The sequence below is a fragment of the Anabrus simplex genome, chromosome X (genome assembly GCF_040414725.1).
Source record: "Anabrus simplex isolate iqAnaSimp1 chromosome X, ASM4041472v1, whole genome shotgun sequence".
In the NCBI taxonomy this organism is placed as follows: domain Eukaryota; kingdom Metazoa; phylum Arthropoda; class Insecta; order Orthoptera; family Tettigoniidae; genus Anabrus; species Anabrus simplex.
The window spans coordinates 64,632,448-64,776,626 of record NC_090279.1 but is presented as its reverse complement, the minus strand read 5'-3'; the positions used below and the strand labels follow the sequence as shown (position 1 = coordinate 64,776,626).

General features: G+C 39.5%; 1 pseudogene; it reads left to right on the top strand.

The window, feature by feature from the left end:
- Window positions 1–35,564: 35,564 nt before the first annotated feature.
- Window positions 35,565–104,983, top strand: LOC137503277 (zinc finger protein ZFP2-like; annotated as a pseudogene).
- The last annotated feature ends 39,196 nt before the right edge of the window (window positions 104,984–144,179 follow it).

Here is a 144,179-nt window from a genome sequence, read left to right as displayed (position 1 = left end):
ACCCATAGTTCTTCGCAGATGGTATATGAAAGATTTCACATGGACTCCCAAACTCAGCCGAAATGCGGTGCCGATGGAGGGAAGAAATGCCAGGCGATCCCCTTTGTGGTTGCAGCTTCGACAATATTTCTGTTTTCATCAGAATCTTGGAGAAATTCTTGCAGTTCTTTCAGCTCCCTTGCAGCACCGACGAAGTTAGTGCCATTGTCGCTATAGATATTTGATCGACATCCTCTGCGTGACGTAAAACGTCGCAGTGCGGCCATGAATGCATCCGTTGTAAGGTCTGAGACAACTTCCAAATGTACAGCTCTTGTGACAAGGCAAGTGAAGATGGCGACGTAGGCCTTGCCCATTCGTTTGCTACGCAGTGTTCCAATTCTTATAAAAATGGACCAGCATAGTCTACCCCCACGTTCAGGAATAGTCTTGCAGGGGTGATTCTTTCTTTGGGAATATTTCCCATCTTCTGTTGATTTGTTCTCAATTTTAATTTGTAGCACGGCAAGCATGAATGAATGCACCCTTTAACGACTTGTCGAATTCTTGGAATCCAATATCCCCCACGTAATGATGATATCAGGAGTTGGGGTTCAGCGTGGAGTAATCTTTGATTTTCACTTAAAATAATAAGTTTCGTGAGGTGATGCTTGGGAGGTAATATAAGTTTATGTTTACCTTCGTAAGAGATGGATGATGCATTTTACAGTCTTCCACCAACACGAAGATAGCCATGTTGGTCCAGAGTCGGGCTTAAATTCCTAATTTTGCTAGCTGAGTGAATGTTCTTTCCTTGCTCGAGGCAACGAATTTCTTCACGATAGGATATTGCTTGAATAATCTTGATACATACATTGAGGGCATTACCTATTTCTTGAGGCCTTAACGGGGACACGTCGCGATCATCGGGGTTTCTCCTGCAGTTTGAAGCAAATCTCAGGCAATAGCTAATCGTCCTGAGAAGTCGGTTTAACGAAGAGAATGTGTTTAGAAATGAGTCGTTATGTTGCACAATAACAAGTCTTTTGTCTGGTATCTTGTTAGGGTCGGAGATAGTTTCTTGTTTCGGCCAAGCTGAGGAGTCTAAGCATAGCCAGGCTGGACCGTGCCACCTCAGCATGTTGTTCTTCATGTCTGTTGGTTCAATGCCTCGCGATACGAGATCTGCTGGGTTATCCTGTGATTTAACATGAGACCAGTAATAATAATAATAATAATCGTATGGCCTCAGCTACCGTGTGCAGACATTTCAATTTGACGCCATCTGGCTGTCTGCTCGTCAATTTCGACGTTCCGTTTTATTCTAGGCCCCCACTAGATGGCAGACCGAGTAAACCGAAACTCTCTTGGGCGTCTATGGCTGAGATTTGATGAATTTTGTCGGGTAAACACCAAATGTGTCACCAGAGATCTTTTACATGCCGACATCGTACGACATGGAGTGTCGAATGGACTTTTTTCCGCCCTTCAAAAATCCGACTACCTCTGCCGGGTTTGAACCTGCTATCTTGGGATCCGGAGGCCGACATTCTACCGCTGATCCACAGAGGCAGCTATTCGAGGGAGCAATTTCTTGAATTTCTGCAACCCTATTTGCTACGAACGTCTTCCATTTAGTGGGGCACGCATTTAACCATGCTAGTACAATTGTCGAGTCAGTCCAAAGCTGTATCTTAGTGAATGGCAGTTGTAGTGAGGCAAGTGTTTTCTTCAGGAGATAGGAGAGCAGTAAGGCACGACACAATTCTAGTCGGGGAATTGAGACTTGCTTTAAAGGCGCGACTCTTGATTTTGCGCATAACAATCTGATAAGAACGTCACCCTTGTTGTTCACAGACCTCACGTAAATACAAGCGCCATAAGCGTGATGTGAAGCATCGCAGAAACCATGGATGTCTATGGACTTGATTTTCCCTTCAGCGAGAACACACCTTGGGACCTTGATGCTATTAAGCGTGGGGATCTGATCATATAATTTCAAACAAATATCAAGTAAGTTTACTGCTAAAAGGTCATCCCATCCTGACCTTTCCTGCCAGAGACGTTGCATGAAAACCTTGAAGCTGATTACCACAGGGCTTATAAATCCAAGTGGGTCGAAAATTGAGGATATCGTTGAGAGCACCATTGTCTTTTTGAACGTCGTATGACCCATTAATTCTTGAAAATTTGCGTTACAGTTTATTTGAAACTTGTCCGTGGATGGATGCCAAGTCAGCCCTAATGTCTTTACCATGTCACTAACGTAGTCAGTTAACGAGTGCTTAGTTCCTCGTAAGCTTTCTGGGATGAAGTTCAGTAATTGAGGGCTATTGGAACACCATTTTCGCAAAGGAAACCCTGCACGACTGAGAAGCTGTTGTAGCTCGATTCGTAGCTCCAGGGCTTCTTTTAAAGTATCTGCTCCAGAAAGACAGTCATCAACATAGAAGTCACGTTTGGGGATCGCGGCCGCTCTCGGGAATTCCGACGCTTCTTCGAGTGCTAATTGCTGGAGACATCTTGTGGACAGGAACGATGCTGCAGACGTGCCGTATGTGACAGTGTTAAGAGGATAAGATTGTAGATTATCTTGAGGATGTTCTCTCCATAGGATGCACTGTAAGTGTCGATGTTTAGGATGAACCATTATCTGGCGGTACATCTTTTCAATATCAGCGGTGAAAGCAATGTTGTGAGTGCGGAATCTCATAACTATTGAGCAAAGATCTTCTTGAATTGTAGGTCCTACCATTAAGATATCGTTTAAGGCAGTACCGTTGTCAGTCCTTGCTGACCATCAAATACGAATCTTGTTTTAGTAGTGCTGCTAGAATGCTTGACAGCAGCGTGATGAGGCATATAATATCTTTCTCCTTCAACGGGTTCTGACTGAAGTTCCGTCATGTGTCCAAGGGTCTGGTACTCTCTCATGAAGGTGATGTAATTTTTACGAAGGTCGTCTTGAGTTTGTAGTTTCCGTTCTGATAGATGAAAACGTCGACTGGCAGTCTGCATTGAGTTTCCAAGTTGCAACTCTCTCTTAAGGGGTAGCTCTACGATGAATCACCCAGTTTCATCTCTTCTTGTGGTGTCCTTGAAATGGGCTTCACATTCCTTCTCTTCAGGTGAGTGTGTATCATGGTTCACTTCCTCGAGGCTCCAGAACTTCTGAATATGTATTTCTAAGTTGAGGTCAGATCTGATAAAGAGCGACTTGCTTGGTGTCTCCTCTTCCCTTTCTCGATTGAGTTGTGAATATTCTTTGCTGAGAATCCATCCTAGCTGTGTGTTCTGTAGGCATGGGTACCCTTGTCGGCTTTTTCTTCCGGGTTGCAGGAGCTGTAAGAAAAACTGTGCGCCAATCAGTAAATTGGTAGCCTGAGGAATGTGAAAGTCAGGATCAGCGAGAGTGATGTCTTGTGGAATGTTCCAGTTCTTGCAATTGATATGTGAGACAGGTATATTGCCAGTTATTCTGGGAAGAACAATACATTCCATGTTGAAGTGATTAATCGTTGATTGTTGAGTGAACCTCAATATTCACTGCTGTGTTTGCTTGGGATGTGAGTTCACCAAAAGCTTGCAGTGTTATGGCGCTGGTCTTTTTCTTTTTTAGTCTCAGTTGTTGCACCATGTGTTCGGATATAAAGTTACTCTGCGAACCATTGTCGAGTATGGCACGAACTAAATGGAATCTTCCCTGACCGTCCTTGATCTTTACTAAAGCCGTACTCAGAAGTATCTGATTCTTCGATGAGCTTCTCAGAGAATGATAAGATGATTGTTGTGGATTGTTGTTTTGATTTGCGGGAGATGATATATGGTCAGTCTCATGATGCAACAACGTGTTGTGATATTTGCTACATAATCTACATGATGTTTCTGATGTACATGCCTTCCAAGTGTGGGATGAGCTCAGGCAATTGCTGCATAGATTTTTATCCTTTACTATTTTGAACCTTTCATCACAATCTAATTTCAGAAAGTCTGGGCACCTATAAAGCTGATGTTCATCTGAACAGATGCAACATTGTCTTGACGTTGTAATGTATGACTGTTGAGCTGCGATTTTTTACCTTGAACTTGTCTGATGGTTTTGCGATAGACTGGGAGAGGGGTTGGAGGCACAAAGTTGCAATGTCTGACAACGTCTCTCCAAGAACTTAACAAGTTCTTTAAACTCTACAGCTTCGAGATGAGAATGTTTATTTTCGAATTCTAGTCTCAATTTCTTATCCACTCGCGATAGTAAGAGCTCTTTTAGGAGAAGATCTAGAATGCTTATCTTAGTATCTAGTGCGTTCAGCGCATCAATGCTACCTCGGAATTTATTTACGAGTTGGTGTATCTCTGTTTCGGTTGAACATACTTTACCCGATGATTCTAGGATCTGTTTAATATATTCAGCAGCTATTAATTTTGGCGAGTGATATCTGCTCACGAGAAGGTCATAAGCTACAGTAAAATTGGAGTCTGATATGCCAATATTCCTAATAGCATCCTTGGCTTCTCCTTTAATCGAGGATAACATGTAATGAAACTTCTCAACATTTGACACATCATTGTTATTAACTATCAGGTTCTGAAAGGTGTCCCTGAAGTGAATCCAAGTTATTAATGTACCGTCAAATGTAGAGAGCTTGATTTCTGGCAATATTATTTGCCTTCCTACATCATTGGTTGAAAGAGAACGTACTTCGTCAGCTAAATGTGAAGTCTGGGAAATGATAGCCTTTCTAAGCTTAGCTTCCAGAAGATCGCTATTATTTTCGAATTCCTGGTGGTAATCGATATGTGAATCGATATTTTCGTCATCCTTTAGCTCGAGTTCAGTTTGAATGTATTTGAAATCTTCCTTAAGAGAAAGTAGCCTATTCAGTTTTACTTCGATTAAAGTTGTGTCTGCCGTATCAAGTTTTGAGCTCACAAAGCTTTGTATGCGTGTTAAACCGGCTTTAAGAACGGATCTTTTCTTCATTAGAGCTTTCTTTGTATCGGGATCCATGTTGCATTTGTAGAGATTAATACGAATGACTGGTGTCGTCTTTATGTGTCAATTCCGTCTAATTTCCGCCTTCTAAATCATGCGGCACGTATGTAACCGAGTTAGAATTTCCGTGCCATGGATCTTAGTTCTCATATGCCACACTAGATGACGCTACTTGTAATTATAACGATGTGCAATCCTTTGTTTTGTACAGGTCGCTTATTCTCTTTGGTACAGGTTATTTTCGAAACACTACGGTAGATGTCATAATCGAAATGTCCAAGGCAATGCGTTGAAACACACAAAATCAACATGTTTCACGAAATTGATGCAGTAAGTAATAGTATTTCGTTAGATTATATCCTTTGATACCTTGTAAATACCAAAACTTGCCAGGTTCAGGAGTTTGCCGTTGAAATCCATATCCAGGCCGGAAGACCAATGTTGGGAATGTATCTTCGAACACCATATTTATTGACATTCAACTGTTTGATATATGTACCAACACAAATATTTACAAGAAAAGGTAAACATTTCCCAAACACCTGCAGGTACGAAATTCTTAACCATAACTTGATCTCCAACCTTTAAATTGGTGGGCCCACGTCCACGATCATATCTCTCTCTAACCTTTTGATGAGAAGTCTTCAGATTACTTTTAGCCTTCTTCCATAGGTCTCTGATATTATCAGGACCTATTGTCTCTGGTAATATGTCATTGAGTGACCAAAGAATAGACAGCGGCGTGTTGGGAACAAATTTAAATATGAGAGAGGCGGGAGTGAACTTGCGGGACTCATGAACAGCCGAATTTAAAGCAAAACATAACCAATGCAGAGAAGTATCCCACTTGGAATGATATCCAAGCGATCAACGCAGATCGGAGAGTACGATTGATCCCCTCAGCCAGATATGGTTGAGGGTAATAAGCGGAATTTATTACATGGGATATGGACAGATTGAAACAGTATTTCCGGAATAGGTTAGATGTGAAAGCCTTCGCATTATCAGAAACTATATTTTGACAGGGACCAAAAGAATCAAAGGTAGTATTATGACAAGAAATGATAGGCTGAACGGTAGTCAGCTTAGTGGGGAACAACCATGAAAATCTAGTGAAGCCGTCTACAAATTACAATAATACATTTATTCCCGTGACACTTTGATCCCTAATTGGGTCTCATGATAGTATTTAAAGATCATTGGCACAAGAACTTTCATCTTCTGATCATGCCTCGAAGGGCAACACAAAACCCCGTTCCTCAATATATATGGGACAACATGTTCCCCAGAAGAAAGGGTTTCCATTATCGGAGCCAGCACGGGATCTTCTCGTTGATAATTCTCAGTGTCACGAAACAGCGTAGGGTCATCCGTCAAAATAGCATTGATACTAGGAGTTATGGGCATAGAAAGAGAAGGACTAACTTCTTGTTCACTGGGGTCAATATCACTAGAAAACGTGCGGCTTAGTCCATCAGCAAGTACGTTTTCTGATCCCCTAATGTGTCGTACATTATATTGGAAAGCTGGGATCCTGATAGCCCAACGGGCGTTACGTCCAGTACTACGACGCCTTGCTAAAACCCACCTTAAAGCTAATTCAAATTTACATGTTCCAGATGAAGGCGGAACTTCTGCAGGACAAACAAGACTGCCAAACACTCTAATTCATAGATAGAATACTATGCTTCTTGAGCCGATAAGGTCCTAGATGCATAGACGATGGGCTGCCTTCCGAGTTCCGTTTCCTGAGGAAGGACAGCAGCCACAGCAGACGAACAGGCATCACTTTGGACAATTAATTTCCAAGAGAAATCGGGCATGGCTTGTACAGGGACGTTACAAAGAGCTAATTTAAGGTCTTCAAAAGCGGCTGGCTGCGACGGCCCCCAATCAAATTTTACACCTTTCTTGCGAAATAAGTTCAGAGGCGGCACACTATTAGTAAAGTTAGGAATTCATTTCCTGAAGAAATTCACCATGCCTATGAATCTAGTGATTCCCTTGATGTCCTTCGGAGGCTTGAGGTCACGAATAGCCTGTGTTCTGGAATGGTCAATAGAAACACCATCGGGCGACACAGTATGCCGTAAGAACGACATAGAAGGCTTAGCAAAGGCTACCTTAGATAATTTAACAGTCAACCCAGCCTTCCGAAGGCGATTGAGGACTTCCGTCAGATGATCTAAGTGCTCTTCGGAGGTCACTGACATCATCGAGGTAATGATTCAGATATTCGAATTTGATATCGGAGAAGACCCTCTCCAGCTGTCTAGCAAGGACAGCTGCACACGTGTGGATCCCGATGGGGCGCGGTTGTATTGATACAGATTCCAATCCGTGGCGAAAGCCATCAGGTGTTTCGATTCTTCTGCCAGAGGTATTTGATTACATGCCTGGTTTAGATCTAAGATGGTAAAGAACTTAGCCTTGCGAAACCATGAGAAACAAGAATCAACATTTAGAAGGGGTACAGATTGTAAAAAAAAACTTACGGTTCAACGCCATGTGATCAGCTACAGGCCTGAAACCACCTTGAGGTTTGGGTACAAGAAAAATGCCCGATGAATACGCTGACATGAAAGGTCGAATGATACCACCCCTTAACATCTGCTCAATGATTTCCATAAGTGCCTTCATTTTAATTGAGGACAGCCTATAAAGAGCAAACCTGACTGGAATAGAATCAGTTAGTTGAATCTTGGACTCGATAAGGTCAGTGACGCCAAGGGTGTCTGAAAATACGTCAGGAAAAACTGACAAAACCCTCTAATACTTTCAGTCTAGTGCTCAGGTAGATGCCTATGATCCAACGACATCTCACTCTGGGTAGGCGAAATAGATGCAAATAACACAGAATTACATTTCAAACACGGGATATTAATGTTACTAGCAAACTTGAATATGCACATCTTACCTGAATGTCGAGCACATGATCTGAATGGGACATAAAATCGGCCTCCAGTATTACAGGGCAAGACAATTCTATAATTACTAATAACTTAACCTTCCAGGTAAATTTTGAAATGCGAGCTTTAGCGAAAAGGAAGCCTAAAATTTCCAATGGTGACGAGTTTGGTGGAAAAATTCACATACAAAATTTCCCTGTTGGTCAATTTTGAAGTTGAAGAAAGAGATAGAACTGTTGACAACTGTTAGACACAGGAAAGACAAATCAACTCAGTTTAGGAAACTTTAAAATATCAAATTACTTTGTGGTCTTAATCGTTCCTTTTCACACTGGAGGGCATAACATAAGTTTTTCTTGGTAGAGACCTGTGTAGAGGAAAGTCCGAACATTTTGCGTAAGATGTTGCAAGTTTATACTGAAGATGGAATTCTTCAAGGCTGTTCATTGGAATGAACCGTGCGGGTATACCTCGTGGTATAAAGAGTAAATGTTTTTATAGAATGATGGCAATTAACAATCTCGGTCGTTCCGCAGGAAAACAAACGCGCAGACTTTTCGAACTTCCTATTAAACAAGCATTTAGTGTTATTCCACTTCAAAGAATATATAAAATAATTGGAGAGGGAATTTTATGTACATGTCAGGATTTGAAAGTCATTTTTACCAAATAGATTTACTGCACTTTTCGATTTAGGTCTTGAAAATATAAACCAACGAACTATTTCAATGACGTGGTATAGAAAACAATACATGTATTGTTAGTTTTAACGACATGTAATTGTTTAATATAACACGTAAACTACATCACACACATTGCATGTTTTGATTATGAATTAATTAAAATATTGCATATTTTAATCTTTTTATGAAATAGAACGTTTTTTCGCCATGGTTTCTAATTGGGAAACTACTAATACATGTCTTTGACCACTTATAACAAGTGGTATTTAAAAAAATTCAATGGATATTTTAGATCTAAATTCGTTTTTAATATCATGCTATGATGTGTGTAAAGATAATGTATCTTCTTTGCTATTTACACTTTCTGCACTTAAGCTAAATGCAGCATTAACATGATCATTAATTCTTTCTAAAGGTAATGATGGCTTTCATGGAACTATCTATATAACATCGAAAATTACAAAAGGCTGAGTGATACAGCCCCAGCATTTGCTTGGTGATAACGCTCTCTGACGTCAGGGGAGGAAGGAAATGCATCTAACCGTATAACTGGGCCAGATCAGGAGTAGTGAGTTTAGGCCCTCCAAAGTGCCGCCTGTGAGGGGGAAGGGCATCTGACCGTATAACTGGGCCCTGTAAGAAAAATTACGTCTGTGAGGACGGAAGGGCATCTGACCGTATATATGGGCCCTGTAAGAAAAATGGCGTCTGTGAAGAGGGAAGGGCATCTAACTGTATAACTGGGCCATGTAAGCAAAATGGCGTCTGTGAGGAGGGAAGGACATCTAACCGTAAAACTACAACAGATGAGGAGGCCGGATAGACCCCTCAAAAATCGCGTCTGTGAGGGGGAAAGGCATCTGACCCTAAAATTGAGCCCTGTGCCTCCAAAATTGCGACTGTAAGGTTAGGCCTGTTCACGTGCGCAAATCCTGAGGTAGGAAGGGCATCTTACTCTAGAAATAATTGTAATGAGGAGGGAAGGGCAGCTGTCCGTAAAAATGGACCCTGTCCCCTCAAAATGGCTACTGGGATATCAGGCTTAATCTCTGGGAGGATGGAAGTGCATCTGACTGTAAAACTGGGCCCTGACCCTCCAAAATGGTGACTGTAAAGTTAGGCTTGCTCACGAGGGGGAGGGAAGGGCATTTGTCCGTAAAAGTGGGCTCTGTAAGCAAAATGGCGACTGTGAGGGGAAAGGGCATCAAGGCGTAAAACTATGTAAAATGAGGTGGGAAGGGCAACTAACCGTAAAACTCGGCCCTGTGATGTTGGACCGCTCCAAGACGGCGACTGTGAGGAGGGAAGGGAATCTGGCCGTAAAACTTGGCCCTGTGAGGTTAGACCTCTTCAAGATGGCGACTGTGAGGAGGGAAGGGAATCTGACCGTAAAACTGGGCCCACCCACCAAAATATCGTTGTGAGGTTAGGCTCCTCCAAGCTGACGACTGTGAGGAGAGAAGGGCACCTGGCCGTGAAACTGAGCCCAGCGATGTTAGACCCCTCCAAGACGACGGCTGTGAGGAGAGAAGGGCATCTGGCCGTAAAACTGGGCCCTGTGAAGTTAGGGCCCTCCAAGACGGTGACTGTGAGGGAAGAAGGGCATCTGGCCGTGCAACTGGGCCCTGTGAGGTTATACCCCTCCAAGACGACGAATGTTAGGAGGGAAGGGCATCTGGCCGTAAAACTGGGCACTGTGAAGTTAGGGCCCTCCAAGATGGTGACTGTGAGGAGAGAAGGGCATCTGGCCGTGGAAATGGGCCCTGTGAGTTTAGACCCCTTCAAGACGACGACGACTGTGAGGAGGGAAGGGCATCTTGCCCTAAAACTGTGCCCTGTAAAGTTAGGGCCCTCCAAGGTGGCGACTGTGAGGAGGGAAGGACATCTGGCCGTAAAACTGGGCACTTTGAACTTAGGTCACTCCAAGATGGTGACAGTGAGGAGATAAGGGCATCTGGCCGAAAAGTTGGGCCCTGTAAGTTTAGGCCCCTCCAAGATGGCGAATGTGAGGAGAGATGGGCATCTGGCCGTAAAGCTGGGCCCTATGAGGTTTGGCCCGTCCAGGATTGCGACTGAGAGATTAGGCATGCTTTCGTACGCAAAATCCGCGAACCACCATAGTCCTACTACTGAACTAGGGGTCAATGACCCGGGTCATTAGCCCTACCCTTACTAGTAGGGGTCAATGACCTCGTGGGTACTTGCTGACTCAACACCCTACAACTGGTGTGAAACACTATGCTAACAGTTTTATTTCTGCCTTAAATACGATTGACTCAAAAGTTCGCTAGGGATGAGCATACATCCCTTGAATTTTAACTGCTGGACCTGTCCTGGCTGTTGACAGGAATAGGCAACGACAGGCTGCATGATTACCTTAGCGACCGCACGGTACAGTGCTCCACAAGAAATTACGTGCAGCTTGCATTAGCATAAAGTTTACTAATTTCTTTGCGATCAGTAGCAAACGTAAATTTTTTCTAGTGTTTCAATTCAATAGTATTTTTAAAAGCCAAAACATGAAGCAGAAGGTAAAACATGTCAAAATTCTGAAGATAAGGCTTCTTCAAGTGGCGCAGGAATGATTGCTGTTGAAAAAGAGAAAGGATCTGCAGATGATGGAATACGGACAAGCCCTCCTAGCATTCGAGTTGAAATAGTTAACATTTCAACAATCTCAAATGATGTTGAGATTATCACAAGGAAACAGGTATTAAACAGTGGCTATGTTCACTAGTAAATAACTTTTGAATTACCGCTAAGCGGTTAGTCAGTGATGAGCAGAATAATTAATAAAGTTAGTCAGGTATCATGCATGAAGACCTATGTATTAATATTATTATTATTAATATTATTATTGTGCCAGTAGTGCGACACTTTCCTGAGTTTGAATTGCCGCTCATCAGCTGACAGAAGTTTAATCTAACGAAGTCTGTTTGAACCCTGCCATATTAACAAAGTTGGGTGTATCTTCACAAGATGTCACCACTCTTGTTTCTAAGTGCCACCTAGTGGATTGAACGGTAATGAACATGGTCACCCTAAGATGTTGTTGAGTTTATCAACCAATCTGTTATCTGCCTTATGATGTCATGTTCCACCAACCAGACTGTTTAATTACGTCATTTTCTAGCCTCCTTTACATAGCTGTGAGTTTGAACCTCAAAGTGTCAATCTTCATCGGGAACTTTCAAAGTGCTACGTTAATTGAGGAGATCTCCTCGAGAGCCGAACGCGTAAAACTGGCGTAAGGTAAAGTAGAACAATCACCTAACTAAGTTATGTGAACTTTATCTACTTATGGCAAAAGGGAGATTCTAGCGTTCCCCTTCAGCATGTAAACGTTAGGTCGACCTGCGTTTTCTCAAGATTAAATGTATGGTTTCTCCCCTACGTGTTGGAACTTAAAATGTAAGTTTGCTACGGACTTAATGTAAAACTCCTAAAAGGGATGCACGAGTGCGTAACCTCGTTTCTCTTATCCACTTTATTGTCCGGTGACTGGGTTTTCAAATTCTAAATGTTCTTCCCTTCCGTTCGGACTCGTAATCTTCTTATGTTAGTGTGACGGGGCCTTGTACTAGGAGTGCCTCCATTTCATTTTGGTTCTCGGTTCTTCTTGGCCGTGTGACTGCTGATTTTCTGGCTCCCCAGCATTTAAGAGCAGAATTCTGCTAAATGTAACTAGAAGTGTTCTGACGCGAAGTCATTAACCTCATGTGAATTCGATGCCCATCACGACACTGTAAAATATCAATTGTGAATTGTGGTTGAGGGTACGGGACCCATATGATATATGACTTTGAATATGAGGGTTCGATTCCCCAATTGGTAACTTTGTTCTAGAAACCTCTGCGGCTTTCTTTTTGAACAAAGTAACCTTCTATATTCACTCTGATGGGGGACATTATTTTAAACGTCTATTGTCTCACTATTTATGCCAATGAATGAAAGTCTTGTGTGAAATGGGATTCCTTTCTTCCTTGGTTGCGAATTAACTAAGCTTCTAACTTGTCCGTTTGTTATCTGTTGATAAATCTCTATTTCTCTTCTTGTTGTTTTCTCGGCATATTTTTCATCAGTAAAGAAAAGAAAAACGGTGAGCATACTTTTCAAAATTGAAGCTTTGGTTCCTGATTTTTCCAGCCGTCTTGCCCTCACGTTTACTTCCCACTCCGGATCACGGAAGAACCTGGAATTATCATCATCATCATCGTCATACCTCTTTGTTCGTATCGGCCAACTGAGGATCACGTTCTTTGCCCAGTGCTCCTTCATTCGTCGCCGGTGTTGCTCTTGTCTTTCTTCCTTCCACGTCTGTCTCGTCTTCTACTTTGGCCTTTTTTTCCTCCTGAGTGGGTTGTGCTCTTGTATATATCCATAAGTGATCCCCATCTCCTGTAGGTTCCTTTCCACCTCCTTGAACAAGTTCGTTGGGTCTTCTTTTCTTTAAAATAGGTAAAGATCTGGTTCGATCATCGTGTGGGTTTCAGTCTTAGCAAGTGACCATGAAATGCAATTCTCCTTCTCCGCATGACATCAGAGATCTTCTGGACGTGAGGATACAGCTCATACTTATGCCGACGTCTATGTTCATATTTGTCTTTAATTGGGCCAAGAATTTTCCTTCTCTCTTCAATTTCCAATTTTTCCATCAGGCCTTTATTGTTCATAGCTAGGTATTCCGCTGCATACAAAGCCTCTGGTCTTACGACAGTGCAGTAATGTCTGTGTTTTGCGTTCACGGATATGGACTTCTTGTTGTAAACGCCTTTGGTCAGTTGATAAGTCATTTCCATTTTATTTATGCGTGACGCGAAAGCTTTTTTCAGAGATGTTTGGTTCTATCCACTTGCCATGATATATAAACCTTTCTGTCCGTTTGATTGCCCCCTGGTTTACTTTTAGCTCTCTAGGTGCTGTCTTAATGTTAGTTATGAATTGCGTTTACTCCAAAGATATCTGGAGGCCTGCTTTTTCCGCCTGTGTCTTGAGGTGACTAATTTGCTTCGTAGTAATGTTCAGAGAATCAGAGAAAATTGCTAGATCATCTGCAAAAGCTAAGCAATCAATTGAAAGGTTCCTCTTCTTGTAACCCAATCTCACACCATTTTGGAGCCCGTCGTTGTTAACTTCCTTGCGCCACTCACGGATGACTTTTTCAAGGACACAATTGATGAGCAGAGGCGAGAGCCCATCTCCCTGCCTAACTCCTGTCTTTATCTTGAAAAAGTCTGAAATTTCTCCTCTCGTTATTATTATTATTATTATTATTATTATTATTATTATTATTATTATTATTATTGTTGTTGTTGTTGTTGTTGTTGTTGTAAATAATTGAGAATAAACTGCACACATGACCCAAACATGAGAATACGTAGTTGCTAGTGGTAGCTTGCATGACTGTGCATGCTTAGTACATCCTCCTGTTTACAGTAATCTAATTATATAACATAATGAGAACTCGCCAATTGTTGGAAGTGTTTTCCTTCGTATTATTTATCTATGAAAATATTTAGCAGTAAATACTTAGCGGAATGTTGATAGCCTTGTAACATTCATAACCCTAAATATTTTAATATTCATGGAAATGTATGGATTTCTAAATGTTGGTGCTGTTCCCCATCTCGCTTTACTGCACAAAGTAAACACATGTTTCCTGTTGTATATATTTCAAAAATATGTTACGCTCCAATTTATGGAATCCTGGATCCACCTCTGATCACCGCTCCCTAGTCCACCGTGTTCCCTAAATGCACCTCCCTATTTCTCTTCTGAAGAAAGCCTACTAATTTATACGTAGGTCTACCATTGCGGTTCAAGTGAAGGCCATCTAAGCGCAAATCCCCATCTCCTACCTACCCATTAGGATCTGCAAATCTCACTTTCCACTCCCAGCTTACACATTCCATAGTCTCATTTACATCCCATGTCACACTCCTTTCATTACCTCTCCTGCACAATATCCCAATGATAACTATCTCCGCTTCCTCAAAATTCCCCCGCTCTGCAGCAACCAGATCCCACACACCTCCTGCTTGCCTTGCATTGAAAATTACCACCGTCTTCTTATATCCCTCCAGCAATTCTATTTTCCTCAGCATCTGCCTTAATACTCCACTCTTGTTCCCTTTCCTCTACGTGCCTGACCAGAGCCTCAACCTCGCAATCTTTAGATCACCTCCTCTCCCGGTCACTTCTTCCTCCCTCCCCTTCCTCCTATTAAGTACTTTACGTTTCCCTTTCCACTTGCCCTGCCCAATCATTTTAACACTTCCCTGATCACCATCTTCCCTCTGCTCATCTTCGTGCGGTGACTCAAACCAACAGCTCCTGGGCCCACTCCCTATGGATAACACTTAGTCATCGTTGTCCTTGACCTTAAGACATTTGCCCACTTGTCTTTCCTTCCGTTTTGCCTGCCTACCTGCTCTCTGAGGATCGGAAGTGCCAGCGCGGAAGTGTCCGTTACGGGCTCATAGAAGGCCAGGAAACAAGAAGGGGAAGAGGAAGAGAAGCAGAGGAAGAAGAAGACGAATAAGAAAGTATCCTATTGAGTAGATGATTCAGACTTAAACATTACCGACAGTAAGTAATCTCTTCAGCTGGCTATATCTGAGTCGCTGGAGCCACTAAGGCCGGGGGTTCAGGGCTCTATGGCGCGTGATTTTTAGATGAAAATCACTACCTAGTATCGCCGTGGATTCGATCCTCAGCTTTTCCAGGTGGGAAGACGTCACCTAAGCCACTGAGGTAATCACACACACACAATAACAATAATAATTGTACCGGAGTTCACCTTCTCCGTCCAGTTAAACTGCGTGCCTTCTATAAGGCCATCTATGAAATTGAACTTGAAATAATGTTATGCAAGACACTTAGGTTTTCAACTATTAGATGCCTCTACCATTAGCCTAAGTGCCCCCTCTGCCTGGATTAAGGACAATTCATTCTTAATGAAAAGTTAAGGTTCAGAGTTGGAAAACCTTAGTTTTGAAAATTGTTTTGTTCTTGTGTCAAGGTTGTCACCAATTCTGCCCTCTCAATCGCCTGTATCTATCAACCAATTAGAAATTTTGTGAATATTTTCTCTAACCAATTAAAATTGGGATGTGTACAAGCATCCAGCCTATCTGTCAAGAGTTTTGGAAACTTCCTCTCCATATACTATAAACGCCGGGCGCTTTAAGGCCGTATTGTCATTGCCATGGCTCCAGTTTATTGTGTGCGGCGTATACTAAAGTGGCAGTGGGGTCACTGATCGGCGTTCGGAAGGCCCAGCAACTCAAGGTAATGGCAGAATTTTCTTAACACATGATAGCTCTGACAGATAGCTTGAGGGGAATGTTTCAAAACTCTTTTATTTCATGTACATTTCTAAACCCGGTTGTTTAAATGTAAAATTTTCGCTAGTCTAAGGAATCTGTTTTATTCACCACTGGGAAATATGTAACGTAAGGGGACAAGAGTGATTACCCTATGTCGACTCCCATTCAATTCGGTATGGGATGACTAAAGTTTCTTATCCTCTAAAATTATTAACTCTGTTTTTGTATTTAGAGATTATCATTTGGTCGCCCTGGCGTGGAATAGTGTTTGCCTCTGTATCGTCGGGCCATAAGCCCATTTATGATTTTAAGAGTTTTCTAGAAGGAGCGGAGGTTTTTGCTCCCCTGCATTTAGTTTTCAGCCGATCATTACCAATCTTCTTCTTTTTACATTATGGTCATTTAGTATGGGCACTAATTGTCCCTCTTTATGTTTCCGGAAAGGAAAATGAAAAACTGTTGAGCAGAAGTGACTGTAAATACCTCATTTGAAGATCGCCATTATATTTCCGTGTGCGCAATAAGAAATTCATGCCTCTGAGAAGTTGAACTGTATTAAATTTTGGAGCTCAGATTTCTAGGCTATGGAATATAGTGAAGCACACCTGCTCTTGTAAAATAGTGTACCTGTTTCTATGATACTCATCCCTCGTACATCATCATGCTGATAACTCTCTCTACTTTTGTACCAGATTTTGGAATTTAAGTCGTTGTTGTTGGAGCTAACGAGCTCGTTATTATATTGTTATTTTTTATTCTGATCTTTTAATTACCAAAGTTTTAATAAGATAAAAAGTAAGGAATAAAATTTCAAAATGTAGTGCATTAAATTATGCTCTGGTCAATTCCTTGTCCGCTCATTCACCCCAGCACCTTCTCACACCTCTGTGATCCACAATATTTCCGGAACAAGTGGTAGAAGAGCGTAGTTCATGGGCCTGGACAAAGCCCCTTCTGACGGAATTAGTTATAATTTGAAATTGAATACTAGAAATTTTTCGGTGTTCTAATTATTCCGAATTTTGTCAAAATTCTTTCATCATGCCTGGTCCTAGAGAGGTTGTGGCTCGTTGGTGTTTGCGCAAGGAAGAACAAGTTTATGAACTAATTGTCATAAAGTTTCAGTCTAGTGGCACGGTTGTAACAGAGGCATCTAGAGTCAAAGATTCTTTGGATTTACCTATTAGTATTCCTGTGTATGGAGAGATGGAAGTTTGTGACGCTTTATCCACGATCACCACTAACATTGCAGACCTCGCTTCTGTTTTGAGTTTCTTTAATGATGTGAGTCCTCTCGTAACCAGCTTAAACGTATTCAGGCTAGACTCTTTCATTTCTATAATAGAGTATATCTTTATTGTTGAACAAACAGGCTTTCGCCAATACATGTTCTTATTCACATCGGGTTATGATTAAAAATTAAATAAATAAGTAAAATAAGTAAGTATAATAAATTAAATTCTATATCCATAAGGGCTTTGAACAACTCCTTCTCGGAGGTCCAGCGGCCATGGCATTTCGGCAAACAGCATATGAGCTAACAATGTCAATTAACAAATTAAAATGGCATGATAGATAAAATAGCTACGTAAAGTTAAGACAATGATAACAAGGAGCAAGATGTCGCAACCCTATAAACCTACTTCTACCTCCTACCCTGTCAGCATGTCTAATGGAAATATTACTGCATGCTGACGTTGTCCTACCCTCTAGAATACTGAGTGCCAATCTCTTACTGACCTGATTGTGCTGGCTACTTCACTATTTACATTCCATGCCATTACATCATATACTCCCTTGTATTTCTCTGAGACATTGTTTTATCACTGCGCATAAAAACTTGTTCAGGCCACTGTCATTTCTCCACTGATTTGCAATCCATACAGTAATTTTATGTTCATCTCTTCGTCTGCACTTTTTTGCTGCTTAACATTTAAGAGTTTTGCCCTTAATTTCTCTGTTCCTATACAGCTACAAAGAAAATGTAAGTCATCTTGTTCGGACTCACATAGTATACACTGAGAGCTCTTCCTGATCCTGTTCTACCCTTTGTTTCTATGCAACCCCATCAGCCACCATAGTAACCTACCCTTTAATCTTCCATCCCCAAATCTAATACTTAATTTGGAGAACTGGTATACCTTGTAGAATAGGCTGAGCGAAGGCCTTTCCCTACATTCTTCCAAACATTTCTGGGTCTGTCTTTCCTTAATTCACATTGTTAGGGCCAGCTGCATTCTGCTGTTGCTCCCCTTCCATTCCTTTCGCCAAATATATCCCATACCCAATTCCTCAACATAACTTTTGATTTCTGCTAGCCAACCCTCATCATACATTCCTTCCAGTTCATATCTATATAATTCCTGCCGCCGCTTTCTCATCTTATTCTAGTCCAATAATTTAGCACCCTTTTGACACAGTCCAACTCAATGAACTCCCCGCATTAGATTAGCGCCCCCACATTAGCTGTGCATTGCGTTAGCCTCGTAACACCTTTGCTAAACTTGTATATTATTTGATTCAGGCTGTCCCTTTTCTTTTCTAATCCCCAAAATTCAACCCCATAAAAAGCTATGATTAGGACCAGCGATTTTAGTAGTACTCTAAGTACTTTTAGCTTGCTCCTGGGTATTTGGCGACTAGAAATTTTATTGCTGCAAGTGCTGCAACCCCCCTTAGCTTGCATTTCTTTATGTGGTCGTCTCAACCTCCTTTTCTGTTTATTGTCATTCCTAAATATTCTTATCTATCTACTTCCCCTATTCGTGCCCCTTGTATCGACCATTCTCTTGCTTTTTTACCCTCCCTCTTCTACTTAAAATCATCACCTTTGTTTTATTATAGTTAATTTTGAGCTACCACTTATTTGCATAATCTACTAGTTTATCCAGACTTTTTTCAGTCCATCCCTAGTCAGCGTCTTTAACAGAACATCATCTGCGAAAATCAGTTCTGGGATCTCCATGTTACCCACTGCCGGTACAGTCCACCTAGCCCCTCCATGCTCATCCAATATATCATTTTTAAATAGTATAAATAATGTAGGCGATAATTTACACCCTTGTTTGAGGCCCTGCTTGCATTCTCTCGGTTTGCTTATTAAATTGTTCTCTAGTTTGACACTACTATATACTCTTTGATACAGCGCCTCTATCGCACTATCATTTTCCTAGAGACTTCCAACCTCCCTATTTTTTCTTTAACGCCTTTCTGCTTACCGTGTCGAACGCTTTCTCAAAATCGACTGCTGCTAGAAATAAGCATCCTTTTTTCCGCACAGTGTATTTCTCCGCTAGCATTTTCACAATCATTATATTATCTATCATTTGCCTCCCCCTCCTGAAACCTCTCTGGAATTTGGAGATTTTGCCGTTGTTTTCGGCCCAATCTCTTAGTCTATTGGCTGAGACACCTGTGAAAACTTTGCTCAATGAGTCTAACAGGGCTATATCTCGGTACTTTTGCTCCGTTGAAAACCCTATTTAATAGGTTTACAATTCCTTCTACAATCTGACCGTATTTACTTATTTGTTTCCAGCATGCATTACTAATACCATTCCCGCCCCCCTCGCTGATTTCAAATGACCTCCTTAACTTCTTCTATCGTGATATCCCTATCTAGTTCGTGGATGCTTACTTCCACGTTAGACCACGCGACCTGCTTTCTTCCCTTACACTCCCAATCGTCCCTTCCTCCTAATAGCTCGCTAAAATACGCCACCTATTTTGCATAGTCAATATTCATTTTCTTCGGACCCTTCCCTCCTGTATTGATCATATTTATTCTCTCCCAGTTATTGTCAGTCTTTAATAGAGTAGGGCATCTATTTTCTCTTAAAATCAGTGAGCAACACTCAAGTGTAAAAATCTCCTTAGCTCAACGTATGTCTGAGCTGTCTAATAAAGTTAGTCTATTGTTGTCTGGGTCTGCGGGTGGAAGGAGTGACTATGCTTCCCCATTAAATGTCAATACGGAAGAGGATCCGAACGAATCCTCAGACAGTTCGGAATCAGTCGAGCAACAACGAGCTTCTGCCCCACCCGAACAAAGTCGTTGGCAATCCACAAAATTATCCGCCATTTTTCATTAGCAATGTAGATTAGATCCTCCTGAAAACCCGGCTACCCCTCCGATGACATCTACGGGTTTTAGCAGCTTACTCCATCCTTTAGCCATTTACTCAAAACGTTTTCTAGATTTTCAATTAACTCAAATAATGACGTAATAGCATTTTATGATTTCTAGTGGAATTTCAGGATCAAGCCTTGGTGTTTTCCCTCTTACATTCACAAATCTTACAGATCAGTTACCCTTCCACTGTTGGGGTTCTATCAGATAATATTGTTAAGGCGATATCGGAAAGGAGTTCCTTTGAAACCTTGCATGCCCACTTGTTTGCAAACTTCTTCCCTGCAAGAACCTTGTCCTCCCAAATTCATAAATACTACTTCCGAGTCCAGAGGCTAGATGAAAACCCAGCGGACTTTATACAGGATATTAAGTTTTTACTAGAGTTTTTGCATTGCACTATTCTGAAGGCCAAATTGTACAAACTATCGTCGAAGGGATGTCGCCATCTTATAGATCATTCTTGTGTTTCGATTCCCGTCCGCAAAAGTTTAGGGAACTTGAGGCCATGTCAGTGTCGCCGGAAGAAGTTGAATATGCAGATACTCTGCGAGTCGCTGGAATTCCATCAGCATCTCGGCCACCACCTCACCGAACCTTCTCACCCCGTAAGTGTTATGCGTGTGGGTCGGTGGACCATCCAAGAAATAAGTGTCCTCTATTAAAAATTAACGGACCTAAAAATGGGGGGTCGTCTTCTGAAGGATGTATCAAACGCGGGCCATTCACACACCTGGCTAATAACTGTAACTAATCAAATAGTACACCTTCTTGTCCTACTTCAGGTTTTACCTCTGTTAACCAGAGCAATAGAAAATGACGAGGCTGCAAGCTGCTCGACACTATCTGCATCTCAAGGCTCAGCCCAATTTAAGTCTGGAATCATATGTTCTGAGGAGGGAAGACTACCTAAGACCATCTTGAAGGTCCCAAATAGTGTCTCAAGGTTGCCTCTGATACTTGAGATTTGTTCCATTCCTTAAAATTGAAATAAACATTGAACATATTACTGCCCTTTTAGATTTCGGAAGTGTTATCTCCATTATTTCAGAAGAATGGTATTCCAAATTAAAGTTTTGTTGTAAATTTCCTGAATATGTTTCTTACTCTGCAAGATGTGTTTCGGCTAACTCTTCTCCTCTAGAAATTTTTGGATTTATTCAGGCGAAAATTTGTATTTCTAAATTGGCACGGAAGTTTAAGTTATTTGTTGCTAAACATTGTCATGCCTGTGATATTAGGGGTAGATTTCATGTCACATTCAGGTATCGTGCTCGATCTTCAAAGTAAATCCTGCATATTCTAATTTAGGAGTAATTTCCATATACCTCTTTTAAAACGTATTTCTGTGTCAACTTCTGTGATTTCGCTTACCCAGAATGAGATGCCGTTAGACTTTAGCCATCTACCTTATGTTCGGGCTGATTGCATTCGTAAATTGTCAGTCATTTTCCGACGTTTTTCGGAAAATCTCCGTGTTACTGACTTAACTGAATACAAGATCGAGTTTTCGGATTCCGTCCATGTAAGATTTCCTCCATACAGTCTATCTGCACCTAAAACGAAGGCCCTCAAGGAAATAATTGACCAAATGCTGAGGGATGTTATCATTCCACCCTCCAAGTGAGCGTATTCTTCACCCAATTTTCTGGTTCCGAAACCTCAAGGCTGCTTCAGGCCAGTAATTGATTAGAGGGCGTTAAATCGTAAGATAATTCTATAATCAGTGCCCTTTCTCGACTTGCATTCATGTTTTCCTTGCTTTCGTAAGGCTATGTTCTTCACCATCATAAATCTTAATGAGATACCTCTTGCGGAAGAATCGAAGTATACGACTTCTTTCGCTACTGAATGGAACCTGTATGAATACAATCGGGTGCCTTTCTGGCTTCCTACGGACGCGGCGGTCCTTAGTCAAGTTGTCAAAGGTACCTTTTGCTAATCCATCTATGTCCATCTAGGGGTGTACTGTGTCACCTGATGGAGTTTCCGTCTATTATTCCAGAACTCACGCAATCCGTAACCTTAAGACTCCCAAAGATGCTAAAGGGGTTGCCGGATTCATCAGCAAGGTGAATTCCCAACCTTCGTTAGTAGGACAGCAGCCCTAAATCTTCTCTGCAGGAAAGGTGTAATGTTTGAATTGGGGGCGTCGCAGCAAGCTGCGTTTGAGGATCTAAAATTAGCTCTGTGTAACGCCTCGGTCTTGGCAGTGCCATATTTTCCCAGGAAGTTAATTTTACCGACAGACGCCCCTTCATCTCCGATCGCGGCGTTTTTTCTTCAGGAATATGAACTCGGATGGCAGCCAATTGCCTATGTGTCAAGAACCTTGTCACCGCTATTGGCCAAGTACTGTATAAGCCCTATACTAGTTAAAAGGACTGACCGTCCCATTCGCCTGAGAAAAATCCCGTCTTACCTTGAGCGCGTTAAATTTGAATTCGAGACCAACAATCAGGCACTGATCTGGGTTTTGCATAGGCCCCGTCGTACCGGCAACATCGCCCGACGAGCAACTAGGATCTCAGCTTTTCAGTTTGACGTGCGACACATTCGGGGGTCCGAGAATGTAGTCGCAGGTGCCTTAAGGCGAATGTTTTCCGGCGATTCTAATTCTGTTGATCGGGAGGAAAGACCTTTGCCTTCTGTTTTCAAACCACCTAGCATAAATGCCATTTTGACTGATGCCTCTTTGTTATTACACGATATAGCCAAATATCAACTTGAAGATCTGGTGCATGCTCCTATTATGGAAACCATATCTTCTGGAGAATATATCGTCTCTTATGTTTTGAGGAATGGAGTTCTGTGTTTCCCTTCGAGGCACGATCAGATGATGAAAATTTTCGTTCCAGCAGTTCTATTACCTATGATTTTCAAGTATTACCAAGAGACCGCATTAGGGGGACATCTAGGTATCCATGAAACCAGATAGAAGATAAGGGAGACGTTTATCTGGAAGAGTATGGATATCAAGATTAGGGAACTGGTCTAAGCATTAAAGTCTTGTTTGATTAGCAAGCCCACGTTGTATACCTATTTACGACTATTGTACTCACACCAAGCATCTCGCGCTTACGATTACGTCGGAATCTTCCCTCAATCTAAAGGGAATGGGAATAAATTCATTCGCGTGTGTGTGGGTGAATGGTTTGAGACGGTTCTCATGGCTGTTTCCTACTAGGCTTGCCACTGCTCAGTCCAGTATTTCCTGCCTCAATGCTGTTTTGTCATATTTTGTACCCTGACAATATATTGTTTCTGATAACGGTAAGGCGTTCCCCTCTAAGTTCTGTTTCTATCTATCTCACATGACACGATGTCTGTGTACCACCCACAGCCACAGCCACAACTGAGCTGGTTAATCATAATCCTCGATCTACTCTTATTGCTTTCCACCTGAAGATCTCTCTCGTTGGGACACTTTTTCACACTGGTGATCATTAGCATTTAACTCGGTCGTTCATGAGTCCCCCAAGTTTTCTCCAATTTCTCTTATGTTTAAGTTTGTCCCAAATTCTCCTTTGTCAAATTTGTAGTCGATCAAAGGACTTATGCCAGAGACAACAGATCCAGAGAATACCCGGGATTTATGGAGAAAAGTTAGAAATAATCTTAAGGCCTCTCACTAGAGAGTAAAAATGAGGTACAACCGTGGACAAAAACCGAACAATTAAAAAAAATGGAGATCAGGTAATGGTTAAAAATTTTGTTCCCGCAGGCAGGCTTTCCCCAAGATTTCATGGACCTTGCATTGTCCTTTATTTCGTTACTCCTGTGACCCTTTTGGTGAGTAACGCGGGAAATGAAAGGATTTTAGGGGTACACATGTATCAAGTAAAACCTGTGTGAGGCCTTTAATTTTTCATTACATGCCACCAAGTGATGATGTAGCTGATTTAATTATATTTATTTCCTTAGCATCTTATTAGTTTGAGTTTTATATAAGCAAGTTATAATACGGAGGACATCTGCCCCTGTGGGTTGTGAAATATTTTATGTAATTAAGTTACATCCTAAGTTAACTTTTATTTTTTGTTTAAATCCTTTTTTGAAGACCTTCCATTCAATGATTTCATTACCATTCTGCCATTAATAACCCTGCCTCCAAACCTGTGTCAGAAATTCCGTGCACTAGTCCTTCAAAGTCGCCAGCCTTACCTGCACTACATGTAACACTGTCTGCGAGTAAGTTACCGTTGCCTCAATGTTCGGTGTTACAGTGTCCTGCATTCACCTGAGGTCACGTCGTGTCAACCAGCGAGAGATGCCGGGCGGGGGGTATGGACCCGCCTCGTTACGGTCGAGACTCGGTCTAAACTGACTCCTTTGGAACTATCATCCTTGGGAGTGGCTTGGATGCTGGACTCCGACCGCCCACTCTACCCTTGGCCCGATCAATGCTACTTGGTACTTTGGGACCATCGCCTTGGTTGTTCCCCACAATATACGGGTGGATGGTATCTCAGGGTACCTTGTGGGTTCGGCGTCCCCATACTGACATCGTCAGCGGTGGCCGCTCTTGCCATCGTGTCTGGGTGCAACAGCCCGAACTTCTACTACTTGGCAAACAGTATCTAAACTACCTTAGTTCAACAAATAAACAAGAAAGGATTCTCCATAGAGTGATAATCCAACTATATGTTTTCTCAATAATTATATATGACAAGATTCCAGATTTCACAGCTGTTCATACTGTGTTAAAACCTTAGGGGGTGTCGGGCTGTATCGGGGTTAACCTTCTCCGTCCGGTTAAACTGCGTGTACCGGGCGAGTTGGCCATGCGGTTAGGAGTGCGCGGCAGTGAGCACACATCCGGGAGATAGTGGGTTCGAACCCCACTGTCGGCAGCCCTGAAGATTGTTTTCCGTGGTTTCCCATTTACACACCACGCAAATGCTTGTGCTGTACCTTAATTAAGGGCTTCGTTCCCATTCCTAGACCTTTCTAGTCGCATCGTCGCCATAAGACCTATCTGTGTCGGTGCGACGTAAAGCTTACATTTAAAAAAAACTGCGTGCCTTCTATAAGGCCACCTATGTAATTGAACTTGAAATAATGTTATGCAAGACACTTGGCTTTTCAACTATGAGATGTCTCTACCATCGTCCTAATTGCCACCTCTGGATGGATTAAGGACAATTATTTCTAAAGAGAAAGCTAACTTACAGAGGTGGCCAACCTTAGTTTTGAAGATTGTTTTGTACTTGTGTCATGGTTGTCAACAATTCTTCCCCCCTCCCCTCTCAATCTCCTGCACTATCAACCAATTATAAATTAAGTGAATATTAATTTCTCCAGCCAAATAAAATTTGGGGTGTGTACAAGCATCCAGCCTATCTGTAAAGAGTTCTGGAACTTCCCCTCGAGATACCATAAACGCTGGGCGCTTCAAGGCCGTATTTTCATTGTTATGGCTCCAGTTTATTATATGCGGCGTATACTAAAGTGGCAGGGGTCGCAGATCGGCGTTCTGAAGGCCCAACAACTCAAGGTAATGGTAGAACTTTCTTAACATGTGATAGCTCCGGCAGGTAGCTTGAGGGAAACCTTTCTAAGCTCTTTAATTTCATGTACATTTCTAATCCAGTTGGTTTAAATGTAAAATTTCCGCCAGTCTAAGGACTCTGCTTTATTCCCTACTGGGAAATATGTAATGTAAAGGGACAAGAGTTATCACCCTCTGTTGATTACCATTCAACTCGGTATGGAGTGACTAAAGTTTTTATCCTCTAAAATTATTAACAGTTTTTGGTATTTAATGCTTATCATTTGGACACCCCGGCGCAGAATAGGCTTAGCCTCTGTATCTGTTTGCCATAAGCCCACTTAAAGTTTCAAGAGATTTCTAGAAGGAGTGCTGTATTTTCGCCTCCCTGCATTTTGTTTTCCCCCGATGATCATCAACCTTTTCCTTTTTACATTATGGCCATATAGTATGGGCACTTATTGCCCCTCTTTATATTTCCGAAAAAGAAAATGGAAATAATTGAGCAGAAGTGACTGTTAATACGTCATTACAAGATTGCCATTGTATAACCTTGTGCGCTATAAGAAATGTATGCCTCTGAGTGGCTGGACTGTATTACAGTTTGGAGCTCAGACTCTTAGGCTATGGAAGTTAATGGAGAAAACTTACTCTTATAAAATAGTGTGCCTGTTTCAGAGCTATAATACTCATCTCTCGTATGTTATCATGCTGATGATTTTCTCTACTTTTGGACCTGATTTTGGACTATAAGTCGTTGTTGCTGGAGATAAAGAGTTCATTATTATATTGTTATTGTTTATTCAGATAATCTATTTACCAAATTTTGAATAAGAGAAACAAGAAGGAAGGAAATAATTCTAAATTCTGTGCATTAAATTATGCTCTTGTCAATTCCTTGCCCATCATTCAGCCCAGCACCTTCTTACACCCCTGTGATCCAATAATAATAATAATAATAATAATAATAATAATAATAATAATAATAATAACAATAATAAGGCCGAGATTGTTCCAGGAATGCGAAAAAGATCTGAGGCAGATTGGTATTTGAGACCAAGAAATTCCTGACAGGAGCGCATTCAGAAGTTTGGTGAACAGGGACGTATTTTCCTTGCATGCAAAGTATCCATTGCATGAGTTATGATAGCGCAAAGGACTGTATGAAGTATGATTTTAGGTTGTTTCAAGGCAAGTGTTATTAATTTCATCTCTCAGAAGTGCAAAAGTTCCGTACAACTGCACTAGTTCCGTTGCTTGACACGTGTGGGGCTGGTGTAGTCTCGCCATCTAATTTATTGTAAAAAGAAAGAGACAGCAAATGGAGGAGTTAAGGACGTAACGCATTCAATTTTAAAATTGCGTTCAGTGGTAGACATAGTTCTGAAACCCTCCGCATGATGTCACTGCACTTTGTCACTCTTTACGTGCTACCCGCTGCCGTCTGTCAGCAGCTTCGGAGAAAGTCGGAACGTCCAAGGGATGAAGATATCGGTCGAGCGGCAAGCACGGATTACTTCCTGGCGAGATGAGCTCTCTTCGGTACGGATTCCATGTGGCTGCTCCATTTTACAAGACTGGCCTTACGACGATAGCCAGCCGAAAGTTTTATGGAGGTTTCTTAAAATGTATAGGTAATCTGTAGCTATTACAAGATATTAGAATCATTCCGTATTGACGGTTTTCACTTTACAATGGTGAAAAATGAAAGTATCCTCCTATTCAATACATCATATATTCCGTCATTAGACGGAGTAAACAAGTTCAGACATGTTTCGGCTCGTTTGAGCCATCTTCAGTGAAAAAATTAGGGGGGTTGGAAAAATTTACATAATATGAGTTGAAAAAATGCTATAAAACATAATGAAAGCGCAAATGAAAAAACAAACAAAAGAGAGCCTAGACGGAAACAAAATAGTACAAATATACAATATTTATGCTCTGCATATTGATGTAAATATTGTATATTTGTACTATTTTGTTTCCGTCTAGGCTCTCTTTTGTTTGTTTTTTCATTTGCGCTTTCATTATGTTTTATAGTATTTTTTCAACTCATATTATGTAAATTTTTCCAACCCCCCTCATTTTTTCACTGAAGATGGCTCAAACGAGCCGAAACATGTCTGAACTTGTTTACTCCGTCTAATGACGGAATATATGATGTATTGAATAGGAGGATACTTTCATTTTTCACCATTGTAAAGTAATCTGTAGCTGTTAATCCATTCAAATATTTGCCAGTATTTCTCTACCTTGATATATACAGAGGAAGAAGGTCCTTTCAGCCAGCTGAACTTGGTGAAAATTAAATTGCGTACCAGGCTCCACGCCAGAACTGCTTCACGCTTCACGCCAGAAAACGCATTTAGAAATGTTAGGAAGATCTGTTACACATAATTATGAATTCTCTGAAAGTACCTTGCGTAAGACAGGTGTCAGGGACCTATGCCTACCCGGTATAGGTATAAAAAATTGATCACATAATAAGCACTCACAACTGCTATAAAAGAAACACTATATTACGAAAATACAATTTCACACATTACTGTCCATCAGCCATATTTTTTTTTCCAAAGATCATCATAACAACAGCCAATCACTCATAGTGTAAACATGACAAACTCCCACCTTTTGATACCAATCAAAACACAATGTTTACAGACAGAGGCGAGAAGGTATTTTAACTCTTCTTTCACTCCTGGTGAAGTTGTGGCTGCCGAGACTTACTGTCTCAGGAACCGTATCACTGGGTAAGTCCATCTCCTCACTCCAACCTTCAACCTCCAATGGATAAAGGTGCCTCGTAGGACGGAGGAGTTCTCCTGAGGATGTTTTCACCCCAACTACCCTGATCACTTTGTCTTTACCTGGAAATATAGCTGTCACTCTCTCCAGGGGCCAGTCGATTCTTCTCTTGTCATCACTTCCAATGAATACCACATCTCCTGTCTTCCAAGGCCGATCAGGCTCCTTGCCCGATGGACAACGCAGAAGGCTACCCAGATATTCCAGGCGGAATCTTCTCCTCAGTTCATTCCTCAGCTGTTGAAGGTACTGAAACCTTCTTGAGAGACTGACCTGATCTAGTTTGTAGCAACCACGGGAATGTCCTGAAGAAACATTGACGGAGTTAGAGGTACCAATGCATCACGACTTTCTGAAATGTAGGTGAGAGGACTGGAGTTAATTACAGATTCACAATCAGCAATAACAGTCAACAGTTCCTCATACGTCAAGATAGCCTTGCCTAAGTCACGCCTTAATAGTTTCTTGACCATTTGCACAATGCGCTCCCAGAATCCACCCCATCAAGCAGCTGAAGGAGGACTAAACTTCCACTCGATTCTAGTAACCGATGTTTCCCCACCTATTTTTTTTTTCAATCAGTGTTGCCGAACAATTTGTTAGCCCCAGCAAAGTTTGTCCCATTGTCACTATAAATCACATGAGGCCTGCCTCGTCGGGCTATGAAGCGCCTAAGGGCTAGTAAAAACCCTGTAGTCGACAAAGTCATTACTAGTTCAAAATGGACTGCTCTAACAACTGCACATGTAAAAATCACAATCCAAGCCTTGTCTTTGGATTTTAGAAATAGTGGTCCAGCAAGATCGACTCCTACCACTTCAAATACACCTGCATCTCTCACACGATCTTCTGGAAGGGCTGGCATTTCAGGAACTGATTTTTTCCTTTCGAATCTTCTACATTGTATACATTTCCTGATGACTTTACGAATTGTTCTTCTTCCCTTTGGTATCCAGTAGTGCTCCCGCAGTAAGGCGAGTATAATCTGAACACCAGCATGAGAAGCCCTCAAATGGTGTTCTCTGATTATCACCTCAGTCAGAGGGTGATTTGATGGCAATAAACAGGTGTGCGGAAATCGTATTCATCCTTTCTGTTGGTGATTTTTGTGTTAACCCTGACGAGGTCCTAGGTGGTCTTTGAAAAGGGACAATGTTTGTTGGTTGTCCCTTTCAGTAAAGTTCTCTTGTTGAACAATTTTCAACAGTCGTCTCTCCGCCATTGAGATTTCAAAACAATCCAATTCAGAAGCAACATTCTGCTCTACGTCTTTTCTCGCATTGTTGATGAACCGCAGCATCCGGGCCACCATTCTGACGATTTTTGAATACTGAGAAAAGAATCTTAAATACCACTGCTTTTCCTGGGAGACAAGCATAGTAGTCGTAACAAGGCTTTTTTCTTTCTTCATTGACATCCTCTTCATTAATTTCTACTGCGCGCGATGGCCAACTGTTCTCTTCCAACTTTAACCAAGCGGGTCCCTCCCACCAACGAGAAGAAATCAGCTGCGAAGTAGAGCAACCTCTCGAAGGTAGGTCTGCTGGGTTGTCTGTGCCTGGTAGATGAAACCAACGCTTAGGATTAGATAATAATCTAATTTCTTTCACTCTGTTGGTGACGAACACTCCCCAAGCTTCCTCTCTTCTTATCCAACATAGAACAGAAGAAGAGTCACTCCAATAGTACTCCGGGATGTCCGTCAGATTCAAACTTTCTTTCACAGAAAAAGCGATACGTGAGCCTATAGTGCAGGCTAATAACTCCAGACTCGGCATCGTTATTTTCTTTAAGGGGGCTACCCTTGATTTTGCTGCGACCAGTCGCACTTCAAACTCTTTTCCATTGAAGGATCTTAAGAAAATAACGGCTGCATAAGCCACTTGACTGGCATCACAAAATACATGCATACTCCATGACGATTTGTCCTCACAACTAGAAAATCTTCTAGGCACTTTAATTTCAGCAACAGAGGACAACTCATTCAACCACTTATTGAATTTGATTTGGGTGTCTTCACTTAACGGACTATCCCAACTTACTTTCTCTCTCCAACTTCCCTGTAGTAAAACCTTAGGTACAATGGAAACCGGACAAGTAAAACCAATTGGGTTAAAAATACTTTGAGTCATTGACAAAACTGTCCTCCTTGTGAGAACATCAGAGTCATTCAACTTCACCATTTTACATGACTAAACATCAGCTACGGGGTGACAGGTGTCACTTTAGGTACTTCATTCTCCAGAGTCAACCTGGTGTACTCCCATCCTCTTAGGTCAAATTTTCCTTGCAACAGTAGCTCCTTCGACTCATCCACAAATTGTTTAAGTTCTTCTTCTGTGTTCACGGAAGTGACGCAGTTGTCCACATACAGAGATGTTGTCAGTTCATCTGCGGTTTCACGGAAGCATGAACTGTTTTTAAATGAAGATCCAATACCGCTACAAGTAGCAACGGACTGCAGTTAACTCCAAAAAACCCGTTTGTGGCGGTATATTTTAAGAGTTCCCTCAGCAAAATTCTCCCACCACAGGAATTTCAAAAAGTTTCGATCCCGAAGATCCAATATCGCTCCAAGTAGAAACGGACTGCAGTTAACTCCAAAAACAACCCGTTTGTGGCGGTAAATTTTAAGAGTTCCCTCAGAAAAATTCTCCCACCACAGGAATTTCAAAAAGTTTCGATCCCTTTCAGCGACTGCGATTTGAAGAAAGGCCTTCTTTATGTCTGAGATCACGCCAATCCTGTTTAAACGGAACCGGTTCAAAATTGATGGAATTACTTCTAATAGATTAGGTCCCTTCTCCAGACAGTCGTTGAGTGAAAGTCCTCTTTTCGATTTACATGAAGCATCAAACACCGGCCTCACTGCTGTAGTCGATTATTCCTCAAAAACTCCTCGGTGCGGTAAAAAATACCCAGCATCCTGAGAGCTTTCTTGGCTAACTTATTCAATTATCCCTCCATCTTTCCATTCATGGAGCATCTGCTGGTACTTCTCAAAATGTTCTTCCCTGATTAAGCGGTGTGTTGCAGAAACCAGTCTTTTTAATGCAACATCCTTGTTGTCTGACAATAACTGCTGATCTTCTTTCCATGGAAGCGCGACTTCATATCGTCCTTCCTCACCTATCTTAACATTTTCTTGAAAATGTTTGAATGTTGCCATTTCAATTTCCTTCTTCGACAACGTTTCGGTCGGATCAGAAATTCCTATGCTTTCCAAGTTCCACAGTTCACCCAAAGAAGCCTTTCTCACAAACAGAGAGTTCACCAAAGACACTGTGTTAGAGTTCTCAGTTGTCATCCAGAGCTGTCCCATCACTGTCCAACCAAATGTGGTTCTAACAGCAACCAAACCAGACCTCAACTTGATTGTTTCCCCGGTAAATAAACTTCCCACGTTGTCTGCACCAATGGGTAACTCAATCTCCGATGGCTCTGGACCGCAATCAGAGAGCCAAATTTTCTTTTCTCTGATCTCATCCATCCAAGGACCCCCTTTTAAACGAGAAATTGAATGACGTAGGTTGACAATAGCTCTCCTATACAGGTTATGATCGTTTGCACCGATTGAAGCACCCCCAAAAATCTTGTGTTCAATTTTTGCAGTCTTTGATCGAATATACCCCATTTCCACGGCTGTTTTCTCCAATATATAGGATCTCTGTGAGCCTGTATCCAGCAATGCCCGTACAGTACTTTCTTTCCCTTGATGATTTAACCTAACTACAAGAGTTTGTAACAGTACTTCCGAAACATCACTGGTTTGGGTGTTAAAGGTTACAGATGGGCCACCTGACAACTTTGAACCCCATTCTTGGTTCTTCTCATCACCCTTATAACCCCTTTTATTTACATCTAATTTGGGACATATAATAGCCTCATGTTTATCACTGCACACGAGACATTTTTGTTTCGTAATGCAATTAGCAGCCCTATATCCCACCTTCAGAAATGAAAAACAAGCTTTATTCTCTGACAACCTTTTATGTTTATCCCTTAAGTTCAATTCTTGAGCCAGATGACACCCTTTGCTGTCATGCGGTATATTACAGAAGACACACTCCAAACTGTTTCCTTTTCCAGCGAAAAGTACACTAGCAGTAGCTAAACCTTGCTCCTCCCGCTCCCGTTCTTTAATCTCAGCACTCCTCGATTTATTAGAGAGTGAAGAAATACGGATGGTAGTTTCAGAAATAAATTGCGATATGTAAGGTGTAATTTTAATTATTGTTTTGCTGTGTTATTTACCTCTGTGTGCAATTTTATAGTGACATTGTGAATGTTGAGTTGTTCTTTATTCTGTATGCCAGGACATATGGTAGTAGATTTCATAATCTTGAGAGGTTTCCATTTAGATATCTGTATCTTGTTATATCAGTGTTGTTATGGAGATTCTTCTGTATCACAATCACCATTACCCCACAGTAGCTATATCCAGTATTTATTCGTGATGATTTAGGTAACAGTTAGTTAACATTAATTAATGCTATTGCATACCTAATCTTATTCCTTTCCCTTGGAGTTGTTAGTGCAACTAAGCTGCTACCAGGAATGGAAGAACAATCTTCAGGAATTAATTCTGGCTGTTGTAACTAAAATGTAGTTGCTTAAAAGTAAACCCATTAACAGATTATTAGAATAACCTGTGATGGCCCGAACAAGTAAACACGGCACACTTCAGTATTGTTCATAGTTACCTGAATAGGTATGTGTTTATGTAGAAACCTGTTCCCTGGCAATGCATAAGAATCAACTCAATTTGCCAGAGGAACGAAGCTTGTAGGAGAAATTTTAGTATTCATTGTAGGTGCAGTATGTTTACATTTCCAGTAAAATATCACAAAGTGACTAACGAACACTGCTGTTGGGTGAAATGAATTCACTGAGGCACCACTCAAGGTATTCAACATAGACAATTTTCGTACCACCTGGGGAACAATAAAAACTACTTAACATTTAAGCCAATTGTTTGACATGGAACTCCCTACAAGGGGCACTCTGGTAAACACCACTCGGTTGTGTCATTAGACATGGCATGCACAGAAAAATTAAGAAAGGACACTTAAGTAAAGGTTGGTGGCATTGTTCGGTGAAATTAGCTGATAGCAGTATTGTATAAATTTTTGCCTTCAGTTCAACAGAATTTTCTTCATTTTCCATTTCCAGTCTTCTGGATAGAAATGTGAATCAAGAACCTCCTCAGTTTTTTCTCTCCACCACTCCTTCCCTTCCTCGAATATTTTTTCTACTTTTAATCCACTCTTGTCTGTACTCTCTTTCACCATATCCATTCACCCCTCTCTGGGCATTCGTCGATGTCTTTCTCCTATGACTTTCTCTGTAAATACTTACTGTGGAGCTATATCCTCTTCCATTCTTATCATGTGTCCATACCATTTCAGCTTATCACTCTCTATCTTGCCTTTCAGTTCAGGGAATCCAATTCACTCCCTCATTTCTATGTTTCTAGGGGCCGATGACCTTCGATGTTAGGCCCCTTAAAACAACAAACATCATCATCATCAGCGTCATTTCTATGTTTCTGACTTTATCCCTTTATGCCCTCCCTGTTATTTCTCTAAGGAATTTCATCTTGGCCTCTTGCATTCTGCGTTCATCTTGCTTTGTTGTTGTCCATATGCCTGATGCATATGTCAACTTTGGTGTGTAATACATAGGGTGAAAAATTTTCTTTATTCCATTGGACGTCCCAGTTACAGACTATACATCTCACACATTGGTAAAACGTATTGGCTTGTTGAATTCTCTTTCCAATTTCATAACTTATTTTCCCATCTTCTGCAATTATTCTCCCCGAATACTTGAAGCTTTCCACAACTGCTAATGGTCTTCCAATTATTTCAATATTCCCACTTCCTTCTCTATTACCTGTCGTCACCACTACTATAATACACTTTTCCCCACCTATTTTCATTCCATATTCCTCCATCTCCTGATTCCATACAGTATCTTATTCTTGTGCTTCCATTTCATCTTCTTCACATATTACTGTCTCATCTGCAAAGAGTGAGGCCTTTGCCTCCTTGGTTCCCATTTTTTGTTGTATACTTTTGTGAATTTCATCCATGACTGTAATGAAGATTGGAGGGGATAATACACATCCTTTTTAAAGGCCTGTTTCTACTTTGAACCAGTTTGTTTGTCCTATCATAGTATTCATACTACTTACTCACCTTTCGTTCATGGCTTTTGTAATTGGCTCTTCACCTCTGCCTGTCTTCTTTTTTATCAATGCATCCGAGACCACATGCCATGTTACACTGACATATGCCTTCTCAGTATCGATAAATATCATCACTGAATCCAGCCTAAATTCCCATCTGTTCTCCATCACGTTCTTTGGGATCAACAGATTGACAAATGTAAAAATTATGTTTACACTGAGTAAGGAGTATGACACCGTATGGAAGTGAAACACAGATATTAACTGGTGCCAAGTAAAACAGAGTTGAAGCCTTCTAAAGGCCGTGTTATCAGAAGTTCTTAAAGGTCAGACTGATAGAACATGTCTCAAATAAAGTGATAGTGAATCAGCTTGGTGAGAGGAGAATGTTTTGAGAGAATTTGATCCTGGGAAGGAAAATTTTGATGGAACATATCTCAAAGAACTGTGAACTTTTTCAGTTAGTTTTGAAGCTGTTTGCAAAGGATAAAAATGGTATGAAGATTCCGAGATATGCGCCCGCTTGATCAGAGTGATATGCAAACCCTATGGTCACTGAATTTTCCAAAAGTTTTGTGCGTTGGATTTTTAACAATAAAGGTCATCCTGTTGCGGTTTCACTGCCATATAAAGCTGTATGTTATATAGCTATTAATACGATATAAGGTGTCATGTAATACTAGGTGTCCTTTGACTATGATCTTGATATCGACAGATATGTTAACTTATATTTCATATGGAAGAGATCAGTGTTTTAGAAGTCATGTAAAACTGGAGGTCCTTCACTTTGATCGAAGTATCAGTCATAGAAAACTTTGAGGTCCTATTGGTATGATCACAATATCAACAGTCCTGTAAAATTTCGGGTTTTTTCAGTGTGGTCATAATATTAATGGTCATGTAAAATTACAAGGTTGCTGCTTAGTCTGTTGACAGACACAAAATATCAATGACATCCATAAGGTAATATAATTTTCTGGTTTATGTTTCAGTGTAAGGTCATTGGAAGTAATCAACAAGTGCAGTACCTTCTAACTACTTCAGTTTGCAGTGAAAAATGGACCTCGAAGCAAAGATCAAAGAGGAACCAGCCTGGTTTGAAGGAACAACAACTGCATCACTTGTAAGTCTAATTCCAGATAACTTTATAGAGGTCAGAAATTAACCCTTAAAAACTGAATAAGTTTGGCAGGGGCATAATTTTTTATGTGCTTCCTCAGTATTATCACCAACGGTCACCACTTGCTGCATGAGCATCTATGCATAGTACGCATCTGTTTTGTTTCTTTGTCTCCGATTACACCACAAACAAAGTGCTACACAAAGCTGCCAACTCTTAGGAAGTTAAGGTTGGGGTTGGATTAGTCTGTACCTTTTACTGTCAGTATCAAAATTATTTTGGGTTAGGGGTTGCACATCTTCTATTTTCCCCTCTGATTGTAATAGAGGATGGATGGCCGTTGTATTTTCTTTGAACCAAATCTTCCAACACTACTGCACCACCATTACCACCACATGTAAAAAATAATGACTCCTATTGTAATTAGTGTAGAAGAAGTTAAATGACAAATCTTTCATTCAAGTTTTTGAGACTGGATTCTCCAGTCTGCTAAACAAAAAGTCAACACGGGTGTGATTATTCTGCATTACCCTCATATCCACAATGTGCTGGAATATGTGTGTGTTAAAGGAAGAGCAGATTGGCCTATGGCATATGAGGGATAAAATAGCTCAAAATCTGATTGTATGTTCTCTCAAAGTAAGTATTTTGCACAGATGTTGAATTAATTTATATCTGTGGGCTCTAGAATGCACAATTTCTGAGAATAATATCTTTAATATGACCCTTCTTAGTGGGCTGTGACACTTCAAGGCCTCAAGGCACATTAAACAAAAAAATTTTATTTCCTCGTTGTATTTATTTCCCTCTCCTTCTTGTGCATCCTTTTCATCCATTCTTTAGTTCGGCTACTAGGGTTAAGTCCGTTTTTTGTGGAACTTCATACTTTAATTCACTTTTATTAGTAAGCTAACTTATATTAGAACATAAGCTTTTGATCACAATCCTTCCCCCCCGTTTGGTGCTGACAAGGTTTAATGATTCAAAGTGAGTATTTAAGTGTCTCGTAGTAGATCATAAAAGATCTTCTGAAACTGCACATGTACACTTCATCACTGCTGACTCTCCACTGACATTCTCATCCGCACAGTTCTTCACAGAGCACTACATAACATGCTTGTAGTAGTGAAATATTTCATTTCTAGTTGCTTTGACTTTCGGCAACAGCACATCTTTTGCTGGTATGTGACTGTGATAAGTCTGCTTCTTTCATGTTTATTTTTTTATTTTACACTTGGAAGCATTGAAATATGCTTTTTGATACAAAACTGTCTTAATGCTTTATGTAGCCCCTGTGATCTCAGCAAAACCAGACTAGAGAATGTGATTCCATTCTTTCAAGTTATTTTAATCTGTTTATAAACAAACTGTGTGCTGAGAACAAAAAAATATTTAAAACCTTTGTAACACTTCTGATTGGTTCAAACAACTTTAAAGATTCGATTGATATGATGGTACACATGAAAATAGTTCATACAATTTAGTGTTTGTGCCTATGGCTGCTTCCTTCAAAATTCTGTGTGAGATGGCCCCAATTCTATCCCTGGTAGTATATCTTCTGATATGGCTAGAAGATGTTTCTTATTTTATATTTTGTTCTTAGTCTCATCCTCTCTCTGACATGAGGAGTGAGCAAGAATAGTAACACCATTCTCAGTACAGCCTTTGGTTATAACAATCCTCTGCTGGTAGAAATCTTCCTTAAACATGAATGAAATTCTGAAAGTAACTTTCATACTGGAAATTAATGAATTAACACGCTCATTTCTTGGTGACTCTTTTTGTAGATGAGTGTTATGAGCATACTTAATATATGTTATTTTCCACAGGAAAATTGTGAACATGTATCAGAAGTGATAGCTGTGAAAGAAGAAGTAAAATCAGAGTTCACGGAGCCAGGGTCATCGCAGGATAACCCTCTTGAGGTAATGTACATAATTTCATAAGCCATTGTCAGGTAATGGAAATGGTTAGAAAATTGTTCAACAGATACCAGGGTTTGATCCATCATTTCATTGTACATGATTGATAGTCCTACAGAAACTGTATATTTTTTATGAGATTGACTGTTGACCTACCTGATTTTTACTTTTCCTTCAAGTTGTTCCACAATTTTGCATTATGAATTGTGCAGCTGTTAGGATTATTCCAAAGACCTGTACTTTATATCACTTGGGAGCTGGTATCATTCCTACTTTTACTTTTGAATTTGTAAATAGTTCGAACACAAAGTAGCCATTACATTCGTCATCTTGTTACTGTTACAGGATATTTTATTAGTTGTTTCCAAATGATTCACCTTTGTTATCTTATTGATTATATTACTTATTGATTTCTAGATAATACAGTAATTTGTGATGCAAGTTGCAGGTGATATGCTTGTTTACTGTGAGCATTCGCTTATATACAACACACATTGTAGCCATCTCGTTGCAAGTGAAAAATATTCTTATACTTCCTAATGTGGTGTCTGGTGTTACTTGTCCATTGTGACATATAATATTACTTATACATTCAATGGAAGAAATAAGCCATTCAGGAGTTTTCTTGCCTTTCTCTTTCATACTTCATAAGGGATAGTGTTTGTGAATAGGCCTTGTAAGTTCACTGTTACTCACCTGAACATTCGTTACATGAATGAATTTGTCATTACCAGGATACACATTTGATCACTGTCATCGTCCACTTCATAGTATACATGCTTTCTTCTTTCAGTATGACTATGTTGCTATGGGGTATTTCATTGCCCTTTTATTGAGGTATTCGTGTCACCACCTCTTCCACAAGTTCTGGGTTAGCTATTGAAAATATAGCCTTGTGGACAAGGTTGTAATGGGAGAGGAAGTATAATCATAATCAGAGAGTGTAGTAATTGGCTCTCCTATACGGAAATGGGATGTAGTTAGTTAAGAAGTGTCAAAAGGGTTATCATTTAGCTTTCGTGAGAGGATGTGTTGTAAGAATGGTCCATTCTTTGTTGGTGAAGCGATAAGAATCCGTCACTCATCTGAGGTATTATATCCGACTCTTGACAGCTGCTTCCCAGATTCCACCAATGTGTGGTACTGTAGAAGGGATGAAATGTCACATCATTCCCATGCCTGCAGTTGTATGAAAAGTTGGTTTTCTGGGGGTTGTTTTGCCAAAAGGCCTTGATTTTTATAGCTGCTCTGAAGAAGTTTGTGCAGTTATTGCTATAAATGTTCAGGGGTTGACCTCTATGAGAAATAAGTCAATAAAGTGCATAGGGATATGTTGTTGTGGTGAGATCAGGTATCATGTCTATGTAGACAGCCTTGGTAGCTAGGCATTCTGGTCTTGTTCAATTTCACACGATTTTTTATTAGAATTGGGCCAGAATAGTCTATGCTAGTTTTATGGAATTGGTATGTTGGGGCTACAGGCACCTTTTGTGTATTTCGCATGAATTGTTCTGAGGTATCTGCATTCAACTTAGAACACTTGAGACGTGTATGAGTGTGGCTCCTTTCTGTCCCCCTTGCTGATGGAATCCTAAACTTGTCTCTCAGAGACTTGGGTGCCAGGATGAAGTAGTCGAGGTGTTCCGCCATCATATTTATATTTGTGAGATAATGCAGAATTTCTAATGTTTCTTCTTCACTGGTGTTGGAGTATTGTGCAGTTTTCTACTCACAAGAAGATGGCATTCTTGATCTATGTTTGGATTCATAGTCTGTGTGTGAGTTGATAGTTTCCTACACAACATTAATCTAACATTTGTATATAAGGTTCAACCCTGATACGAATAGTGGACATCAGTTTGACTCCGTGGGTTGTTTACGACAATCTCAGATAATTATATGTTACAAATTTCATGATTGGTACATATTGAAATGTACATTAATTCACCAATGTTACAAAAGTTTATTGAAATCCCTGTGTTTAATACACATTGGGTTCTTAAAATTAAGATATACATCTTGTCATGCTAAGTTAATGGGACATTTTTTGCCCATTGCATGGGCATGAACAGCCATGATCTCATGTCTAAGGGATAAAAATCAGGATCCTGATTACTCTAGTCAAAGTGTTACATAGAGGAACATGTGTTATAAAAGTGAGGAAACTTGTTGTGAGTTCACAAACACTAATTTACTCAATTAAGACACGTCTAAAAAATATTTGGTGAGAGGATATATATGTTATAAGAGTGGTCCATTCTTTGTTGGTAAAGCGATAATAATCCATCACTCTTCTGAGCTGATATATCAGACTCTTGACAGCTGCTTTCCAGATTCCACTAAAGTATGGTGCTGCAGGGGGGATGAAATGCCATGTCAGTCCCATGCCTGCAGTTGTGTGAAGAGTTGGTTTTCTGAGGGTTGATTTGTGAGAAAGGTCTTGATTTCTTTAGCTGCTCTGAAGACGTTTGTGCCATTATCGCCGTAAATGTTCAGCCAACAGCGCATAAGCTCAATGCTCCGCCTATCTCCTCTCTTTCACCACACCCCCTTCCCTCGATACCATACAGATACGAGAAGTGCAAGTGTCATGCGTTCTGATGCTGCTAAGGCAACTAGATCACACCAGAAAGGTCGACGGGGTAAGTAATTGAATACACAGCATTTTTGTCAGATATAACCCTTTCTTCTCTAATCTTAAAAATCCTTCTACCCTCCTCTCATTACAGATTCTTTGTCACACATCCCTCAATAGCAGATTTCAACATTGAAGCTGTAGCCAACTTCAAGCACGAGCGTCCCCATTTGACTAATATGACAAGAGGAGGCTCTCACATTGGCTAGTAAAGACGCACACGGCAACACACAGTCGCGAACCTTTTTTCACTTCTTCAACAAAAATAAGAAGATTGTGCCCTCACCATACAAATACGGGCTTAACAGGGTGTCCACCCGTATGGAAAACTGGAAACCGGGGAATGTCGGAGAATTTGATGAATAGAGGGAAAACCAGGAAACTTCAGGGAATTCGGAAAATTTCAGGAAATTCATTCTTCTGCCAGATATTTGTTACTAGAAGCACATTTTTTCAGTTTTTATCACATTAATCTTGGGCATGTCTTTTATACCAAAAATAAATTGTAAAGAAACAATTTACATTTTGTAAATGTGTAATGCTACTGCCTTGTGAGGAATGACAGACTTGGCAAAGGGGGACGTGGAGTCTGTGCTTTTGTCTCTTCACGCTTGAAACTTCAAATTATCTGCCAGTCGCCTCAACAGTATGAGCAAAACCTGAGTACATATTAATAGAGATACAGGTCTCTACTCTGAAATGCTTAGTAGGTGCTCTATGCAAGCCACCTAAATCTCGCCGTCTGAATGACTTAGAGACTGATCCTTACAGACTGTTACCTCTCTACGAACATCTTATAATGATGGAACACTTCAATACAAACCTTCTAGATCCACATTATTCCGAAACCACCCATCTATTGAATACGTTTCCGGCATGCGGTATGGTGATCCTCCCGCTTTCTCCCACTCACCTCACTAAAACTTCACACACACTACTGGACCCAATAGTAACGAACAAGCCTGACAGAGTATTACATCACGGCCAGACATCTCCTCCTGGACTGTCAGCCCATGACATTATCTTTATGTCTTATGCACTGCAATGTCCCATACATAAACCTAAGTACGTAACTTACAGAGACTATAGCCGTATTGACAATGAAAAATTATTGGAAGGCCCAATTTCGATGCCGTGGCAGAAGTTAACTCGTGAAACCATCATTGGTGACATGGTCACCACATTCAATAACATGATACTACAATTTTTTGACAAGCACGCCCCTCTACGAACATCACGTGTCTGTAGAAGACTCTCCCCGTAGCTAAATGATGATATTAGAGCAATGATGGCTAAGCAGGATGCAGCTCATTGGAAATACAAACGTTACCCGACAGAGGAAAATTTTATCTATTACAAACGAATACATAATAAAATGACTCTGACAGTAAGAAACGCTCGACTACGGTATGCCCATGACCTTATAAGACCTGACATAAGACCCGTTACCTTATGGAAGTCAATCCAAAAATTTGGACTAAATAAACTGGACAAGGTAGACGATTTGGAGATTTCTCTTGATGAATTGAATAATTGCTTTGTATCCTCCCATGTTCAATTAAACGAAGAAGCAAGAGAAAATCTTTTGCGGGCAATTTACAACACGCCACCTGTAGGCAGATTTTATTGTAGTTATGTCTAACACCTGCAAGTGAAAGCGGCTATCTTGCGAATTAAAACTAAATCCATAAGGGTGGAAAATATATACATTATAATGCTAAAGAAAATTATCGTTGCTATTATTCCATTATTGACATTCATATACAACTTCTCCCTTCAAAATATTGTATTTCTAAATGTCTGTAAAATGGCCCTGGTACAGCCCTTCCCAAAAACAAAATATTCTAGACTAAACAGTGACTACAAACCTATTAATATACTGTCTATAATAGCCAGGGGACTCAAACACATTGTGCATAATCAAATTGCGAACTATCTCAATGACCACGACATACTAGACCCACACCAGTCAAGTTTTCGACGAAATCACAGTAGGTGTACTACCTTACTAAGTGTGACTGATGATGTAAGACAGGCTGTTGATGAGCAAAAACTGACAATTCTAGTATTATTGGACTTCAGCAGACCATTGCCTCTCTAGGCACAACCTACATTTAACAAGACCTTATCAATTGATTTTTAAGTTTACACAGGGGTATTGAGTACCCTTTCTGCCGGGCCTTTGTGAAAAATAATATTTTCAATTACTGGCCCAAAAATCAAAATTATGGAGGCAGGAGCAAGCGCTCCCTGAAATCAAAGATTAAAACCCTACTTGGACTAGTGGCCCAACGATGCAGAGGCTAGTCCCACACTACTGAGGTGACTAGATGGAGGACAATTTACAAGACTACAGATAGAAAATGGTTAAAAAGCATAGTCACCCCAAAAACTCGAGAGTGTATCACACTCTCTATTCCCGAATTTCAGTTAAGTACACTTGATTTACTTGAACGTTTACACGAGAAGAAAGAGAAGTTTACATTTTAGGAAATGGACTGTTACATAGTTAAAGATTGGAACCTTCCCCTCGAGTCAGCTCGCGGAGATAAGTACTGAGATAGAAAAATGGTGGCCATTACCTTAGCTGATGTTCTGCCTGCCGATGGATGAGGCCCCCTTCCCCTCTTTTAGCACACACACTCAATAGCATGACGATCAGTAAGACAAGTTGACTCAAAACAGCGTCGACTTTTATTCCCGAGAGGAAGGTTCGAGATGGCTCTGGGCTAAGACCAGACACACCCCCTCAATTTTATTGGACAATCAAAAAGTTAAAAGAAGCCTATGATTGGTAGAAAAATAAATACACAAAATTTTTATTGGCCAGAGTCCAAAGCTGGCGGGATGACTAAGAAGTGTTGAAAACCTGGAAGTATCAAAAACAAAGGTAATCCGTTCAGTTCAGAAAACCTATAAACACAAAATTTCTTTAAATTTCTTGTTGTTCCCCTTTACACCAGAGTGCATAACATCAGTTTGTTAATAGAGACATCTATGGGGAGAAGTCCAAACTTCTTGAAATAGCTTTTGCCAACTGTGATACACAAAAAAAAAACAAGTGAAATCCAGTCAGTTTAAGAAATCTAAAAATAACACATTACTCTAACACTTTAGTAGTAACATCTGTTGACCAACATGACAAATTCCTGCACTAGTTGTTTCAATTTTTATGTGGTAGATAGCGTTCTTCAAGGCACTTCATTTAAATGCATAGGGTTGAGGTGTACCTCCCGGTACAGACGCCCTCCCCCAATATTCCTTCCCTGGGTGACACTGTAGAAATTTGCAAAAAAAAATTATGTTGGAATTTCACGGATGGAAAACTTCTTGCTGAATGTTCAATTTAGAAAAAAAGTTTGAAAACCAGTCTAGAAGTCTTCCTAAAGTTCTCAAAGTCCGTGATGCCTAGTTCAAGTTTGACGGCAATAGCGACTGACACTGCCTATACCCAGGTGGTGTCGCCCGGGACCCCCCGTGTACCCTCAGACATGCCTCTCCCACTACCTTGAGAGGGTTAGCTGTGTTGGTGCCCACCACAGACAAGATATAGTAATGCTGCTCCAAGATGGGTAGGCGGTTGAGTTATCGCACCCCAGTCTTTGCCGGAAAGGATGGAGCTTCGGCGTGCTGTTCAGAAGGAGACTGGACCAGAGTGGAGTGGGCCCTTACCCTACACCGGCATCGCTCGCCAGATGTTGCGACATGGCTGCTGTTGGCTTAGAGGGCACTGAAGCAGTAATTTGTTCGGTGACAGAGATTGTTTGCTGGAGATTGAGGGTCTTTATTATTTTGCAGGTTTTTATGAGGCGGGCGGCGTAGCGGATGAGTGTGTGTCTGTTTTCCAGGGTTTGGAGACTGGGGCTAGGTTATGGCCACTAGGCCATGGACAAACAGAAACCCTTATTGGAGGTGAAGGTTGTACAAATCTAATTGCAATACATGATATGAAATTCTTACGATCGGGGCAGAAAGCCTCCATATTTCAAAATAAGTTACCTAATTAATTTTATGATTTAAGATGATTACTGTAAGGAATACAACCTTTGCTTACTGCCAAGCTTTAGTGGCCTATGTACTAAAACAAGGAATTTTTTACTGGTTTCACCTGAGAAAGGTGAACCCTAAATATCCTCTCATTGGCTGGGTTGCTGACCAATAAGGTGACAGCGGGTTAAGAAATCGAAAACAATACATGGCCCACGAAGTCTGGGAGCAAGCTTGCCCACAGGTACAATTTTTTTTACCATAACCTGTTCTCCAACTTTTAAATTGGTAGGCCTCCGTCCACGATCATATTCCTCTCTAACTTTTTCATGAGAAGCTTTAAAGTTACTCTTAGCCTTCTTCCATAGATCTCTAATATAATCGGGATCTATTGGCACTGGCAACATGTCATTAAGTGACCATATATTAGACAGCGGCATGTGGGAACAAATTTAAACATGAGGGTGATTATTACCTTAAACTAAGCTGGTCGCCTCATGTGCTCAGTAATATACTCTCCATAATGCAATATTCGTTGCTACTTCCTCAGTGTTCATAAATATGAGCTATCATCCCATTCTGTCACTTAACAAGGCTAAACTATTTCTTAAATAGAGCATCCTGTGGCATTAAAGCCTATTATTAACACTCGGTCATTAAATCCACGTTCATTACTTTTAACATAACTTACTTTTATATCATAAGTTTAGTTCCTAATGTACATGAATAACATTTGGGTGACAGTTGATACTTCATTGATGAAATGATGCAAGATGAGGTGTCATTATATAAAAAATTCACAAAGGAATGCATCATATCCTTCCCAGTTAGTCTTTTAGGTTCTAAGTTAAACAAATTGGTCTAAAATTTTTAACACTTTATTGTTAGTGCACTACGCTGTTAGTGGCATTCAAATAATTGAATACTTACAACATATTTCAACTGATAGAAGTGCACTCATGTTCATAAAACAGAACACCTTTAAAGACTAGAGATAGGAAATTCATATTCACATGACATGTTCATTAGTATGTTCTGCAGAAATGATTAGCATTTCAGTCACCCAGGTATGACATGTGCCCTGTTGCTTAGTAGGCACTTTGTCCTCGAGGGGCACTGATAACTTGTTCCACGTGTGATGGCATCAACGCGTACAAGGCGCAAATGGCATCCGGGGGAGATAGCCATCATGTGGTTCCACAGTTCATCTTTGGTGGTTAGCAGCGCCGCACCCGTCCTTTCACCATATCCCACACATTTTCGATTAGCGACAAGTCCGATGATCAGGTGGGCCAGGGCAACAGTCTGACATCCTGTGACAACAAGAGGGCACGTGTTCGTGCAGCAACATGTGGTCGCGCATTGTCATGTTGAAATATGCCATCTGGGGTGTCGTGCAGAAAGGGTATGGCTACGGGTCGCAGGATATCGTTCACGTAGGTCAAACTTTTAACAGAGACCTGGACATGCACCAGCTGTGATTCATGTTTGTACCCTATAGCACCCCACACCATAAAGCCTTGAGTTGGCTCTGTATGTCTTGTGTGAATGCAGTCAGTGTGATGCCTCCCCCCGTCTGCGGTGAACGAGAATGTGGCCATCATTTATAAACGAACAGAACCTGGATTCATCCGAAAAAACTGTCTGCTGCCATTCCTGTTCCCAGTGACGTCGTTCCATACATCATTACAGTCTAGCATGTTTATTCACATTATTCAAAGGTAGGTGGAGAACTGGATTACGCGTCGGTAACCCAGATCGTAATCAACAGGGACGGATTTTCACTCCTGATAGTGTACGATGTGTTACACTGTACCACTGTTGCACCATAGCCGAGGAGGATGCCAATCTGTGCTGCAATGCCATCCGGATGAGGTGTTGATCTTCTCGGGATTGGTCTGGTTGGTGTGAACGGACCCACCTCGTAGTTATCTACGACCTTCTATGAATGTTCTGTACACATCCGCTGCACTGCTGACACACGTCTTCACACACGAGCTGCAATTTCCCAGATAGATGTATCACGTTCTCCCATGCCCATAATTCGCCTTCATTCAAAGTGACTAATTTGACAGTACTTTTCTTGCATACGTCTGCGAGGCATCATGCACCTCTGCTCAAGTCACACTGATCCATTACCTTTGGTTTATAGCGACAACGAGAGCCGCAAGCAAAATTTACTTGTCCGTGGTTGTGCGCAGGGATATTGATATTGGACCTTGAACCTGAGGATCGACATGTTTCAAATGCTAATTCTTTCTTCAGAACATAATGCACATATCCTGTGAATATGAACTTCCTATTCCTAGTCATTCAAGGTGCTCTGGATTTTATGGACATGAGTGTATTTCAATCATTCACAAAGTTCACCAACACCAATAAGTAGATGAGAAGTGATAAGAATCTGTAACAACACAAAATAATAGAAAATGTTATTTCAAGAATGAAGTCCTTCTGAAAAGGAAATTGATATTTAAAAGAGGTTCTCAACCTTTTATGATGGAAGTTGATTAAGTCCTGGCTGGCAACGTCTCACGATTGGTCCCTTTGGCACCCTTTAGGGTATGGTGGGATCTCCCCTTTTAGTTGCACATTCTGGAAGGAATATCCTTTGCAAGGTGCACCATGATCAAAGTAGAGATTCCTCTTACAAGCAGCATGATGGTTCCCCTTGTTCCTTGTCTTGCAGGCTTCTTGTAACAGTAGGCTTCCACTCACACACATATACACATACTGACACATACTGAAACTAAAATGGCACATTAATATGTGTTCCAACGATGCCTGTTTAAATGTCAGTCGACACGTAACTTGTGGATTCAGATGATTTGCACACCACACGTGTTCTGGAATTAATATTGTAGTGGTTATGTCGTGCAGAAGACGAAATAATGTGTTCCCTTTGTAAGATATCACGGCTAATAAACGGCGTTTGGCATAGAATATCTTGTAGAATTGTAGTGGGAAAGCGAAGTGAAGTTGTGCTCTAAAGTAGAGCAGTATGAAAGCAGTAGAGCAAAATCTGAATAAGTTGAGCGTGGATTACACACTGCCTTTATCAGCCCTCTGTCTAGAAGGTGTGATTACTTGGAAACCAATCATACATTTCTTCATGTCATCTTAAAGTATCATGGTTCAAAACTGGTCTTGTGAAGAATTCTGAAAACTTGCCGGGTGGTGTTAGCCTTGAAAATTTTAACTGTTCATATCTGTCGCATGCTAACCTCCTGACCAATAAGAAAATAGGGATGGGTCGCCACACAATCATGCAGCTATGAGCTTAAAGGCAAATTTCTCCAAGGTAATCAGATCCTGGCCTTCACCAGAGCTGTTATAAATGACCCACTGACCGAATTAAATTAAGCTTTTGCGGCAGTCTCAGTTTTAACTCCAATTATGCCATTTTCGGGTACAGTGTGTTGTAGATGAAAGATTTCTTTCCACAGTATATACTGCTGTATAAATTATACAGAAGTCTTAAAAGTGTATTATTTTGATATATTGATGCTTTGTTGAATTAGTAAAATTGGTTTGTAGAAATCCTGTCTGTGGTGTGAAAACTGCATTTTCAGTATAAAGTGTTGTGAGAACTTTAAGGTGAAACTATCTATAGACTTGTACAGTGCTTATGCATTGTCATTCTACATTGTTAACAGTTAACTTCTCTGAGATGCCCAGCCATCTTTTAGCTGTTAATGTTAATACTATAATTGGTTTTACAGTAAAATAATGATAATCATTACATATACTATTTCTTAATTGATATTTCACCCATGTGTCATTGAAATGTGTTTGATCCAACCCTGTCTCCTCACTTTTGGAGATAAATTGACCCGTGAGTATTTCTCTATGCCCAAATACCTTTGATCCATGATTCCCGTTTAGAGCATATACCCTGCAATTTACTAGTATCTTCGTACACTTCTCTTCCAAATATTCCATGCGATAATTCTGGACGTCGGTTTATCTTCACATAAATGTGTACTTTGTTTCTTAATATGGATAGATCTGTGTTGATGTAGGACTGTCAAAGTTCATAGAACTATTGTGATAAACCTTTTTCTTGATTGTTGTCTCTTTTTCTTTGTCCCTCAGTGAGAGACTTTGCTAGTTGTATTGTGTGCTACCAAATGTTCACATTGTCAAGAAATGTTAGTTGAAGCGAATTGTTTTACTCTAACTGAAGTGCTGTGAGGTTCAACTTGCATTAGCTTGATCACCTCAAGAATCATGTCTTTGGCTGTTCTTCTGTGTAAGGTTCTTTCGTGGGGTTACTTCGGAATGTGTTGCAAGAATATAAGCATAAATTTGGAAGCATTGTCTATCGTAATTACAATGCTGATAAGCACGATAAGTCTCTTAAAGGGATTCTTGGTGAAGGGCATACAGAGAAGCTGCGAAGAAGTAAGGGCCACCTAGATCCGAAGAGCATACGTAGGCAGCCCATCTTGACTTCAAAGGGAAGAAAGCATGCTCTGCATAGAATTTTGGGATTCTACTTTACTCTTTACTTTTCCAAAGTAACCCCATGTATCATAAAATTTTGGACATGTATAAATGTGCATGTAAATCTGGGGAACTGTGAAAGCTGAATTTCTAAAATAAAAACTTACTTTTTAACGTATTGTTTGAAATTACATATTAACATACTCTCACAATAGTTATTGGAAGAGAAGGAATTCAACCAATTGCTTCCTTGTTGTACTGAATAACTGGCCATGTAGCTCTAGGCCTGCATTTATAAGATGCTGGGCTCGAACCCACTGTCGACAGCTCGGAAGTGCATGTTTCACATTTTCACAGCAAACAAATGGTGCGAGTGTACCTTAATTAAGGCTACAATTGCTTCCTTCTCATTCCTAGCCATTTTTAGCTCATCATCGCCATATGACCTATCTGTGTCGGTTTGAAAGAGAAATGGTAGAAACCATCAAATAAACAATATGCCGTAGGTTATGTTCAATTAACTTTCATTAATAAGGCTTAAATTTATGATTATATCTGGCCACTGTTCTTTGACTGATAATTACATTCAAACTTTTCGCCTTTTTGTCTCTTTGATAAATCAAGGAAACTAAATTTTATGTACATAGTCAATGAATATTTACATTCTCATAAGTTCCATAGATTCATACTTTAGGAATATTTGTTGCTTCAGTTAAACTATTGTAGTTAGGATACATCTAAATGTGGCTTAGAATTACTGTAGAATAGTTATTTTATTAGTAAATATCATTCTTGCTTTATTATGACTTAATCTTTTCATTCTATTGTTCCTGTTAACCTGTTGCAATTTGGATAATGTAAGTCCGGTTTAGAATTGAAGTGTAGCTATGTAATTAGATTTTAAGTTGCTCGCTTTGGAAAGGCCAGAAATCTCATGACATCAAAGATGTCTGTGAACTTATCTGGTAGGTTACATCCAGCAGGAATGGTGTTGATTTCATTGTGTGCGGAAGCGTGCAAGATTGAGTTGCTGAGGTTAAGTGCTATTCCGACAGCCTTATATAAATTCCACTCGACAGTGCATCCTCTCGAACTCGTGTTTTCTATGTCACAATCTGGCTGTGATGACCTGGATAAGGAAGAGCATTGGCAGGAGCTGCGAGGTAATGTTGCAGCGTATCCTGAAGATGAGTTTCCACTTCTCTGTGATGACCTTAATGCGCATCATGGTCACTATGAATTTTTATAGTTGCCATGTTGGTAATACCTTTGTTATTTGATATGATGATGGAACTCATATTTGAGGTTTCTCTTGTGGGGTGACTGCAGCAAGCAAATTGACCTGATCGTTGTTCAGCACCGTGATCTACGACGAAGAAAGGATGTGAATGTCATATCATCTGACTGTATCCCACCTCTGCATAAGGTAGGCATAGCGGATTTAAGGACCTCTATGCCCCCGAGAATATCAAGTGGTGGAAGCTTAAAGACTAGAAGGAGACCCTAGCAACAACATAAATTTTCCTCTTGTTGATCTTAATACATTTGACAACATGTAGACACTTTCTACAGATCTTTCACTGCAACCGTCACAGTAAACTTGGGTACGATATAACCTAGTTCCTATTGTATTGAATATCTAACGTTCCTATGGATGATTGCAGTCCATGAAGAGTTGTAGGATAAGACGAAGGCATACTGTATATAAATTGGCTTTCACAAAAGACTCCAGAACACAGGGAAAGAATTGTCTTTGAGGAACCTGTGGCTAAGAAATCTGACGCTCAATCGAGACGCACTCACTGTAATGACCTGTGTACAAAGTGTATCAGAACGATACTAACAGAGAAATCAGGGATGCTCTTCGTGGAATGTTGAGAATGATGGTGCAGTCAGATTCTCGGGGAAATGTTTCCTTTTGAGGAAATTAAAGTGACCTTGTTACTTCCGGTCATGCAGTTCAGATTGATGAACTTGCTCTATTTGCTATGTCAGAGAGTCAGCCGCTGTGCGTCAGAAAAGAGAAGGCAGGGGAAGTGAAATTTGGAGAAATAGGTAATTCTCGATGCGAATGCACAAGTTTCTCGTTCTTTTCGCATAGTCGCTTCCACACTCCGGTAGGCACTGTACAGTTTGTTCTACACGAATTGACTACTATGTGAACCCTATAGAAAGAGAAGACATCTTGTAACGAGAATACAGGCCGCTTTCCAAACCGTTCGCCACACACTACACATCCTGGACATAGTCTAAAGTCACTCACTACTACGCCATAGTGAACTATACACCAAAGTAGGAGGGGGCCTTATTGAACGTACACTGTAATCAAATCACTCGGCGTTTTGATTCCTTCATTCAGTATTTCATTGAGTTTACAATATTATGAGGGAAGGAATACACAATCTTCGAGCATGTTAATTAATATAGAATATTACTGCGACAAACAGACGAGAGGAGAAACAATGTGATGCTTTCCTTGACTAACATGTGTGTCTTAAATACAGTGTGTTCTTTAACTGTGTGTGCAGTTACAGCTATTAGATAAATGGACTGTGGATATTGCCTGTTAGAGATAATCCTTTCGAAGTTGTATGAGGAAGCATTATCTCTGTCTGCTCATACACTCCACAACACCTCCCTAACCCTGTCTTCCCTGAAAGGCGGCAGCAGCTCTTCAAATTAAATCGCGCACCAGGAAGTAACAATTTAACCTAATTTTCTCAAAAAATATAATTTTTCCCGCCAGTCTGATTGAACCATTATTCTTAACATAATACGGAGAGCATCCTTGAATTTTTGTCGGTGTAGTCCTGATAAAATCTGTACACCACAGAGCTCAAGGGAAGAAGAAGAGAACTGTTTTCCATCTGACGAAAATTGACACAAGTATTGAGCACACTGTCTGCATTAGAGACAAAGATGACCAGTGATTAGAGGACAAACAATAAATCCTCAATCATTGGCAACAACATTTGTAGATATTTCCTGCATTGATTTACCACATCACCCTATTCCCGATGGTAAGTCCCATCTTATGCATCACATCAGAGGAAGTGGAGAGTGCCATTAGGAGTATGAAGGACCAAAAAGCGCCAGGACCGGATGACCATCCAGCAAACTTCTGGAAGATGAGGCAGTTTAAAGAACTCATTATCAACTGGCTGACAAGCTTATTCAGTGCCAGAGTTGACTCTGGCTCTGTTCCCAGTCATTGGACTGTAAACATCCTTGTGCCTATTTTTGAGCAAAATGACGATTCAGCAGAATGTGCAAATTACCATCCAAATTGCACCCAATTGTACATGAGATCTTTTAGAGTAGCCTTCATTATTGACTGGGTGAAATCGCCGGCATTATTGCTATCCAATGCATCTTCATTAAGGGTGTTGGAACAACTCATGCAATTTTCACTGCCAGAATGCTAATTGAAAAGCACTGAGAGCAACAGCAGGCAGTGTACATTGTCTTCCTTGATACTGGAATTACTTTCAGCCGTGTTACTACGGCTTGTTGCTGTGTACGGTGTTGAATGTTGACAGATTAAGAAAGGTATGAAGTAGCAATTACACAACATGAGAATGTGTATACTTCATTAGTCGATGGGCATCGCAGCCGTCACTCGTGATGCATAGGATATGTCACCAATGGTATGATCATGTCCTTATGTAGTACCTGACGCAGTTGACAATTTCACATAATCCTTTGAAATTACTTTACAATATCCACTATAAGGAACATTGAAGGTAATATACAAAAATTTTAAACTAGAAATGCTGCTGAGATGGGTAAAATTTCTGGGCATATACGAAAGTCAGTTCTTTGGGATATTGATTAGAGTATGTATGAAACAGCTATACCAGATGAATGAATACTTAGTGTAGTAGCACTCTGTGTATAGAGGAAATGTGCTAAACTTAAAGGTAGTAATTACACAATAGTCGTCTTGACTTGTGTTCTATGCAAGCTCTTGGAATGCATTCTTTCTGATTATCTTATACACATTTAAGAAATTACCAACTGGCTCTATAGAAGGTAGTTCAGGTTTAGGAAATATTATTCCACTGAAGCTCATCTTGTGGATTCCAGCATGATATAGCAGATATATTAGATTCAGGAAGTCAAATGTATCACGATTGACATATCTAAGGATTTTCTTAGGGTAGATCTCGGGAAACTACTGACAAAAAATTAGTGCGTTTGGGATAGATAAAACAATGGCTAAATGGGTGACTATAAAGATATGGCCAAATTATTAAACATTAAAAATTTGAGAATTGAACACATGAGATGTTACCAATTTTTAAGTTCATGACATTAGTACTTGGTATGCACCCCGTTAGTTTTCATGAGTGACTTGATTAGACTGGGCATACCCTCAAACAGTATTTTACACTGGCTCTTTAAATCGTCATCATGACACCACATCTGACCGAGATTCTTAATCAAGCCAATTTTTGTCGTTATTTTTCTTTGGACTTTTCTTTGCTATCGGCTAAGGATATTCTATGGGGTTCATGTCAGGACTGTTTCTAGGCATTGTGGCAAGGAGGCCCATCTTGCATAAAAATAAATTCACTTTGGCCAAACTACTCTTGCACCTGAGCTACCAAACGGGTTCTCAATACTATACTGTTCACGTCTGATAGTTCCTTCTACAATATATAATCGTCCACGGCCATACCAAGAAAACACACTCCAGACCATCACTGAAGTTGGATGCCTCACTCAATCTGGATGGAATGCTTCTCCTTATCTTCTGACATATTGACTTGTCTCTTCTTCGACAGGAAATACCAATTCGTCACTAAAGCGAACTTGAAATAAATAAAACAAATAAGCCTAGCATTAAATGCAATAAGCTGTAAGGTTTAAAAGAAGAATTTCATACATTTACTGTGCTGTACGGTTACATCACTTAGATTGGGTTATAATGGAATAATGAATGATAATTTAGGAATTACAGTAATTGTCATGGACTTGCCTGTTTCCATTCATCAGATGACCAATTCTGGAGATTCTTGGCACACTGGAAACTCTTTGCAGCCATAGCAGGAGTAAACTTCGCTTTGCCTTGAGGTCATCTTGCTTTCATTCCAGCATTAAACAGCTCTCGCCTCAGAGTCCTGGCTAATACAAATGACCCATACTCTTCTAATTTCTCACATAAATCCAAACTAGTCACCTTGTGGTTGTTTACTGACAAATTAATCAGTTTTGCTTCCTCTTTGGGGTTGGTTTCTTCTTTTGCCCACAGTTTCCAACACGTTGTTGACATTTTGTCGTGGGCCGATGACCTTCGTTGTTAGGCCCGTTAAAACAACAATCATCATCATCATCATCATCATCACCACATTTTGTCTTCCCGTTATCTTCACATTTTAAAATTCTATTTGCCGATTGCTGTGGTATTTGCAATCTAGAATCTATTTCTTGTTGTGAATGACGTTTCTCAAGAAGTAGCTCTCTGACAGTGCCTTTCTTCGTCTTCCCATAACCTCAAAATTTGACAGTTCTCTAGAACCACTCTTAAGAAATACAACTGAACTCCTGAATAGTATCAGTAATACATGTAATTTACAGAATGCACAGTCTTAACAATAGGTCACATTATTTACTTCCAAACAGCAACAATATGTAGATAATAAAGATAAACAACAGAACATGCTCACTAACAAAAATGACACAAAACCATGTGAATAATGAAATTACATTGTGGTTCTCATTGTAGCCACTGTATGGAAAAATACAATAGTGTGGACCAGGATATCCCAAGTGGAAACTTTGCTTCCAAACAAGTTCAAGGATTAGGCTATAAAGGTCGATAGTTTATATAAAGGTAGAAATATACCTTTTACCATTAAAATTTGCCCACGTCTGGTGTATTTCTACAAAATAGAACTCAGAGCATAAGAGTAGGTGAAGCTTTATTTGATCCTGTAACAATTATGGGATTGGGTCTCACAGGGTAGTATTATGAGATCTTTATTCTCTGATATATATAAACAATATGAATAATGAACTGAAATAAGTGATGAGGCTCTTTGTAATAAATAAGTTTCAGGATTATGAGTAACTGAAAAAGACCTTGACAATATTGTAAGATGGACATCGGGCAATGCTGTACTTGTAAACGTGGTGAAAAGTCAGTTTCTTTGTTTCACAAATAGAAAGAGTCCTCTCCGGTTTTATTACTGTATTGATGGGTGAAATTTCTTCATGGGGATCTCTGTAAGTACCTAGCTATTCATAATAAGGATATAGCTTCATTATGATAATCATTTAAACATATTGAAAATAAATTTTACAGATCTCTTAATATGATTATGAGGTTTTTTAGGGGTTGTAAAGGAGAGGGCATACAAATCTCCAGCAAAGCCACAATGAGAGTGTGAGACCATCACCAGTATTACTTGAGTAGAGAACAGGAAATGATCCACAGAAATAGCTCCATTTCTTGCGGGTGATTTCTAAAAAAAGAGTTGTGTTACAGAGATGTTGCAAAATTTCAGCTGGGGAGACTTGGAGAAAGGAGACAAGTTTTTGATTAAGCAGTATATTCTGAGATGTCATTGGAGAGATAGCTTGGAATGACATTAGTTGATGAATACATTTAAATCATGTTCTTTAAGTCTAGGAAAGGTCGCAACATGAAGATAAGTTTGAATTCAAGGGGACAAATTTTGGCAAATGTTCACTTATAGGAAGATGATTTAGTGATTGAAATAATTTGTTTCATATATTTCCACAATCTTTTTTCTATTTAAACAACCAACAGCCCTAATTGCTGTGGTTTGATTGATTCGTTGATTGATTCATTCATTGATTGGGACATTAACTGATTTATGCTTTTGGTCTTAATGTGATGTACAGAGGGGGATGATGGATATTTCTATGCTTATGATATAAGTATTGTCCACTTGTTGGGAAAGTGGTGGGAGTACTGTGGGATTATTTGATATTACAGTGAAGTGTTTTTGGAAAGAAAGTATATAGGAACATGGAAATGAGCAAAGAGGTGACAAGTCAAGTCATATGTAGGAAGTTGGGAACAGGGGAATATGAATATAAGAGGATGAAGAAAATGGCTAGTCATTGTGGAATTAGGGATCAACAGAAAGAGAAACAGAAGCAAGGAATGGTATTGGGCAGTGATTTGGAGATACTGCTTACTATTATTTATTTTCCTAAAATTGTACATGTTCCCATACACATATGTGTACATATGCTCTGCTGAATATTCACAAATATGTAGGTGATTTTAAATTTACAAATTTGCAATGTTGCCCCCTTTCTATGCTACTGTGTCTACTGCTGTCCAACAGTGTGTTCCTTTTCATGTTCTTATATCTCATCAATTGTTTGAAAAGCAGTGGCAAAAGGGACTCAGGTTAAAAAACACAGCAGGTCATTGTGCAAGTTAGATTCCAAAAAGGGTAAAAAAGAAAATAAATAAGTAAATGCAATGTAAATTTTAACCTAATAGAATTTGTACAGTATTATTTGAAGTAGTTGCACAAGTGGTATGTGTGTTGATTATGTTTGTAAAACAGAAAATATTATGAGTAAGAGTTTGTAAATTCTTTACATTTATTAAGGATGAGCTGTGTGCTTAATAGAAAAAAAAATAGCAAAAATTGTATAATACTGTTTTTAGGAAATTGTCTTATTCTCTATTGTTTTAAAATTTAGTGCTTGATGATAATGTGTTTTTGTGTACCATTTGCCACCAAGGTAGACACCTCTCTTGCATTTAATGGGATTTTCATTTGATTGTTCCTTTCCATTATATATTTTTTAAATGGGAGATAAATTAATTATAGTCTTCTTGTGCCACTATGAAATTTATTTTCTCATCTGTTTCTATTTTAGGCCTATATATTGTGCCCTACTGGACTCTGAAGTTCCAGCCAGGCGAAAGCCGGTCTCGAACCCAGAGTACAGTAGTGAAAGAACTCTCACAGACGTGAGCTGGTGCACATAGTCTTACCTGAACATATTCCTCTTCACTCAGCCGGATAAGCGATCTTCTCAGGGATAACATGGGTATAACGGGGCAACAAAAGATAAACACGAGGATATGTGACTAATCAGGTAAGAATCTGCTAAATTAAAATAAAATAAAATAGCTAACAGAAAACATCGCTGCATTCAAAGTGTAACAAATAGGGATTTATTACATAAAATTGAATTATTTACAAATGAAAGAGCTTTTCACTATGATAGGGTAAAATAACGCTGAGCCGATGACAACCAGTTCACTGCCTTCACGAAAACAGCTGTTCTGTAACAAGCATGTAACAATAGTGTAAGTAATGAACTCTAGAAAACGGATATCTGCAGAGATACACATCAAACAGTGATTCCCATAAAATTTACTATGCCTCGTACCGTCGAACCCCGGTGCAAACAAATATCACCACAGAATGTACAATGACCTGACTCGGTCACGAACCCTAGTCCCATGAAGAGTAAGGCGTATAAGATTCATATGCAAACACTATAAAATGAACATAACTACAATATCCACGTGTGTCAAACGCAAACGAGCCCGTGTTAAAAATTAACGTAGAACAAATAGGACATAAAAAAAGATCTCTCCCTGCTTTCAAACATCAAGGTCCTCTTCCCTTCGCACACTTGACAAGCTGCAGACGGCAAAAACCAATTCTCAAGCCTGTGACGTCAAGCTCAATGACCTTCACCCTCCACCACTTCACTAGCGACAGTCCCCCCTAATTTATGAGCTCATCTGGGCGGCAGGCTAAAAAAAATCTCGCCTTTCAAAAGAAAAACACCTCACGTAATCTGCTGCTAAAAGCCCTCTTTTAAATACACCTGGGCTATCTGCCCTTGTCTCAATATCACCAGCAGTATCGCAAATTTTACTTCCGCCTCTCATGGGCTCAACCTTGGTGCTACAAAAACGCTAATCATTAAGCGATAGTCACATGGCCATACTAGGCATCTCCAATACATCCAATATACTCTCAACTGTGCTGGGCTCTCTCATATCAATCGCAAATCTTACTTCTGCCTCTCATGGGCTCATATCTCTCAAATATACGGACTCGCTCGCTCTATTAGTGAAGCTGGGTGAATTCCGGGTTCCGTCTTGGTCACAACTATACGTATCTACGTCTGCAGAAACAAATGCCTAAATGCGATATAATAAAAAGTGCCTGTCTGTTAGACTAACCTCCTATGATCAAAGGAGTTCGATCAGATCCATAAAAATCACACGTACGTTGAAATAATACAATCGAAATGAAATGCACACGCTACCAAGGAATCTACAAAATATCATCTACCTAAATGTACGGGGTTCGAGCTTGAGGCCTAGCTCTTAATTACAAGGAAAATTCTCCTACCATAACTAATCTGTTGACTGACGGCCCCCCATATTCCTATCTAAATTTAAATGACATGCTTGAAACAGAATTGGAAAGCTCTGACCTTATGTTATCGATGACATAACGGAGCGGCCCTCCCTGTGGACCACTGAATTTACCACATCATGATCGACTGCGGCGCTGGCATCAGATACTGTTGACCACTTGGAAACATTCTTTCTTGTGTGGCGCCTTCGTACAGCTCCCTCTGTAGTTGGAAGGTGTCCCCTTCGACGTCGCGCTGATCAGGTGCTCCCAACGTTCCTGGATCGATGCCCGTTGTCGTGTTGGCTTCAGCTCCTGGTTGTGGCTTCCTTGCAATGATGATGTCAAACACTCGTTCTGACTTGATACTGGGGTAACTGAAAATAAATTCATATATTACAGACTGTCCACACTCGATGCCTGTTTCCCCTACTGTCGTGTCTCACACGTCACATTGACCAAGTCTCGTTCAGAGTTTTAAACCTGGTACACAGTTTCTTCACTACTTTAGGTCACTGTTATTTCACCCTTTTACTCGGACAACATGTCGTTTTGAATTACATTCCTGAGCCACTTTTAATTCTAGCAGTTCGTCAGTCATATCTTGACCTCACAGAAATATGAAGCTCCTAGTTCATTAGTCTCTTATAAGCAGTACCTCATCTCCCCCTAGCATATTCTCACAGGTAAAATCTTAAATTCAGCTGAATATTCAAGTTGATTACTTACTTCCTCGCAGATATAGCAGTACAAGTAGTCTGTGCAGCTCGAAGACAAAGCGTTCTCAGTACCAACACGCAGTATGACGACTCGTTCACGCGGCCTTCTGGTCCAAGAATGAGCCTGATATGCCAGGCGGCCTTATTTTATAATCCCGTATAGCGTCATCACGCCGCTTGATCGCGTGCAAGATATGCGCGCCCGCGAAGTTTTTCCCGCACAAATTACATCATGTGCTCTATTTAACGAATGCATTTATGAATGCAGCCCTAATGCATATCAAGATAAAGCTGAAATTATGCAGGTTGCAATTCTTGTCTCAAAACCAATGCAACTCTTCTGTAACCAAAGATATTAATTTAATTCTTTCTTCCCTCCTAATATAAGTTTTGCCGGGATCTGGGAAGCGTCCCCAATCTTCATCAAGAGGCTTGGCTTGGGACATAACTCCTTTTAATGAGTTTCTGGAGATTTCTCATAATGACGCTCTAGCTCACTTCACACAAGAACGCGTCTTCTGGACTCCTTTATGACATATCTGTAAGACAATGGCTTCGTGGGTGGCCTTGTGTGATACAATATCCAATACTAAAGTTAATACAATTGTCCCATGAACCGTATGGTTCAATATTTTTATTTCCTTACTTCTTTATTCTACTTTTCTTATTTCTTACTGACAGCCTTCCGAAGATACTAAGGAGGAAATATTGATAGAGGAACAAACTGATGATCAGCTGTTGCCATACATCAAAGAAGAAACAAAGTACGTATACTACAAGTCCTATACAATATGGAATATGTTGTACCTATTCACAGTTGTGTTCAGTAGTGGTTGGTTTATCTCCAAAAGTGGCCATTTTCATCAGTTCAATCCTGTCTCTACAAGGTTACATTTAAACACTAATATGTGAACATTGTATTGGTTAAAATTATCTAAAATATTCAGGAACTTTAAGATCATTTTTAATGTTCCATCATGTACTCGTAGTAGTTTTATTCACTATATATCTACAAAAAGAATCTCTGGTAAAGCTAGATATTTTTGAAGTGTATTTGTTTACAATACCTTTAAGCAACCATGAAAAAGTGTTCTTTCTTTCACTTTCTCTGCATCATTTGTTCATCACATTCGTATCATCTGAAATGCTATCTGAAGCTATTGCTTCCAGATATTCTGAGTAGTATTTTTATACGTTCATGCCAACAGTGACACACAGAAAAAGCGATATTTGTAGATTAAAAATTAAATCTACTAATTCGAAATAAAGTTTTATGTTCAATGTAAACAATAAATATTTAAAACTAACACAATCTGTTTCATTAATCAATATAATGATGGCTGAGTTCAATTATGTGATGACTCAAAGAATGTCATTTTGAAATTATTTGGTTAGATTCCTTTTTTCTGAACATTTCTGTTCTCTTGTGTGTTAAGTCAGATTCCTCCATTTGTGGACGCCAAAGCAGATAATGTGTTGTAGAAATGAAACTTTGAAGTCAGTTATACTACATCTTCGGTATCATAGTTTTCAAATAAAACTTGTGCATTGTTGTAAGCGTAAAAAAATTGTGCTATTGAATTTATGTTCATTCCAGTGATGTGGTCACACTTTCTGATTCATTTTAGTGTTCATTGTCAATCAGGTGCTTCTAGTGTGTTGATTGCAAACATACTTACACAATTAGTATTAACTAATAAAATGGAAAGGTAAAGTGGAGTTTTAAATTTGTGCAGGTTGCCTAAACAAATTCAGAATTCTTCAAGTAAGTGAATTTATTATCTCATAAAAGTAGATAAATAGGCGGTACATTATTGCTTCACGTCTGTAGGTTTACCCTCAAAGTGCCCTACACGTGATCCCCGGGTGGTGCTAAGAAAGCAATAACTGTGGTTGCTGGACCTATCTTTTTAAAGATCCTCCAGCAATGGCAGAAGTATTTCATGGAAATGGCTCTTCTCAGAGCTACCAGACAAGAAACATCGGACCTTTCATCCATGTTTTCGTGCTTAATGTAGTTAGCATCAGCAGTGCAAAATGTGACAACCTATCCAAAGCTATCCTGGATAATAAGATAGACTTGTGGCTATACAGGAAACCCATACAACCAATGAAGAAGAGTTTCGGATAAGGGGCCTCATTAATGGTTTCACAGCTCTTGGTGCAACATATCACAGTGCACATGGTATAGCTACTTATGTTCATAATAATATCCAAGATGCCTCAATGCTCTTTCAAAACGAAGACGAAGACATCCATTGTGTTGCTGTGCGAGTGGCACATGTTACTACTTTTAACATTTATAAACCCCCAAACGCACAGTGGTCAGGTACCGTACTCCCGACTGCTCAACACCCTGCAGTTTATATAGGCAACAGCCATCATGAACTATGGAAGTACTCGAATGACAATGAATGTGTAAAGAAACTCGTAGAATAGACAGAAATGAACAATCTCCATCTGATTTTTGACCCAAAAGATCTTGGTACTTTCCAGTCAGCTGCATGAAATAGGGATTTCAATCCTGACTTGTGATTTCTTAGCTGCAATGATGCAGGACAGCCCTTACATACCAGTCGTAAAGTGTTAAGACATTTTCCCCACAGTCAACATGGCCCCATTGTAGTGGACATTGGCATCAAAATTCCTGTTGTACGGTCAATACCACATGCTCGGAGGAACTTCAGAAAAGCAAATTGGTCAACATTCACCACTGAACTGGATAAATGTGTTCGGTGGATTGCTCCCAAGCACAATTACAAGCGTTTCGTAGATGCAGTTATGATGGCGGCTAAGAAGAGTATGCCATAGAAAAGAATACATCCCTGGTTGGAATGTAGAGACTGATGCACTCTATAACGAATATCTGCATACTTATGATGAAGACATAGCTGATGAACTTCTTTCCAGCATGGATACTACCCGGAGAGAACGGTGGATTGAGACACTGGAGAATATCGACCTAATTCATTCCAGTAGAAGATCTTGTGGGCACCGCAGAAAACTTGGAGGAAGGACACCTTTGGTGAAGCAACAGCCTGGAGTTACTCCGGATGAAGTAGCATCTCACATCGTCACAACTTCCCAAACTCCATCAGATAAGAAACATACCAAATACATACGGCGCCAGCTCCAAACTCTGGAATCAAGAACACCACGCACATCAAGGTATTCACAACCGCTTACGGTGCAAGACATCAATGCTGCTCTCAAAGACGTTAAACTAAGTACAGCTCCAATTTTGATGACATTCATCCAGAATTTCGCATTCATTTAGGGAAGAATGCAAGAAGTTGGCTGTTAAGGTTTTTACCCACCTTCTACAGAACAGACAACTCCCAGTAGAATTCAAACGAAGGAAAGTGATTTCCATCTTGAAACCAGGTAAGCCTGCCAATGACCCAAGCAATTATAGACCAGTTGCCCTTCTTTTTGAGAGGCTATTCCACAACAGAATCAGCGCAACTATTTTTCAGCATATTACAGTTGCTCAAGCTGGATTCAGGCCAAATCGCAGCTGCTGCGATCAAGTGCTTTCACTGACATTCCACATGGAAGCAGGTTTCCAGAAACAACTCAAGACCTCAGCTGTATTCATTGATCTTACAGCAGCATTTGACGCAGTCTGGAGGGAAGGATTAATTTACAAGCTTCTCCGAATTGCACCCCGTAGGACAATCGTGCATGTTATAAGCAATATGTTCAATGACAGAAAATTTCGAGTGTGTATGGGAAATAGTATGAGTAGAGAAAGGAAGCTCAAAAATGGTTTACCTCAAGGATCGGTACTGTTGCCACTACTGTTCAATTTGTATATCTCCGATCTCCCAGAATGATCATCGCAAACATTTTGTTATGCTGATATCATAACACTAGCCACTCAAAATCGATACCTTAGTGTGACAGAAGAAGTGCTACAAAGAGACCTGATTTCACTTGAAACGTACTTCAAGAAATGGCAACTGTGTCCTCACTCTAAGAAAACAGAAGTGTCATGTTTTCACATGAATAATCACCAAGCTGGCATTAAATTTCACATACGTTTTTGTCACCAAGAACTTCGGCATAGCAGCTATCCCAAATATTTGTGGATTACACTTGATCGCACACTATCTTACAAACAACATCTTATGAATCTGTCAAAAATGCTCAAAACACGTAATATTATCCTTCAGAAATTGTATGGCTCAAGTTGGGGTCCATCAGCAAAGACTTTATGATCTGCTTTGGGACTGGTATTCTCGTGTGGTGAGTACTGTGCACCAGTTTGGCTGGATAGCCCATATACAAGACTAATTGATACTCAACTGAATGTTAGCTTGCGGTTAATATCTGGTACTATCCAGTCCACATCCCTTTATTGGCTCCCAATTCTGTCAGGTATAATGCCACCTGTTTTTAAAAGATAAAATGCTCCCATCCGAGAGTTCAGGAAGTTAGAAATGAACCCTCAACTGCCTGTTTTGGATGATATTCCTGTTCTCAAGGTAACGAGGTTGGAGTCACCACATCCAACTTTGCATGATGCTGTCGCATTGACTGATGGGAATTTTCACCCTTTAGAAGAATGGAGAAGTCGCTGGAAAGTTGCCACAGACAGTTCCTTACACAACATCTTTTCTGGTGAACGTCACCTTCCGCGCAAGATTTGGACCGCTGAATTGGGTGAGAAGAAATCATGGACGACGCAGGGATGCCCTTTATAAGTGGAAATATATCTCATCACCAGAGTGCGACTTTGGTGCATCTCGGCAGATGATCCCCATATTGTAAGTGAATGTACACGACATTCCTACACAGGTAGCCCGAGTGACTTTTTGGAACCAACAGAGGAAGCTATGCAGTCGATCACTCAACTGGACATTCTGGTATAAAACATGTTTCTTGTCTGTGTATATTTGTAAATACTATATATATTAGTATGTATGTATCTAACTTGTTGCCCTATGCTAATAATAATAATAATAATAATAATAATAATAATAATAATAATAATAATAATAATAATAGGTAAATAACGTAGTGATATAATATTCTTTCAAAATTGTAATTATTGTCACTGACCTTACAAAGTACCACGAGTGTATGTCCTGTTTTCAAACATTTAACAATAGTGTTTTTGAACTATAGTTGTGACATTGCTAATTAATTTTTTGCTGTCACACCTTTGTTGGTTACTGTGTGAAGTGATCTTTGATAATCCATGGGAAATGATTGTATAGTCTCGGATTGGTGCTCTTAACCAAGCCCTTGTATCAGCTGGTCATGCGATGGCTAGTCATAGCCTAAGGTTTGACTTCAAACCAGATTTGTGATGGAAACTATGAATTCTGAATGGTTTATTTGATTTTGTGAGTGGTTAGAGTCTTCTCGGCTCTTATGTGATGCACTGACTTGTTCCTACTGTACTTTCACAACTAGTGGCAAGAAATATTCATGTCGGTCCTCAGAACTACCAAGTACCAGCGCACACTCTCTGTTTCTTTGTCATTCATGTGTAACAGGACACAGTAGGCTACGTTAAAGAACAATCTTGTATTATGACCACCAGTAAAAATGTTGCTTATAAATCCTTTTCACACACAAAATCATATTTCTATTTTTGATGGAGTATAAATTAGCTTTCTACTTTCTAAACATATTTTGTGCAGAGACCAGCAAAGCGACATGCATTTTATGTGTCTTCTTTTTTCTTGGCATATATGTCAGAGGACAGTCCATTGTTTACGTAGCTTAGTCCATTTTACATCATAGATTTTAGATGCTTCTGAAGGATTCAGTCGACCAGATCTTATCTGCTACTTCCCACTTTATTTTATATCTCACCTCAGGCGCTATTGTTTCCTCACTCTCATTTCAGCAGTCTACAAATATCATGCTGCAACTTAAATGACTTCCTTTAAAATGTCTAAACTATTTGCCATGCCAGTTGGGTATTGAATTACATAAGAAAAGATTTTAAGATTCATAAAATTTCCTAATTGCTGACTTGTGGAAATACACGTATTTCTGAGGTTACCAATTAGTGATGAGATTACCTTCCATTTGTGGAGAGACACATCACCCTGAGCTAAATAGTGATGAGGCTTACTTCCGTTTGTGTAGAGACACATGGTCCTGAACTAACCACTTAGTTATGTGGCTTCCTTCCAGGCTTAGGGCGTTGAGTGTCACATGGCCCTGAGCTGACCACTTTGTGCCACACCTCCAGGGTCTTCATATTTATAGACTTGATTGGGGTGAAAATAACAAATTGATTATTCTGATCGTCTGCTATCTATGATGGATGTGTGCAGAAATATGAATTGCAAAATTCCATTCATGCTAGAATGAACTGACGGGCTCCCCTCTTGGTGGTAATCATAGAATTTCACCGGAAATATGAACTGTCACTCCTAATTAATACAGCTAATCCTGAAATTTTTATTTTGTTGAGTTATATATTTTTCTTTATAATGCGTTTATAGGAGTCACATAAACACTAAATCCAAAAGCGTTTAGCCATTCAAACACTATTTTGTGAAAATAAGTTTTTATATATATTGCACATAGGCATTAGGGTAGAAAATTTGAACATACAATAAACTAATTTGAATGTTAGGATGTGTAAAATATCCATTGCATTTCATCGACTTTCTGTGTAATAGTCTGAGTTTCCCAATGTATCGTCCTCTACACGCAACAAATGCCCAAACCAGTGCACACGACTTTCCCCAATTTTCTTCTGGATCGGTGCAATGCCAGAACGTTTTCTAATAACATCATTTGAAATGTGATCTCGTCTAGTTATGCCAGCCTTCCATCTAAGCAACTTCCTATCCATGATGCTTAGTTGGCGTTCTACCTCTAGAGCTGGGCAGTATTCGTTGCCGTAGAAAACGACAGGATGGATATCGATAGGGCAGATATCAGTTCGATAGAACTTAGTTTAGAGATGACCCTTCGTCCAAAGTTCGGACGGGCGCCTGTTGTCATTCTCCACTTCAGTCAGGCTTTGTATATCCTTAAGTTGACTTCATCAGTAAGTCGGCCATAATCATAGATTGTGGAGCCAATATACTTAAATACCTCTACTCGTGCTATATCTTCAACGTCAACATGCATGGTTCCAACTTCTCGACGATGTAATGCAATGTATTCTGTCTTGTTCTTGTTGAGGCGCGGGGCTTATTGCGCTAGTCGATTGTTCCGGTCTTCTGTTTGATGCTGCAGGTCTAGCTTATTCTCTTCAGCCAAATGATATAATTTGCTTAGAGAAGTGTCCATGGTATTGGACTGCGCAGGATTGTGGTAATTATGTCCATCACAAGAATGAGCTGCAGTGCTGATAAGCCGGGGCCTTGATGGACTCCTACAGTTATGCGGAAGTCATCAGACGCTCCTGCGGCAGCTTGAACACAACTCATTTGTTCTTTGTAGAGCAATTATACCCTCTCAGCAAGGTGCTCTGGAATGCCATGTACTTGTAGGGCTGACTGATTAGGTCATGAAGTACCCGATGGAAGGGCTTCTAAGGGTCCAGAAATTTGTGATGAAGCCTCTTACTCTTTTCACAGTGTTTCTCAGTAACAGTCCGGCAGCATGGGATCTCTTATTGCGCCACAATTTTACACAAAGCCAGCTTGGCTTGTTGTATGTTTGTCTAAATCGCTAATCCTTTTGTCGAAGATTTGTTCTAAGTCTCTCATTGCGAGGCTCGGAAGTATGTTCGGGCCGTGATTAGAAAAATCGGCAGGGCTTCCCTTATTTCTGAATTGATACTCCGTCGCTAGTCTGTTTGTTTTTGACGTTCTTTGATGATATGGTTGAAAAGCTTGCTTTAGCGACACTGTTGCATCCCCCCATTGAGAGAAACAAAACTCTGCTGGAAGATAATCGGGACAGATGGCTTCCCCTGGTTTCATTTCCTTCAGCATAGTCTGGACTTTAGTGACGCCATTTTCCTACGTTGGACCTTCAACAGAGGAGGTGATTAGGATTGGTAGATACGGAAATTCCATGATTGAGATGTTGTCAAAATAGTTTCACCAGTGTACTCGCGCTTCCCGCCTGTCCAGTAGCAAATCGTCTGTTTCCTCATTGATGCCGTAAAAACGTTGGACAACTGACGTTTTGCGATGGCTCGATTGACTAGCCGTTAAAAATTCCGCTCGAATTCGCGCATGTCATGTTTCACATATAGACCTGCCTACCGGTTTGATTTTGTTGCGGCAAATACCTCCTTCATTTTACGAGTGGCTGCCTTGTAGGCATTCCAACGAGCAAGAAACTCGTGGTACAGCTGCTTCTTCAACCGTACTGCATATTTAACATCTTCATTCCTAGGCCATATGTCATGTTTAATCCTTCGTTGACGTCGCCCTGACTTAATTGTTCCGGGAATAGAGCGAAAGGCGTCTTTCAGTTTATTCCGGCTCGCTTCAACTATGGTGATTTGTGACTCTGTAACTTTTGCAACGACGTTAGTCTCCTTCTTCAGGGGCAACCATTTGATCCCTATATGTGTATTTCCTGTGAAGTATTGGGCTCTTGGTGACTTTATCCACAGCTTAGATGACTGGTCGTTGTTGCATCGCAAGGATTTAATAAGGGGCAACTGTTATCTCTAGAACATCTTCAAGATTTCACCCCCTCACAAGGATGTAGTCAATGCGAATTGGATGGGAGCCACTGTAGTACAGAGTAGATGAATATTTTTCTTTTTGAACCGTGTGTTTGCGATGATCAGTTTCTGCATAATCGCGAATTTGTTGGGCATCGTCGTTCTTTTCTCCATGTCCATGAACGCCATGGACTGTTACTTTTTTTTCTTCTTTCCTCGGTCCGACACGTCCATTCAGATCAGCGGCAGCGGTCTTCTTATCAGGCAGTGCCCAGAACGCATCTTTGGTTTTCATGCGCACGTCAGTTTGTGGAGCGTTGCGCTGAAAAATTGGAATTTCCTTCTCTCCCCAATGCGGACGAGTTACATCAAGCGATTGTTAAATTTTGCACCTCGGAGACTGAACCGTCAAATTTAGCTGATATGACAATATCAACACCATGAGCTGTTCTTCGGTTTCTGTTGTACACCAGTTAGTAACCACACCTCTTTTCACATGACTTTTCTCTATTCCATCTTATTTTCCGCACCTCTCAGATGCCTACAAGCCTTCTCTCAAGTGCAGTGGCTTATTCGCTGCTTCACCCAGGCATAATTCAATGATGGGATACAAAATGGGGGTACTAGCATGGTTAGCCGTCACAGCCCGTGCGACGGTAACCCTAGCATACTTTTCATGCTGACTGGGCACTGGCAATGCGCGTCCCTTTCAGGGGCTGCACTAACCTTGGCTCCGATACCATGAGACATATTTCTGTAATGATGCAACGGTATTATTTTACGGCCGGCTTGTCTTGAAGCATTTAAGGGCTCATGACGGAAGGTAGTAACGCAGCTGCGGACATGGAGAACAGATGCCTTTTGCAGCCACTCCTCTAGAGAAGAAACGCTACCCTCTTTTCTGCATTATCTTCCAGAAATTTAGTGTACCTCTTCCGCCATCTGGTCCCTAGTGAACGTCTCCATCTCCGCCAAAGTTGCCATTAAAGACTTTGTACATGTTTGGTACGCGAGAGCTTTTATATTTTGCTCATGTTCATCGGCAGGCCAGCGGGGAACCCGTATCCGTCACCTGGGAAGCGCCACGTGTTACAGCAATATAGCTGGTTCATGTAGAATATTTATCAATGCAGAATGAAACATTATTTTACTGAAAACTAATTGCGAACCTGATAAATTACTTGTCACAGGAATCACGTATTCGCGTAAAGAAGAAGGGTTACAGGCTTTTGCAACTTTGCTTGGTGTGATATGCCACAGAACGCATGACATACTATCCAGTCACAATTAAGTATTTATTTATTTTCCACCTAGTCGATACAATGATTGTTTAAGGCAATTTTTAATGGTCAAAAGTGGTACATGTTTCGTATATTATCAACATCTTCAGCCACATAACACTGTTTAGATAAAAAATATATACAATTGACTAAGTAATGCTTTAGAGGAAGTGTCCTTAAAATTGACATAAGATTGACAAGATTAAAACAAACAAATAACTCAAGAGAAAATATATGAATTATTTCTACAATAGAAAGCAGTCGTCAAGGAAACACTTGTACAATATTCCATAGAGAAATTGTCCTAATAAATATTATTTTCTTAATAATTCATGAAAAAAGATCAATTCATAAATTAAAAGTTATACAATTTATAAGTAATTATCGAAATGAAGAAATCCTGATATCACAGTGCGGCTCCTATTATTAATGTAGATGAAAATATAACTAATTCCTAGTTGTCAAATCTTATTAAGCCTGCTTTCCTTTGGAACAGTAACTCCTATCATTCTTTCACAGTTTTGCGCCGGGTGTAATATTGATGATGCGTTCTTCCTTGCTCTTGCACCTGAGGAGGTGGAGGAGCGGGGGATATAGGTGTGTCAAGAACTTCCTTGCTGTCACCTATAGCTTCAACTGAGGAGGAATAAGTTGTAGGGCTATCTGTAGGTGGAGAAATTCCAATTCTTTTTTCGTGATCCTTCTCAAGCATTTTCAAATATACTAGAATTTGATAATATAATGGATTTTTATATTCTACAGCCTCATTAAGGTTATCATTTTTCTTTACAAGTTGGTCTAGATGAATGTACAGGTCTTCATATGTGTTCATTAAGCTGCCCTTTTTTAACTTTTTTATGATGGTCAGGTCTTGTTCTATGTTGGTAAATTTATGACCTGTGGCAGTCATGTGTGATCCCATTGCTGAGAATCTTCTATGTTTTTCAGCATTCACATGTTCCATATATCTAACTTTAAAATTGCGGCCAGATTGTCCTATGTATGTATTCTTACATTCAAAGCATGTGAGTTTATATATTCCGGAATAAAAAAATTTATCTTTTTCCGAGAGATTTATTGTATCATAGTTGAAAATACTATGTTTCATGTTGTTATTGGTGGAAAATGCAATTCTGAAATTTTTTCTCTTAAATAAATTTGTTATTACATGAATGTTTGGATTATTATATGTGAACTTGATATATTTTTCAGTTTTACTAGGTTCGACTGCTAATTTAGATTGTTGCTTCTCCGAAAATTTATTAATTATTTTATCAATCATGTTATTGTTGAAACCATTCAAGAGGGCTTATTGTCGGATAAACAACAGTTCTTTATTCCTTTCAGATTTGGATAAAGGAATACTAAACGCTCTGTTAACGTAACTATAATATGCTGATCTTTTCTGTGCCTCAGGGTGTAACGAGTTGTTCTTGATAGTGGTCAGTGTGAAAGTGGGTTTTTTGTGTATTTTGAAAGAAAATCCTTTTTCTTCTCTTGTTGTGACTATGTCCAGAAAATTCAGTGATTTTTCAACTTCTTCTTCTAAAGTGAATTTTATATTGGAATCCAAATTATTCAATATATTTAAAACTTTATTGCTATCGGTGAGTCTGTTATCTATTATAGCGTAAACATCGTCCACATAACGTGTCCAAAAATCCAAACCCTCTATTTGATTAATAATTTTCGTGTGTTCCAAATAGTCTAAGTATATATTAGCCAATATTCCTGATGCTGGGGCTCCCATTGAGAGTCCTTTTTGTCGGTAAATTTTATTATTAAACGTAAAATAATTTTGATTTAACACGAATTTTAAAACATTAATAAAATCTTCAATTTCTGGTATGCTTACTAATTTGTTCTTCGTTAAATTCTTCTTAATGATTCTGATAGTGTCTTCTATTGGAATGTTTGTATACATGTTGGTTCTGTCAAACGAACATGTCGTGTGAGATGATCCAAGTTTAAAATCTTTAACTAGATTGCAAAAATCCACTGAGTTTTTGATAGGTGTTTTACAATGAAATACGTATTTTCTTGATAAGAAATTATGTATAAATCTAGAAGTTTTATAAATGGGGCTATTTTTGAAATTTATGATAGGTCTAATCGGTTCTCCCTGTTTATGTAATTTCGGTAGTGCTCTCGCAGTCGGGAGTCTAGGGTTCATATTTATTAATGTTTGCACATCATGTTCATTAAACAAGAAAGACGTGCTTTTTAATAGTTTTTTAAGATCCCTCTGAATACGTGATGTCGGGTCTTTATCAACTGTACTAAACGAATTGTTATTAAAAATGTTTCTGTTCTTTCAATATAAACATTTCCATCTAGAGCTACAACTGTTCCTCCTTTATCTGCTTTTGTGATAATTAAGTTATTTAGTTTGATTTTTTGTTTTAAGTTATTAACCGCCTTGTTGGTGCCTCGAAGTGATTGTAAACCTTTTACTAAAATAGGAATTTTCTTCTTAGCTTCATACCTTACGTCATTCTGTAAGTCTACAGGTAGATTCTGTATTGCTGTTTCTGTTTCAGCTAATGTGGTGATTAAATCATAACTTTGGTTTGAACTTGGCCAATTGAAATTAGGGCCTTGACTTAAAATAGAGGTTTCTCCTTCATTAAATTCTATCTCAGACAAGTTTTTAATTGGAGGTGGATAAACACTATCATCAAACGTAACATTAGGAACTAACTTTCTTTCTTCTCTATTAGATGCTAAATTTTTCAACTTAATTAATTTATTATCCATAATTTCTTGTTTCATTTTAAGTGTGTTCTCCATTTTTTCGTTGATATGTTTCTGGAAAGAATCCCATTCCAGAGGAAGCAAGTTCAGTGGTGCTGAGAGGTGCGCAAAGTACATTTTCTCATTAAGAAGTTTCTTTCTTTTATACGTAATTGAATTTCTCTTTTTAACCATATTTTATTGACCTTCATTTGAGTAAACTTATGATGATTAGAATATGTAGTTTTTCTTTGGGCACTTTTTAGAAAACTGGGAGTCAAATTATTTTTAAGGCATTCCTTCAAAAACACTATATCTTTTGTCACTTTAGCTATTTTCATCTTTAAGTTGAGGTAGGTGTTAGCTTCTTTGCTTGCCTGGTTGGCATTAGGATAACATAAAATCAGCTTCATGGTCCGTATCGCACTTCAATAGATTCACAATTAAGTATTTATTTATTATCCACTTAGTCGATACAATGATTGCTTAAGGCATCATAAAACAGTTAAAAAAGGGCAGCTTAATGAACACATATGAAGACCTGTACATTCATCTAGACCAACTTGTAAAGAAAAATGATAACCTTAATGAGGCTGTAGAATATAAAAATCCATTATATTATCAAATTCTAGTATATTTGAAAATGCTTGAGAAGGATCACGAAAAAAGAATTGGAATTTCTCCACCTACAGATAGCCCTACAACTTATTCCTCCTCAGTTGAAGCTATAGGTGACAGCAAGGAAGTTCTTGACACACCTATATCCCCCGCTCCTCCACCTCCTCAGGTGCAAGAGCAAGGAAGAACGCATCATCAATATTACACCCGGCGCAAAACTGTGAAAGAATGATAGGAGTTACTGTTCCAAAGGAAAGCAGGCTTAATAAGATTTGACAACTAGGAATTAGTTATATTTTCATCTACATTAATAATAAGAGCCGCACTGTGATATCAGGATTTCTTCATTTCGATAATTACTTATAAATTGTACAATTTTTAATTTATGAATTGATCTTTTTTCATGAATTATTAAGAAAAGAATATTTATTAGGACAATTTCTCTATGGATATTGTACAAGTGTTTCCTTGACGACTGCTTTCTATTGTAGAAATAATTCATATATTTTCTCTTGAGTTATTTGTTTGTTTTAATCTTGTCAATCTTATGTTAATTTTAAGGACACTTCCTCTAAAGCATTACTTAGTCAATTGTATATATTTTTCAACTAAACAGTGTTATGTGGCTGAAGATGTTGATAATATACGAAACATGTACCACTTTTGACCATTAAAAATTGCCTTAAGCAATCATTGTATCGACTAGGTGGAAAATAAATAAATACTTAATTGTGAATCTATTGAAGTGCGATACGGACCATGAAGCTGATTTTATGTAATACTATCCAGTGTCGTATTTTCTGCCCCCTGTTGTCTAGTGGTGTCAACATCAATATCTTGTTTGATGATCAAGAGATTTAGTCTGTCATATCTGGAATCAATGACCCCCTTTCATTTGTCCACTTATTTTCTCCAAAGAGTGCAGTAACAATGCATGTTCGAACCTCCCATTACTTTGCTTGTGAGCCAGTCATGCATTCGACTGGGCCATGTGAATTCAGTTCATACAGCATGAATTGGAAAGTACCAGTTCATGTTACGATATATTTTAGCCTGCGTGATCGATTTTCCCATGTGGCAGTTTTAAGCGGATCTCACCTTCAACCAAGAAATTTGCATTTCCCGCCCTTCTTCCGTAGAATATGTAGAACTACTCTGTCGTGGGGAGACAGGCTCAGAATTGGATGCTATCCAACTATGTTATGAATCCACAAAAAATAATCACGTTGCCCGTGATCTTTTGAAATAAATAGAATAATATTCCTTCTTTCACATAGCAGCAATATCCACTACGGTGCAATTCAACGTCTTGTCATCTCGAATTTTGGCTCAAGCCTTGAATTTCATGCTCCTTCTATCCGTATTGTTAAAGTAATACGTGTAAGAATAATCAAGGGCATGATAGGTTGCGTTAGGTTTCAAAATCAGAATATTAGAACATTGTAATAAAACGCTACCACCAATGCCATATTCTGTGTTGCCTTCATAATGTCTTTAACAGCAGTGTCTTGAGGACAAAAGACAGTATCAATGCTAGCGGGAGAGCCGTCGTATACTTGTTATATTTCAGCTTTTCCAGGATTTCATCAGGATTAGTGGCTTCCGTGTTAAATACAGGAATTAAGACGTAGACTGATGTAGTACACGGTAGTAAGTATGAACGTCCTTGTATAAACCTACCGTCCTATATATAGGTTGGCTATGTTTGATTGCACATCAAAGATACATATTTCGGAAAAGCGACACAGTGACATAATAAAATGGTATAGTGATATGATAACAATGCACAAATACAATATGTATATTTGTGTGACAAAATAACATTCATAAAAGATTAGCCATGTTTCAACAGATCTTGCTGAATGTCGACAAACGTTCTCAACTTTATTAATATCTACAACACAGATATTTTCTCAAACAACCTCAAGAACAAGGTCCTTTACAAAAATTATTACTTGCCTGCGACAAAGCGCAGAGTGCTTCAACAAGATCAAAACTCCAAAGCATATGCCGTTCTTTATGTAGGAGAACAGACTACGGATTTCGATAGAATTATATGTGCTGGATTAAAGAGCTTGTACGAGTATTTACCCTTTTAGGCAGGACCACTTCTCATGCTTTCTTCAAATGAGGTCTATTAACTTGTACATTTCTAAACCGTGACAAGTTTCTTGCGCGTGATATCGTGATTAAGAAAAGACGCTACATATTCTCGTAACAAGTGAGAGCTTTTGAAATTTAACCTCAGATGATGTTTACTCTCAGGAATGTAATATTTATGAGTAACGAGCTCTCTGCACTGGATATCAGTGATTGGAATGTCCAGTAGCAAATCCCCTGTGTGAGAGTTGTAGTGGATTTGGCTGTTGAACTATTGGTCACATGGTTTTAATTTGTCACTGTAGATCGAGACCCGAGGTGAGCTATAGAGATCATCAACCTCCGGACGGCGGATCATCTAGTTTTAGGTGTAGTGTGTGCAGTGAAGTCCTGGCTAGGAAGTTGGACCTATTGCGACATGTGAAGAGACACAAGGAAAATCGACTCCTCAAGTGCAACTCATTCACAAGCAAAGGCAGTCTGACCGTTCATATCCGAACCAATACAGGCGAGAAGCCATACAGATGCAATGTCTGTGGCGAATCATTCACAAAGAGAAGTAAACTAACCGAACATACGCGGACCCATACAGGCGAGAACCCATACAGGTGCAATGTCTGTGGTAAATCATTCACATTGAAAGGTAGTCTGACCGATCATATGCTGACCCATACAGGCGAGAAGCAATACAGGTGCAATGTGTGTGGCAAATCATTCGCACAGAAAGTCAACCTGACTGATCATATGCGGACCCATACAGGCGAGAAGCCATACAGCTGCAATGTCTGTGGCAAATCATTCATACAGAGAGGTAAACTAACCGAACATATGCGGACCCATACAGGCGAGAAGCCAAACAGGTGCAATGTCTGCGACAAATCATTCGCACTGAAAGTCAACCTGACTGATCAAATGCGGACCCATACAGGCGAGAAGCCATACAGCTGCAATGTCTGTGGCAAATCATTCATACAGAGAGGTAAACTAACCGAACATATGCGGACCCATACAGGCGAGAAGCCAAACAGGTGCAATGTCTGCGACAAATCATTCGCACTGAAAGTCAACCTGACTGTTCATATGCGGACCCATACAGGCGAGAAGCGATACAGGTGCAATGTCTGTGGCAAATCATTCATACAGAGAGGTAAACTAACCGAACATATGCAGACCCATACAGGCGATAAGCCATACGGCTGCAATGTGTGTAGCAAATCATTCACAACGAAAGCCAGTCTGATCGATCATATGTGGACCCATACAGGCGAGAAGGCATACAGTTGCAATCTCTGTGGCAAATCATTCACTTAGAAAGGCATTCTAACCGGTCATATGCGGACCCATACAGGCGAGAAGCCATACAGTTGCAATCTCTGTGGCAAATCATTCACTCAGAAAGGCATTCTAACCGGTCATATGCGGAGCCATACAGGGGCGAAGCCATACATCTGCAATGTCTGTGGCAAATCATTCATAAAGAGAGAGAAACTAACCGAACACATGCGGACCCATACAGGCGAGAAGCCAAACAGGTGCAATGTCTGCGACAAATCATTCGCACAGAAATCAACCTGACTGTTCAAATGCGGACCCATACAGGCGAGAAGCCATACAGCTGCAATGTCTGTGGCAAATCATTCATACAGAGAGGTAAACTAACCGAACATATGCGGACCCATATAGGCGATAAGCCATTCGGCTGCAATGTGTGTAGCAAATCATTCACAACGAAAGCCAGTCTGATCGAGCATATGCGGACCCATACAGGCGAGAAGCCATACAGTTGCAATGTCTGTGGCAAATCATTCATACAGAGAGGTAAACTAACCGAACACATGCGGACCCATACAGGCGAGAAGCCATACAGCTGCAATGTGTGTAGCACATCATTCACTACGAAAGCCAGTCTGACCGTTCATATGCGGACCCATAGACACGAGAAGCCATACAGGTGCAATGTCTGTGGCTTATGATTCACTACCGATCATATGTGGACTCATACAGGCGAGATGCCATGCAGGTGCAATGTCTGTGTCAAATCATTCATAAAGAGATGCCAACTTACCGAACATATGCGGATACATACAGGCGAGTCATAAAGAGAGAGGCAAACTAACCGAACATATGCGGACCCATACAGGCGAGAAACCTTACAGCTGCAATGTCTGTGGCAAATCATTCACAAGGAAAGGCAGTCTGGCTGATCATATGCGGACCCATACAGGCGAGAAGCCAAATAGCTGCTGTGTCTGTGGCAAATCATTCCCAAAAAAGGCAGTCTGATCTAACTGTTCATATGCGGACACAAACAGAAGAGAAGCCATACTGTTACAAAGTTTATTCCACGGAAGCACAACTTGTAGGATTCCAGGAAGATATAACAGATATCCTGGATTCAGGAGGCCAATTGGTCTGTATCGCGACTGACCTGTGTAAGGCGTTTGATAGGGTAGATCATGGGAGACTACTGGCCAAAATGTGTTCAATTGGACTAGATAAAGGAGTGTCTGAATGGGTGGCTCTGCTTTTAGAAAATAGAACTCAGAGAATTAGAGTAGGTGAAGCTTTATCCTGCCCTGTAAAAATTAAGAGGGGAATTCCTCAAGGCAGTGTTATCGGACCTTTATGTTTTCTTATATATATCAATGATATGTGTAAAGAAGTGGAATCAGAGATAAGGCTTTTCGCAGATGATGTTATTCTGTACAGACTAATAAATAAGTTTCAAGATTGTGAGCAACTGCAAAATGATCTCTATAATGTTGTCGGGTTGTTGCATTTTCAGATTAAAGCTCGCAAATGAGCTGTTTTAATTCAGTAATGGCTACTATACCCCACCCATATCCAATCCCTCCTTCAACGCTAACGCCCCTTCCTCCCCAACATCAATAACCGAACCACCGCCGTCTCAATCTATATATGTAGGAATGAGACGCAGTGAACCGAACTGCCCAACCTTACCCCCACCACTACCACGTGCAAGGGTTTGACAGCGGCATAGGTCCTACCCTTCCGAGGGCCCGGCTCAGACTGAATACTTTTGCCCTCCACTGGGCGCGCTGTTGTACATCACGTCATTCACCCTAAGCCCACGTGACGAATACGGCAGCTCCTATTGGTAGAAACATCTCCCGATTGCTATTAGTCGATTTGAGTTTGACAACTTGGACCGCGTGGGACGACCACTTTTTTGACGTTTGTGACATTTTGCTTTACTTTGATTTGTATGCGCATATCTGTTATCTTCGTTTGCGTGTTTGAAGGAAAAGTACAAGATATTTGAGGTAAGCATCCTTACTGTTCTTGTTTTAATCTCCTGAGGCCAGAACATGAAAACATACCACACCAAGGCAAATGAATTTCGGACAATTTGAAACATAAGTGCGCCCAGTATCCAGTATTCGGGAGATAGTAGGTTCGAACCCCACTATCGGCAGCCCTGAAAATGGTTTTCTGTGGTTTCCCATTTTCACACCAGGCAAATGCTGGGGCTGTACCTTAAATAAGGCCATGGCTGCTTCCTTCCCATTCCTAGGCCTTTCCTGTCCCATCATCGCCATTAGACCTATCTGTGTCGGTGCAACGTAAAGCAACTAGCCTTATCATAGTTGTCCCTCTGTGGGTAGGGCCAGTAGAATAACAGCCACAGCATCCTCTGCCTGCTGTAAGAGACGACTAAAAGGGGTCCCGTGTGGGCTCTGCACTTGGGAGCTTGGGTAGGCGACCACGGAGCCCTTAATTGAATATTGGCACTGCTTCCACTTACTTGTGCCAGGCTCCACACTTTCATCTATCCTATCTGATCTACCTCGATCACGACCTGTTCTTTTCTGCCCCGGATTGTATTATGTATGGAGGCCTAGGGAGTCTTATTTTCCGTCCATGGCCCTGGTCCTCCTTAGCTGATACCATCATTTTTCCTAGTGTCAGCCCCCTTCCATTTCTTCTCTCCGATTACTAATATATATAGGGGATGGTTGCCTAGTTGTACTTTCTCTTAAAACAATGAACTAGATTTTAGGCCCTTTTAATCAACAAGCATCATCATCTTAAGCAAGGAGATTGGTGGTGAGGGCAAGATGTTTGGTGGCCATGACATATACTAGGAACTGTCCCATCAATCGCCTTACTGCAGGCGAAAGGAAAAACCATTCTCAGGACAGCCAGTGGTAGGGGAACAGCCCGTTCCTGTGTCCGAAATGCAGAGGTGTAGAAACACGGTGGAACCATAGCCACCCCTCCTCTGCTTGGTTGGCCGGTTGGAGTGCATGCTGTCAGACCACAGATCAGCCTACTCTGCAACCACCAACATAGATTTCTGCCTTCGATATACAGTAGGTACAAATGGAACTGTCTGAAGTGAGGTTCCACTGTCTTCAACTGGCATTTCGTCTAGGTCACAGCAAAGTCCCTTGCACACCATAATGTTGTGGAAGTAGCAGCATATTGTTCATAATACTGTACTAAATTAGCAAGCAATTCCTCAGACATAGCTCTTAATAGGTGGAGCTATGTTGTGACTTGGCATGGGAATGTTTTGCTGGATCAGCTGCCATATTATTGTATGTAGATCCTGACGCTACATATTTCTCTAAATTTATTAGAAATCCTCTCCTGCGGATGGACTGAAAGGAAGCATTATTTGTACCTCCTGCATGTTGTAAGAGGGAGCAATCACAGAATCTGTAAGCTCTCTCTTGTCTTTTAAACCCTCAAATATATTCATGATTCCATCCTTTTCCATGTAGCAGAAAAATTTTGATATATCCTACTGTCACATAAAATAGAACATTTTTTATTGTAAATAGTGTAGGTTAATGAATACAAGGGATGCATACAATTTTGTAGCTTGACATTGTTTTTCATCTAAATGCAGATGACTGATTGAATGATATGTTGTGTTTTGGTGCCGTATGTAGGAACAGAGTATGTGCTATCATGTCTTGGTTTCTTCAAACACTACTCTGCCAGAGATTTGCCGTCCTCTAGTAGATGCAAAAGAAGTACAAATCTCAATATTTTTCAGTGTGTGGCCCTAGGTGCCTCTTTTGACAGACTGAAAGATGTATCATCTAGTAAGTTCCTTGGGAAAATACTAATGGTGTTGCTGAAAACTTTTGCAATGTCAGTGCAACGTTAAACTGCAATAAGAGAGAAAAGTATTATGTTGTACCTTGTCAGTTCCAGTCTTTATTTCATAAATGAATGATCTTGTATTTGTGTTCTATTGAATAGTTTCCTGGCTGATGAATATTAATTGATGATTAACACTGCTGAATATAATGTCATGAGATTATGATATACTATGATCACTAAAACTTTTGTTCAAATTTCTACACAATTTTATACCTGTAACACTGTGGATAGTAGGTAGAATATAGCTCCATAAATCAAAAGATCATGTTTCATTTCAATTTACCTTTGAATCCTACAAACTCCCTCCTTAGCATATGAGTTTCCTTTCACCATTATGGTTCCTGTGCATGGTTTTCTTTCTTACATTGTATTTATATTTTATTTCCTGCATAAGTGGCATATCTTGATACTATTGACTGTTACAGTTGGCTTAAGTAGTGTTAAAGAGGACTGATGTACGAGGGGATGTTAGTGTCTATTTCTGTCATAGGTCTTAATCTGAGATAAGTTTTGCCAATCCCACTCACCTTCAGGTCACTTCCTTCCTCCCTTTGTGAGTGAGCTTCCTTTTTCCTCAGCAGAAACAAACAAAAGCAGCACAGGCAAGGCCAGTCACTCCGATCCTTGAAGGCTTTGTGAATTAATACAAATAAAATATAGCTCCATAATTGAAATAATTATAATAAGCAGCACAAGTAGTAAGCTTCTTTTCTCCAGCAAAAAAATTATTATTAATAATAATAATAATAATAATAATAATAAAGCACAGGCCAACCTCCAGGTGTATTGTTGTTCAGAATGCAGTATTTCAGAAAAAGGTAACAGAAAGAAGGAAAGAAAGAAAAGGAAATGAAAGAAAAATATAAGAGAAATAAAAAAGTAAAAATATATTTAATATAATATTTAAGAGTGGAGGGGGGACGAGAACCTGGGGACCCTCCGCGCGCTAAACTATTTAAATCACCCGTCCGGTAATTTTAGTTCAGCCCTGTTTACACTAGAGGCGCTGGTGTGCAATTCCTGGCGATCTTTGCGCAGCCGTTTCGTACAGAATTGAAAAATAACGTTGAGAGTCATCTCTTACTCATTCTCTTTGACCACGTGTAAAGCCCACTAGAGCAGGACTGTATTGATAGTTGATAGTTAGAAATATAACGGGACATTGCACCCAGTGCTGTTTTCAAGAAGTGTCGTGTACTCTGGAGTTGTCACTGGTAATTCATCCTTTCCTAAATTCAGCCCGTTCTACTGACTGATACAAATCAAATCCGTTCTTTAAGTGTTTGTTTTAAGTGATTACACTGAATTAAAATATCTGGTTTTGTCTCTAGGTGTGAGGTATGTGTTACATAAGACGCGTATTAGCCATTTGTACAGCCTATTCCGTTAATTTATTGTGCTACAGATTTTCTTCATTGAGAAATTGTGATTTCTATCATTTACACTGTGTCCACAATCTCTATTGTCGGTAAGGTTCAAGTTCTATAATTTACTTTTGCGAAAATTATACATCTCATTTGGGAGCAGTAAGAAGTTAATACTAATCTTTCTCAGTTTCAGCATTCTACATATTTTTAACATTTAATATTTTTAATTTTCTTAAATTTTATTTCTACTTAAGCATTAAAACTGTATACGCATATAACTGGCATTCTTTTTGAAAACTCCTGGCCTTTGTGTCACAAGTGCCAGCAAATCTGTTCCTCGTGTGTTGTAGCAATATAACGTAACTTACCTTACCTATCAACATTTTTTGGAGTGAAGAATATTTCTGAAGGGCTACGCAGGTGAAGAATCGCAGATATTAGTTTCAGAAAAAAATTACAATATGTAGTGCATAATTTTAATTATTGTTTTGCTGTGTTATTTACCTATGTTTGCAATTTAATAGTGACGCTGTGAATGTTGAGTTGTTCTTTACACTGTAGGCTGCGACATATGGTAGTAGGGTTCCAAATTTTGAGAAGTTTCCGTTTAGGATATCATATGAAGAATTCTTGTTATGGTTATCAGTGTTGTTATAGAGATTCTTCTGCATAGTATCAGTCATAGAAAACTTGAGGTCCAATAGGTATGATCACAATATTAACAGTCATGTAAAATTTTGAGTCTTTTTGGTATGTTCATAATATTGACGGCATGTAAAATTTCAAGCATAATGCTTAGTCTGTTGACTGATAACCTAAGTAGCAATGACAGCAATAAGGTAATATATTTCTCTGGCCTATGTTTTAGTGTAAAATCATTGGAAGTAATCAAGAACCCCAGTACCTTCTAACTACTTCAGTTGCAGTGTGAAATGGACCTGCAAGTAAAAATCAAAGAGGAACCAGCCTGGCTTGAAAGAACAACAAATGCATCACTTGTAAGTCTCATGGCAAATAACTTTATAGAGGCCAGAATTTAACCCTTAGTAGCTGAATAACTTTGGCAGGGGCATAGTTTACTATGTGCTTCCCCAATATTAACCCCAGCAGTCTCCATTTGCTACATGGACATCTAGGAAAAGTATGTCTCTCTTTTGTTTCTTTGTCTGGGAGTATGTGATAATGTGCTACGCAAGGCAGCCAACTCTTAGGAAGTACAAACAACAGTATTTATATACATCTATAGGTCCAACTAGTGACAGAAACTTTGTTCATGGGGCAAGGAAAGGGGTTCTGGTGGCACATGCCCACAGATTATGGTCGCCAAGTGGACAATTGGCCTCTAGCATTTACTAGGGAGATGGCAGTGCATGCTATGTTTGATAGTGGCAAAAAGCTGAATTAAAGTTGTGGACTTGATAGTGAAGGAACCTTGGTTATGTCCAGCTACCAATGAAGTTGTGACAGGCAGCGTTTCAAGATCGAGGCATCAGGACAATTCATGAGCTATGTACCCATCAAATGACTGTTTATTGTTTATTGATTACCTCTGGCGTTTATTGAAATGGATTTCTGTAGGTTGTATGGTTATGTCTTTATTCTCCATGGTTTGATAATGGTATCGTTGTGGGATTGACATCATCTCCTATCATACATTATCCAATTTTAGTGCTAGTAGCTGCTGAACTGAAGTACAATTGTGGGTGCTGGATTTAATTCGGTTATGGCCAGTAGGACTTTGAATCTCATTGTGAACATATTTTTCCACCAAAAGAAATTCCAGATAAGATTTTCATCATTTAAACTTCTTTACAATGTTACTAATGTTGGGTGATCTCATAGTAAAACTCTGCCTTGGCGGAGAAGCTGTGAAATAATTTTGGAGAAGAAGCGACTTATTGTCATCATCTTTCCTTGCTCTGTCTGTTGCTACTGTAAACACAGTCCATTGTAATCTTCTGAATGTGTGGCTTACAGTTCAGTCTCTCTTCATCTGATAGCTTACAGGTGATGTGATAACATTCTACTTTCATGTTGGGGAGTGTAATTTGGGTCCATTCTAGAGGTATTTGATGAAGCTGAATATCCCAGCACACGTCTGTAGTTATACTGGCATAAAAGTGAATTCCTGCACATCATTCTTGCACCTCAGAGTCTTTGAAAACCTTGAGAGTTGGAAGAGGGATATTCAATGAATAATTGTGACTCGGCAGCAAAAATATACTCCCAACACTGTGAACTGCTAATTTATAGATGTGATATTGTCCAGGAGTTGCTTAAAGGTGAAATTCTGCTGCTTATGCACACTGTTCTCTGAATAAATGTTTGCTGGTTGAGTTCTAAATTATAGACACTACAGAAGAGAACGGTGTCTGAACATATCTGAGATGCGAGTGCACTGCTATTCAAGATCTATACTCTTGACACTTCTTGTTATGTTCTATTCTTGGGTATATAGAAAAAAACAATAGCTGTCATCAACAACGGAATTCAAGAACTACAATGTGACCCTACAAATATATTTCAAAACAAAATAAAACAACCGATCCAGCAAACAGACTTTATTCTCACAGAACAAGAAAAAGAAAGCCTCACTATCAAAAAATCCTCAACTCCCCACAGTAAGAGCCATCCCCAAAATACACAAAAGCTCATGTCGCATTATACCAATAGTAAATTATGATGTGCCAATTTACAATTTAAGCTAAGAACTGAAAAAATCATAAAAGAGAAAATCTCACTTAAAGAAGACAGACAAATTAAAACCAGCCTAGAACTAATCAACCCCTTCCCGCCCGAAAGCACCCCACTGTTCACTTTGCCTTACGGTCCATATTGCCCGAAAACACCCAGCTGCATTATCTGCATACGTGTGCAATCTATGCAATAGTTTTGTATTTTTTGGTAGTGAATTGTTTATTAGGCATTGATGAACATGCAGTACAATATACTAGCCTTAGGAAATAAAAGAAGAGTGAGAATTTGTCTTGAAGTTGTCTAGGCAACGGACTTGAACTTCCGCGAGTGTTGGTCAGCTGTTTAGTTCGTAAACATGACGGGATTGAATACTGCGGATATTGAGACTGAGCTGAATAACGGCATAAGAAATGACTCAAAATTGTTGAGCAGGGGCGGAGGTAAATTTTTAGTGAGTAAATAACATATCAACAAAGATAATTTTACTGATAACTGTGATATAAGTGAAAACGGATATCTAGATATCGGACCTGATGATGATGCGGCTGCAATTCCGGTAACACAAACATTTTGTTTCATTACTCAATGATTATATGGATTATGTTGAACCTATCAATAATTTCAAAAGAGTATTATGAGAAATAGGTTATATTTTTACATATGTTAGGCGGAGACTATCTATTCAGTGACATTACCGATTGCGTATATATCAATGCAGCAATCAAACAGGCGCATTTCAGTAAAATAGAAACAGAAAGGGAAGACACTTGCTAGAGGAAATGAAAGTTGATATACAAGGTCACCATTACACTTCCAGAATCTCATCTTTATTGGCTTAGGGGGATTTAGACAACATGAGAATATGACAAATACAGCCTACCTCAGTGTTGAGTATCTCCAGCATGGGTGGGGATTTGAACCGACACTCTTATGACTCAACGAATAGAGAAAAGGACATGATGGTATGTTAAATGTTGTAAATGATGGCATGTTTTCTAATATTATTGAAAAAGAAACGGTGTGCTCTGCTTGAATGTTTCCTAATTAATACCTTGAAACCTGGGGATAAGCAGAGCAAAAATGTGGGTGGTAAAGGGTTAAAGATACCCTTTGACATCACTAACATGTACACCAACGTAACAATAGATGAATCCATTAAAATTATCGAAAATCTTCATAAAGAAAATACTACACTGCAGGAAACCAAAGAAATAATTAGCCTCATTAGAACAATGCTACACCAAAATTGCTTTGCATTCACTGACAAGATCTATTGCCACAAAGAAGGGTTAGCCATGGGCTCACCATTATAAGGTATAATAGCAAACATTTTTTGAATAACTTTGAAAACATCTTCTGAACGTATCAGCATTCAAAAGGAATATTATACTGGAGCAGGTATGTAGACGACATCATGTGCATATGATAATGACTTCACTAATGCACACCAGTTATTAAACACACTAAATTATTTACAAAATTCCACCAGCTTCACAATGGAGCAAGAATCTAATAAGAAAATAACACCACAATCAGCAGGAATAATGGAAACCTGTCTTACAAAGTGTACAGAAAGCCCACTCAGGTGTTGCATGCTATTGACGAGTCTAACCATGCATACACACTAAAAATAGCAGGATTGAATACAATGATACACAGAGCTGTTTCCATACCAATGAGCACAATGAATTTCAATGAAGAGGCACGAATTGTTAAACAGATCGTGAAAGAAGACAACCACCCTCCAGGCACAGAAGATAAAATATGAAACAAACAAAAGAAAAGTCCCTGGAAAACCACCACACTTGGTTCTCAACTACATTAATGATAACACATAAAAAGTAGGTTATATCTTTAGGAAACAGGGTTTTAATTAACCTTTAGGATGAACAACACACTGCAGAGACACATCAGCAAGTGCACCTAAACAAAAAAGACCCTTTCTCAAAGTCACGAGTCTATGAACTCAAGTGCCAAGAACTTAACTGCAATGCCACCTATATAGGTCAGACAAAACAAAATTTCCACACAAGATTCAAAGAACACAATAAACGATCAGATATAATCAGCATTCAGCCTTTGGGGAGCACATATACGACAGTTCACACGATTTCACAGACATCAACACAGATGTAAAAATTTGACACATTGAAAATAAAATCAAATCTTCGAATATGAGGGAAGCAATCGAGATCTACATCGCAAAAAGTGCTAACGTAACCAACTTAAATGACCATACACACTTAAAAAATTCCCCGCACATCGCTCTACTCACATAATATCTGGACCATACTTACTCATTAAATTGGCATTTATCACAATAATATCCTATACATATTCTCTATTTCAATTCCATACATTATTCATCTAAAATCATTCAGTTGCATTCATCCATCTTACATAAAAATACATTATAACATGAAGTAGGTTAATAATCTTATCTCCCCTCTCCAGTGTGGAAAGAGTATTCCACAGTGCTCCACTCGTTCCATACTACTTCCCCCTCTCCTCTCCATGGTACAGTGTACTAGATTTTAACATCCAGTAGGAGGGATCCACAATGTTCGGCACTCTCCTCTCATGCTTCCCTTCCTCTCTCCGTAAGGTTTGTGCTATACTCAAAACTTTCCATTTACCTCTCCATGACCACAGTCCTGAAATGGTATTTGGTGACAACAAAGTTGGCATTGGCAGTCTAGATAAGTTCAGGAGTTTTCTCGATATATTCTCTCTTTCTTAGCATTAATCCCGACTTGCAGGGTCTGCTGCTTTGCTACATCTCCTCCATTTCTGTCTGTCATTGACATCTTCTGGTGTTAAGCCAACACTGTGCATGTCTGCCCTGATGTTGTCAGTCCATCTCTTTGCCGGTCTTCCTCGTGGTCTTGTTCCCTCTGGGTTGATGTGGAGCGCTGTTTTGGCAACTGAGTCGTCCTGTTTTCTCATGACGTGGCCGTACCAGCGGAGACGGGCTTCCCTCACTTTGTCTCGATATATTAATACTTGTAAATTTCTTATTTGTCAGTACTGGCTCATATTATCACTGAACTCTCTATCATTGACAAGTTTATGCAAAGTAAACAATGCTGTACATATATGCATATTTTGTGTGATTTCATAGAGTCTGAGGATGTTCTTGTAGAATGAAACATGTCATTCCTTGTATAATAGAGTGTTTATTTTTACGGGTATGTTTATAGTGTAATAATTTATGTTAAAATTGTATGTTTGACAAACTAGAAAGTTTTTTTGTTACATTTAACTAAGTCTACAATGGAAAGTATGGCTTCATCTTTAACAAACTCTCCATTTTGTGCGTCATTTTATCTTCCTTTCCTTAGTTCAGCTACTGTTCGATTTCTTCTGTATTAAATGGGATAAGTGAGTATATTCTGGAATTTTATACTTTAATTCGCTTTTACTAGTAAACTAACTTGTAATAGAATGTAAGCTTTAGATCACAGTCCCTCCTGCACCCCTGTAGTGTCAAAATGTTTCATGAATCGAAGTGAAAAATTTAAAGGTCTCGTAGTACGAGGGCCATCTGATAAATAGGTTTCCCTATTTTACAAAAAATACAAGCAGGCTATTTACACTTGTGCTGGCCCTGCAGTGTGGGGGTAGCATGCCTGCCTCTTACCCAGAGGCCCCGGGTTCAATTCCTGGCCAGGTCAGGGATTTTTACCTGCATCTGAGGGCTGGTTGGAGGTCTACTCAGCCTATGTGATTAAAATTGAGGAGCTATCTGACAGTGAGATGGTGGCCCTGGTCTAGGAAGTCTAGAATAACGACGGAGAGGATTGTTCGTGCTCACCACATGACACCTCGTAATATGTAGGCCTTTGGACTGAGCAGTGGTCACTTGGTAAGCCATGGCCCTACGGGGGCTGTTGCCCCATGGTGCTTGGTTTTATTTACCTTTGAGAAATATTTAATTTTCATTCTACAACTCGTACACTACTTTTCCACATAGTCACTATTTCAGTCCAAACATTTTGTTATCTTGGCAGCAGTTTCTTGATACCTTCATCATACCGGGTCGGGTCCCATCTCTGTAGACAGCGGTGCACTTCCTCTTCCACCTCTTCATCAGTTGCAAACCGCTTACCTCCAAGGTGAAACTTGAGTTGTGGATAGGGATGGAAATCACTCGGGGCAAGTTCCGCAGAATAAGGTGGATGGGGAAAAAGGTCCCTTTTGAAGTTCTACAGCAAATCCTGCGTCCTTTGAGCTGAATGGGCAATATTTTCTGAGACAACACAAGAACGTTTTCGTTGGATTTCAACTCTGAGCTTCGTGAGGACCGTGGAGGACCTCTCATGTGTGACCACAGTGCATTGGGGCAGTCAGTCAACCAATACAACATCATTACAGTCCCAAAAGGCAGTAGCCAAAACTATGCCTACAGAGGCTGAGGTCTAACCGGGCAAGTTGGCCATGCGATTAACGCCGCGCAGCTGTGAGCTTGCATCTGGGAGATAGTGCGTTCGAACCCCACTGTCGGCAGCCCTGAAGATGGTTTTCCGTGGTTTCCCATTTTCATACCAGGTAAGTATTGGGGATGTACCTTAATTAACGCCACAGCTGCTTCCTTCCCACTCCTAGGCTCTTCCTCTCCAATTGAGGAGCTAGATGCAATAACAGCGTAAGTCTACTTACGCTGTTATTGCATAAATACCGTTTTTGGATTTCTCGGTCCCTTCACCACAACCTAGTCCAGGTCTTAGTTCGCTAGGGTGCCGATAAAGGTCAGGAGCTCACTAAAACCAGTACCATGCGCTAAGCTGTTATTGCATGAAGCATGCTTCACGAGCGGCACGTTCAGTTGCTGCCAGTTCTTTGGCTAGAGAAGATGTCAGCGAGCGCAAGAGAAGGTTTTGTAGCTAGTGCAGACAAAAGGGTTGATGTTCTTTACTAATGAAATACTTAAAACCTGAAAATTTTGAGTGGTGTGTAAAAGTCATGTGTGCGTATTGATTCCCTACAGTCTGCATCGTCGCCATAAGACCTATCTGTGTCGGTGCGACGTAAAGCCCCTAGCAAAAAAAAAAAAAAAAAAAAAAAAATACAGTCTGCTAATGCAGCATGTGAAAGGTGAATCATCCTGATTTTGGTCAATGATGTGGTATTTAAGTATTTTAAACAAGTAAGACATACAATGTCTAAATCCTAATTATATACTTTGTGATATGTTTTTGGTTTCTTTTCATTTCTGAAGTTTAGAGAATCACTTTTTAAATGAAAATAGGAATAAGAGTTGTTCAGAAAGCAATGTTTCTAATTTTGTAACATTTCAAATATTTGTTGGGGAAGGTGGGGAATTACCGTAGCCTAATACTATAGTTGGGGAGAACACTGTAACAAACCTCTCTCGGCTCTTTGCTCAATAAAGAACAAAAAAGGTGAATATTATATAACGAATAAACGTATTTCTTACCTCTCTTAGTTGACAATTATTTTAATGAATTTGTTCTTAATTTGAGTAAGTTTAGACATTTTTGAGAACTGAGGTGTGATAAACTGCCACTTTTGTTCCTCTATAGTGGGTGATCATGCTTTTCTATCTCCCTGATCAATACTGGTGTATGGCAAAATATAATATTCCTGCTCTTCATGCAATAACAGCGTATAAAAGGAAATTTTAAATAACTCTGTCTTTCTTATATGCTAACAGATCAATAAAATTCTTTGGGAAATACATTTGCTGGCTGTTTCAAACGTATTTTAATGAAATCCAGGTTGATTCCTAATATTACCTTTAACTCAGAACATTTATAAACTTCAAGCTTCTGTTTCTCAAAATAACGTAAATCTACTTACGCTGTTATTGCATCCAACTCCTCAATTGTCAACATAAGACCTATTTGTGTCGGTGCGATGTAAAGTAAATTGTAAAAAAGAGTCTGAGGTCTTGGCTCTTTTTTATGAGCATGTTCGCCAAGTTTCTTCCATAGCATGCTTTATGGTTTTGTTTTTAGAGTTGAATAATGCACCCTGCTTTCATCTCCAGTAACAATGCGGGAAAACATTTGATCTCCCTTTGAAGCATTTGCAGGAAAGCTCAGGCTACCTCGTTCTGTTATTGCTTGTGAGCATCAGTAAGAAAACTTGGGACCCATCTTGCACAGACTTTTCAATACTGCAAGACATTCAACAATATCATTGCAATAAAGGACTGCCAGTTTCCGTGCCGGGAGGCAGTAGATTCATTATCTCATCAGTGCTGACGCATTAATCTTCGTCCACCACATTCTGACCAACAGTGGCTATATTGGGCCTGGCGCTGCGCTGTCGTCATGTACATCTTGCTGCCATTCCAGGAACCATGAATGCCAGCATGCATCTTTCACTATAAACTCACACCAAATGGCCGATGAATATTGGTATCCATTTCATTTTTTGCCGTGGAAAAGCGAATAACAGAACAGAGTTCACAAGTGGACACGCTTTCCATTGGTAGCTCCATGGCAGGTAGCGCCTTACTGGTGAACACAGAGCAAGCACGTGCGGTTGAAGATCACCTTACCCCAGCCATACGCCAGTGGAAGTTCCTACAGTACCAACTTAATTCTAAAACATGTGGTTTGCGGAGAAAAAATAGGGAAACTTATTTATTGGATGACCTTCGTAGATCATGAAAGAGCTTCTGAAACTGCAGATGTACACTCCAACACTGATGGTGTTCTCATCCCCACAGTTCTTCACAGAACACTGCATAACATCCTTGTAGTAGTAAAACATTTCATTTGTAGTTGCTTTATGTTTGACCTGCATCACATCTTTCCCTGGTCTATGACTGTGATAAGCCTGCTTCTTTCATGTTCGTTTTTTATTTTTACACTTGGATGAATAGAACTGTCTCAATGCAGTGCTTATCCCCTGTGAGCTTGGCAAAACCAGATTATGGAAAGTGATTAAAATGTTTCAAGGGATTTTGATATGTCTGTCTAAACAAAATGTATGTTAAGAGCATAGTATTAATATCTCTCACTGTATGGCAAAAGATTTAGGACAGTTTTAATACTTGGATGTGATTCAAATAACCTCAATGATTTGATAGACGTAATTGGATACATAAAATCAATTAATATAATTTAGTGTTTATGTCTGTGGCAGATTCCTTCCAAAATTTTGTGCGAGATGGTCCCAATTCCATCTCTGGTAGGATATCTTCTGATATGGCTAGAAAATGCTTCTCACTTTATATTTGGTTCTCAGTCTCATGCTTTCTCTGACATTAGGTTTGAACACGGATGATAACACCATACTCATTGCAGCCTCCTCTGCTGGTAGAAATCTCTCTTAAACAGTAGTAAAATTTTGAAAGTAACTGTAATACTTGGAAGTAGTAAATTATCACGCTCATTTGTTGGTGACAGTATTTGTAAATGTGTGTTACGTGCATAACTTATGTATCTTATTTTCTAGAGGAAAATATTCAAAATGTATCAGAAATGATACCACTGAAAAAAGAAGCCAAATCAGAGTTAACAGAGCCAGGGCCAATGCAGGAAAACTCACTCGAGGTAATGTACATAATTTGATAAGCCATTGTTAGGTACTGAAAATAGAAAATTGCTGAACAGATATCAGTGGTTGACCCTTCATTTCAATACATATGATTGATACACTTTTTTATGAGATTGACTGTTTACTTACCTAATTTTCACGTTTCCTTCATGTTCTTTAAGATCTTGCATTATGTATCACGCAGCAGTTGGGATAGATCCAAAGACCTCTACTGTATATCATTTGGGAGGTGGTATCATTGCTACTAATATTTTTGACTTAGTGAATATTTTCAAACACGGAGTTGCTATAAGGGGCACTTTATTGTTACTGTTCCGGGGTATTTTACTAGTTGTTCCAAATGAAACACCATTGTAATCTTGTTGATTATATTGACTTCTAGATAATACAATTATTTGTGGATACAAGTTGCAGGTGATTGCTTGCTTACTGTCAGAATTCACTTACGTACTACACACATTGTAGCCATCTTGTGGCAAGTAGAAAACATTCTTATCCTTCCTAATGTGGTCTGTGATGATACTAGTCTATGGTGACTTATAATATTACTTAAACTTTCAATGAATAAATGAGCCCTTCAAGAGTGATCTTGCCTTTCTGTTTCATATGTGGTAAAGGACAGTGTTTGTGAATAGGCTTTGTATGTTCCCCATTACTCACCTGAACATTTGTTATATGAATTAGGATCACTGCCATCGTGTGTTTCTTTCAGTGTGACTATGTTGTTATGGGCTATTTATTGGGATATTTAATTGACAATCTCTTTCAGGAATTCTGGGTTGGCTGCTCAATATACAGCCATCTGGATAATGAGAGAGGAAGTATAATCATGATCAGGGAGTGTAGTATTTTTCTCTCCTACAAGGAAATTGGATGTAGTTAGGTAAGAAGTGTCAAAAGGGTTGTCATTTAACTTTAGTGAGGAGATGTGAGTATGTGTTGTAAGAGTGGTCCATTCTTTGTTGGTCAAGAAATAAGAATTCATCACTCTTCTAAGGTGATGTATCAGACTGTTGACAGCTGCTTCTCGTTTTCTATCAAAGTGTAGTGCTGCAGGAGGGATGGAATGCTGTATCAGTCCCATGCCTGCAGTTGCAGGGAAGAGCTGGTTTTTCTCAGGATTGTTTTTCAGAAAGGCCTTGATTTCCTTAGCTGCTCTGAAAAAGTTTGTGCCATTATCACTGTAAATGTTCATGGGGTGACCTCTGTGAACATAAGTGAACAAAGAGAGGCGAGCAATGTAGTTGTTGTGAGATTAGGTATCGTGTCTATGTAGAGAGACTTGGTAGCTAGGCAGTCTGGTCTTGTTCCATCTCACGCCAATGTTTATGAGAATTGAGCCAGCATAGTCTATTCTAGTGTTAAGAAATGGGTACACGCACACTTTGTGTATTTCACGTTAATTGTTCAGAAGTACCTGCATTCAACTTATGACCCTTGATACGTGCATAAATGTTGCTTCTTTACCGCCCCCCTTGCTGATGGGATCCGAAACATGCCTCTCAGAGATGTGATTAAGGGTTGAGTGCCATGATGAAGTAGTCGAAGTTGTTCCGCAATGATAATTAGATTAGTGAGATGATGATATATATAGAGAATGATCTAATATTTCCCCCCCCACTAGAATTAAGATATTGTGCAGTCTTCTGCCGACAATGAGATGGCTTCTTGATCTATGATTATGGTTATAATCAATATGATTTAATATTTTCTACAGAACATTAATGCAACATTTGAGTGGAGGGTTCAACTCCGATATGAACAGTGGACTTGAATTTCACTCTTGTTTATAACAATCTGAGATAAATCAAAAACTATATGCAGCTACTCTCTGTACCTTTTTTAATCTTGAAACTTTTGTTATGAATAAGTCATCATCATGTCTCTAAAAGCATTTGTGGCATTTTTTGAACTGGGAGATTAATTCTAACATCACGTTTTCATTTATTCCTACTCATAGGATCTTGATTCAACCATCCAGAACTATGCCAACAAACTGTATTGTTGACAATTGTGTTCATTTGTGGTCGTCTGGACACTAAGTCAGCGGGTTTCTCTTTGGACAGCACATGGTGCCACTCATTTGTATCTTTAGCAACTTCAAACTGGGAGCCTTTAATGTTTTCTTTGAATATGAAATATGGAGGCAGGTTGATCGTAATTTACATGTTTTTTTGAAGTGCATATGGGAACGAGATATAGTCGCCTAGTAATATATTTGTCTCACATAGTGAATATACAGTATTGGAGCACACGTTAACAGCTGCTTCTTATCCTTCCTAATGTGGTCTGTGATGATACTAGTCTATGGTGACTTATAATATTACTTAAACTTTCAATGAATAAATGAGCCCTTCAAGAGTGATCTTGCCTTTCTGTTTCATATGTGGTAAAGGACAGTGTTTGTGAATAGGCTTTGTATGTTCCCCATTACTCACCTGAACATTTGTTATATGAATTAGGATCACTGCCATCGTGTGTTTCTTTCAGTGTGACTATGTTGTTATGGGCTATTTATTGGGATATTTAATTGACAATCTCTTTCAGGAATTCTGGCTTGGCTGCTCAATATACAGCCATGGTAAAAGTAGTAGGCAGTAGAAGGAATCATTTTAATTGAAAATGCACATAATATTTAATTGATCTGTACGATTTTGGCAGGTTATGACGATTGATGAACATGGATATGGCACTCGTAAAAGAAGATAATTTTATTTTATTTTGGCACATATTTTAAATATATAAGGATGTTGGAATTGATATTAATATGGTTAGGATTCATTTCTTTTAAGCCGGGCTGAGTGGCTCAGACGGTTAAGGCGCTGGCCTTCTAACCCCAACTTGGCAGGTTCGATCCTGGCTCAGTCCGGTGGTATTTGAAGGTGCTCAAATACGACAGCCTCGTGTCGGTAGATTTACTGGCACGTAAAAGAACTCCTGCGGGACTAAATTCCGGCACCTCGGCGTCTCCGAAGACCGTAAAAGTAGTTAGTGGGACGTAAAGCAAATAACATTATTAATTAATTTCTTTTAAATACTTAAGATGGCATTTTGAAGCCATAGTTGGAAAGGAGTTACTTATCTCATGCCATAAACAAGTCAATACGCATTTCCAAACCAATCCCAAAGAAGACTCCAAATAGACCTAAAGGAAAGAAAGACCACTCCCTCCTTTAATAAAGAATAAATCCTAATTATCCCCATGATGAAATAAAATCATGAAATGTGGTCACACAGCAAAATAATAATTAATGCCCAAATGAATTAATGATACCTACCCAATTTTAATTGTGTTAATTCAAGAATTTGATTTGTCAAGAATGATAATGTGTAATATTTGAGTTTATTTTCCTCTATTACCAGAGATTGATATTATTTTATTATTTATAGTATTGGCATGCTAATAAATTAGTTTTAAGATTATTCAAGCGTTTATTTTCCAAGGTAGAGATAGGAAGATTAGTTATAAGATAATATATAGACTGGTATTTCGGAGTCATGATATTTAGAAGCTCATATTGATTCTACGATAGGATTTCGGAGAAAATGAGTAACTTATTGAACAAATACACCCTCTTCAACGGAACTTGCGAAGGTAGATAGTATTCTTGAATATATATATAGATGTTTTTTCCCTGAGATACTGACTAAATATTGACATGCAACCACCGCGCTTGATCTGTATATCCATCCCCGATTTCGTATAGTTAATTAGTAGCATTTAAGAGGAAATATAGCGCGGGCAACAACATATTAAATTAGTACTACAACATGTGGTGAATTGAGAGGAAGTACAGCGCGATGGTCATACCTATTTTTTTTATCGGTCCAACGTGGGACTTGATAAGAATTAGGACTACGATGCCACCATAGGTTGCAGTACATATTTCAATAAATATTAGTACATATAAATCCGTTCCCTGTATGATTTACTATACCAAGCAAAGTATTCACCGGCATCTTGGAAGAGAGGGTGCGATCAGAGAGGAAGTTGCATGAAATCCAGTGTGGTTACACAGCACGGAGGGTCTGTCAAGATCCAATTTTCAGTACGCACCAGGTGAATGTAAAATGTTAGGAAATGAATAGACAGCTGTGTATTGGTTTAGTATATCTAGAGAAAGCATATGACAGGGTACCGAGGGAAATGATGTTCACAATACTGCGGGGGGATGACATTAAGGGTAGATTATTAAAATCAATCAAAGGCATTCGTGATGACAATTAGGCTCCAGTAAGAATTGATGGTAGAACGAGTTCATGGTTCAGGATACTTACAGGGGTTAGACAAGACTGTAATCTATCTCATTTGCTCTTCGTAGTTTACGTGGATCATCTGCTGAAAGGTATAAATTGGCAAGGAAAGATTCAGGCGGTTGGAAATTTAGTATGCCGTCTGGCCTCTGCTGACGACTTCGTCTTAATGGCAGATTGTGCCGAAAGCCTGCAGTCTAATGTCCAGGAACTTGAAAATAGGTGCAGTGAGTATGGAATAACAATTAGCCTCTCCAAGACTAAATTGATGTCAGTAGGTAAGAAAGTCAACAGAAGTGAATGTCAGATTGGTGATACAAACATGGAACAGGTAGATAATTTTAAGTATTTTTGTTGGTTGTTCCCCCAGGATGGTAATATAGTAAGTGAGATTAAATCAAGGTCTAGTAAAGCCAATGTAGTGAGTTGGCAGTTGCGATCAACATTGTTCTGTAAGAAGGAAGTCATCTCCCGGATGAAACTGTATTTACATCGGTGTGTTTCCAGACCATCTTTGCTTTACGAGAACGAAAGCTGGGTGGACTCAGGATATATTATTCATAAAATTGAAGTAACAGACATGAAAGTAGCGAGAATTGTTGCTTTTAAAACAGGTGGGAATAATGGCAGGAGAGTATGCCTACTCGGAACTAGCAGATAAAGGCTAAGTTAGGAATGAACTCGATGGATGAAGCTGCACGCGTAAACCGTCTTCGGTGGTGGGCACATGTGCGACGAATGCAGGAGGATAGGTTACCTAGAAAAATAATAGTCTCTATTATGATGGGTAAGAGGAGTAGAGGGAGACCAAGATGACAATGGTTTGATTCAGTTTCTAACGATTTAATGATAAGAGATATAGAACTAAATGAGGCCACGGCACTGGTTGCAAATAGAGGATTATCGCGACGTGCCGTTATGGTAAATTCACAGAGGCTTGCAGACTGTACGCTGAATGGCATAACGGACTTTAATGATAATGCATGTATATATGTATTAAAACCGTATGATTTTATTTCCGTTAGTGTACGAAGAATTGGATCGTAAAGTTCAGGCAGTTGATTCCTCCTTCCATGGCTGTCCACAGTCGTTTAGACTTACGGACCTGCTTTCGTATTCTCTTTCCTTCACCCGGAGAGGTTCCTTCTCCCTTATATATCCTCTTTGAGCTAGACATAGCGGGACACAAGGTTCTTAAACACTACTCATTTCACTCAGTGCCGCCAGTGCACTTTTCAGTAAGTGCCTTATACTACAATTATAGACATTACGGATGTGTTCAACTACAACTCTCCCCACAGTTGTGTATTTTAGTATATACTAGCAAATGTACCCGCGCTTCGCTACGGTATTCTACAATGTATAAGGATATCGAAGTAAAATGCTGTACATGAAGTGAATAAGAATTTTTTTAATTACATGTCTCTTGGCGTTATCCGAGAAAAAGGATAGGGAGGTGGGCAAAAGTTGTTTCCAATGTAAAGTGCAAGTTGCAGAGTTGTGATAATAACGACAGGTCCACTTGTCTGACGCAATTCATTATGCGTAACGTCAATCACATTTTGATGGGTAAATTTGTTTATAACCGGGGGCACCTATACCTAAAGATAAAAAGAATCAGGTATAAGATTTTTTAAAAAATGCACGCTCCCTTGCCTTCTGCTAGTCAAATCAAGAAGGGAATTATGCATTACAATGGTACACAGGCGTTGGGGAAGGACGCCATTCCTATTGATAGTTAAAGTCGATGTGGGGAGTACTGATTAGAACAGCAGACGCCCTCCTGCTGACAGTCACTATTGATTTGTAATATAATATTTCCTCGTATAACATCTATTTAAGCAAGATTATTTTAGAAACGTTGAATAGGGTGAAATTAGTGTAAGGTTTTCACACAGTGAATTACTTTTCAGATACTTATACGACAGTTTCAAACATAGAATTTGGCTGGGTGGCCCAATATTCGTGTAGAATTTGATGATCCCATCTTTCCTATAAGTGAATCAAACAATCAATTATACGTGTACATAGTGAAAAATTTAGGTAAATCCAGAGATAGAGCCAAATTTAACATAAGGGATAGAGATACGACAAAAGGTCATAGGACCAAAGTTGTAGATCACTCCAAATTGAACGCAGATTGTGCCATCCGTTTTGTGATACGACTTACCGTTTAGCCACCAAATACCTCGAAAGGAAGGTCTACACCGTCATTAAAATTGCCTCCATATTTCGATATTTTCCGGAAGTAAAAAATAAAGTGTTTAAACATCTCGTAAATTTTCCGTCGGTTACAGGGTAAAAGCTATAATTTTGCCAAATTTCAATTTTCTAACTCGTCTGGGAGATTGTGCTGCCATCTTGATATTTTTTTTTGCTAGGGGCTTTACGTCGCACCGACACAGAGAGGTCTTATGCCGACGATGGGATAGGAAAGGCCTAGGAGTTGGAAGGAAGCGGCCGTGGCCTTAATTAAGGTACAGCCCCAGCATTTGCCTGGTGTGAAAATGGGAAACCACGGAAAACCATCCTCAGGGCTGCCGATAGTGGAATTCGAACCTACTATCTCCCGGATGCAAGCTCACAGCCGCGCGCCTCTACGCGCACGGCCAACTAGCCCGGTCCATCTTGATATGGGGGAGGAGGTTGAAAATTGGGACTTTCAGGAAACTTTTAAGTCCATGAAACCTATAGGTTATCGTTCTGGATAAATATCACCGACTGTGTTCTTATCCAGATTTGAAACTCCCAACGTGTCCCTCTCAGAGAATTTTCAGAATTTTAGATTTTTCTAGGGATCTTGAAGTCATCAGGTTGTCTGGTAACAAGTTTTAAGTTTCTAGGATGCCTAGAATGGTCTCATTAACTAACGTCTGTTTTTCATTTTTATGCCTTAATTTATATATATGTAGTACAGTATATATAGATCGCGCCAAACTGACTTCTATTTATTTAATATGGATTATATATTTCACCCGCTGCCGTAGTGGTTCTAGGGGCGTCTTACTCCCACAGTCTGTTTTCCAGGTAGTAAGTCATACTTGAAAGTAATACTGGAACATACACATGTCTATTACCTTGGGCATTTTTGACAATTTATTTTTTCACCCTTTCTCACCCTCTATGCCAAAGGGGGCTGAAGTTGAACTTTTAAAATCCGGAATGTTACTATTCATCTCAGCGACCCGGAAAATTATGGATTAAGCAGTATATTGGGTTATTATTATAAATTACTCCCCCTTAAAGGGGGTTAAACTTTGAGTTTTAAAAAATCGGGAGTGTTACTATACATCTCAGCGACCCCGAAAACTACGGCTTCGACACTATTTTCGATTATCTTTAAATCTGAATCCCCCTCACCCCCACCAGAAAGGGGGATGAACTTGGACTTGTAACATACCCGGGGTCTCACCATTCATCTCTGCGAACGCGACAACTATGGATTCGACACTCTTTTCGATTATTTTTATATATCACTTTCCCATCGCTACGCACCACGAAGGGGGCTGAAGTTTAAAAATTTCCGGAGTGCCATAATTCATCTCAGCAACCCCGAAAACTAAGAATTCGACACTACTTTCGATGATTTTTATGTCTCAGCCCCTTGTCCCCCACCCCTAAGGGTTCCTGGGGGTGTCCTACCCCCACGTGTTTTGTCTCCTGATACTAAAATTTCGAAGTGTACAATTCACCTCGGCGACACCAAAAACTCTGTATTCGACACTATTTTCGATTAATTTTATATATCACTCCCCCCTCGCCCCCGATCCCAAAGGGGGATGAACTTGGACTTATAAAATAACCGGAGTCTTACTATTTATCTCAGCGAACGCGACAACTATGGATTCGCCACTATTTTCGATTATTTTTATATATCATTCTCCCATCTCCCCCACCACGATGGGGGCTGAAATTGGACTTTAAAAAAATCCGGACTGTCACTATTCATCTCAGCGACCCCAAAAAGTATGGATTCGACACTACATTCGATGATTTGTATTATCTCAGCCCCTCGCCCCCCCCGCCCCTAATGTTTCCTGGGGTGTATTACCCCCTCGTGGTTTGTCTGTTGATACTAAAATTCCGGAGTGTCGCTAATCATCTCAGCGACCCCGAAGTCTACGTAGTCGACAGTATTTTCTATTATTTCTATATATCACTCCCCCATCACCCCCCACCCCCCAACGAAGAGGGCTGAACTTGGACATTAAAAAATTCCGGAGTGTTGCTATTCATTTCAGCAAGCCCGAAAAGTATTGATTCGACACTACTTTCGATGATATTCATATCTCAACCTCTCGCCCTCCCCCCTACCCTAAGCGTTCTGGGATGTCCTACCCCCACGTGTTTTTTCTCCTGATACTAAAAATCCGAAGTGTACAATTCACCTCGGCGACCCCAAAAGCTATGAATTCGACACTATTTTCGATTAATTTTATATATCACTCCCCCCTCGCCCCTAACCCCAAAGAAGGATTAACTTATAAAATATCCGGAGTCTCACTATTCATCTCAGCAACCCCGACAACTATGGATTCGACACTCTTTTCGATTATTTTTATATATCACTCTCCCATCGCCCCCTACCACGAAGGCGCTGAACTTGGACTTAAAAAATTCCGGAGTGTGACTATTCATCTCAGCGACCACGAAAAGTATGGATTCAACAATACTTTTGATGATTTTTGTATCTCAGCCCCATTGCCCCCCTGCCCCTAAGGTTTCTTGGGGTATATTACCCACACGTAGTTTTCTCCTGATGCTAAAAATCCGGAGTGTCACTATTCATCTCAGTGACCCCGAAAACTGTGGATTCGACGCTATTTTCTATTATTTTTGTATATTACTCCCCCATCGCCCCCACCCCGAAAGGGGCTGAACTTGGACATTTAAAAATCCCGAGTGTCACTATTCGTTTCAGCGAGCCCGAAAAGTATGTATTCGACATTACTTTCGATGATTTTAATATTACAACCCCTCGCCCCCCGCCCCTATGGTTCCTGGGTTGTCTTAGCCCCACGTGGTTTGTCTCCTGATACTAAAAATCCGGAGTGTACAGTTCAACTCGGCGACCCCGAAACTATGTATTGGACACTATTTTCGTTTAATTTTATATATTACTCGCCCCCACCCGAAACGGGACTGTACTTGGACTTTAAAAAAATCCCGAGTGTCACTATTCATCTCAGCGACCCCGAAAAATACGGATTCGACACTGTTTTCGTTAATTGGTATATCTGACCCCCCTCAACGCCCCGCCCCTATGGGTTCCTCTACTGTCTTACCCCCACGTGGTTTATCTCCTGATACTAAAAATCAGAAGTGTAGAATTCACCTCGGCGACCCAGAAAACTATGTATTCGGCACTATTTTCGTTTAATTTTATATATTACTCGCCCCCACCCCAAAGGGGGCTGAACATGGACTTTAAAAAATCCGGAGTGTCACTATTCATCTAAGCGACTTCGAAAAGTATGGATTCGACACTATTTTCTTTAATATATATATCTAACTCCCCTTGCCCCCCCGCCCCTAAGTTTTCTAGGGCTTATTTCCCCCACATGGTTTATCTCCTGATACTAAAAATCTGGGGTGTACAATTCACCTCGACGACCCCGAAAACTATGTATTCGACACTATTTTCGTTTAATTTTATATATCAGTCCTCCGTCGCCACCCACCCAAATGGGAGCAGAAATTTGACTTTTAAAAAAGTCGGTAGTGTCACTCTTCACCTCAGCGACCCCAAAAACTATGGATTCGACACTATTTTCGATTATTTTTTACCTGACCCCCCTATCCCCCACCCCTAAGGAGTCTAGTGGTGGTTTACCCTCACAGTGCTCGTCTCCAGATAGCAAATAATAAGTTTCAAAATTTGATTGAAATTGCTCCAGTGGTTTAGGAGGAGATGTGTCATTTACATACATACATTCATCATCAGTCCCCCCTCGCCCCCCACCCAAATGGGAGCCAAAATTTGACTTTAAAAAATCCGGAGTGTCACTATTAACCTCAGCGACCCCCAAAACTATGGATTCGACACTATCTTCGATTATTATTTTACCTGACCCCCCCTAACCCCCACCCCTAAGGGGGCTAGAGGTGGCTTACCTCCACAGTGCTCTTCTCCATATAGCAAATAATAAGTGTTCAAAATTTGATTGATTTTGCTCCAGTTGTTTAGGAGGAGATGTGTCATTTACATACAAACATACAAACATACATTCATTTTTATATATATAGATGAGTGTTACAGTGCAATGTATTTAATACCAATGGCAGACAAACCCTTTCTAGATTGCTACAAATCGACGTCAATGAAAGAATATAGTCGTCATACGGAAGTATAAGGATGTTAACCATCATTTACAGAATAACTCCTGCTAAACGGTACATCAAATCGAAAAACGGATTGTACGATAAGACGAACTTTCTGGCCATATCTTGGGGTCATCAGTTTCCCCCGTACCAAGTTTCAAATTTCTGAAATTTCTAGAAGTGCCTCATTAATTCACGTCTTTTTTCATTTTAAAATATTTATATATACATCGCTCCAGCCCGACTTGCTTTTATATATATAGATGACGGATAAGCATGAGCACGTTGAAAAGTGCAGACTTCCACTTCGAATTTTATATCTCCTAAACGGTTTATGATATTAGGAAACGGTTTGCGCCATCAGACGCCTCATTTATCGCTCTACATGTTTGTTTCTAAACCATATCCTCGTATCTCCCATATTAGGGGGTAAATTGAGTTCAAATATTGAATAGGGTGAAATTTGGGTACATTTATAACATTTTACATTACTTTTTGCCTACTTATGTATAAGCTAGAATCATGAAATTTGGTCCACATATGTCCCTTAATAGTAAAAATGTGTGCACCCAACGTGATGATCCTATCATTCTTATAAGTGTGTCAAACAATGAAATATACTTGTAAAATTCACAAAATTTACGAACAATCCAGAAATACGGCCAAATTTAACGTATAAAGGAGAGAGATACGACAAAATGTCACAGGAGCAAAGTTGTAGATCACTCCGAATTGAAGAGCCTTTGTGCCATCCGTTTTGTGATACGACTTACGTTTAGCCAAAAAATAGCTCAAAAGGAATGTCTGCACAGTCATTAAAATTGCATCCATATTTCGATATCTTTGGGGGTAAAAAGTGAAAAATTTGAACATCTTGGAATTTTCCCGTCGGTTAGGGACCAAAAGCTATAATTTCACCAAATTTCAATTGTCTACCTCGTCTGGCAGGTTGTGCCGCCATCTTGATTTGGGGGGATAGGGGATAAAAATGAAGAAATTCCCGAAAATTTTTAAGCCCACGAAACCTATAGGTTATCGTTTTGGATATACTATACGACTGTGTTCTTATGCTGAGCCCTAAATTTGAGCCCCCCAGCGTGCCCCCTTCAGGGAATTTTGAGAATTTCCGATTTTTCTAGGGATCCCAGGGTCATCAGTTTCCCCCGTACCAAGTTTCAAATTTCTGAGATTTCTGGAAGTGCCTCATTAATTCACGTCTTTTTTCAGTTTTAAATATTTATATATACATCGCTCCAGCCCGACTTGCTTTTATATATATAGATTATAGGATCTCATATCAATCATTACCTATACAGTATTACATTCCACATACTTTTCTTGTCGCCATTTCTTATCGGCAACTACACCTTATTAACCTGTATTGCCCCCCTGATAATTATATTTCGAGTTCGAGTTGGTCTCGCTTTTTCCAACAATTTCATCATTTGTCTCATATTATCATCTTTGGGGACTTCAATCTGCACAATACAGCATAGGGTGGCATTAGTGATACCCCACGAGGCTCATATCTCCTCATAGCGTCTCAGCAGCATGACCTAACTCTTCTTAATGATGGATCCCTTACTCGCCTCACTGTACCTGGATCTCCACCTAGTGTGGTTGATTTAACATTCTGTCGATCAATCTTGACCCCTATAATTACGTGGTCAAGACTCTCAGATACCTACACCAGCGACCATTATCCCATATGGATTACGTATGGGGTTGGTAGACCCATACAAGACCAGCCCACTTCAATGTCAACCAGCAATGTTCGTTCAATACGATCATTTGATGAACAGACATATATATCTTATAGGCAATATCATCTTCGTCATAGCTCCGAGCGCATCAACACGTACTCTTCCCTTATGTCACTTCTTCATCAGTATCTTGATATCTATCATCGTCCCAAACCATTCGCCTCTTCTACTCCTCGCCCGTTCCAATATATCCATTGGTGGGATAAGGAATGTCACCAATTAATATTAACCCGCAAGGCTTTATTCCGCACATATCGTCGTTCTCTAACGCGAGATAATTATTTACGTTTAAAGAATCATATTGCCAAAAGTAAACTTATATTTAATCAGAAAAGACGTGCTGCGTGGAAGTCGTTCATCTCCTCTCTCAATTCTCATATATCAGCTCTGCATTTATGGAACGCTATTCGTATGTTGTCGCGTGCCTCTCAACATCAAGTACATCGAATCATCCCACGTGATATCATCAATAAGTTTCTGCATTCTCTGACCCCCGACTATGTGATACCTTATTTTGAACTTCCCTCGTATAATGTTCGCTCACAGTACTCCACTCTAATTCAACCCATTCAATTAAGTGAAATATCAGCTGTCCTTCATTCCGCCTCTAAATCCACCCCAGGCCCGGACTATATTTCATACAGTATGCTCCGGCTCTTACCCTTACGAGCACAAAATGCACTTCTAAATTCTTATAATGATATTTTACTGAATAAGCATATTCCACCGCATTGGACTGAATTTTTTCTGATACCGATCCTCAAACCACAAAAATCCCCAACAGATCCAAACAGTTATCGTGGTATTGTACTTGGATCTTGTATTCGTAAGACATTCTTAAAAGTATTATTACAAAGACTATTATGGACTATTGAGTATTATCAGTTAATACCTAAATATCAATATGCTTTCCTGGGGAGCGTGGAAGAAACCTCCACGTGCGCAGCCACAGAATAAATTGTGCAGTTAATTTTGATTAAACAGACTGTGACTGACGGTGCTCCCTGGAAACGGTAGAGAGTGCACATATCTACCGGCTAATTCTTCCATGCCAGAAGTGTTGAAAGATGATTTTTAAAAGGTCCTTTTCAGGACCACAGTTGTCGATTATGTCTATAAAAATCGAAGGCATGTCCCTTGTAGAAGAAGAACTCTTGCAGTATTTATGTAAGGAACATGGCTGTGATGTCCTTTATGTACAAGAAACCCATCGAGACAATAATCAGAGCAGGCCAAGAATTTCTGGCATGCGTTTAGAGGTAGAGAGACCAAGTCAACAGCATGGAAGTGCAATATTTGTCAAACCTGGTATAGCAGTCCTATCCACTGATATATCTGACTGTGCTGACGTAGAACTCCTTACAGTTCAGTTAAATCATTGCACTGTTTCCTCTATATATAAACCACCAAATTCTGCATTCCATTTCCAGAAACCAAGGAATTTCGACAATCAAGCCGTCCACATTGTAATTGGTGACTTCAACAGCCAAAGCAACGTCTGGGGATATGAACATGAGAATGAAGATGGAGAGGCTGTGCTGGAATGGGCTGAGACCCACCAGATGCTACTGTTACACGATGTTAAACTTCCTCCTTCTTTTAACAGCGGTCGATGGCAACGAGGTTATAACCCTGATCTAATCTTTGTTAGCGAAGGAATTGCTCAGCAGTGTAAAAAGAACATCGGCACCCCAATACCACACACACAGCACAGACCCATCATGTGTCAGGTACGTCCTATGAGCGTACCTTTCCGCAGGCGATATAATTTTAAGAAAGCAGACTGGAACAAGTTTACTGCATATCTGGAAGATGCTGTATCTGATATAGGTATTTCTATGACTGACTACGATCTGTTTGTAGATGCAGTGAACAAGAGCTCCAGACAGTCAATTCCCAGAGGTTGTCGAATGAATTATGTTCCTGGACTCAATCAACATTCCTCAGCTCTGCTGGCTGAATACATTGATCTATTTGAGACGAATCACTTTGGCGAAGAGACTGTGCAAAAAGGTCTAGAGTTGACAACAATGCTAGCGGAAGATAAACGAAATCGTTGGATATCTACCCTTGAAGAGCTGGACATGTCTAAAAGTAGTCAGAAAGCCTGGCGACTTTTAAAGAGGCTTAATAATGACTTCTCAAAAGCCCCTGTACACGTCAATTTGTCCCCAGATGCCATTGCTCATCAACTTTTGCTCAATGGAAAAATAAGGGGTTATATGAATAGAGTTAAAATAGAACGCCAAGTAGATAAGGAGTCTAGCGACCTCACCAATAATATCACCCTAGAGGAATTAGAGAAAGCCATAAACAAATCCAAAAGTGGCAAGGCTACAGGTCTGGATGATATGAAAGTGGATCAAATGAAACATTTTGGTTCCAGAGCAAGGAAGTGGGTTGTTGATTTTATAAACAATTGGCTGCAGAGTAAACAGATACCTAAGGTATGGAGGAAGTCTAGAGTGATAGCTATTTGGAAGCCAGGTAAGGATCCATTAGATCCTAAGAGCTACAGGCAAATATCATTACTTTGTCACCTATATAAGATATTTGAGAGGATCCTACTTGAGCGCCTCACATCTAAAGTAGAATAACTTCTTATCCCAGAACAGGCGGGCTTTAGACCTGGAAGGAGTTGCACTTCACAGATGCTCAATTTAACTCAGCACATAGTGGATGGGTTTGAAAGACGTAAAATCACAGGAGTGGTATTTGTGGACCTTACAGCAGCATACGACACAGTGCATCATAGAACTTTGATCACCAAGCTCTATAACTTCACCAGAGACTATGGTTACACGAAGATTGTTGAAACTCTCCTGCAGAATCGCCGGTTCTTTGTTGAGTTTCAAGGAAAGTGCAGTAGGTGGAGGGACCAACGGAACGGACTTCCTCAGGGCAGTGTCCTCTCGCCAATCCTCTTTAACATCTACACAAATGACCAGCCAAGGCATTCCTATACAAGAAGCTTCATTTATGCCGATGACCTGGCTTTAGCTGTCCAGTGCGACGACTTTCAAACCACTGAAATGCAGCTCTCAAATGCACTTAAGGAACGTTCAGTGTACTATCAGAAGAACCGGCTACTGCAAAACCCGTCTAAGACCCAGGTGTGTGCATTTCATCTTCGAAATCGAGAAGCTACTAGACAGATGTGCAGCACGCGGGAGGGTAAGCAACTGGAGCATTGTTTTACACCTAGGTACCTGGGTGTCACTTTAGACCGGACCTTAACATACAAGAAACACTGTGTTAACTCTGGACAGAAAGTCTCAGCCCGAAATAACATCCTCCGTAAACTTGGCTCAAGCAAATGGGGAGCCCATCCAACTTTGTTAAGAACCTCAGCTCTTGCTCTGAGTTTTTCTGCAGCTGAGTATGCGTGTCCTGTATGGTTTAGGTCAGCCCATACGAAGCGGGTGGATGCAGCCCTTAATGAAACATGTAGAATAGTAACTGGGTGTCTGAAACCTACTCCCACTGACAAACTCTACTGCTTGGCTGGAATTTCTCCTCCAGACATTCGGCGAGAAGTGTTTGCAAGGCAAGAGAGGTCGAAGGTGGATCACACAAGCAACCACCCGTTATTTGGACATCAACCTCCACCCAAAAGACTGAAGTCCAGGAAAAGTTTCCTCAATGTCTCCAAGGCTCTGGATAAACCAGCAAGAACAACACGTTGTGATATGTGGCGAGCAAAAATGGAGCATCTTTCTGATTGGATGGTGCCTTCTGAATCTCCACCCTCTGGTCATCATTTGGAATGGACAACCTGGAAGGCACTTAATCGTTTGAGGAGTGGAGTAGGTAAATCCAAGGATAACCTTAAAAAATGGGGTTATCTGAAAGATCAGTCAGACTTCTGCGATTGTGGGGAGCAACAAACTACCCAACACCTGTATGACTGTCAGTCCTGCCCTGTTCGTTGTACACTTCAAGACTTGATTCAAGCCACTGAAGAGGGAATTTCTGTTGCCCATTTCTGGGCAGACATTGTGTGAAACATGTTTTGTGACATTAAATGTATTCTGTTTTATTTGTATATAATACCTTATTTATATTTTTAAGTTTCTCAACACTCTGACACGAAATAAATAAATATGCTTTCCTTAAAGGCAAAAGCACCCAAGATCCTGTTATTATTTTTACTATTGACCTGCTCCTAGCCAAACATCGAAAGAAAAGTAGGTACTCTTTCTATATTCTTAGATATCAAAGGTGCATATGACTCTACTGTCTTTGGGAAAAATTAGCGGCAAAAGGCATACCTCCCGCCTTTATTGTTATCCTGCAAAAATTATATACATATCGCTCATTAAATATTAAATCATCGTATCATCTCGTACCCAGCCGCTCTGCTTGTAATGGTTTGCCTCAGGGTGATATATTAAGCGGAATTTTATTTGCCCTTTATATCAGTGAATGGAACATCTCATTTCACAATATGCCCGAGTACTTATTTATGCAGATGATATAGTTCTTTATACATCGCAAGACAACATTGATGTTGCCCGACAGCTGATGAACCAGGTCCTGAGTCACGTGTATATATTGTAACAGTAAATCTGGTACTTCGGTAGAGATGAGACGCAGGGCGTGTACCAGTCGCTGAAGTGCACACAGAGGGAGAGGGTTTGTTAAAAGAAATCTTAAAAACTTGTGTTTCAGAGTTTATTAAAAAAATTGAAATTAATATCACCTCTGTACAGCGTATACAGTCGAAAACGTTCCTTGACCTATGGCTGGCGATGTCCTTGGATTCCGGCAGCTCCACATTCCATAGCAGCGAACCACCATTCGTCCCCCGATGGAAGTTCTAGAAGATCTATTCGGTGCTTTGAAGATCCATGGCGTCGAGGTAGTCCTTGTAAATGGTGAACATGAATGAACATCGTTCAGCTCTGGGGCGAGTTAGTGCAAAGGCTGTTTCTGCACAGATGATAGAGTGTTTATAAATGCTTTTGACAAAGTCCAAACACAAATGTCTCGGTGAAATGTCACTTAACTTTATCACGTGTCAAGTGAAAGAAACATTCACAAAGTAAAGTCCACTCGGAACTGATTGTCCAGTTTAAAGTTACTTAAAGTTTGTTGCACCTATTACAACGTGAAGTAATGTCACATTACTTAGTTCATTGAAGCACTGTTCAATTTAAATGAAATAAAGATGTTCCGCTCGTGAATCAAACTCGTTCACGTGTTGAAACCAAAAGACGAAATTAACTGTGTACTGACAGTCCTTGGTTTGACTGTTCATAAACTAAATGTGCGCAGAATTGAAATACACTGTTCATTAGAGTAGAAATGCACTGTTCATTAAAATAGAGATGCGCTGTTCACACCTGCACAGTTCACAGTTCATGACCTAAAATGTCGACACAGTTTACGGATTGGTAAATTAAATTTGGATTAAACACAGTTTATAACTTAAAGTATCGAGTCCTCGGCAAGGAGCAATCAGTTTTAAGTCCATAAAATTTCAATTTCGAACACTCGAAGATGTTTGCGGGTCTTGGACACTCGTATAGAGTAACCGTCAATAAATAATGTCCAGACGATACACAATTCACCTCACGTTCTATCGGAGTAAAAGGTTGTCACAATATAAGGAAATCTGAATAAGTCCACATTCAGCGTGACTATATTAAAGTCCACGAACTTGAAACTTAGCAGCGGCTTCACGCTCGATTACCGCACCCGCGAACTGACTGCGCGAATACTACAGTCTAGTGTGCTTATAGAAATCCCGGCCACAAACTGGTATCACATTCTGCAGCGCACTGCTGCTCACTATAACAAGCTGTAACACACTGATCTGCTGAGCGAAGCAGCACGTATTTATATTTGATCCGAAACTCGTAGAACATTCTACATCAATCCAGGCTTTGTAGTGCAGCGAGGCATGCTGTGACGTCACCCGCTCACTACGTCACACGCGCGCAGCTGTTGCTCGCTGCCTAGTCAGTTCTTCGTAAGCGGTCCGGAGCATAACACGTAAGTTTAAGATTTTCATGACGGGGACTTAGTCTGTACCGCCGTTACCGGTACATCTCCCCCTCCTCCTGGGGAAAAGAAAATTCGATAGGATTTTCTTTTAATGATATTCTCTCCTGAAATATTTCTTTAGGTTGGCTGCATTGTAAATGCCCTCGATGCTTCCATCCAATTTATTAATTTTGTATGCCCCGTTCTCGAGAACCTCTGCAATCCTATATGGTCCTACATAAAGTGGGCAAAACTTTGCATAAATGCGAAGTTCGGGGTGTGAAACAGCTGGTTTTCTTATCAAAACATAATCATTGACCCTAAGTGATTGTCGAAACGCGGGGTTTCGGTATCGGTTCTCTCTGATTCTAGCAGCGTGTCTGAGCTTCTCCCTTGTCGCGTCCACGCGAGTCTGATGAGTAATTGCTGGATCTTGAGGTGATGGTAATACTTGGTCCCATGGCCTGTCAGGCATGACATCTCTATGTACAGTCATGGGGATGTCCTGCGTAGACTCATGAACAGTTGAATTTACACATTGCTGCATCACGGGTAAGTCTTCGATCCATGTCCAGTGTTGAGTTCTGCAATACAAATGGCAAAACCTTGCAATCTCGCGCATGATTCTCTCAGCGGGATTAGCCTCTGGGTGTCGAATAGAATTCATAATGTGTCTTATACCGAGTTCTTCAAGTACTGTTTGGAACTCCATAGATGTAAATTGGGGTCCATGATCGGTGAGTAGGAACTCCGGTTTTCCCATCTCTGGAATAATGATTTTCTTGATCCTTCGGGGGATGTTTCCAGCATTAGCCTTCTGTATGGACAGTAGCATCGTATACTTAGAGAAGACATCTACTACCACCACAATGTGCCTGTTGCCGCGGTTCGCCTTGGGGAGTGGTCCATATAGGTCTAAAGCCAATATTTCACCAGGTTTTTCGGGAAGAAGTGGCTTTGGAAACTCCCTCAATAATCTATTATTAGGCTTAGTTCGTTGGCAGACATCACAAGTTCGGAGAATGTTTCTAATATCACGTCTCATGTACTCCCAAGTGAACTTTTCCTTTATGATCATCATTACTTTATCCGTGCCGGCATGTCCAGATATTGAATGACAGTGCCAGATAATGTTGGACCTTAAGCGTGGAGGAGCATAAATTCGGCGTTTGGTTTTGGCATGATGAAGATACTTATACAGTAGTCCATCATGAAAGCAAAAAGATTGAGCCAACGTTGAGATGCGAAAATAGTCATCGTCATTTGCAGGAATCAAACCTTTAAAAAATCTAATCAATTCTCGGGACTTCCTATCTCTCCCCTGTGCTTGAGGTAAGTACTGTAATTTCTTAAGAAATTCCTCATCTTCGTTGTTCATGATTTCTATGTGATGACTAGTGACGACATCGACTGGATTGCGGCTTAAAGCATCAGCTAGGATGTTCTTTCTTCCTGGTCTGTGAATAACAGTTATGTTGAACTGCTGAATAAAAAGTGCCCACCGTGTTACTCTCTCGCTAGTTAGATCAGAAGACATGATAAATGTGAGGGCTTTGTGATCCGTGTAAATGGTCACGGGATACCCATATATAATCTTCCTCCAGTACAACAAGGAATATACAATAGCAAGAGCCTCAAGTTCCGTAATAGTATAGGACCTCTCATGTGGTCTCAACTTCCTGCTCATGAATGAAATAAAGATGCGGACATCAGGCTTCTCAGGATCGATTTGATATAGCGCCGCGCCGATGCCTACGGAGCTGGCGTCGCACTCAAGGCAAAAGGGCCATTCAAAGTTAGGATATGCTAACTGTACGCTTCCCTGAAGCATCTTCTTTGTTTCGGAAAAAGCCTCCTCGCATTCTTTTGACCATTTCCACTTATTATTTTTCTTGAGCAGCAGCTGCAAGGGTGCTACTGTTTCGGTGTAATGCTGTGCAAAGAACTGACATAGTCCCAGAAATTGTCTCACATGTTTAATTTTTGTGGGTTTCGGGAAATCCAAAATACACTGAATCTTGGCCGGATTAGGCCTGATCCCGTCTCCACTAATGAGGTGACCCAAGAACAGTACCTCTGTCTTAAAAAACTGGCTTTTACAGACATTTATCTTAAAAGTTTTGGTTTTGAGTTCGTCGAGTACCTTATTAACGTCTTCGATGTGTTGCTCTAAGGACTCCGAAGCTATCAGGATATCATCAACATAAATCGTTGCGATTTTTTTAATCTCATCGGATAATTGATTCTCAAGAGCCCTGATGAGAACTGCCCCTGAATTCTTGATCCCGAAAGGGAGACGGTTGAATGCATATGTAATGTTTTCGAAAATGAAGCCTGTAAATTTCCTGCTATCCTCTGCCAATAAAATGTGAAAGTAAGATGACGTCATGTCCATAGTAGAGAAGAGCTTCATGCCTCTAAATTTCCGGATGACATCCCTGAGTGAAGGTGGGTGGTCATGTTCCAATACAAGCCTGTCATTGAGCATGCGCGCGTCTAGGCACAAACGCAGACTGCCATTCGGTTTTTTTACAATAGCCAAGGGGTTTAGATACGGAGTGACACATTTAGAAATGATACCATTATTTTCCATTTCCTTTATCACAGTCCTGGCTTCTTCTCGGTACTTCTCAGGAACTGGATAGGGCCGTTTTTTATAAGGAGAGGTGTCCTTGACATTCAATTGGTATTCAAAATCTCTAATAACGCCTGGTTTGTCATCAAGAACTTCAGAGAATTTCTCAAATATTTGTCGAGTTGCTTCTGCCACACGGGAATCGAACTCTGGGCTTTCAGCCGCACTGGTGAGAAATATGAAGTGATCACGACCTTCGTCGAACACATCCTCAACAATGGGCACTTCCTGGCCCTCGACGGGTCCCTCTTGACCGGGTCTACCCTCTTCGCAATTTATTTCATCGGCAGGCAAAGCATCGCTCATCTTGCCTCCGGTTTCTATGAATGGGGTACCCAGACCTTGGCACTTCAAATTATTATAGTCTACCAGCTGCAACTCTACAGAGTCGATATTAAAAAATCGTATGACGTTGGCAGGATAATCAATGATTCCCCCATACTTGGCTAGGAAATCTGACCCTAGGATGACGTTGAATTTCATCGGCGAAATAACTAGGAATATATGCTCGAACTGGACACCTTCAATGTCAAATGTAACAAAAGCTTGAAATTTACATTTGATATGCCTGTCCGGTACTATCCCTTTAATTTTAATCTGCGCGACTGGTATCAATAACATGTCTTCTCCTCCCTTCAACATTTCAATTAACCTCTCAGACATTAACGAAGCTTGAGCTCCAGAATCGATTAAGGCAGTTACATAAAGGGTATCCAAAGTAATATTAATAACTGGAAGGCTTCGTTGGACCTTCGGTGTTGTAGGAGTGGGATCTTCATACAAGAGATCTGAGTCATCCAAGTACCAGTAATTAATATTAGTGACACAAATCATTTCCCCTCCACTACGATTTTCAGGCAATTTTATTGTTGTGTTGTCGAAGTTTTTTTTATTGCGCCTGTCGATTCGAGGTTGGTCGCAGGCGTCGTGTTCTGCCTTCTGGCATGCTCTTGAAATTCTAAAGAGGTAGCGCCAGGTAATCTTCATCCCGGTTTCGATTCTGGATATATTCGCGAGTTTCTCTCCATCTTCTTTCGATCTCGGCTCTCGGCGAATCTCTATCTCGAGTAAGTGACTCGGTAGGTTTCTTCCACGTTTGATTACGTCTATAAGGCGCACTTTGCCTGTATGGACGTCTCCTGATTCGTCGGAAATGAGATAACGGATCTCTCCGTGGTTCTACTTCCACACGGGGTTCGGGATTCGATCTCGGCGGGTTGTTAACTTCGACATGGTTAGCTGCAACCTCTTTCGTCTTAGTAACTCTAGGTAGATTTTGTGTATGTGCAGTGTCAAGTTTCCTTAATAAATCATCAAGTTGTTCTAGGTCTTGAACATTGGCTGCCACAAGAATTTCTTGTACATGCGCCGGAAATTGTAAAGTTATTACCTGTATTAACTCCTGTTCTGGCAAAGGAGGATCAAAGAATTGAATCTTCTTTAATTGAGAAATGAGAAAATCAGAATATCGTGAAGAATTAATAGCTGTGTTGTATCTCCTGGAGTATAATTGTAACTTAATCAAATGCTGAATTTCCGAATTCCAAAACCTCTTCAACAAGGCTTCCTTAAATTCATCATAGGTTTTAATGTTAAATTTTAATGCTGTGTACCAATTTAGTGCTTTCCCTTCCAATAATCTTGAAGCTATTCTCAATTGATGATCGGATCGTACTTTATTCTCTTGAAAGTACTCTTCAATATTGAGAAGGAATTCTTTCGCTGTGTACTCTTCCTTTCCGGAAAATTTTGTAGGTTTATCGTCTGATAATTTTAAAACAGTGGACATGCTAGAAGTATCTCCGCTAGACCCTTGACACTGGTGTGTAGACACCTCCTTTTCCACCTGAGAGATTCTATTATCAATCGTCTCTATTTTTCCTTGCAATTCGACCTTGATAGTCTTAACTTGTCCACGGATGGAGTTTTCCACGCTCTGGACTTCCCTTTCGAGGTCCTGCTTCACTTCATTTACATCGTGGCCTATGCGAATGATTTGAGTATGTGCGCTATCTAATTGGTTTTTTACATGCTTATCTGTTTCCTCCTGCCTTGTTTTAAGTAAATTGACCTCATTACTTATTTTCTGAAAGTTAGTTTTAAAAGATTCATGGATGTTATCCTGGATAGAGGCTATTTTTGCTTGTGCCTGTGATAACTGACCATGAGATTCTTTAAATTCTGCCTTTAAGCTTTCCACTTCCTTAATCAATTGATGTGAGGTGGGAAAAGAAGCTTTTAAGTCTTCAACTATTTGTAGTTTAAGGTCCTGTTTTACTGTTTCTAAGTCATGGGTAAGGCGTTCGTTTATTTCCGTAAACTTGGAATTAATCTTCGCATTAGTTTCTGAGAATCGTTTTTCAATCTCGGAACCAGCTTTAGTAAGCCTATTTTCCAAATTAGCATTAACGTCGGTAAACTTGGTATTAATTATTTTAGTTACTTGTGTGATACGACTTTCTAAGTTGGCTGTAGTTGCGGTACTGGTCTCATTAATACGAGTGTTAATCTCAGTAATACGAGATTCTAAAGTAGTACCTAGTTGAGCAGTTACGGCATTGGCCTCATCAATACGAGTGTTAATCTCAGTAATACGAGATTCTAAAGTAGTACCTAGTTGAGCAGTTACGGCATTGGCCTCGTTAATACGTGCTTGTAAATCAGCGCGTACTTGAGCATGCGATTTGGTGATACGTTCATTTAAGCGAATCTTAAGAGCTTCAATAGCAGCTAAAATGTTTTCCATTTTGATGGTAATGTATTTAAACCAAGCAACAAGAAAATCATAAATCACTTGAAAAGAATTCAGATATCACCATTATTGTCCAATGGTTAAAAGTTCATGTTCAAAGTCATTCAAACATTCTCAAAAAGAAAATCTCCAAAACATTTAACACGCAAAAGTTATCCCATATCATTGATAACACTTCTTATTATAGAGAAGTTAAATCTTGTTAGAAAGTTCACTGTAATATTAATAGTTATTCCACATAAAGCACTGGAAATGTATCTGAATTAAATTACTAAGTCACACGATTTAGTGCGATTTTGTCTATCACTGCACTTCTTAATTATTACTAGTACTTCAACATTGAGCCTAGAATGGTTAAGTGTCAATTTAATGTCTACTGCACTCATAATTAAGTTCTGATATTGCTGAAGCGCTAATTTCTAATTTTACTGCACTCCAAATCGGCCCCGATACGACTGGGGCGCCAATTTCTACCCCTCCCCTCTGTAACAGTAAATCTGGTACTTCGGTAGAGATGAGACGCAGGGCGTGTACCAGTCGCTGAAGTGCACACAGAGGGAGAGGGTTTGTTAAAAGAAATCTTAAAAACTTGTGTTTCAGAGTTTATTAAAAAAATTGAAATTAATATCACCTCTGTACAGCGTATACAGTCGAAAACGTTCCTTGACCTATGGCTGGCGATGTCCTTGGATTCCGGCAGCTCCACATTCCATAGCAGCGAACCACCATTCGTCCCCCGATGGAAGTTCTAGAAGATCTATTCGGTGCTTTGAAGATCCATGGCGTCGAGGTAGTCCTTGTAAATGGTGAACATGAATGAACATCGTTCAGCTCTGGGGCGAGTTAGTGCAAAGGCTGTTTCTGCACAGATGATAGAGTGTTTATAAATGCTTTTGACAAAGTCCAAACACAAATGTCTCGGTGAAATGTCACTTAACTTTATCACGTGTCAAGTGAAAGAAACATTCACAAAGTAAAGTCCACTCGGAACTGATTGTCCAGTTTAAAGTTACTTAAAGTTTGTTGCACCTATTACAACGTGAAGTAATGTCACATTACTTAGTTCATTGAAGCACTGTTCAATTTAAATGAAATAAAGATGTTCCGCTCGTGAATCAAACTCGTTCACGTGTTGAAACCAAAAGACGAAATTAACTGTGTACTGACAGTCCTTGGTTTGACTGTTCATAAACTAAATGTGCGCAGAATTGAAATACACTGTTCATTAGAGTAGAAATGCACTGTTCATTAAAATAGAGATGCGCTGTTCACACCTGCACAGTTCACAGTTCATGACCTAAAATGTCGACACAGTTTACGGATTGGTAAATTAAATTTGGATTAAACACAGTTTATAACTTAAAGTATCGAGTCCTCGGCAAGGAGCAATCAGTTTTAAGTCCATAAAATTTCAATTTCGAACACTCGAAGATGTTTGCGGGTCTTGGACACTCGTATAGAGTAACCGTCAATAAATAATGTCCAGACGATACACAATTCACCTCACGTTCTATCGGAGTAAAAGGTTGTCACAATATAAGGAAATCTGAATAAGTCCACATTCAGCGTGACTATATTAAAGTCCACGAACTTGAAACTTAGCAGCGGCTTCACGCTCGATTACCACACCCGCGAACTGACTGCGCGAATACTACAGTCTAGTGTGCTTATAGAAATCCCGGCCACAAACTGGTATCACATTCTGCAGCGCACTGCTGCTCACTATAACAAGCTGTAACACACTGATCTGCTGAGCGAAGCAGCACGTATTTATATTTGATCCGAAACTCGTAGAACATTCTACATCAATCCAGGCTTTGTAGTGCAGCGAGGCATGCTGTGACGTCACCCGCTCACTACGTCACACGCGCGCAGCTGTTGCTCGCTGCCTAGTCAGTTCTTCGTAAGCGGTCCGGAGCATAACACGTAAGTTTAAGATTTTCATGACGGGGACTTAGTCTGTACTGCCGTTACCGGTACAATATGGTTTTAAGATAATGGCCTTCAAATATCCATCGAAAAATGTGCGGCAATGATATTTACTCATAAGCGTTCATATGATCACTCTCCCTTTACTTTTGAGGGATATAGTATCCCTCTCACTACTCATCATAAATACCTTGGCATAATCTTTGATCACAAACTCACCTGGAAACGTCATATTACTTTGATACGTCAAAAAGTTGATGGATTTATCAAAATTCTTAAAACTGTAGTTCGTCGTAACTGGGCGCCGACCCCAATACTGCTCCTTCCTTATACAAAGCATATATACGCTCCATTTTTGATTATTCAGCTCACATAATAGACATCGCTTCAGTTACCTCACTTATTTCACTCAATACCCTCGAATTTCAAGCTTTACGCCTTTGTATTGGAGCACTTAAGACTACCCCCACCAATGCATTATTAGTGGAAACGAGTGAAGTCCCACTTGTGATATGGCGTTTATTGCTCTCACAAAAATATCTGATTAAAAGGCTTGCTTTTTCATCTTCCCCTTTAATTCCAAAGCTACAGCTCTTAACTACTATCAACAATGTCCGCCTAGATCGGGACGCGTGCCAGCTATATATACTGCATATACCATTATAAACAGATTCTGCACTTCGATCCTTAGAACTCCTTCCATACCCATGTATTCTACTCCATTTGCAAGCTTACACTACACACCCAAAATAATTTTCTCTCATACATCTTTATTAACAGGATCGTCAGCTATCGCTGATTGCGCCTACCCCATGTCAAAAAGAATGCGCATATCTCCCTCTGTTATCGGTGTAGACTTTTACACAGATGGGGCAAAACACCCCCAAGGAGTCGGTGCTGCTTTTGTTATTAGAGACTCCAACACAATTGAACGTTTTCATCTTCCGACTACTTTCTCCATCTTTTCTGCAGAGTTATTAGCCATTCAACAAGCATTAATTTACATACAACAACATTCCTTGCCAAAAGCTACTATTTATACCGCCGCTAAAAGTGTATTACAGGCATTATCCTCTGTTACTCCATCCTTAAATTTATATATTTATACTGTTAAATCCCTACTTTATCACCTTGAACAAAATGGCATATATATTACACTCGTATGGATACCGGGACATTCCAATATTCTTGGTAATGATCTAGCGGACACTGCTGCTAAAGAAGCTAGTCGACTCCCCACGCCCCAACTCACAGTAGCTATACCCCCCTCTTGATTTCTATCCCAGTCTTAAGGACACCGCCTACAGCTCCTGGCAAGATGACTGGAATCAAACTGCACGTTCTAGAGGCACGTATTATTATCAGCTACAACCACATATTACCACAAAACCCTGGTTTGCCAAGGGTTCATACACACGTCGACATATCACTAACATAATTCGATTACGTTTCAATCATTCCCTTACGCCGCAATACAAGTTTCGTTTTCATTTAGTTAATATCCTAACTGTGTATGTGGTGAATTAGAAGGGGATAGTAACCATCTCTTTTTTCAATGTCCCTTCTATTCTGCACCCCGGCGTAAGTTACTCGCTAGCCTGACACGAATGAAAATTCCCTTTCCTACAAGTCTTACTTGTCTATTAGTTGATCTCTCATCTGATATCATTGCAGTTCTTAATCAATTTATTGACGATGCTCATTTGACCCTCTAATCATTCCACGCTTTTGGTCCTTTAATTACATATTTCACTAGTATGTACGTTTATTCACTCATTTTCATTTTATCTTAGTTTTCATTTGGCTCCCGTTATACTTCACTTTAGTTGCTACTGCTTGTCTTGCTACTTTCCACAGCTACAGTCTTTTGTTACTCCCGTTCCTCGTGCTTCAAACATTACTATACGTAATTCCGGTACATTCGTCTTTCACCAACTAAATCAGAACATTGCGCACTACTGTTTGTGGGATAGTATTCTCATTTCTGCACTAAATTCTCTGGTATAGGCCTATACCTCAACTCATCCACATTCCTTCAATTAATACTCCTATTAGCTTTAATTTTTTCCTTTCTCTCTACTACATTTTTCTTAAGTGTTTGTCTATCCCAATTGTAGGCCCGGTGTTGTCTTTGAGTAGTAGACAAGTCGCCAGGACAGGCCACTTCGGCGTGAAGTTTAGTACCTTTGTGTCCCTGTGATTTTTTCTGTGTCACACACCCTTATTTTCCCCCTTCTCACCTGCTTTACATTGTTACGTTCCATCCAAGAATTTACATGACATGTTCGCAGTTCGATCATATTTACTTGTGCTCCATATATTTTGTTCTCTCCACAAGTTTATACCTATCATTATTGCGTGCTGCTCTGGCTTCCAAGTTTGAATCCAGTGCAAGTTTTGGTTGTATGTGAACAGTGAACCCTTAGACTGCTTTCAAGACATAAGTTTTTTCAACCCTCTATAATATGTGCAAAATGCACTTATCCTATGTTTTTTGGACTCTATTTGGCGTGTGATCTCCTTTTTATACGCATAGTGGCTGGACGACAGTAAAAAAGTGCATAAGTATCATGATGAAGAAGAAGAAGAAGAAGAAGGAGGAGAAGAAGAAGAAGAAGAAGAAGTCTTAAGTAATACATCCTTTCCTAAATTCAGCCTGTTCTACCTTAGCCTACAAGGAATACAAAGCCTACTCACTCGCAGTGCTCTCTTCAGGAACAGTGTCCGCCTGGCAGTGCGCGCCTTGACCACTGCAGCGCTAGTATACCACCTCAAATCAGCACTCACTAGCATTGCTAACGGGAGTTAAAACCATACTTCCTGTATATTATACACCTTACTGAACAGAATGAAGTAGAAAATAATAAGTGTTCACCTTTTACCCCTAGGAGTTCAATTCAGCTGTGTATTTTAATTTCAGATAACACACATAACTGTCGAAATTTATGTCTGGCATTTAAAAGGATATAAGGTCTGCACTAGATATTTTTACTTCCGCACCGTAGATTTTCACTGAAAAGGAACGACTTTAACCATTTTTCTTGATATTTTCTTCTCATAGATTGTTTTTCTTCTCAAGAAATATTCTCGGCGATACTCATCTGTCATGTCATTATCGTAGTTAGTGACAGAGGGGCCCAGAAACTTGTGCAGTATTATTCTGCTTAGTTCCTCAGGATGATCACTTTTCCCACACTGTAGAATATGATTTTTAGCAACATGGGGCAACAGTATTTCGGTTAATGTTTGTGCTATTTTTGGACCGCCCAGCGTTACCGATATAATTTCGTCCGTTACTTTCCCCAGTTTCATCAGCAGTGAGACAAACCTTGGCTTTGGATACCTGAGACCACCTCTGTCTTTGATTTTTATTAATGACGTTAGTGGAGATCGACTCTTGATACTACTAATTTCATCAACACACTCTTGACATGGCATGTAATCTTTGACGACTTTTGCCAAATACCCTCCAACATATGCCATTGCAGCACTCGACATAGAAACTCATGGTGCTCCTTCGGCTTCCTTTTCGATGCCTTCCAGTTGTGTTTAAAAATTTCTTGCTAACTCAGGATTCGTTGCTGCCGGTTCATCCGCGTGTGTGATTTGTTCATTAACTAACGGTTGCAAAAGTTGGAAAAGACACATTTTATTTTTTTTTGTTTCGAAAAATAAGACGAAAGCCATTTAGAAACTTATAGGAGACCATTTATTCTTTTTCTGGTTGTTTTACACGAAAAACTGAAAGGTAAAAAGGAACTACTTGTACAGTATATTGTGTCACTTTACGTTCCACAACTATTCCTCTCTTCCTCCTGCATAGACGAGCACATTAACTTACGCTCCATGATAAGAATGGGCAGCTGCACACTTCGAATATTCCAAGTTTCAAATCACAGTTTCGACACTGGCAATTCTCAGTGTGAGTTTCATGTAGAGTATACCACGGAAATAATGGAAGCATGAGAGAGCCTTCGAGTCCGGGGTACCTACTCCAATATTTGTGCCAAATACGATGGCCATGACACCCTAGGAGTTTGGCATTGCTTATACCTTCCCAAATAATATGCTAAACAGGGGCGTATTCTCCTTGAATGCAAGGCATTCATTGCATGCGTTATGATAACACAAAGAACTGTCTGATTTACGATTTTAGGTTGTTTCCGGTCAAATATTAAAGATTTCATCTCTCAGAAGTTCAAAAGGTCCGCGCAACTGTACTAGTTCCGTTGCTTCCTTACGTGTGGTGCTGGTGTAGTCTCGCCGTCTACTCCACTCTCGGAAAAAAGAGACAGCAAATGGAGGAGTTAACGACGTAAGGCATTCAATCTTAAAATTGCATTCAGTGGCAGACGTAGTTCTGAAACCCTCCGAACGATATCGCTGCAATTGAAACTTGGTCAGAATTTGTCACCCCATACCCGTGCTACCCTCCGCCATCTGTTAGCAACTTGGAGAAAGTCGACATGTTTACAGCGAACGGGACACACAGATTACCCCCTACCGAGAACCCAACGTGACGAAACTGACCAATGCCACTGGGGTGACTTACCTCCAGTGCTTGAGTTGTGGCTAACTAGTGAGTGTTTTGCTGATTAGTGAGTTCATTCTGTGTGCGCTGTTCCTGTGTTATTCGTCGTTTTCGTTGTTTTACTATATTTTGCGCAATGTGCTATTAACGATGGATGAGTCTAAAACGGATATAATTGTAAATCAGTTTGAATGCAAATAGTTAATGCCGCGAGACCTCTACCTTCCCTCGTAAATTTCTTCTTCTTCTTCTTAATCTGCTTACCCTCCAGGGTTGGCTTTTCCCTCGGACTCAGCGAGGGCAGTGTCCTGGAGCTTCAGACTCTGGGTCGGGGGATACAACTGGGGAGGATGACCAGTACTTCGCTCAGGCTGCCTCACCTGCTATGCTGAACAGGGGCCTTGCGGGGGATGGGAAGATTGGAAGGGACAGACAAGGAAGAGGGAAGGAAACGGCCGTGGCCTGAAGTTAGGTACCATCCCGGCATTTACCTGGAGGAGAAGTGGGTAAACACGGAAAACCACTTCGAGGATGGCTGCGGTGGGAATCGAACCCACCTCTACTCAGTTGACCTCCCGAGGCTGAGTGGACCCCGTTCCAGCCCTCGTACCACTTTTCAAATTTCGTGGCAGGGCCGGGAAGCGAACCCGGGCCTCCGGGGGTGGCAGCTAATTACATTAACTATTACACCACAGAGGCGGACCCTCGTAAATTTAGAAAGAGAAAACAAGAATTGTGTACGCACGTTCAATCCAGAAACTTACAGTAAAACTGTTTGGCTCGAGTTCACCTACATGTAATTAGGGTGAGTAGAATTGAAATTTACTTAATACATTGTGTTAACTGCATGGTCACTAGTTGCATGCCTCAGTGGATATTCTAGGATACGCCACAGATGCTAATGTTGGCGGATCATGTAACTACTAAATACTTTCATTCCTCCCCTGAAGAGGGAGGTGGGCTTCCTAGACGGTGACACTGTCTCTCGAGCCAGGAGATGTATATCGAAGATAATATTATTATCATCAGAACAGGAGCAATAGCCTAATAATAAGTAACCTAACTTTTGTCGTCACATGGTCTGCGTATTTACTGTACCATACCTTGTCTGCTTATTGCTTTAACCCATAATTCCAGGAACTAGTACCAGGAACTATATTTCTAGAGCCTTGTTTACAAAGCGGTACGCAACAGTACACCATTGTCATATAATTGAGGTATTTTATCAATACGACGTCACCAGTAGGCAGACAACGTGTAGAAATACCGCCAACCAAGGTATTGATGTGAGGTTGAATTGCGGCGAAGAATTTTTGGATAATTGTAACATTAAACTCTAACTTCTTTTGACTAGAGAGTCTTATGATCAACTCTATCAGTCATAAGTAAAACTCAGTATAAATTTCTATTGAAGATTAGTGATAAAATAAGTGTTGCGACTGGGTAATGGCTTTTTAGCAGCGCCCAAGAAAATCCCAAGAAGTAGAAGGAGAAGAATAATCGCGGCGCTTCTAGCGGCAAATATAGCATCCACAGGGCGGACAGCTATGAGTGGCTATCGAGCAGGCTTTGTATTCCATTGTAGGCTAAGGTTCTATTGACTGTTAGAAATCAAATTTGTACTTCAAGAGTTTGTTTTAAGTGGTTGAACAACATTCAAATATCTGGTTTTGTTTCGAAGTGGCTGGTATGTTATTATATAAGGCCAATTCTACAGGTTATTCCGTTAAGAAAGTTACTGATTTTCTTCATTGAGGAATTGTGATTTATGTCTTTTTACACTGCGTCCACAACCTCTAACATATTGTCGGTAATGTTCAATAGTGTACATTTGCTAAATGTATAGATCTCAAGTAAGAATATTAGAAGTTAATATTAATTTAGCATTAAAAATGAATACGCATATAACTAGCATGCTTTTTAGAAAACTCCCAGCCTTTGCGTTGCAAGTGCCTGCAAGTTGTGTGTAGTAGCAATCTATCATGTATCTACATTTTGTGGAATGATGATTTTTTTTTCTGAAGAGCATCGCAGATGAAGAAATGCGGATGGTAGTTAGACAAAAAATTGCAATATTTAGTGTGTAATTTTAATTACCGATATTGTTTTGCTGTGTTATTTACCTCTGTGTGCAATTTTATAGTGAGGCTGTGAATGTTGAGTTGTTCATTACTCTGTATGATGCGACATATGGAAGTAGGGTTCAAATTCCTGAGAGGTTTCCATTTAGGATATCTGTATCTTGTTTTATCAGTGTTGTTGTGGAGATTCTTCTGTGTCACATCAATACCCCGCAGCAGCTATTTCTGGTATTTTTGTGTGATGATTTAGGTTACTGTCGGCTGTCTTTCTGATTTATTGCTGTGTAAAAGATATTCAGGAGTGAGTGGTGGTGAGATTGCGTGGGTTCGAATACTAGTATCTGCAGCCCTGAAAAACGTTTCCGTGGTTTCCCCATTTTATCATTAATTAACCTTAATTAATGCCACTGCATACCTAATCTTAACCCTTTACCTTGGAGTTGTTAGTGCAACTTTAAACTGCTTTCAGGAATGGAAGAACAATCTTCAGGAATAAATTCTGGCTGTAGAAACTGTAAACGGTAGTCAGAACAAGTAAACACGGCACATTTCAGTATTGTCCCCTGCATTAAAATATTTCCTGAATAGATATGTGTTTACATAGAAATGTATTCCCTGGCAGTGTGTAAGAATCTACTAAATTAGCCACAGGAACGAAGCTTGTATTACCTGTAGGAGAAATTGTAGTATTCATTGTTTGTGCGGTATGTTTACATTTACAGTAAAATATCACTAAGTGACTAATGAACACTGCAATTGGGTGAAATGAATTCTCTGGGGCACTACTCGAGGTATTCAACATATAAAGTTAAAAATTTCATGATTTTTCCGTATTGAATAGAGAAACACACAATATTAAACAGAAGGAAGGATCCACCTTTCAATACTCCGTTGTTAAGTTGTGATCACTGTGTTAGTTTTTTTTAGACATTTATGACTTAATTTTTGCACTCCTTTGCCAATTGGCTGATGATGACACTTCAAATGTGTTGAAACCGGTCCCAAATGAACAAGTTGTAACCTCTATTTGGTTCAACTTAAAATTGAGTATTGAAAGGTGGATCCTTTCTTCTGTTTAATATTGTGTGTATTCAACATAGACAATTTCCGTACCACCTGCGAAAAATAAAAACTGCTTAACATTTAAACCACTCGTTTGACATGGAACTCCCTACAAGGGGCTGTCTGTTAAACACCACTTGGTTGTGTCATTAGACATCACATGCATATAAAAATAAAGAAAAGGCACTTAAGTAAAGTTTGCTGGCATTGTTCGATGAAATGAGCTGATAGCAGTATTGTATAAACTTTTGTCTTCATTTCAACAGAATTTTCTTCATTTTCCATTTGCAGTCTTCTGGGTAGAAATGTGAATCAAGAACCTCCTCAGTTTTTCTCTCTCCACCACTCCTTTCCTTCCTTGAATATTTTTTCTAATTTTACTCCACTCTTCTCTGTACTCTCCTTACCGTATCCATTCACTCCTTTCTGGGCATTCTCCGATGTCATTCTCCTATGACTCTCTCTGTAAATACTTACTGTGGAACTCTATCCTCTTCCATTCTCATCATATGTCCATACCATTTCAGCTTATGTGTCTCTATCTTGCCTTTCAGTTCAGGGAATCCAATTCACTCCCTCATTTCTATGTTTCTGACTTTATCCCTTTATGCCCTCCCTATTACTTCTCTAAATAATTTCATCTTGGCCTCTTGCATTCTGTGTTCATCATGTATTTTTGTTGTCCATGGTGTGTAATACATTGGGTGCAAAATTTTCTTGCATTCCGTTGGATGTCTCAGCTACATATACATCTCACACATTGGTAAAACTCATTGGCTTGTTCAAGTCTCTATCCAGTTTCTTAATTTATTTTCCCATCTTCTTCAATTATTCTCCCTGAATACTTGAAGCTTTCCACAACTTCTAATGGTCTTCCATTTACTTCAATATTCCCAATTCCTTCTCTATTACCTCTCGTCACTACTACTATCGTACTCTTTTCCACGCTGATTTTCATTCCATATTCCTCCATCTCCTAATTCCTTACATTATCTTGTTCTTGTCCTTCCATTTCATCTTCTCCAAATATTACTGTCTAATCTGCAAAGAGTGAGGCCTTTGCCTCCTTGTTTCCCATTTTTTTGTCGTATACTCTTATGGATTTCATCAATGATTGTAATTAAGATTCTAGGGGATAAAACACATCCATTTTGAAGTTCTGTTTCTACTTTGAACCAGTTTGTTTGTCCTACCTTAGTATTCATACTACTTACTCACTTTTCGTTCATGGCTTTTATAATATGTTCTTCACCTCTCCCTGCCTTCTTTTTTATCAATACATCCGAGACCACTTGCCATGGTACATTGACATATACCTTGTCAATATCGATAATTATCATCACTGAATCCAGCCTAAATTCCCATCTGTTCAATATCATGTTCTTTAGGTTGAACAGATTGAAAACTTTTAAAATTATGTTTACACTGAGTAAGGAGTATGACACCGTATGGAAGTGAAATACAGATAATAACTGGTGCCAAGAAAAACAGAGTTTGAAGCCTTTTAAATGCTGTGTTATCAGAAGTTCTTGAAGATCATTTTGATAGAACATGTCTCAAATAAAGAGATAGTGAATAAGCTTAATGAGAAGAGAATGGTTTGAGAGAATTTGATCCTGGGAAGGAAAATTATGATAGAACACATCTCAAAGAACTGTGAACTTGTTCAGTTAGTTTTGAAGCCGATTGCAAAGGATAAAAATGGTAGGAAGATTCCAGTATATGGACCCCGGTGATCAGAGTGATATGCAAACCGTACAGTCACTGAATTTTCAAGAAAGGTCATCTTGTTGCGGTTTCAGTTGCATATAAAACTGTATGTTAGATAGCTATTAATACGATGTAAGGTGTCATGTAATACTATTTTTTTTTGTTATTGGCTTTACGTTGCACCAACACAGATATGTCTTATGGCGACGATGGGACAGAAAATGGCTGGGAGTGGGAAGGAAGCGGCCGTGGCCTTAATAAAGGTACAGCCCCAGCATTTGCCTGGTGTGAAAATGGGAAACCACGGAAAACCATCTTCAGGACTGCCGACAGTGGGGTTCGAACCCACTATCTCCCGAATACTGGATACTGTCCGCACTTATGCGACTGCAGCTATCAAGCTCAGTCATGTAATACCAGGGGTCCTTTGACTATGATCTTGATATCGACAGATAAGTTAAATTATATTTCCTATGAAAGTGATCACTATTTTAGAAATCATATAAAACTGCAGGTCCTTAGCTTTGATTGAAGTCCTATAGGTATGATCATAATATCAACTGTCATGTAAAATTTCGGGTGTTTTGATATGATCATAATATTGATGGTCATATTAAATGACACGATTGTTGCTTAGTTTGTTGACAAACACCCTAAGTATCAATGACATCAATAAGGTAATATATTTTTCTGGCTTATGTTTCAGTGTAAGGTCAGTGGAAGTAATCAACCATACCAGTGCCTTTTAACTACTTCAGTTTGCAGTGCAAAATGGACCTGGAAGCAAAGATCAAAGCGGAACCAGCCTGGCTTGAAGGAAAAACAGCTGCATCACTTGTAAGTCTCATTCCAGATAACTTCATAGAAGTCTGAAATTAACCCTTAATAGCTGAATAAGTTTGGCAGGGGCATAATTTTCTATGTGCTTCCTCAGTATTAACACCAGCAGTCACCAATTGCTGAATGAGCATCTATGCGTAGTACAACTCTGTTTTGCTTATTTGTCTGGGAATACACCACAACGCACTACACAAAGCTGCCAACTGTTAGGAACTTAAGGTTGGGCTTGGATTAGTCTGTACTTTTTACTGTCAGTATCGAAATTACTTTGGTTTAGGGGTTGCACTTTTTTATTTTTCCCCTCTGATTAAAATAGAGGAAGGTTGGCCAATTGTACTTTAAAAAACTAATATCCTCCTACACTACTGCACCAGTATTAGCACCACATGTTAAAAATTATTACTCCTACCATAATTAGTGTAGAAGAAGTTAAATCACAAATCTTTCATTAGTGTTTTAGAGGCTGGATACACCAGTCTGCTAAACGAAATGTCAATACAGGTGTGATTATTCTGGGTTACCCTCACATCCACAATGTGCTGGAAGATATTATGTGTTTTAAGGAACGAGCAGATTTGCCTATGACATACGAGGGATGTAATAGCTCAAAATCTGAATGTACGTTCTCTCAAAATAAGTATTTTGCTCAGATGTTGAATTCTTCTAGAAAGACAGAATAGTGATTAGTTCCTTTAATTCCTCAAATACAGGTCAGATTCTATGTTATATTGAGAACCATGTCTAAGGGCTCTAGAATGTATGGTTTCTGAGAATGATTTCTTTTATATGCCCCTTCTTAGTGGGCTCTGACACTGTAAGGACTTAAGGCACATTAAACAGATTTTTTTCTTTCCTCTTTGTCATTATTTCCCTGTCCTTTTTGTGCATCCTTTTCATCCATTCCTTAGTTCAGCTACTCTTCTCTTCTGTATTGAATGTGTTAAGTTGGCATATTCTAGAACTTGTTACTTTAATTCACTTTTATTAGTTACTTAATTTACATGAGAACATAAGCTTTTAATCACAGTCCCTCCCCCCTGTAATGCTGACAAGGTTTTATGAATCTAAGAGTGAAATTTAAATGTCTCGTAGTAGATCATAAAAGATCTTCTGAAACTGCAGATATTAACTCCAACACTGCTGATTCTCCACTGATGGTGTCCTCATCCCCTCAGCTCCTCACAGAACACTAGATAACATGGTTATATTAGTGCAATATTTCATTTCTAGCTGCTTTGACTTTGGGTTACATCACATCTTTCACTGTTTTATGACTGTGATAAGTCTGCTTCTTTCATGTTTATGTATTTTATTTTACACTTGGAAGCATTGAAATATGCTGTTTCAAACAGAACTTTATTAATGTTTTATGTAGCCCCTGTGATCTCAGCAAAACCATAGTAGAGAATGTGATTCCATTATTTCAAGTAATTTTAATCTGTCTATAAACAAACTCTATGCTGAGAACAAAAAATTATATAGAAATGTAACGCTTCTAATTGGTTCAGACAACTTTTATCATTTGATTGATATAATAATAATAATAATAATAATCGTATGGCCTCAGCTACCGTTTGCAGACATTTCGATTTGACGCCATCTGGCTGTCTGCTCGTCAATTTCGACGTTCCGGTTTACTCTGTCTGCCATCTAGCGGACCTAGAGTAAACCGGATCTCTCTTGGGCGTCTATGGCTGAGATTTAATTAATTTTGTCGGGTAAATACCAAATGTATCACCAGAGATCTTTTACATGCCGACATCGTACGACATGGAGTGTCGAATGGACTTTTTTCCGCCCTTCAAAAATCCGACTACCTCTGCCGGGTTTGAACCCGCTATCTTGGGATCCGGAGGCCGACACTCTACCACGGACCCACAGAGGCAGCTATTTGATTGATATGATTGAACATATGAAAACAGTTCATACAATTTAGTGTTTATGCCTATGGCTGCGTCCTTCCAAATTCTGTGTGAGATGGCCCCCATTCCATCTCTGGTATTATATCTTCTGGTATGGCTAGAAAAGTTTGGCATTTTATATTTTGTTCTCAGTCTCATCCTTTCTCTGACATAAGGAGTGAGCAAGAATAGTAACACCATTCTCAGTACAGCCTTTGGTTATAACAATCCTCTGCTGGTAGAAATCTTCCTTAAACATTAGTGAAATTCTGAAAGTAACTGTAATACTGGAAATTAATGAATTAAGATGCTCATTTGTTGGTGACTGTATTTGTAGATGCGTGTTATGAGCATACCTAATATTTCTTATTTTCCACAGGAAAATTTTGAACATGTACCAGAAGTGATAGCTCTGAAAGAAGAAGTTAAATCAGAGTTAACCGAGCCAGAGTCATCGCAGGAAGACTTTCTTGAGGTAATGTATATAATTTGATAATCCATCGTCAGATAATGGAAATGGGTAGAAAATAGCTCAACAGATACCAGGGTTTGATCCATCTTTTTAGTGCACATGATTGATAGTCCTACCAATAATATACTTTTTTATGAGATTGACTGTTTACATATCTAGTTTTCACTTTTCCTTCAAGTTGTTCCACGATCTTGCGTTATGAATTGTGCGGCAGTTAGGATTATTCCAAAGAACTCTACTCTATGTCATTTGGTAGCTGGTATCATTCCTACTAATACTTTTGAATTCGTTAATTAGTTTTGAACACAAAGTAGCTGAAAGGTACATTCTTTTGTTACTGTTACAGAGTATTTTACTAGTCGTTTCCAAATGAAACACCTTTGTAATCTTATTGATTATATTAATTATTGCTTTCTAAATAATACAGTAATTTATTGATACAAGTTGCAGGTGATATGCAGGTTTACTGTGATTGTTCGCCTGTATACTACACACCTTGTAGCCATCTCTTGGCAAGTGAAAAATATTCTTTTTCTCCCTAATGTGGTCTGTGATGGTACTAGTCCAATGTGACTTATAATATTTGTACCGAGAGGTGCACTTCAACCCCGCACATTGAAAAGAAGTGCCTTAGGGAACACTATCTATCGAACAAAACTTGAAACCACTAATGCATTAAGTTGGGACATTGATCAGAAGATGTCACTACTGAATAACTGAGTATGTTATTTTAACGTTTCCTAAACTGACTGGATTTGTTTGTTTTGTTTTGGTGTACATCAAAAAGTTTGAATTTTTCTCCATAGATGTCCCCACAAAAAGCTACGGTCATGCACTCTGGTGGAAGGTGGAATAATTACTGATTTAAAGAAGTTTTGGGTTTATAAGTCTTTTCAACTAAATTTACTTTCATTTATTTTGATACTTCAATGTTTTGCAACACTTCCTTCTCATCTCGCCAGCTTTGAAGTCTGGCCAATCACAAATTTTCTGCATTTATTTTTCAGCCAATCATAAGCTTCTTGTAACTTTTTGAGTATCAAATAAAATGAGAGGGTGTGGTCAGATTTTACCCAGAGCCTTCTTGAACCCTCCCCTCGGGTATAAAAGCCGCGACTTTTTCTAGTTACCTTGTCTGATTCTCGTCAAATTTCTGAGTGTGTGTTAAGACAGGAGGCCTAATTCTTTGGCAGGCAGAACGTCAGCCCAGGTAATGGCCACCAGTTTTCTATATCTGTAGCTGTCTCCTTAAACTCACAGGAGGGGAAGCTTCTAATGTTTAGCTATGTAATCATCTGTTTTCAAAAATGTAAGCTTTCATTCTGCTAATGTAAAATTTCATACAGACTTAAACTGTAAATTGGGGATAAAGAGTGTGTTACCCACTCGAATTCCCCTTCAGTTTATCTTGAGGTGACTACGATTTTGTAACCTTTTTCTTCTGTAAATCACTCATTAACTTCTGTTTCGAGTCACCTCAGTTGTGTAGAATTAGCCTCTGCATCATCGGGCCACAAGCCCTAGTAAGGTTTCAAAAGTTGGTTTTCAAGGAGTGCAAGTTTACGACTGCATACATTTTGAGTTTGGACCAGTAATATAACCTGTTGTTCTCTTCCATGAAGGTCCAGATGTATGGCTACTAGATACCGCTGTGTAAAGGAATTGTAAATTGTAGGTTGTGCCTAGAGATGCCAGAAATTGTATAGTTTTGTGTAATGTTTCCTTGAGTAGGCTGTAATGAATTGGGAGCACAGCATCCTTGGTTGAATTTAAAGAGCATGTAAACTCTTGTCTGATATTGGTGCAATTTTCAGTCGGGCCTTTGGAAGGTCGTATGTGTAACGTTTGGAGCAAGGTGCTCTGGAACTGTGTCTTGGGAGATATCTCTCGTTATCTAACCAAACGCAACATTTGTGACGTTGTAAACTTGTAAATTGGAGCTGGAAGCTCAAAACTTGTAATTTCCAACCCTTTAATTTCTATTCTTGTTTGCTATTTTGTACCTGATATTTTGTTCCTTGACCTAGTGAAGAATTTTGTTGAATTTGAGATCTGAAAAGAAATATAACCTTTGTTTTAAAGTTTGAATTAATCTTTGATATCGTAGATAGACCCATTAATGCTGACACCTTCTTTCACCTCTCTGCGTTCCACAGATAATCTCGGAACAATATTACTTAAACATGCAATGAATAATTAAGCCATTGAAGAGTTATCTTGCCTTTCTGTTTCATACTTCGTAAGGGATAGTGTTTGTGAATAGACCTTGAAAGTTCACCATTACTCACCTAAACATTTGTTACATGAATAATTCATCATTACCAGAATGCACATTTGATCACTGTCATCGTCCACTTCATAGCATGCGTGTCATCTTCTTTTACTCTGACTATGTTGCTATGGGGTATTTCATTGCCCATTTATTGAGATGTTCATTTCACCATCTCATCCAGGAGTTCTGGGTTAGCTGCTGAAAATATAGCCATGTGGGCAAGGTTGTGATGATAGAGGAAGTATAATCATGACCAGAGAGTGTAGTAATTGGCTCTCCTATAAGGAAATTGGTTGTAGTTAGGTAAGAAGTGTCAAAAGGTTCATCATTTAGCTTTGGTGAGAGGATGTATGTGTTTCAAGAATGGTACATTCTTTGTTGGTGAAGCGATAAGAATCCATCACTTGTCTGGGACGTTAAATCAGACTCAAGACAGCTACTTCCTAGATTCCACCAAAGTGTGGTGTTGCAGGAGGGATGAAATGCCACATCAGTCCCATGCCTGCAGTTGTGCAAAGAGTTGGTTTTCTGAGGGTTATTTTGCAGGAAGGCCTTGATTTCTGTAGCTGCTCCGTTGAAGTTTGTGCCATTATTGCTGTAAATGTTTAGGGGTTGACCTCTATGAGAACTAAGTTGATAAAGTGCGGAGAGAAATGTTGTGGTGAGATCGGGTATCAAGTCTAAGTAGAGAGCCTTATTAGCTAGCAGTCTGGTCTTGTTCGATTTCACACAATTTTTTTATTAGATTTGGGCCAGCATAGTCTGTTCTAGTTTTAAGGAATGGGTATGTCAGGGTTAAAGGCACCATTTGTGTATTTCTCATTAATTATTCCTCTATGCAACACTTTGCATAGAGTAATCAGGATCCTGATTTTTATCCCCCCAGGTGTGAGATCACGGCTGATGATGCATATGCATTGGGCGAAACATAAATTAATATGACACGATGTAACACCTGAGATGTGTATGAGTGTGGCTTCTTTCTGTTCCCCTTTCTGAAGAGATCCTAAACTTGTCTCTCAGAGTGTTGAGTGCCAGGATGAAGTGGTCCAAGGTGTTCTGCCATCATAATTATATTTGTGAGGTGATACAGAATTTCTAATGTTTCCAGTCCGCTAGTATTGGAGTATTGTGCAGTCATCCACTGACAAGAAGATGGCCTCTTGATCTATGATTGGATTAATAGTCTTTATATCAGTTGTTAGTTTTCTGCACAACATTAATATAATATTTGTGTAAAGGGTTCAACTCCGATACAAACAGTGAACTTTAATTTCACTCCATGGGTTGTTTACAACAATCTCAGATAATTATATGTTACAAATCTCATGACTGGTCCATATTGAAATGTACATTAATTCAACGAGGTTACAAAAATTTATTGAAATCCTCATATTCAATACACATTGGGTTCTTAAAATTAAGAATTTCATTTTGTCATACTAATTTAGGGGGACATGTTTCACCCATTGCATGTGCATCATCAGCCATGATCTCATGCCTAAGGGATTAAAATCACGATCCTGATTACTCTAGTCAAAGTGTTACATAGAGGACCGTGCGTAATAAAAAGGAGGAAACTTAGTCCCATGCCTGCATTTGTGTGAAGAGTTGGTTTTCTGAAGGTTGTTTTACTGAAAGGTCTTGATTTCTTTAGCTTCTCTGAAGAAGTTTGTGCCGTTATCGCTGTAAATGTTCAGCCTACAGCCAACAGCGCATAAGCTCAATGCTCTGCCCATCTCCTCTCCTCCGCCACACCCCCTTCCCTCAATACCACACAGATACAATACAAGAAGTGCAAGTGTCATTTGTTCTGACGCTACAAAGGCAACTAGTTCATACCAGAAAGGTTGACGGTGTAGGTAAATGTATACACAGTGTTTTTCACAAAATTTAACCCTTTTTTCTCTGATCTTAAATATCGTTCTACCCTCCTCTCGTTACTGATTCTTCATTACACATCCCTCAGTAGTCGATTTCAACATTGAAGCTGTAGCCAACTTCAAGCATGAGCGTCTCCACTTGACTAATTCGACAAAAGGAGGTTACCACATCAACTAGTAAAAACATACACAGCAACACATGGTCATGAACCTTTTTTCACTTCAACGAAAATAAAAAGTGAGTGGCCTACCCATACAAATATGGGTTTAATGCTGCTTGTTGTTTTAAGGGGCCTAACATCGAAGGCCATCGGCCCAAATAAGGGTTGAACAGGGTGTCCACCTGCATGGAAAACCGCAAATCGGGAATGTCAGGGAATTCGATTAATAGCGGGAAAACCAGGAAATGTCAGGGAATTCAGAAAAAATCTGGAAATTCATTCTTTGGCCAGATAAAATGGACATACCTTATTTATCCCTTAATAGAAACACATTTTTTAATTTTTATAACACTAATCTTGGGTAGGCTGATGTCTTTTAAGCCAAGAATAAACTGTAAAGGAAACAGAATAAACATTCAAACAAAACCAAGTGTGATATTGAATGTGAAGTAACCAATTGCTTCAGTAGCTATATGGGTAGCCTATAGCGCTCTGATCGGTTGATCCAATTTTCAATGTTTTGATTTGCTTACTATTGTATATTCTGTGTTGTTGCTGAATGGAGAGGCCTATATTGCGTTTTCAGATTTCTAATAGCTTAAATATATGGCTTCCACAGCAAAATATGCACATAGACAACAGATGACTCTGTTTGTTTACTATGTAATGATGTGTGCAATAGTCACTACCTCGTAAAATGCAAAAAGAGACAAAAAAAAACACTGACTGAATGCAGGTACTTGTGAAAATCACTTGAACTTAATACTCATTCAAGTGCTCATTGCTATTGCGATTATTATTATTATTATTATTATTATTATTATTATTATTATTATTACTATTATTACTCCATTCGGGCCACGCCATGTTGAGTTTCTAACCTATCTGATGAAATGGTTCGTCACGGACGTGGGTGAGTGAGGCTTCTCAGTAATCAAGTGATTTGGAGGTGTTATACAGCAGTGGAAGTGAAAAAACTTGCGGCAGTGTTACGTTTGTATTTATGAATCGTACCAACACATTTTGTCGGTATTGTTCTTTTTCTTCCAAATTTGCATTGTAAACAAAATGGGCCGCCAAAACAACAGACTTAGAAGCCCAGCCACTACCAATGATGCCAGCGTAGACCACCTCATGAAGTGCACGCTGGACGACTTTATTAACTCGGACAGCTTCCTGAAAAAAATTGTGCAGGCCATTTTGACCTTCATAACAGAAATGGTTATAAGAGAAGTTGAAAAAAGTTTAATATTAAATGTCGAAGCATTTTCAGAGTTAACTGAAAATCTTGACAAAAAGGAGGTGGAAATCCACAAAATGAAGGAGGATATGGACTCCAAATGTTATTCATTGGAGCAATACAGCAGGAGGAATAATGTAAGATTTTCGGCATCCCCGAATGTTTGAACGAAAACTGAGATGAACTAGTGCTCGGCGTGTGCAAAGCAGTAGGTGCATATGTTACACTTAATGATGTTGATGGGTGTCACAGACTAGGTCCTTGATCACCATGGAAAACAAGACCTATCCTATTCAAATTTGTGTCTTATCACTCATGGCAGAATGTCTTCACTAGGAAAAGGAAACTGAAAGGCTCACCCACAACAATCTGTGAAGATCTTACAGCTACCAGAATGTCCATCATGACGACAGCAATCCAGTGTTTTGGTCTTAGAAACGCTTGGACTGACTCAGGAGACATCATAATCAAGAAGGCTGACGGGATGAAATTAAAAGTGTGCCAGTTAAAGGAACTTCCTATGGCATAAGCTTCTCTTGCAGTGCTATTTGATCACTTGACTATGTGAGTCCAAACCCATCGTTTACCGTAAGTCACAGCTGAGGAGCTAGCTTTTTTATTTTTTCAAGTAAATTTGTCTATCTATCTATCTTTCCATTTACTGTATTTATCTATCTGTCTAAATATCATTTCACTTAATCTGTCTTCTTATCCTACCACCTGTCGATCTACATACTCTTTAATAAAATTTTCCTAACTCGTTCTCTTTTAAGTCAGGCATCCATATTACATAGCTCTAACGTCAACACTACATAGAAAAAGCTCCTACTTGAGTATTCTGTATGCCTAATCTGCTTTTGCACATTATCACTATTATTATTACTGACAATTTAATTACCTAAAATATGTTAATTGCTGACCATTAATAGGGTGTAGTAACATGCTGTGTTTTAGTTTCATTTTAGCAATTGGCAATGCATACCACAAACAGCCATAATCCCTCTGATCATAGCAATATTTTGCCTTGCCACACTTCCCCTTTCCCAGCTATCCCATCAACCTGTCTATCTGCTAGTCCATTCACCCTAATCTCCCCCTCCTTGAAGTTACAACTCATATTGTCCAGTCAGCCCTAAATAGACATAAAAGCACACTTCACTTATGTCACCTTAGTGCCAAGAGTTTAGTTTCTCAACTCATATAGATGAACTAAATATGTCATAGAAAGAAAGAGATCCACCTAATCAATACTAATTTATTAAAATTTTCTTCTTAACAACAGGATCTGTTTCGACTCTTCACACGTCATCCTGCGCTGTCATGTACATTCACATTATAATACATTTTTTTAATAGTTGTACCTTGCCCATAAACATTTCATATTTGACTGAAATTAGGTAATATGTTTCAGAGTGAATAATACTGTTCTTTATGTCTAAGTTTAGAAAACTATTATATATTAAAAAGTTACCACTTTTTGAACACATTAAAAGGATCACAACGTATGGTAAAACTTTGCTATGTACATATGATCTTGAATTATATCATTAACGTTCAAGTTTTACGAGTAAAACAAGTTCCTAGAATGACTTTGTCATATTGCATTGTTTTTAGTCTTTAGGTCTATATTACTTAATTTGACAAGGTATAAGCCTAATATAAAGTCGGTGTTGCACAGAGATATCTATGTGGACCTTTCTTCAGAACATACTAATGCACATGTCCTATGAATATAGACTTCCTATCTCTAGTCTTTCAAGGTGTTCTGGATTTTATGGACATGAGTGTATTTCAATCATTCACAAAATTTACCAACATCAATAAGTAGATCAGATGCGATAAGAATCTACAACAGAAAATATTATTTCAAGAAGTCCCTCTGGAAATGAAATTAATATTTAAAAAATTACTTAAAATTTTATGATTGAAGTTGATTTATTCCTGGCTGGCAACGTCTCATGATTGGTCCCTTTACCACCCTTTAGGTTTGGTGGGATCTTCCTTTTAAGTTAGACATTCCGGAAGAAATATCCCTTGCAAGGTGCACCATGATGAAAGTAAAGATTCCTCTTGCAGCATGATGATGATTCCCCTTGTTCCTTGTCTTGCAGGCTTCTTGTAACAGTAGGCTTCCTCTCTCTCTCTTACACAAAAACACACACACACACACACACACACACACACTCACACAAACACACACACACACTCTCTCTCTCTCTCTGTAACTGAAGCGGCACATTGATACGTGTTCCAACCATGCCTATTTAAATGTCAGTTGACACTTAACTTGCGGGTTCAGATGATTTATGCATACCACACGAGTTCTGGAATTAATATAGTCGTGGTTATGTCTTGTAGAAGACGAAATAAAGTGTTCCCTTTATGAGACATCACGACTAATAAACGTCTCTTGGCGAAGAACATCTTGTAGAATTGTAGTGGGAAAGCGAAGTGAAGTTGTGCTCTAAAGTAGAGCAGTATGAAATCAATAGTGTAGGAGCTGAGTAAGTTGAGTGTCGATTACACACTGCTTTTATCAGTTCTCGGCCTAGAAAGTGTGATTAGTTGGAAACCAATCATAATTTTTTTCACGTCTTCTTAAAGTATCATGGTTCAAAACTGTTCTTGTGAAGATTTCTGAAAACTTGCCGGGTGGTGTTAGCCTTGAAAATGTTAACTGTTCATATCTGTCGCATGCTAACCTCCTGACCAATAAGAGAAAAGGAGTGGATCGCCACATGGCCATGCAGCAATGAGCCTAAAGGCGAATTTCTCCAGTGTTATCAGATCCTGGCCTTCACCAGAGCTGTTGTAAATGACCCACTGACCGAATTAAATTAGGCTTTTGTGGCAATCTCAATTTTAACTCCAGTTATGCCATCTTCGGTTACAATATGTTGTAGGTGAAAGATTTCTTTCCACAGTATACACTGCTGTATAAATGATGCAGAAGTATTAAAAGTGTATTATTTCGATATATTGATGCGGAATTAGTAAAATTGGTTTGTAGAAATCCTGTGTGTGGTGTGAAAACTGCATTTTCAGTATAAAGTGTTGTGTAGAACTTTAAGGTGAAACTATCTGTAGACTTGTACAGTGCTTATGTAGTGTCATTCTACATTATTAACAGTTAACTTCTCTGAGATGCCCAGCTATCTTTTAGCTGTTAATGTTCATACTATAATTAGTTTTACAGTAAAATAATGATAATCATTACATTTACTATTTCTTAATTGATATTTCACCCATGTGTCATTGAAATGTGTTTGATTCAACCCTGTCTCCTCACTTTTGGGGATAAATTGACCTGCGAGTATTTCTCTATGCCCAGATACCTTTGATCCATGATTCCCATTTACAGCATATACCCTGCAATTGATTAGTATTTTCATACATTTCTCTTCCAAATATTCCATGCGATAATTCTGGACGTCGGTTTATCTTCACATATATGTGTACTTTGTTTCTTAATATGGATAGATCTCTGTTGATGTAGGACAGTCAAAGTTCATAGAACTATTGTGATAAACCTTTTTCTTGATTGTTGTCTCTTTTTCTTTGTCCGTCAGTGAGAGACGTTGCTTGTTGTATCATGTGGTACCAAATGTTCACATTGTCAAGAAATGTTAGTTGAAGTGAATTGTTTTACTCTAACTGAAGTGCTGTTAGGTTCAACTTGCATTAGCTTGATCACCTCAAGTATCATGTCTTTGGCTGTTCTTCTGAGTAAGGTTCTTTCATGGGGTTACTTCGGAATGTGTTGCAAGAATATAAGCATAAATTTGGAAGCATTGTCTAACGTAATTACAATGCCGATAAGCTTGATAAGTCTCTTAAAGAGATTCTTGGTGAAGGGCATACAGAGAAGCTGCGAAGAAGTTAGGGCCACCTCGATCCTAGATCCGAAGAGCATACGTAGGCAGCCCATCTTGACTTCAAGGGAGGAAGGCATGCTCTGCATAGAATTTTGGGAATCTACTTTACTACTTTTGGACATGTATATGAAAACTTATGTCCAAATGTGCATGTACATCTGGGGAACTGTGAAAGCTGAATTTCTAAAATAAAAACTTACTTTTTAACGTATTGTTTGAAATGACATATTAATATACTCTCACAGTAAGTATTGGAAGAGAAGGAATTCAAGCAATTGCTTCCTTGTTGTACTGAATAACTGGCCATGTAGCTCTTGGCCTGCATTTATAAGATGCTGGGCTCGAACCCACTGTCGACAGCCCTGAAGTGCATGTTTCACATTTTCACAGCAAACAAATTTTGCGAATGTACCTTAATTAAGGCCACAATTGCTTCCTTCTCACTCCTAGCCATTTTTAGCTCATCATCGCCATATGACCTATCTGTGTCAGTGTGAAAGAGAAATGGTAGAAACCATCATATAAACAATATGCCGTAGGTTATATTCAATTAACTTTCATTAATATGGCTTAAATTTATGATTATAACTGGCCACTGTTCTTTGACTGATAATTACATTCAAACTATTCACGTTTTTGTCTCTTTGATGAATCAAGGAAACTAAATTTTATGTACATAGTCAATGAATATTTACATTCTCATAAGTTCCATAAATTTATACTTTAGGAATATTTGTTGCTTCAGTTAAACTATTGTAGTTAGGGTACATCTAAATTGGCTTAGAATTATTGTAGAATTATTGTATTATTTATCAGTAAATATCATTCTTGCTTTATTATTACTTAATCTTTTCATTCTATTGTTCCTGTTAACCTGTTGCAATTTGGATAATGTAAGTCCGGTTTAGAATTGATGTGTAGCTATGTAATTAGATTTTAAGTTGGTCGTTTTGGAAAGGCCAGAAATCTCATGACATCAAAGATGTCTTTGAACTTATCTGCCAGGTTACATCCAGCAGGAATGGTGTTGATTTCAGTGTGTGCGCAAGCATGCAAGATTGAGTTGCTGAGGTTCAGTGCTATTCCGACAGCCTTATGTGAATTACATTCGACGTTGCATCCTCTCGAACTTGTGTTTTCTATGTCACAATCTGGCTGTGACGACCTGGATAAGGAAGAGCATTGGCAGGAACTATGAGGTCATGTTGCAGCGTATCCTGAAGATGAGTTTCCACTTCACTGTGATGACCTTAATGCGCATGATGGTCACTAAGAATTTCTATAGCTGCCATGGTGGTAATACTTTCGGTACCTGATATGATGATGGAGCTCATATTTGAGGTTTCACTTGTGGTGACTGCAGCAAGCAAATTGACCTTATCGTTGTTCAGCACCGTGATCTACGACGAAGAAAGAATGTAAATGTCATATCATCTGACTGTATTCCACCTCTGCGTAAGGTAGGCATAGCGGATTTAAGGACCTCTATGCCCATGAGAACATCAAGTGGTGGAAGCTTAAAGACTAGAAGGAGACCCTAGCAATAACATAAATTTTCCTCTTGTTGATCTGAATGCATTTGACAACATGTAGACACATTCTACAGATCTTTCACTGCAACCGTCACAGTAAACTTGGGTACGATATAACCTAGTTTCTCTTGTATTGAATATCTAACGTTCCTATTTATGATTGCAGTCCAAGAAGAGTTGTAGGATAAGACGAAGGCATACTGTATATAAATCTCAATCAAGACGCACTCACTGTAATGACCTGTGTACAAGGTGTATCAGAACTATACTGACAGAGAAATCAGGGATGCTGTTTGTGGAATGTTGAGAATGATGGTGCAGTCAGATTCTCAGGGAAATGTTTCCTTTTGAGGAAATTAAAGTGACCTTGTTACTTCCGGTCATGCAGTTCAGATTGAGATTTCTTAGCCACAGGTTCCTCAAAGACAATTCTTTCCCTATATATAAATTGGCTTTCACAAGAGACTCCACAGAACACAGGGAAAGAATTGTCTTTGAGGAACCTGTGGCTAAGAAATCTGTCGCTCAATTGAGATGTTGATTAGAGTATGTATGAAACAGCTATACCAGATGAATGAATACTTAGTGTAGTAGCACTCTGTGTATAGAGAAAATGTGCTAAACTGAAAGCTAGTAATTACACACTAGTCGTCTTGACTTGTGTTGCATGCAAGCTCTTGGAATGCATTCTTTCTGATTATGTTATACACATTTAAGAAATTACCAACTGGCTCGATAGAAGGTAGTTCAGGTTTAGGAAATATTATTCCACTGAAGCTCATCTTGTGGATTCCAACACGATATATTAGATTCAGGAAGTCTAATGTATCACGATTGACATATCTAAGGATTTTCTTAGGGTAGATCTCGGGAAACTACTGACAAAAAATTAGTGCGTTTGGGATAGATAAAACAATGGCTAAATGGGTGACTATAAAGATATGCCCAAATTATTAAACATTAAAAATTTGAGAATTGAACACATGAGATGTTACCAATTTTTAACTTCATGACATTAGTACTTGGTATGCATCCCCATAGCTTTCATGAGCGACTTGATTAGACTGGGCATACCCTCAAACAGTATTTTACACTGACCCTTTAAATCGTCATCATGACACCACATCTGACCGAGCTTCTCAATCAAGCCAATTTTTGTCGTTATTTTTCCTTGGACTTTTCTTTGCTATCGGCTAAGGATAATCTATGGGGTTCATGCCTGGACTGTTTCTAGGCTTTGTGGAAAGGAGGCCCATCTTGCATAAAAATAAATTCACTTTGGCCAAACTACTCTTGCACCTGAGCTACCAAACGGGTTCTTAATACTGTACTGTTCACATCTGATAGTTCCTTCTACAATATATAATCGTCCACGGCCATACCAAGAAAACACACTCCAGACCATCACTGAAGTTGGATGCCTCACTCAATCTGGATGGAATGCTTCTCCTTATCTTCTGACATATTGACTTGTCTCTTCTTCGACAGGAAATACCAATTTGTCACTAAAGCAAACCTGAAATAAATAAAACAAATAAGCCCAGCATTAAATGCAATAAGCTTTAAGGTTTAAAAGAAGAATTTCATACATTTACTGTGCTGTACGGTTACATCACTTAGATTGGGTTATAATGGAATAATGAATGATAATTTAGGAATTACAGTAATTGTCATGGACTTGCCTGTTTCCATTCATCAGATGACCAATTCTGGAGAGTCTTAGCACACTTATACCTCTTTGCAGCCATAGCAGGGGTAAATTTCGCTTAGCCGTGAGGTCATCTTGCTTTCATTCCAGCATTAAACAGCTCTCGCCTCAGAGTCCTGGCTAATACAAATGACCCATACTCTTCTAATTTCTTACGTAAATCCAAACTAGTAACCTTGCGGTTGTTTACTGACAAATTAATCAGTTTTGCTTCCTCCTTGGGTTGGTTTCTTCTTTTGCCCACAGTTTCCAACATGTTGTTGACATTTTGTCTTGGGCCGATGACCTTCGATGTTAGGCCTCTTAAAACAACAATCATCATCATCATCACACTTTGTCTTCCCGTTATCTTCACATTTTAAAATTCTACTTACAGATTGCTGTGGTATTTGCAATCTAGAATCTATTTCTTGTTGTGAATGACGTTTCTCAAGAAGTAGCTCTCTGTCAGTGCCTTTCTTGGCGAAAGGTCTCTTCGTCTCCCCATAACCTCAAAATATGAGAGTTCTCTAGAACCTCTCTTAAGAAATATCAATTGAACTCCTGAAGAGTATCAATAATACATGTAATTTACAGAATGCACAGTCTTAACAATAGGTCACATTATTTCTTGCAGGTGATTTCTAACAAAAGAGTTGTGTTACAGAGATGTTGCAAAGTTTCAGCTGGGGAGACTTGGAGAAAGGAGACAAGTTGTTTGATTAAGCAGTATATTCTGAGATGTCATTGGAGAGATGTCTTGGAATGACATTAGTTGATGAATACATTTAAATCAAGTTCTTTAAGTTTAGGAAAGGTCGCAACATGAAGATAAGTTTGAATTCAAGGGGACAAATTTTGGCAAATGTTCACTTATAGGAAGATGATTTAGTGATTGAAATAATTTGTTTCATATATTTCCACAATCTTTTTCTATTTAAACAACCAACAGCCCTAATTGCTGTGGTATGATTGATTCATTGATTGATTCATTCATTGATTGGGACATTAACTGATTTATGCTTTTGGTCTTAATGTGATGTACAGAGGGGGATGATGGTTATTTCTATGCTTCTGATATAAGCATTGTCCACTTGTTGGGAAAGTGGTGGGAGTACTGTGGGATTATGTGATATTACAGTGAAGTGTTTTTGGAAAGAAAGTATATAGGAACATGGAAATGAACAAAGAGGTGACAAGTCCAGTCATATGTAGGAAGATGGGAACAGGGGAATATGAATATAGGAGGATGAAGAAAATGGCTAGTCATTGTGGAATTATAGAAACAGAAGCAAGGAATGGTATTGGGCAATGATTTGGAGATACTGCTTACTATTATTTATTTTCCTAAAATTGTACATGTTCACATACACGTATGTATACATATACTCTGCTGAATATTCACAAATATGTAGGTGATTTTAAATTTACAAATTTGCAATGTTCCTCCCTTTCTATGCTACTGTGTCTACTGCTGTCCAACAGTGTGTTCCTTTTCATGTTCTTATATCTCATCAATTGTTTGAAAAGCATTGGCAAAAGGGACTCAGGCTAAAACACAGCAGGTCATTGTGCACGTTAGGTTCCAAAAAGGGTAAAAAATAAAATAAATAAGTAAATGCAATGTAAATTTTAACCTAATAGAATTTGTATAGTATTATTGGAAGTAGTTGCAGAAGTGGTATGTGTGTTGACTATGTTTGTGAAACAGAAAATATTATGAGTAAGAGTTTGTAAATTCAATACATTTATGAAGGATGAGCTGTGTGATTAATAGAAAAAAATAACAAAAATTGTATAATACTGGTTTTAGGAAATTGTCTTCTTCTCTGTTCTTTTAAAATTTAGTGCTTGATAATAATGTATTTTTGGGTACCATTTGCCACCAAGGTAGACACCTCTCTTGCATTTAATGGGATTTTCATTTGATTGTTCCTTTCCATTATATATTTTTTAAATGGGAGATAAATTAATTATACTCTTCTTGTGCCACTATGAAATTTATTTTCTCAGCTGTTTCTATTTTAGGCCTATATATTTTTATATCCTTAATTCTTTATTCTACTTTTCTTATTTCTTACTGACAGCCTTCCGAAGATACTAAGGAGGAAATATTCATAGAGGAACAAACTGATGATCAGCTGTTGCCATACATCAAAGAAGAAACAAAGTACGTATACTACAAGTCCTATACAATATGGAATATGTTGTACCTATTCACTGTTGTGTTCAGTAGTGGTTGGTTTATCTCCAAAAGTAGCCATTTTCATCAGTTCAATCCTGTCTCTACAAGGTTACATTTAAACACTAATATCTGAATATTCTATTGGTTAAAATTATCTAAAATATTTAGGAACTTTAAGATCATTTTTAATGTTCCATCATGTACTCGTAGTTTTATTCAATATATGTCTACAAAAAGAATCTCTGGTAAAGCTAGATATTTTTGAAGTGTATTTGTTTACAATACCTTTAAGCAACCATGAAAAAGTGTTCTTTCTTTCACTTTCTCTGCAT